The 144,179-nt window shown below is 31.8% G+C and overlaps 14 protein-coding genes across 17 annotated transcripts; 7 read left to right on the top strand and 7 right to left on the bottom strand.

Annotated features, from left to right (window-relative positions):
- The first annotated feature begins 6,473 nt into the window (after positions 1–6,473).
- Positions 6,474–9,388, top strand: LOC112790444 (serine/threonine-protein kinase STY13). Its single transcript, XM_025832854.3, has 6 exons — positions 6,474–7,220; positions 7,534–7,666; positions 7,813–8,008; positions 8,439–8,563; positions 8,651–8,809; positions 8,915–9,388. Exons 1-6 carry the CDS (start codon positions 7,081–7,083, stop codon positions 9,227–9,229), a joined length of 1,068 nt encoding a protein of 355 aa, XP_025688639.1. The 5' UTR covers positions 6,474–7,080; the 3' UTR covers positions 9,230–9,388.
- Positions 9,389–9,685: 297 nt separating this feature from the next.
- On the bottom strand, positions 9,686–12,276 carry LOC112790443 (pentatricopeptide repeat-containing protein At2g02980, chloroplastic). The gene is made up of 3 exons (XM_025832853.3): positions 11,795–12,276; positions 11,190–11,498; positions 9,686–11,118 (listed from the first exon to the last, which is right to left on the bottom strand). The coding sequence occupies exons 1-3, from the start codon at positions 12,217–12,219 to the stop codon at positions 9,732–9,734; spliced, it is 2,121 nt and encodes a 706-aa protein (XP_025688638.1). The 5' UTR covers positions 12,220–12,276; the 3' UTR covers positions 9,686–9,731.
- Positions 12,277–32,424: 20,148 nt separating this feature from the next.
- Positions 32,425–37,439, top strand: LOC112790442 (pachytene checkpoint protein 2 homolog). Its single transcript, XM_025832852.3, has 14 exons — positions 32,425–32,673; positions 32,764–32,827; positions 32,945–33,051; positions 33,687–33,754; positions 34,026–34,129; positions 34,270–34,374; positions 34,904–34,993; positions 35,086–35,161; positions 35,311–35,380; positions 35,458–35,528; positions 35,715–35,805; positions 36,256–36,383; positions 36,528–36,656; positions 36,742–37,439. The coding sequence occupies exons 1-14, from the start codon at positions 32,487–32,489 to the stop codon at positions 36,880–36,882; spliced, it is 1,431 nt and encodes a 476-aa protein (XP_025688637.1). The 5' UTR covers positions 32,425–32,486; the 3' UTR covers positions 36,883–37,439.
- Positions 37,440–54,866: 17,427 nt separating this feature from the next.
- On the top strand, positions 54,867–59,163 carry LOC112790441 (uncharacterized). Its single transcript, XM_025832850.3, has 5 exons — positions 54,867–55,242; positions 56,943–57,076; positions 57,372–57,434; positions 57,652–57,842; positions 58,788–59,163. Exons 1-5 carry the CDS (start codon positions 55,158–55,160, stop codon positions 58,903–58,905), a joined length of 591 nt encoding a protein of 196 aa, XP_025688635.1. The 5' UTR covers positions 54,867–55,157; the 3' UTR covers positions 58,906–59,163.
- Positions 59,164–60,178: 1,015 nt separating this feature from the next.
- LOC112790440 (elongation factor Tu, chloroplastic) lies at positions 60,179–63,366 on the bottom strand. The gene is made up of 2 exons (XM_025832848.3): positions 61,888–63,366; positions 60,179–61,138 (listed from the first exon to the last, which is right to left on the bottom strand). Exons 1-2 carry the CDS (start codon positions 62,542–62,544, stop codon positions 60,329–60,331), a joined length of 1,467 nt encoding a protein of 488 aa, XP_025688633.1. The 5' UTR covers positions 62,545–63,366; the 3' UTR covers positions 60,179–60,328.
- A 756-nt stretch (positions 63,367–64,122) lies between these two features.
- LOC112790439 (probable serine/threonine-protein kinase WNK3) lies at positions 64,123–67,734 on the bottom strand. 2 transcript variants are annotated; one of them, XM_025832846.3, is made up of 8 exons: positions 67,416–67,734; positions 67,140–67,177; positions 66,768–66,995; positions 66,409–66,632; positions 66,152–66,309; positions 65,770–65,953; positions 65,558–65,701; positions 64,123–65,457 (listed from the first exon to the last, which is right to left on the bottom strand). In XM_025832846.3, the coding sequence occupies exons 1-8, from the start codon at positions 67,497–67,499 to the stop codon at positions 64,655–64,657; spliced, it is 1,863 nt and encodes a 620-aa protein (XP_025688631.1). In that variant the 5' UTR covers positions 67,500–67,734; the 3' UTR covers positions 64,123–64,654. The 2 variants fall into 2 exon arrangements, with proteins under 2 accessions (XP_025688631.1, XP_025688632.1); XM_025832847.3 differs by having other exon boundaries at positions 65,558–65,695; positions 67,416–67,733.
- Positions 67,735–78,872: 11,138 nt separating this feature from the next.
- Positions 78,873–81,094, top strand: LOC112790438 (uncharacterized). 2 transcript variants are annotated; one of them, XM_025832845.3, is made up of 2 exons: positions 78,873–79,758; positions 80,358–81,094. In XM_025832845.3, the coding sequence occupies exons 1-2, from the start codon at positions 79,197–79,199 to the stop codon at positions 80,870–80,872; spliced, it is 1,077 nt and encodes a 358-aa protein (XP_025688630.1). In that variant the 5' UTR covers positions 78,873–79,196; the 3' UTR covers positions 80,873–81,094. The 2 variants fall into 2 exon arrangements, with proteins under 2 accessions (XP_025688630.1, XP_072089036.1); XM_072232935.1 differs by having other exon boundaries at positions 78,894–79,762; positions 80,362–81,094.
- Positions 81,095–104,648: 23,554 nt separating this feature from the next.
- On the top strand, positions 104,649–105,962 carry LOC112790437 (high-affinity nitrate transporter 3.1). The gene is given in 3 exon segments (XM_025832844.3): positions 104,649–104,697; positions 104,700–104,777; positions 105,351–105,962. Coding segments are annotated over 3 exon segments (630 nt in total). The 3' UTR covers positions 105,854–105,962.
- Positions 105,963–106,155: 193 nt separating this feature from the next.
- On the bottom strand, positions 106,156–108,983 carry LOC112790435 (manganese-dependent ADP-ribose/CDP-alcohol diphosphatase). 2 transcript variants are annotated; one of them, XM_025832841.2, is made up of 2 exons: positions 107,781–108,983; positions 106,156–107,474 (listed from the first exon to the last, which is right to left on the bottom strand). In XM_025832841.2, exon 2 carries the CDS (start codon positions 107,451–107,453, stop codon positions 106,494–106,496), a length of 960 nt encoding a protein of 319 aa, XP_025688626.1. In that variant the 5' UTR covers positions 107,454–107,474; positions 107,781–108,983; the 3' UTR covers positions 106,156–106,493. The 2 variants fall into 2 exon arrangements, with proteins under 2 accessions (XP_025688626.1, XP_025688627.1); XM_025832842.3 differs by having other exon boundaries at positions 106,156–107,588; positions 107,781–108,958.
- On the top strand, positions 108,814–115,586 carry LOC112790433 (protein POLLEN DEFECTIVE IN GUIDANCE 1). The gene is made up of 11 exons (XM_025832839.2): positions 108,814–109,772; positions 110,391–110,542; positions 110,796–110,899; positions 111,415–111,503; positions 111,620–111,693; positions 112,291–112,441; positions 112,630–112,797; positions 113,606–113,703; positions 113,812–113,934; positions 114,658–114,726; positions 114,824–115,586. Exons 1-11 carry the CDS (start codon positions 109,142–109,144, stop codon positions 115,022–115,024), a joined length of 1,860 nt encoding a protein of 619 aa, XP_025688624.1. The 5' UTR covers positions 108,814–109,141; the 3' UTR covers positions 115,025–115,586.
- A 140-nt stretch (positions 115,587–115,726) lies between these two features.
- Positions 115,727–119,667, bottom strand: LOC112790434 (cytochrome P450 71A1). Its single transcript, XM_025832840.3, has 2 exons — positions 118,673–119,667; positions 115,727–116,472 (listed from the first exon to the last, which is right to left on the bottom strand). Exons 1-2 carry the CDS (start codon positions 119,648–119,650, stop codon positions 115,849–115,851), a joined length of 1,602 nt encoding a protein of 533 aa, XP_025688625.2. The 5' UTR covers positions 119,651–119,667; the 3' UTR covers positions 115,727–115,848.
- A 3,931-nt stretch (positions 119,668–123,598) lies between these two features.
- LOC112790432 (cytochrome P450 71A1) lies at positions 123,599–127,157 on the bottom strand. Its single transcript, XM_025832838.2, has 3 exons — positions 126,583–127,157; positions 125,170–125,619; positions 123,599–124,348 (listed from the first exon to the last, which is right to left on the bottom strand). Exons 1-3 carry the CDS (start codon positions 127,087–127,089, stop codon positions 123,734–123,736), a joined length of 1,572 nt encoding a protein of 523 aa, XP_025688623.1. The 5' UTR covers positions 127,090–127,157; the 3' UTR covers positions 123,599–123,733.
- A 2,475-nt stretch (positions 127,158–129,632) lies between these two features.
- On the bottom strand, positions 129,633–130,169 carry LOC140183480 (uncharacterized). Its single transcript, XM_072231924.1, has one exon. It carries the CDS (start codon positions 130,167–130,169, stop codon positions 129,633–129,635), a length of 537 nt encoding a protein of 178 aa, XP_072088025.1.
- A 7,787-nt stretch (positions 130,170–137,956) lies between these two features.
- Positions 137,957–139,648, top strand: LOC112790431 (spermidine hydroxycinnamoyl transferase-like). The gene has a single exon (XM_025832837.3). The coding sequence runs from the start codon at positions 138,023–138,025 to the stop codon at positions 139,433–139,435; it is 1,413 nt and encodes a 470-aa protein (XP_025688622.1). The 5' UTR covers positions 137,957–138,022; the 3' UTR covers positions 139,436–139,648.
- Positions 139,649–144,179: the final 4,531 nt, after the last annotated feature.

Genomic DNA, 144,179 nt, shown 5'->3' with positions numbered 1-144,179 from the left:
TTGGGGGGTTGTCCTATAAGCCCATAGCACCTAAGGGAGCTCTTCAGCCCAAGCTCCTTTTGCCTCGTGCAGTCTCTTCTTTAGTCCTGCCAGTATGACTTTGTTGGCTGCCTCGGCTTGCCCATTGGCTTGTGGGTGCTCTACCGAGGTGAACTGATGTTTGATTTTCATACTGGCTACTAAGCTTCTAAAGGTGGCGTCGGTGAATTGGGTTCCATTGTCTGTAGTAATGGAATAAGGTATCCCATATCTTGTGATGATATTTTTGTAGAGGAACCTGCGACTTCTTTGAGCGGTGATGGTGGCCAATGGTTCTGCTTCTATCCACTTTGTGAAGTAATCTATCCCCACGATCAGGTATTTGACTTGTCCTGGCGCTTGGGGAAAAGGACCTAACAAATCCATTCCCCATTTTGCAAAAGGCCATGGAGAAGTGATACTGATGAGCTCTTCTGGTGGAGCTACGTGGAAATTTGCATGCATCTGACATGGTTGACACTTTTTCACAAATTCTGTGGCGTCTTTCTGCAAGGTCGGCCAGTAGAATCCAGCTCGGATTACTTTCCTGGCTAGTGACCTTGCTCCGAGATGGTTTCCACAGATCCCACTATGTACTTCCTCCAAAACTTCGGCGGTTCTTGAGGTCGGTACGCATTTTAACAATGGTGTCGATATCCCCCTTCTGTAGAGGATATTTCTCACCAAGGTGTAGTGTTGTGCTTCCCTTCGGATCTTTTTAGCTTCTTTTTCCTCTTTAGGGAGGATGTCGAATTTCATGTATTCGACTAGGGGGTTCATCCATCCGAGGTCTAGACCGATTACCTCAAGTACCTCTTGCTTATCTTCTGTTTTTTCTACCGAGGGCTCTTGGAGGGTTTCTTGAATCAGGCTTCTGTTGTTCCCTCCTGGTTTGGTACTTGCTAACTTGGATAGGGCATCCGCTCTGCTATTTAGATCCCGAGTTATGTGTTTGACCTCGGTTTCTGCAAAGTGCCCAAGGTGTTCCAAAGTTTTTTCCAAGTACCTCTTCATATTAGGGTCCTTTGCCTGATATTCTCCGTTTATTTGGGAGGTCACCACCTGTGAGTCGCTGTATATCATCACCTTTGTAGCACCGACTTCTTCTGCCAACTTTAGTCCAGCGATCAAGGCTTCATATTCTGCCTGATTATTTGAAGCCGGAAATTCGAATTTTAAGGAAACCTCTATCTGGGTTCCTCTTTCATCTACCAATATTATGCCTGCGTCGCTTCCCGTTTTGTTGGAGGATCCGTCTACATAGAGTCCCCATGTAGTCGGTTTTTCCTCTTGATCCCCTGCGTATTCTGCCACGAAGTCGGCGAGGCACTGGGCTTTAATTGCTATCCGAGTTTCATATCTCAAATCGAACTCGGAGAGCTCTATTGCCCATTGGACCATTCTCCCTGCAACATCCGTCTTTTGGAGGATTTGCTTCATGGGTTGGTTCGTACGAACTCTTATTCTGTGAGCTTGAAAGTAAGGTCGTAGCCTTCGTGAGGCTATTACTAAGGAGTAGGCAAACTTTTCTAGTTTGTGGTACCTTAGTTCAGGGCCTTGTAGAACTTTACTGATGAAGTAGACTGGATGTTGTCCGACCTCGTCTTCTTTTATCAGGGCTGACGAGACAGCCCTGTTTGCTACGGATAAGTACAGAACGAGGTCTTTCCCCGGTATTGGTCGGGTTAGGATAGGAGGTTGGCTTAAAAAATTTTTGAACTCTTGGAACGCCTCCTCGCATTCCGGAGTCCATTCGAATTGGCATCCTTTTCTTAATAAGGAAAATAGTGGGAGGGATTTTAGTGCCGATCCTGCCAAAAATCTGGAGAGGGCTACAAGTCGGCCATTGAGCTGCTGGACTTCTCTCAAACAAGTCGGATTTCTCATTTCTAGGATGGCTCTACACTTATCGGGATTGGCTTCAATCCCTCTTTGTGTTAGCATAAACCCTAGAAACTTTCCTGCCTCCACCGCGAAGGCGCACTTTGCGGGATTTAGTCTCATCCCATGCAGCCTTATGGTATCAAAGACTTGTGAGAGGTCGGACAAGAGATCGACTTCCTTCTAGGTTTTTACTAGCATGTCGTCGACGTATACTTCCATTAGGGTCCCTAGGTGAGGGAAAAACACTTTATTCATCAACCTTTGATATGTGGCTCCTGCATTCTTCAATCCGAATGGCATGACCACGTAGCAGAAATTAGCTCTGGGTGTGATGAATGACGTTTTCTCCTAGTCTGGCTCATACATCGGGATTTGATTATATCCCGAGTAGGCGTCCATGAACGATAAGTATTGGTACCCTGAGCTGGAATCCACTAGGGTATCAATACTTGGCAAGGGATAAGGGTCCTTGGGACATGCCTTATTTAAGTCGGTATAGTCGACACACATTCTCCATTTGCCATTCTGTTTTTTGACTAGCACTACATTGGCTAGCCATGTTGGGTACTTGACTTCTCTGATAAAGCCGGCTTCCAAGAGCGCATGTACTTGCTCTTCTACTATTAGGGCTCGTTCTGGGCCGAGCATGCATCTTCTTTGTTGTACAGGTCGGGACCCTGGGTAGACCGAGAGCTTGTGGGACATGAGCTCGGGGTCGATCCCAGGCATGTCAGAGGCCTTCCAGGTGAAGAGGTCGGAATTATCTTTTAGGAGTTCAGCCAGCCCTTGTTTTAGAGTTTCCCCTAGGTTGGCTCCTATATAAGTGTTTTTTCCTTCCTCGTTACCGACCTGTATCTCCTCGGTTCTTCCTCCCGGTTGTGGTCGCAGCTCTTCTCTGGCCCTTGCGCCGCCGAGCTCTATTGTGTGAACTTCTTTGCCCTTTCCTCTTAGATTTAGGCTTTCGTTGTAGCATTTTATTGCCAACTTTTGATCTCCCCTTACCGTTGCTATTCCCGCTGAGGTCGGGAATTTCATGCAGAGGTGGGGAGTGGATACCACTGCTCCGAGTCGATTAAGGGTAGCTCTGCCGATCAAAGCATTGTATGCTGACCCTACATCTATGACTATGAAGTCTATGCTTAGAGTCTTTGATTTTTCCCCTTTTCCAAAAGTGGTGTGGAGGGGCAAAAATCCAGTGGTTTTATTGGCGTGCCCCCTAATCCATATAGGGTGTCGGGGTAGGCTCTTAACTCTTTCTCGTCTAACCCTAGCTTGTCGAAAGCAGGCTTGAAAAGAATGTCCGCCGAGCTTCCTTGGTCTACTAGGGTTCTGTGGAGATGGGCATTTGCTAGGATCATAGTTATTACCACTGGATCATCGTGTTCAGGGATTATTCCTTACCCATCTTCTTTTGTGAATGAAATGGTAGGAAGGTCGGGTGACTCTTCCCCGACCTGGTAGACTCTTTTGAGATGTCTTTTGCGAGAGGATTTGGTGAGTCCCCCTCCCGCAAATCCTCCTGAGATCATATGGATATGTCTCTCTGGGGTCTGCGGTGGTGGGTCTCTTCTATCCATATCGTCTCGCTTTCTCTTTCCATGACTGTCCGACCTTTATATGAGATATCTATCAAGCCGACCTTCTCTAGCCAGCTTTTCTATCACATTCTTGAGGTCGTAGCAGTCGTTTGTGGAGTGACCATATATTTTATGGTACTCGCAGTAATCGCTGCGGCTCCCCCCTTTTTTATTCTTAATGGGTCTAGGGGGTGGCAATCTTTCAGTATTGCAAATCTCTCCGTATACATCCACTATGGAAACTTTTAGGGGAGTATAAGAGTGATATTTCCTTGGCCTCTCGAGACCGAGTTCTTCCTTTTTCTTGGCTTTCCTTTCCCTCTCTTTAGTTGAGGGAGGGGGTCTAGGTCGCCAACTCAGGTCTCTCAATTTGGCATTTTCCTCCATATTGATGTACTTTTCAGCTCTTTCTTGTACATCACTTAGAGAAACGGGGTATCTTTTAGATATGGACTGTGAGAAGGGACCTTCTTTGAGCCCATTGACTAACCCCATTATGACTGCCTCTATGGGCAGGTCTTGGATCTCCAAACAAGCTTTGTTGAACCTTTCCATATAGGCTCGTAAAGATTCTCCGACCTCCTGTTTTATTCCCAGGAGGCTCGGTGCATGTTTCACCTTGTCTTTCTGGATTGAGAACCTCATCAAAAACTTCCTTGAGAGGTCTTCAAAGCTAGTAACCGACCTCGGGGGGAGGCTATCGAACCACTTCATCACTGCTTTCGATAAAGTGGTCGGGAAGGCCTTGCATCGCGTAGCGTCGGAAGCATCAGCTAGGTACATCCGACTTTTGAAGTTGCTCAGGTGATGCTTTGGATCCGTAGTTCCATCGTAGAGGTCCATATCAGGGCTTTTGAAGTTCCTCGGAACTTTAGCCCTCATTATGTCCTCGCTAAAGGGATCCTCCCCCCCCTAAGGGTGGCTCTTCTTGTTCGTCACGGGAGTTGCGATTTTTGAGGGAGGATTCCAACTTTAAGAGTTTTCTTTCTAACTCTTTTCGTCGTTCCATCTCCTCTTTTAGGCTCTTTTCCGTTTCCTTTTGCCGCTCCCGTTCTTGTTCTAACTGTTCCAGGCGGCTGTGGACTAACCCCATGAGTTCAGTTACGTGGGATGGTCCTCCTTTTTCTGACTCACGCCCTTCCGAGGAGTTTACCTTCGGGTTTTTTACCCCGGAGGTGCCTTCTCTGTGCTGATTATCGACTTCCTGGTGGAGGGCGAGGTCCACATTGTTATTGCCTGTGTCCAGATTCTCTTGCTCAGAATCTGTCTCCACATGGCCTTCTTCGTGGAATCTGTCCGTCATTGATGGATGATCTCTCGGGTCCCCGGCAACGGCGCCAATGTCACGGTAGGTAACCGGAGATTAATAGAGTAGATGGCGTAGGTTGGCCCAAAGGTGTGGAGGAAGAGGTTTCCGAATGAGTGTGCAACTCGGGTGACTCCGTCCGACTTGTTTGTACAAGGAGAGGGGGTGGTACCTGCAAAGACACTCCGATGCCTAAGTTAGCAAGAGTGTGAGCAGGTCTAGAGAGTATTGGGCTTAAAGATACCTGAGGGGTGTCAGTGTATTTATAGTGGTGAGCCAATAACCACCGTTGGAGTAGTGCCGTATCTTTTGGGTATTAACCGTCCCTTTATCTTAGGGAGGTTAAGATATGGCTCGATGAAGCGGTTAGAGAGATTTTAGGGGCGGTTACTCATTTAAATGAGTGTTTATCCGCCAGCTAACCTCACGTCCGACTTCTTCGCAGTAAGTCGTGGTCGACACCGACTTCTTATATGTAGGTCGGCGCTTAGCTAGGCTTAGTTCTTCAGATTAGGCCTTTCTATTTGGACCTGGGCCTTTATTATTGGGCCAGGGTATGAACAACTGTATTTTTTTTATATTTTCCTTTAAGCTTTCTAAAATACATGAATTCTAATACTTAAAGTATCTAGGCAAATTGATGTGTTCAATGCTCCAATTTCTTAAGATGATATTGCATAGACATGTGATTTGGGGCATTACTAATAGTCACTACCTTTTATGAACGTGTTTGCATCTGTTCCAAATTCTGTGCCACAGGAACCAAATTGAGTGGCCATTTTTCCTTTCTAAAGGATCACGTTTCCTTGTCTAAATAGAAGCATAAATAACCGAATATGCTACACTACATTACATTAGAAAATACAAATGCATCAACAAAAGAAGTTTATTATGCCTCTGCCCATAAGCCTGATCCAATCTTTGCAGTGATCCCATTGTTTTGTTATATTAATAATTAAATTAAAGGCCATAATAAGGATACAGCCTCTTTTGCAAATAAACCCACTTGAAGATTTAAAATTGTATGGCCAAAAAATAAAAAAATAAATAAATTGTTGGATATATAGTTTAAATTAAACCCTTCCCGAAACAATCAAGATTCAAGGGTGCTAGACCAAAAATAAAAAATGTTATGTACAAAACTTTTATGGTTTTTTTTCCCCAAGAGTTTAGGCTGTTGGATTGGTTCAAAGAAATTTTGTTAGATACTTTAGTTTCTAATAAATTTTAAGTAATGATTCAAATTTTAAAATTTTATTTCTTAAATAAATTATTCTATATATTAGATTATTTATCTATATAAAGAACTGATATAAAAAAAAATAAATTTTTTAGAGAATTTTATATTTTTTATTTAATAATGGTAAATGTTAATTTGCCTAATTTTTTTTAGCAAAATTTAATAGTAGGATTGATTTGCTTATAAAATAAAAGATTGAAAACTGATATGATAATAATTGAATTTTAAACTTCTTAAATCTTAATCATAAAAGGTGTATAACATAAGATTTGATCATGTGCATGCCTACATAACAATTAGATAAACTGTATTTGAAGGATTCTCCCCATATGATATGTGCATTGATGCAAATTCAAGAGCATTCAAGTTTGTACAAAACATATTCTTAATCAAATAGAATCCAATTTTCATTGTCATAGCTACTGTAAGAGGTAGTAAGATAAGATAAAGACATAAACACACACACACACACACACACACACACACACGCATTAAGTTTTTTTTTTTCTTCCCCATTATATTCTTTTAACCTCTGAGACATTGGTGATTGGTTCTTTTCCATGTTCCCCTTTCCGGGGATTCTTCTCTTTACCCCATGAATTTTCAAAATATCTTTTTGGGCTTTTTTTGCTTCCTTCTTTTGTTCTCTCTCTCTCTCTCTCTCTCTCTCTCTCTCTTCATCAATCTCAAGCCATGTGGGTTCCATGCTTTTGCCTCCCCAAGGAAATGCAACACATCAATCTTCTGCTGCTGAGTTTTGATCTCTGGGCCTTCCACTTTTTGAGATGTGGTTCTGAGCTTCAGAACACACAACACAACAACACTACAACACTGCACACAGAGCATGTTCTGCTTTAGTTTTCTGCTTCATGTCAGCATACCCACCACTCATTTGCTCTTATGCCTATTCAGTTCAATCTTCCAATGCTTCTTCCTTTCTGTTCTCTCTGATTCCACTCTGAAAAAAACCAACTTTGGCAGCTGAAAACTCATCTGGGTCATGTAAAGTTTGAGCCCTTTTTAGGAACTTAAAAAGAAAAAAGGAATAATAGAAAATGGAATCTGGTGGAGCTAATAACTTCTACTCAGTTGATGATGAGTTCAGATTGGATACCAAGTGGCTTATTGATCCTAAGCATCTCTATGTTGGGCCACGGATTGGTGAAGGGGCTCATGCCAAAGTCTATGAGGGAAAGTAAGTTTTTTTTTTTTAAATTTCATTTTGGTGTCATTTGCCTCCTGGATTTGTTATTTTATTAGCTTTTGATTTGTGTGGTTTGTGACGCATCATCATTCTTTGCAGCTTAATTATTATTTCCTAGGAGTTTGCTAGAACTTGGTAGTTTCATTTCTGTGATACATTTCTAAAGGGTAAAAGGTGCTGCTGCATGAATCATAGTGGAATTGAATTAGAGGCTTGTTTGATCTGTGTAATTGTCTTCGAATTGTGTCTGGTTAAGGTGTTATGTTAATATTGTACCAAATTCTTTTGTTTGGATTCATATCAGATACAAAGACCAGGCTGTTGCTATCAAAATTCTACACAAAGGAGAGACTCCGGAAGATATCGCCAAGCGAGAAGGCCGGTTCGCGAGGGAGGTCGCGATGTTGTCTAGAGTGCAGCATAAGAACTTGGTGAAGGTGGGAATTTAGTTTAGGGTTTCTTTTGATCCTTGTCCATTGATTTGATTGTATAGCATTTTGTTGAGGGACAAAAACAAGGACTAGTTGTTTGATTGATTCTATGGCATTTAGTTACCATTTACCACTGTGTTGTTTCTCAACAGTTTATTGGTGCATGCAAGGAGCCTGTGATGGTGATAGTCACTGAGCTCTTGTTGGGAGGAACATTGCGGAAGTATTTGCTTAGCATGCGACCGAAATGCTTGGACAGACATCTTGCCATTGGTTTTGCGCTTGATATTGCGCGTGCCATGGAGTGCCTGCATTCCCATGGGATCATCCACCGTGATCTTAAACCCGGTAATGTTTTGGTCTGCATTCGGATCAGGAAACTATAAGCTTGTCTGATATGTGATTTACATTGATGTTGTGTTCCTATGGCAGCATTGATCAACAGCTATATTTCTACTTTGAACTATCTGCCGTATGACAACATCCTCTAAAAATTTCAAACCTGAATGTGTTCTTTCTATAAGCTCAATTGAAACATGAATATTCATTGATGGATCATGATACATCTCAATGTGCATAATTGATCTTGGAGAAAGCTACAGGTTGTAGTGCTCATGTAGTAATTGCCATGCTGATACAAAATGAGTAGTTCTTCGTTTGGGTTATAGTACTAGTTTTTCAGAACTGAAGCTTCCTCTAATTTCAACTGTATAATAACTTGCCAAAGCTTGATATCTGCATAATTGACATGATTATTCTTTTCTTTTTCTTTATGCAGATAACTTGCTTTTGACCGAAGACCAAAAAATAGTCAAGCTCGCAGATTTCGGCTTAGCAAGAGAAGAATCATTAACTGAGATGATGACTGCAGAAACAGGAACTTACCGTTGGATGGCTCCGGAGGTATATAGACGAATAACTGTGCTTCTTCTCTGTGACTCTTCGTATTTATGCCCATTTACCAATTGAACCGAATGTAAAAAATTGCAGTTGTATAGCACTGTCACACTGAGGCAGGGTGAGAAGAAGCATTACAATCATAAAGTCGATGCGTATAGCTTCGCAATCGTGTTGTGGGAGCTCATACACAACAAAGTTCCTTTTGAAGGCATGTCAAACCTCCAGGCAGCATATGCTGCAGCCTTCAAGGTTAAACAGATCATTCCCATTTTGTCCTCATGAAACTGTTTCTGAAGTCTTATCATGGAACTTATAGCTTATAATTGATTTTTCTTTTTCATTTTTTGGTTTCAGAATGTAAGACCAAGTGCAGAGAATCTTCCTGAGCAATTGGCCGAAATCCTAACTTTGTGCTGGCAAGAGGATCCAAACGCCCGACCAAACTTCACTCAGATAATCCAGATGCTCCTGAATTATTTTTACACCATTGCGCCGCCTGAACCCATGATTCCTTCAAGAATATTCACTTCCGAGAACACTGTCTTGCCACCAGAGTCACCCGGTACTAGGTCCTTGATGGCAAAACGCGATGACACTGGGGATACACCAAGAGCAACAGATGAAACCAGGCTTAATAGTTTTCTTTGCTGCTTCAGCCAGTGTTATTAACACCTGAAAAAAAAAATCTTTAACATAAATATGAGAGGGGGTGGGGGAAGGGGAGGAATGTTAGATAGAGTCAAGTCCAAATAGATCTTTTTGGTGACAGTAAATGTTCAGATTATTACCTTTTGACAACATTCGAGTACCATTAGTTGGTTTTTCATCTATTCTTCCTTACATATTTTGACACATATGCATGCATAAAATTAGCAAATTCTCCTTTAAATTAGACATAGTATGGAAAGATTTTCAAGTATATCAATGGCTAAAACTATTGTAACAGCAATATTCTTGAAATACTTGAAAATTTTCCCAAAGCATGAACTTAGGATTGCAACATGAGCTTGTAAAATGGTGAATTTCATTAACCAAAATTTCCATGTGGCTTTCATTTTAAACACTTATACAGTTTATTTTCATTGTCGAATCATGCTGGATGTTTAATTAACACTATTTTAGATCTTTTTGTTACAAACTAGTGTAAATATTATTCTTCAAGTGCTTTGGTTTACCAAAAATCATTACAAGAGCATGATCCATCTTGGAAATGATGGAACCTGTTCCGATCCCTAACCACAATTTTTCTATTATAAACCTTGGATATTATCTTTGTGGCATTGTGGCAATCACCACAAACTCTAAGGTTCTTGGAAATTCTAATGGTAGCCCCCGGTTGAGTTTTAATGAGACCAAATGCAATAGCCAGCTTCTCACTATGGTGAGATACAGAAACTACTTTATCCTCCTCCTCTGCATCTATCCTTGCCTCCGAAATATTTGGTTCATACCCATATAACTTAATTCTTTCGATCATCTGTTCATTTGCATTATATATCTCCTTTGAGTAAGAATGTTCATCATCTTCAGAAAAGAACTCATGAACCACACCTTCTAACTCAATCAAGCTACAACCAGGTGATTTCTTGATCCCCAATTCTCTCATTTGAGACCTTATTCTCTTAGCATCCTCGCTTTGACCTGCCAAGGCGTACGTGTTCGATAGCAGTATGTAATCCCCGCTATGAGCAGGCTCCAATTGAGTTATCTTTCTAAAGGATTCTTCACCAATTGGAACATTTTTGTGTGCCCTGCAAGAAGCTAGCAGTGTTCTCCAAACAATTGCATTTGGTTTAATAGGCATGCTCTTGATAAACTCATAAGCTTCTTCAATTAAACCAGCTCGACCAAGAATATCAACCATACAGCCATAGTGCTCCATCCCTGGTTCTATTCTGAAATCTCTAGTCATGCTTTGAAAAAGAGCTCGACCTTCCCCAACCAAACCGACATGGCTGCAAGCAGAGAGTGCACCAATGAAAGTCACATCGTTTGGCTCAACATTTGCTTCCTTCATCAAACGAAAGAACTCTAGAGCTCTCTTCCCCTTGCCGTTATTAGCCAGACCATGAATAATTGCGGTCCATGAGAACACATTCTTCTCTGGCATCTTCTCAAATACCTCGATCGCACTCTCTATAGACCCACATTTCGCATAGAAATCAATGAGTGCTGTCCCAAGAGTGACAGTGAGCTTCATCTTCTTCTTGTTCACATAGAAATGAACCCATTTACCGGTTTCCATAGCTCCAAGAACCCCACAAGAGTAAAGCACACTAACCATAGTAACCTCATTGGGTTCCACATTAGCCTTCTGCATCTCACTGAACAGAGCAAGCGCATCACTGCATCGTTTCGCTTGACTATATCCTGAAATCATAGCACTCCATGCAACGACATCTCTACATTTCAATTGATCAAACAAGGTTCTTGCCTTGTCAACATGGCCACACTTCGCATACATGTCAATGAGTGAAGTCATCAAACTAAGGTTACCCATCATTCCATTGGCCTCAACATAGTCCCTAACCCACTCTCCCAACTCCAAATTCACCAACCTACATCATATGAACTAAGTGTTAATAATTAATTTCAAATTTTGATGTACAAATAATGTTACTATACTCACCTGCCGCACGCAGTCAAAACAGTAATCATGGTAACATCATCGAAACCTACAACACTTTGTTGTTCCCGCATCATCAAAAACAATCCAACTACCTCGTCCCAGTATCCGTTCTTGGCATAGCCTGCTAACATTGCATTCCAAGCCACACGATCTCTTTGAGGCATTTCATCAAACACCCGGCGAGCAACCGCCACCCCAGCACAAATTGCATACACATGAATCAACGTGTTCTCAATGAATCCATAGGACTGAAACCCCCGCTTGAGAACATGAGCATGAATCTGCTGCGCTTCAATCATCGCCTTAACCCTACAACACAATATATAATTTACGTTTAACACAGGAATTAAGCTGAACTGAACAGAATAATAACAATTTTAAAGGACTCAATCGATTTAAAAAACATATATACTGAATCAGATTATTTTATTATTTACATTTTATTACGTAAAATCTCGATTTTCGAGAACCAATAATGAATTGTTAAGACATGTTCATAGATATAATCTACCACAGCATCTAAAAAGAGTGAAAATCATTTTTATTAATTAAAATAACCGTAATAACTTCCTTGGCGGTTAAAAAACTGTTAGTTAGTTAGTTACGCGGAGCAGGCTTTGAAGGCGGCGCAGAAGGTGAAATGGTCAGGAGGTACGAGGTTTCGGGACATGTGATTGAAAAGGAGGATGGCATCTCTCGGGTAGTGGTGATAAGTGAGAGCCCTTATCATGATGTTGTAAGCGGAGGTGTCGCAGCGGCGGAGGCGGAGGTGATGGTGGTGGTGGCGGAAGATTGAGAGAGCATAGTCGAGGGCATCGGGAACGATGAGTGCGGCGGATTCGAGGAGGGAGAGGGAGAGGGAAGTGGTGTGGATGAGGCGCGTCTTGATGAGGAGCGCGTGGACTTGTGTGAGGTCGGCGCGTGTCTTGCATTGTTGGAGAATGAGTTGTTTTGTGTTCTCCGATGGGAAGTCAGGGATTAGGGTTTTGGACGGTGCCGGCCACGTCGGTGCTACCGGTGGCGCCACCATTCTGGAGTGTGCTAATGCTTCTTGCTTGTTTCACTCGTGCTTCTAAGTTTTTTTTTTTTGTCTTTTTTAGTGCTTATATTTTAGTCACAGAAATTAACATTAATTATATTTATTTTTTATTAAGTATCTCCTCCTAATTTAAAACAAATAGCAAATGTGTTTATTGTTTTTTAAAATAATAAACAATTTTTTTTACCAAAGATCTATACACTTTATTGAGTTGTCGTGTCCGGGTGTCCGACACATTTCGGACACGACACTCGCCCGACGCGCGTGTCTGCCCTGTCTAATTGTGTCTTAATAAAAAATAAAAAATTCTTTTCCGAACATACTTGGACACACCTAAATACTATCACGTGTCCGCGTGTCCAACCTTATTCTTAACATATATTCTTGAAATGAGTTTAAAAATAATATATATTATTATTTATTAAAACAAAAAATATTTTAGATACTTTTATATAATTAAATAAAGACATTAAAAACAGTTAAAAAATTATTTTATATTTTAACAGCAATAAAATATCAAAAATTCATTGTAATTTTTCTAAAAAATACTTTATATTCTAAAAAATACTTTATATTCATTGTCGTGTCCGGTGTCCCCATGTCTTATAAGATTTTAAAATTCGTGTGTCTGCGTGTCCCGTGTCGTATTTCGTGTCATAGCCAAATATAGAAATACCCAAACTCACGACTTTTTAAGTGAATATGAGAAAATTATGTCATTATAACTTATTAGCAATAAATAACTACTTCTATGAGCATAATTTTAATTAAAAATAATTAAGAATGTAGTTTATAATAAAACTAAAAGTAAATTTAAGTCAAGAGCTTATGTAACCACATATAACTATATAAGTTAAATAGAGACAAAATTATTAAATATTAAATATTATATATATATATATATATATATATATATATATATATAATTGATATATCAATACCTTATAAAATTTAAAACAACAACAATAAAAAAAAGTTCGAACATTCTCAAAACTAAAAATCTTATATTGATTCCATCTTGATATTATCTGTCCCTACCTAGCTACACCAAGGATCATACACATATACATATCATTGAAATTGCCAACTTTTTTCTATTACATAACGCATCATATGCTTTAAAGATATTTTAGTCACATTCAATCCAATCCAATAATTGTACAATTATGAAATGAAATTGCGGTTACGTACCGATGTATATGAATTACAATATTATCACGTAATAAATGTCTCATATATTATTAGAACAAATAAAAAATAAATACTGTTAAACAGTGTGTACGTGTGCTAACTTTCTTTTCAATTTAATCAATGATGCAATATAATAGTTAATACTATTTGAGCTGATCAAACTTGAAAAATATCTGAAAAAATATTCTGCTAGCTAGCAAAGTATATAATATGGTGACTACATTTTTGTGGAACACATGAATGGGCATCCCTATTACAGCTCTTGCAAGAGGACAAAACCCAAATTCCATGATGAAATTTTTTTCCCAATCAAATATTTATGAAGCAATTTTAAAGAATTTTGGAAATTGACATTAGAAAAGAAAAAAGCACTAGAATAAATTAAAGGAACGACTACTATATAGAAATTTTTCGGTAATATTAACCTGATGAAATCTAAAATTATTTTATATAATATAGCATATATTCATAAATTTATATACATAGTATTTATAATTATATATTTATTATATTTAAAATTATATAATTATTTTAATAATAATTAATTGAAAACTAAATATATATTATAATATATTCATAACATGGTTGAAAATAGTGTTATATTAATATTCAACTAATTGTTATTATTAAGAGATATTTAATTATTCCTAAAAATTTAAGGTTTGAAATTTGAAGTAAAATCTTATCTAGCATTTAAGTATAGTTAAAATCTTATAAGATTAAAAAGAAAACCCTATTTAAATTAGAGATAGTAACAGGTTTTCATGCATGTGGAGAGTCTCCGCCAATCATTTCTGCGTTATTTAGTAAAATATTTTTTGTTTTTGTCTCATTTTTGTCATGAATTTTTGTTTATTTTTTTTAGTAGAGACAAATATTTACTAGTATCTATGGATATGAAATTCACTAAACTTCTACATTCAAGTCATTTAACTAACTAAGTTGCTATAATTTAATTCAGCTCCACACACCATTATTTCTAACAACTTTTTGACTTAACGCGCAACTATATATAACTATCTTTTGATTCTTTTCTATGCGGATTTCGTTTTTTTTCCAAATTTTTTTACATTTTTTGCGTTCTCTGTGTTCTCTTCCTTCTCTTCATTTTCTTCCTTTTTTGTATTCTCTTCGTTTATGATCAACGCTCTTTGATCTGGTTTTAAGATTTGGATTAATTTTTTAAAATCAAGTTGTGAAATAAGATTTGAACAGGTATTTTATTTTCGAAAACAATGAATGATGCAAGTTCACACTGTCAGTTGAACTAGGGTGAATTGGATTATTGTTTTGAAACGAATCAAGTGGATGAGGTTTTGGTTCGAACCTCATTAATGTAGTTCGTTAATAGTTGATGCTAGTGTAGTTGTTTTGTCTACGAGTTGAATAATTTCGTTTTTCTTTATAAAAATCAGTATTCATGATTGAAGGTTTAAATTTGAATAGAATGTTAGAGTTTTGAATTATTTTTCGATAAATCTATTTATGTTACATGTAATGGTAGTTTCGGTGCATTTTAAAACACAATTTACTGTAATATAGAATTATTTTTGGTGTCGTGCTTATAAATTTTTGGTGTTTTTTGTGTCTATTTGTCATAAAGGTTGGGATGACCTTAATTTTAACCACTTGAAGAAGAAGCTGTTGCTGCTTTTTCTTCTCTTTTTCCTTTTTTCTCATTTTTCTCTTTCATTATCGTTATTGTCATCATCGTTGTCTTCTTTTTATATGTATAACAATTCAAATTCAAAATGTATCGAAATTCCTTAATGATGAGACACACAAATAAACTCAGTTTAAAACAAGTTCAGACAACAAGTACACCTTATTTAAATTCAAAATGCACCGCCAATTACTTAATGATGACGATACACAAACAAATTCAGACCAAAAGTGCACCTTTTTTAAATTCAGAATGCACCGAAATTACTTAATGATGACGACACACAACCAAACTCAATTCAAAACAAACATAGACCAAAACTTCACCTTATTTAAATCCAAAATACACCAAAATTTCTTAATGATAACTCTCTTACTTCTTCTTCATCATCATTATGTTTTTCTTTTTCTTCTTTTCTTGTTATTTTTTCTTCTTATTTTACTTTTTTATTACTCTCTTAACAAGAATAAAAACAAAAAAATTAAATAAAAAATGCATAATGATACAAGAAGAGGAGAAGGAAAAGAAAAAAAAACAGCAACAACAATAAAAGAATAATAATAAAAAAATCGTGAAAAAAAAGAAAGAACACGAAAAAGAAGAAGGAAGCTAAAGAAAAGAAAGAGGAAAAGAAAAAAAAAGAGGCGAAACGCGAAGAAAAAAAAATGAAACTGATTTTTATTGGATTTAGACCAACTTAGTTAAATTTAGTTACTAAGAAGACTTAGATATGTAGTATATTTGTATTAAGTTTTAATTTTTTTTTAAAACAATTTTGACACAATTATAATAAAATTTAACCAAATATATCAAATTAAACACAATTCAAATACAAATTTAACATAATAACATATACATAACATTTTTAATATATAAATTAAATTAAAATTACTTACACATTTAAGTAAATTTATTTTTTTACATGGGATGGATATCTCAATCCCTATACCTGTCTCTATTTATTCGTTGGCGAGTTTTTGTTCCCGTAGAGATTTTACAAAATTCTATTAATGTTCCCGTAGATATCTGCGGATACAAATTTTTTTATCATCTCTATTGAAGATAGAAGTTACCTAAGTGGTAAGCAGTACTTTACTCTATATTTATTCTTCAGCTTTGCACTGCATGCAATTTAAAAAAAAAAATAAATCCAACAATTCACACCTCAATTATATGATGCCACGGTTACTTTAAGGTAGAGAAATGGAATCAAAATTTCTAGATGAAGAATCTACTATCTCATGTTCATTGACAAAGACTATATAGAATTAGATTCATTTCTTATCAATTTTAACTTGTAGTAGTGGAGAATATAGAAACTTATTAATCAAATTAACAAGCACACATACATATCATAGGAATATATGATCCTCTATAAATACCTTCACCTACCAACTTGAACAAGCATCAATCTTGTGCTTGTATCTTATATAATTCTTCTTGTATTTGTATTACACATCATATAATCGAAAATGTTTAGGTCTAACTCCCATGAGTACCCCCAATACTCCAATTACTCCAATCCTACTACCTATGAGAGGACCATATATGAGGAGGATTCCTATGGTCGTCACAACCACAACCACCACCACCATCAGCCTGAGACTCGCGAGCGAGTCGAGGTGGTAGAGTACGAGAAGATGCCGGAGTATGGTACTCGCGAAGTCGTCTACGAGGAAGTTGAAACCAACCGAAACTACCCACACAGGCATGGCCACTATGGCCTGTAAGCTTGTCACCATACATGTGACATGGTAATTTTGCTAGGCAGGGCTACATTATAAATATATGGGTGTGCTTTTGTATTTAATAAATAAAATCCTGCTTAGCTAGATCTTTATATGTCTTATTGTGTATCGCTTGTTATTAATTAATAAATCTATCTTACTTTGCATTATTATTATATATACTTTTTAATGTATTTAAATTACCATGCATGCCATCTTTTTTTTTTGTTGTTGTTTGTTAATTATTTACTTCTAGTGATGATATATATATATATTAAGATCCTCGTATATACTAACTTATCCTTTGATTCAAATGAAAAATAAATGTTATACATGGTATGATCTATATCTTCCAATTCCAAACATAATTAGTTAACTTGATTCTCATCACATGTCTTGAACATGAAAAATATAGTCAAGTTAGGTTGATAATAGTGGCAAAATATCAAAATATATTTTATAAGTGATAGAGATATAATTATATACGTTCTTTTTTTATTAGGTTAAATTTTTAGAAAAAGTAATTATATGACATGATATTATATCTTTATGTCTAAAATGTCTAGAGTTTAATCCTTTGTGAATTTTAAAAGTGGAATAAATTAGCATAAAGCAAATAAAAATAGAAAAAAAGACTTATGTAAAAAATTAAACAAACCCAAAAGAAATTCTTAACTTAAGGAAGAGTGTAGAAATATAACAATTTATGTTGTCTCCTCCTATCAATTTAAATTAAAAAAAAATGATTTCATGACAATAAAAATTTGAGTTAAAATCGTAAAAATGAATAAATATGACAAATAAGTCTTTATCGATACATATCTTTGTGGTAAAAAGATAAAAATATTCCATGTATACTGAAAATCAATTATTAAATATTATATATATATATATATATTAATGATTTACATATTATAATAATCAAATCTGCTCTAGTTAAATAGTAATTTTAGACAATCAAACATTTTATGTAACAAGGTTCAACCAAGTAATGAATATATGCGTTTTTGGTCTTTGTTTGATTTTCTTTTTCTTTTTCCTTCTCCTCCTTATTCTTTGTTCTTTTTAGAGTTAATTTATTTTTTTCATTTCTCCATCTCCTTTTGCTCCTCCTTCTCCTTCTTCTCTCCATTGTCATTGTCGATCATTTTCTTTTTCTTGTTATACGTTTTTTATTCTTATTTATATTTTTTTGTTTATTTATTTGTGTATTTTTAAAAATTTTATGAAGGAGAAGAATAAAGAAAAAAACATAACACAAAAAATGATGATAATGATAATAATAAATGACAATGAAATTTTTTATATAAAATACAAAAATAAAACAAAAATGACATCAAAATTTGTTATATAAAATATAAAAATTTTATCACAATAAACACAGAATTTGAATTGATTTTCATGCCACATTGCAAGACATACAATTTGTTATTTAAAAGTTAGGAGTATATAATTTAACTTTAGTAAAAAAATTGTTTATATAAATCCTTCAGAAGTAAAACACAAGAAGATGCAGAAAAAATTTTATATTAATAACAAAACATGAAAAAAAAAGAAAAAAATATGTTGGGAGAAAGAAAAAAAAAAGATAAAATATGAAGAAAAAAAAGTAAAAAAAAATGTAGTAGGAAAAATTTCGGTGCCATGGTTGAAAAATTTGGAATATTATTTTTAAGAAATGTTGGTGTTATTTTTATTTTTAATAACTTCTAATTAGTTAAAAAAATTCTGTCATCGTTAATAAATTTTGGTGTCAAAATAAAAAAATTTCTTGCATCAAGTTTAAAAAATTTTGATATTATTTTTCTAATAAATTATATATAATTTAAAACTTTTTTGTTCTTCTTCTTCAATACCGTTGTCATCTTTTTTTTTCGTTCTTCATATTTTCTTTCTTGTTTTACCTTATCATAATTTTTCTTGTTTTTATTCTCTTAAGAATAATAAAAATAAGTAAAAAAGAAGAACAAATCAAACAAAATAAATAAATAAATAAATAAAAAATATTGTAATAACATCAAGAAGGAGGAGAAGAAGCGGGCGGAGTTAGAAATTTTTTTAGGAGAGATAAACATAAAAAATATAAGTTAAGAAATAAGAAAAATTAAAAATTAAAAAAAATTAAACCAAAAAATTAGAAGCTTGGGAGAGGCAATTGCCCCCTTTTTCCACTAAAGTAGCTCCGCTGTTGAGGAAAGAAATAAAAAAACAGAGCAACAACAACAAAAAAAAAAATGACAAGGAAAAAAATTACATAAAGAAAAAAAATGTATAATTCATATACATCTTAAATGATTGTTTTTTGTTAGATTTCGATCAATATAATTAAAATTGGTTGATAAAAATATTTGAATATACATAGCAAAACTCATAGTAAAAATAATTAAATTTATCGTAGATAAATAATTAGTGAATTAAATACATAGGTAGAATACAAACACTTTAGTGAAACTAACGATCTCCACGGGGACGGACATAAGGGAGGGAGAGTGGAGGTCTCGACTCCAATTTTTTTTTAAATTAATAGTAATAAGTTATTATGTATAATTTAATTTTTAAAAAATATTTAGTATTTAGTCTAATATAAATAAAAGTTCAGTCCAATTTAAATATTAATGATTTTTAATATCTAAAAAATAAATAACAATATTAAAAAAAACTAAAAAATATATTATTACTAATATTTTTTAATTAAATAAAAATTTCAATTCTCATAAAGTGAATTTTTTCTTTTTATGATTGTCTCTTTTGATTCATTTGGTATTAATTCTCTCTGTTTCAACTGCTACAACTAAGAGATCTTTTTCAATTATGAATATTGTGAAAAATAACTCAAAAATAAAATAAAAGATGATTTTCTTGCTAATTTGTCTTTTAATTATATTTTAAAAAAATTGCTAAAAAATTTGACACAAATTCTATTATCGATGAATTTTATGATATGGAGAATAATCACTTCGTTAATAAAAAATACACTTATATTTTTTGTACTTTAAAATATATATTCTCTATCGGTATATTTTTGTAATATATCTTATATTATATAAATTTTTTTACATAATTTTTAATATTATATATATTATTGGCCCCTCTATGATAATCTTTCTAAATCCGTCCCTAAATCTACATGTATATATGTGTTCATTAGAGTTTGGACAAAAGAGAAAGAGTAACAAATAAAAGCCTACCAAACATATCTAACATTTTCATGTTTTCATAAACTTACTTGATGATCCTATTAAATTTTAAAGTATAGAAGGAGACATAAAATTGTTATATTTTTAATATTGTTCTCTTACACAATAACCTCTCTTATATGTTGCGTAAATTTTACATTGTTTTTTTTAATTAGTTATGATCAAATTATAAATCTTTTAATTATAAAAATTTTGATATTATATTATAAAACTGATCAAAAAAGATATATAAATAATTAATAATATGTAATAGACTCAAATTCTTTTAATAAAATTAGTCGCTCATTAAATCATTTCTAATTAATTTAGTTGGTCGCTAAAATCTTAGTCATTAAATCACTATTAACCACCAATTTTTAGTAAAAATGACTAAACCGAAGACAAATTACATATGTCACTAAATCCGTTAGTAAAAATCGATCGCTAAATTGCTACGGTTATTTTGTGTTACTAAACAAATTAGATGCTTATAAATAAAGAAAATGATAACTAAGATAGACTATATGACAAGTTTATGCTCTTTTCTTTTCTTCTTTTTGATTTAATAGGTTTTTTTTATCATAATTATTAGAGGTGTATAGCATTTCCCTTTCAGGAGATGTAATGTCATACTTAGTAAAAAATTATTTATTTTTGTAATTAATTACACTTTTAGATTAATAAAAGTTTAAATTATTAACAAAAATAATCTTAAAAAAATACCAATAACAGATAAATTGCAAAAATTTTAAAAATATGATTAGATATATATGTTCAAAAAGAACTTCAGAGTAGTTATAAGAATAATTAAATAAATAAGATCTTTTAATACTTAAAATTTAGTGATTTTATAGTTAGTGAAATTTTGTCATTTATGTTTTTGAAGAATAACCTAAAACTTTCTAAAAAAAATGAAAAAATTATGTGTAATAAAATTTTGTTCTAATTTTTTACATGCACCTTCTAACTAAATAATTATTCAAATATTTTTATAAAAAATTAGATCAAATGCATAAATTATTTATTAAATATAAAATTTATTTGCTATTTACAAAAAATGATATTTTTTAGTTATTTATTTTAATCATTTAAATTTTTAAAAAATTTATTTTGTCGTTTATATTTTTGAAAATTATTTTTCTCAACAATATATATACACTTTTGGTTATCATCTTAATAGTTTATAATAATATATATTATTGCAAGGATACATACTAATAATAATAATATTCTAAATAAGATATTATTGCAGGATACATGCATATATGGAGGGAAACAAAAATCAATGACGCCTACTTTAGCATTATTCTTCCGCGTTACATTATGCTATTTTTTCATCAATAATTATTCACATCTCCATTTTATATGCATAGTTTTTCCAAAGGTAGAGAAATGGAATCAAAATTCCCTAATTAGCAAATATACTACATTATTATACATATTGAGAAAAGCAATGGAATTAGATTCAGTTCTTATCAATTTGAATTGGGGTAGCGAATATAAAGAAATTAATAAAAAAAAAATAAAATTAAGCACATATGATATCCTCTATATATAGCCCTAAAAACCAACCTCAACATGCATCAATTATCTTTGTATCTTGTATTGTTTTGTTTTCATATTTTGTGAGTTTGTGATTTTTTAAAATATTGTATCTATGGCCAATTTGTTCCGATCCCACGAATACCCAAACACTTACCAAACTTATGAAAAAACCTATTATGAGGAGGATCGTGTTGTTGAAGGATCCTACGATCGCTTCAACAACCATCACCACCACCATCACCAGCCAGAGGTTCGCGAGCGAGTCGAAGTGGTAGAATACGAGAGGATGCCTGAGTATGGAACTCGTGAAGTGATTTATGAAGAAGTTGAAACTGATCGAATGTACCCATCACACAGGAACAAGCATGGTCACCACTTTGGCCTCTAAGCTTGTTCAATTGCCACTAATTGCATGTGATTATGGTAATTTGCTAGGCAGGGTTACATAATCATCTTCATAATAATGTTACAAAAATATATTGGTGTGGTGTGTGCTTGTACTAATTAATAATTCCTGCTTGGCTTGATCTTATGTTTAATTTTCATCTTATCATCAGTTATTAATAAAAGTTTGTTTTATTAATATTGCACTATTTTAATTATATACTTCTATTGTATTTTATATAACAACCATGCATGCCATCCTTTATTATTTGGTATATTTAAAGTTTATTTAATTGGAAAGTGCTTTTAGAGGGACTTAGCGTAACAAGGACACAATAATTAGAAAGCATTAAACTATTAATACCGAATTGAAATTTTGATAAAATTAATTAAACTCCTTTATTAAGAAAATCAACAATTCACATAATTTTCTAATATATATATCTGTATAGTATTCGAAATCATCCTAGCTACTAAATAGGCAAGAAAAAAAAAATTGAATAATAAATTAATAACCGTATTCAAATCCAAACATTGTACGCTTAAAATTTTAAATTCATATATCCAAAAAAAAATTGAAAATTATATTACACATTTAAAGTTTCTAAAATACCATTTTTCATATATTCATAAAATACCTTTACCACTTTTAAGAGAAGAGAGATTTCGAAAATATCACCATGAGAAACAACTAACAAGCACCTAGAGAAAAAGATTCAGGCTTGAGATGACGGTGGTGGTGAGAAGTATTTAATAATTCTAAGTGGAATCTTCAAAAAGATTTTCAATATGTTCAATGGAGTAAAAATTATGGCTGGCTTTAAGAGTAGTAGAGAGAACAAAAGAAGAGGCATGAGTCTTGTATGTGGCAAACGGGTATGTCTGTCTCACTCTATTTCGTCTCACTTTGTCAAAAGTTTGTTATTTGGCAAGTTATTATTAGTTTATTTCGTTTTGTTTATTGAGATAGTTTTAAATTTTTACTTTGTCTCATTTATTAAGATGGTTTGACGTTGCAGAAGTAATAAAGACAGTATATTCTTCAGATAAACCATTAAAAATTGTTAAGATATAGTCATTTTGTTAAATTTGATATCTAATAGATTATAAAGAGACAATAAGATCTTAAATCTTTTAGAGATAATCTGCTATCAATCAAATTTTTCTTATTGATTTCATGAATTTTTGAGAGATAATATGGTATTGATCAAGTTTTTTTTATTGATTTCAGTTGAGTTTTTAAACTTTGAATTCTTGTGGCAAAGATCATAGTAAAATAGTTATTGAGTGCATCCCAAATTTCATAAAATTGATGACACTGAAAGATATTGTTCTTGAAGGGTTTTATGATCGATGCAAGAATCCAAATTGATAGAGTAAGATCATTTAATCTTCATTGTTTGAAGGTTTTAGTTTCTCTTTTAATCTTCTTGGCAGCATCTTTTTCGTATTATTGTGGAATCTTACTTTAGTACAAGTGATCTTCAAAACTTAAACTCTCAATTGTAAGCAAAATTTGGTGTCTCATGTATTATAATTATTGTGATCCAACTTCTTAGAAATTGAGAAAATTAATCTCTTAGTTGAAGAGTTTGATAGAGTAATTGACATGATGGAACACCAAATTAAAGAAATAAAAAAAAAGAAGAATAGAATAAAGACAAAAGAAAAAAAAATTGGGACAAAAATTGGAACAAAACTGAAAAAAAAAAGCGAAATCATAATTTGAAGAAAAACATAATCTCAAGCTCTGGCTACCATAACAGTAATTGAGAGAATAAAAAATTGGAAACATTGCAAGAGAATGTTTTATGCACAGATGCAGAAAATAGAATTAGAAAAAGAGACTTAAGACACGGAAGTAAAACTGAAATTCATACATTGTGATTGTAACTACTCTATCTAGTAATGGAATAATACAATATATATAATAAAATTATTTATAGTGTAACAACAATCAAAACCAATAAAGACTAACTAATTTACTTATATTCATTCACAGCCACGAATACCAAGATTTTTATAATTTTAAATATTTAATAAACATAATCATCAACTAAATTTTTTAAAATAAAATAATAAAATTAACATTATTCAAAGTAAAACAAATATTTTTAAAATATATAATTAAATATTATTTAAATCTCTAATCAATTAAATATAGTATAAATTATAACTTAAAATAAAATGAACAAATATTCTAATTAAATATAAGCATATACAATAATAATGTTTCAAAGTCGACTTTCATTTTAAAATAAAAAAATTCCGCAAACAAGCACATTTTCTTCCACCAAAACCTACAAAAATTCATAGATTAAGCGATACGAATTAGATAAACTTTTTTATTATTATAAAAATCTCAATTTTCTAATCAAATTTACATTCTTTGATAAATTACGCCAATTCACCTAACAAGTTTTGGTCCATTTACTATCCCTAGGCATGACATAAGAATGCTTAATTAACAGTAGTCTCTAATTGATTAACTAATTTGATTAATTTCATTTATCCTATTGTTCTCTTATTTTGGCTATTGTTCCAATTTATGACTTGTATTATTGACCGTCTAATATATTTTTATTGATAAACTCTTTTTCTAACAAAAAATAGACAATAAAAAAATTTATAAAAAAAAAAATTCAAAGGTTATTTATTCTTTATATAATGGGTATGTTTTACTAATTAGTAATTATTATGGGTTGTATGTGCGTTATAGATATACTAGTCTCAAATATATAAATAATAACAACAAAATCTTATTTTATTAAATGAGATTGACTATATAAATTAAATAATATATTATATTTTATCATATATTATGTTTACAGTTAAATAATTTACATATATTTGAATCTTCTTCTATTTTTCGTCACCTATCTATTTTATATAGATACACTATTTTATTTGAATACTCTGCTAATTTTTAAATATATACGTGCTATCATATAAAACTGTCAAATGTTGGCTAAAAAATATAGTTGGCCTTTGGAACTTTTGGTTTTATTAATAAAAAAAAGAATTTTGTTAAGTAAATAATAATTTTTGTAAATAATGTGAACAATGGATTTTAAAATTGACTCAATAAAGTACACAAATATTTCATCCCAAATTACCTCATAAACCTTAATATTAGGATAACTATATGCACACCTAGTGAATTGAACATCCAGTCATTATTAACTGTGCATGAGTAAACCGAATAAAAAAAAATAACCATCCAATTAAAAGTAATGAACATAATCATCTACATACATATTAAATTGAACATCCGACATATTCATTGTTCAAATTGTTTAGTATTCTCATTGCCTACTTATATTTTTTTGGAAAAAAAGAGGGTTTTTTTAATAAAAAAATAGCTTTCACATATCTGCATAAATTATATAAAACAATATAATATTTAAACACAAGTTTTACTTTTTCTTAAAGAAAAAAAAATAACAGAATACCTTCTGATTAAATTCAGTTTTTCACTTTCTAATTTCTTAATTATATAATATAACAAATTGTAAAAATGCTTTTCGAACCAAATGCAACTAACCTTTATATATATTGAGAAATACTATGGAATTAGGTTCAGTTCTTATCAATTTGGAGTGGAGAATATAATGAAAATAATTAAAAAAAAAATTAAGCACATATGAATATATGATCCTCCTCTATATATATCTCCACATACCAATCTCAACATGCATCAATTTTTTTGTATTCATAGTTTCTTTATTGTGATTTGTGAAACAGAGTATCCAACATGTCTTTTACACCATACCAATTCTATGAATGCTCAAGGTCCGGAGGAAGATATGAAAGAACCCTTGAGGATGAGAACTGCGCCGTCGACATGGCCGAGGACGGCCTTTTCAGCTACCACCACCGTCGCCACCAGCCACATGCTCGCAAGCGAGTAGTCGAAGTGGTGGAGTACCAGAGGACACCGGAATATGGCACTCATGAAGTGATCTATAAAGGAGTTGAAACTGATCCAACTTGCCAACAACAAAGGATAGGGCATGGACATTTTGGCTACTAAAATTGTTCAATTATAAGGGACTATTCACATGAAGATATCTTTATCTTAAAAAAAATATAATTTGGTAATTTGCTAGGCAGGAACTATAATAAATGATACAAATATATGTATTGGTGTGGTGTGTGCTTGTACTAATTAATAAATTCCTGCTTGCATTGGCTTGATCTTATATATAATCATCTTATTAATAAAGCTTAATTTATTTACAGTATACTATTTCTGATGAAGACAACTGTACTTTTTTTTTAGAAAAAGGAAATTAAATCTGAATTTTTTTAATTAACACATTATTTAATTATTAGGTGGGTTGTCTGACAAAAAAATAGTTCCTATAATATTATACGAAGATAATACAAATTGTTTAATTTAAAAATGGATACATAAAAAATATCGAACAAAGTATATTTTTTTAAAGTTCTTTTTCACACACAATTTTCAAAATCAAAGAACAATTGACGTTTAATAAATTCATTCAAGTAATAATTTAACAGATTTATTTATCAAATTATTTCTTACATCCTAATTTAAAAATCTAGTACACAAAATCAAAATACGGTTGCTTTTGAGATCTTGGATGATATTACCAAGAGGGAAAGAGACTATTTTTTCTTTTATAAGGTTTTTATCCCATTAAATTTTTTTATGAAGTTTTTAAATGAGTCAATTTTCATTACAAAGAATATTATACTTTTTTTATCATTATTTTTTATTGATTTTTTATTTTACTAAACTTTTAATGAGACATATCCCTAATGACATTCAAGAGGGGTGTTATAAAATAGTTATTATATTATGGATGTCATATCATAAAGCATTATCATACATAACAAAATATATCAATTAATGGGACATAAATTTTCATAATATATTTCTACTAATCAATAAGTGGGTAAATAAATAATACCTTACATACTATTATTTATTTTAAAAATTTCATCTATAAATAGATTCTAATGAGAAGATTTTAACATACATAAAGTTTATAAATTTACATTATTATTCTAATTCTTATGTTATAGAAAATTTATTCTCATACGTTACTAAATATTATATTATAAGGATATCATCGAGATACAATTTTTCTATATTCTCATATATAAATCTTTACTCTTATTTATCTACTTTTATAATATATTCTTATGTAATATTTATTTATTTAGTCAACAAATATATTTTTATACGTAACATTCAAAGAATATATACGAATCATAGATTTTAAATACACAATTTTAAATTTAATAATTAAAAATATAGTGTTGATTCAAAATATTATTAATATTAATAAAAAATACTGCTATAGTGCTATATATCTAGCATTTCTCTTTATCGTATAATCATAGTGGAGAACAATGCTATTCCCATCTATTTATATTTAATGATTATGGTATATGCGTCATAATAATATAACACATTTAAAGGTGGAAATAAATGGAATATAAACTCGGAGGAGGTAGGAAACTAATATTGTCCGTTCATATATTGACATTAACAAAGGTAGCGAATTGGATTCATTTTCCATCAATTTCATCATGTTAACAATAAATTAAAGCTAGCACACGTATATCATAGCCTATATAGTATGTATATATAAAACCCCAAATACCAATCTCAATTTGTGTCTTGTGCTTGTGCCTTATTAGTAGTCCTTGAAATAATAAATTTTGTGATCATACCCTAAAAAAATGTATAGATCAATGGACTACCACACTCACATTACCAATGTCCGAAGGAGCCCAAGCATCCTAAGTGATGTTCCTCGATACCCTAATGCACACCTTGCCTTCAAGAAAACCGTCTCCGAGGAAGACGACGTGGTGGAAGGATCCTACGGCCGCCGCCACCACCACGACGACTCCCCCGAGACTCATGAGAGGGTTGATGTGATAGAGAAAGTTGATGATCAATGCTACCCTGCTCCAAAGAGGGGATTTGAGTTGCAAAAGTGGAAGACCTTCAGGCCTTAAGCTTGTTAATTAACTTGTAATTATCATCATAATCTCATGCTGTTATTTTGCTAAGACAGTAGTGTGTGCTCGTACTAAATAAATTGCTGCTTAGCTATACTTATATCATGTTATCATCAACTTATCACGAATCAATTATTAATAAAATTTAACCGACTTGATTGAGTAGTTAATCTATTTGCCTATTTAAATAAATATCTAAAATTTAAACTTTTCTCATATACATATAATAATTAGTTAGTCAATAATAAACCTAATTTAAATAATTATATCAAAACATACGCATTAAATGCACAAAATTTTCATGACCACTAATCCATGACAAGAATGATTATTCAAACGGTTCCGCTACGTTACTAACAGCATATCTGCCAATTTCTGCCAACTCTTATATAATTGTGTTTTATGAAAGTGTGTTCATGGATGTGTCTAATAAAAATGTCTTTTTTATAACTGTGTTTAATAGAAGTGTCTTTATAGATATATTTTCTGGATGTGTCTCTTTATATATGTATTTAAAATATATTAATTATTAGACACATCTACGAACACACTTCTATGAAACACAAATATAAATAAGAGTTGGCAGAAGTTGGCAGATAATATGTTGGTACCCTATACTTTTTCTTATTCAAAAGGTCAATTTGATTGAAAATGTGCTGAGTTTTAGTATTTATTTTTCTTTAGTAATAAAAGAAGAATATAATTTTTAATATATAATAAATGTATTGCTAATGTATAATAAAATTAATTAATTTTTAAATATTATTTAAAAAACCAATTAAATACATAAATTTAATTAAATAATTATATAAAAATCTTTACATCAAAATTAAATTAAAAAAATATATAGCAAAATATTTTATAAATTTAATTTTCTATAAAAGTTTTATTCAGAAAACCAAAAATATATTGTCATATAGTAAAAATAATTAATTTTTAAAGACATTACTTAAAAAATAATAATACAAGAAAAATATTGAGTATCGTCAGATTTATTGGTAAAAAAATGAAAATAATCTACTAGTAGTAAATTTACCGTCAGATATAATTCAACGGTATAAACTTCGCCGGTAAATGGTTATGGTCGGATTTTGTTGTTCACTAGTAACTTGCAGCGGAATTAGTTTTTTAAGCTATGAATATCTGATGTCAATTACTGACAGATTTTTTTCGATATAATTTTGGTGCGAAACTGTTTTGTTTCCGCATTACTACCGTCGGATTTTTTCTCCAAAAAATCTGATAGTATGTTTAATTTTTTTTAGATTTTTCTAATGAAATTAGTGGTCAAACTCTAAATTTTTTATTTAAATTTATTTTTTGCACAATTAGTAGTCAAATTCTAAATAATAGAAGCTAAATATATTAAATTATCAAGTATACAAATAAATTAAAAGTTAAATAATAGAGGGTATGATACAATCAAACAGTGTATAAAAAAATCCTAGTCACCGAAAGTTGTTGTCGTCCCGCTGGTCTTGCTGCTGAGGCAGCGGCCTAAGTAGTGATGTATGTGCCCCTCCATTAGCGGCGTTGTCACCAGCGCGCATATGATGATCTTCGTATGGCATCATGTATCGCTCCATCCGCTGAAGCCGCCCCAACTCCTGCCTCCAGTTCAGCCTGAGGTCATTTGTGTCGGTCATGTGTGAGAGGATTGCCTGATACCTCTCCTCAGACTCCCGCAGCTACTGAACCTATTAGTAAAGGCTCCGCGTGTGGAGCAGCACCTGTTCCATCAAATCCACACCGTCCTCGGGATTGACGAGTCGACTGGTAGCAGAGGCAGATAAATGTCTCAATGTGGACGTGTGGAGGTTGTCGGCGAAAAAATATCCTAGCCCATACACATAATTCCTATACAGCTCAGCTGCGGCATCGCGCCAAACCTGATCAGGATTGACGAATGATGCAGTGGCATTGTTGCCGTCGTCTCCAATCCGCTGAGATTGTTGGGTTGCGGCCTCCAATCTTTGTGTACAGGACTCCTGTGTAACACATTTTATGATTAGGGTTGCAGTTAATTTAAAAATGGTATATCACATGATGTTTACTCACGTAATGATCTGCGACTTGTTGATTGGCGAATCTCTCCTTATTCTCCCTCGACATACGAGTATATTTGAAGGTCTCCGCTATCGTTGCCTCACATCCAACAACTTAGACTACATATTTTGAAACCACATGTTAAGTCAAGTAATAATGATATTATATTAAGACTAAATGAACTTAATAACAAAATGAAACAAGTTATTTACCAACCTGACTTTACTTCAACGACCTGGCCAATACTCTGTTAGTTCTGTTGGTGAGATGGCGTCGCTTGAACCCCTTATCAGTCTCCCAATGAACGCACAGATCCTTCTTAATGTACTGGTGGAGCCAAATGGTGAGGTGGCTGTGGTGCTCATGTACGTCCTCCAACATCTGCTGAACCCGCCTAGCTATTCGATGGTCGAAGATCTTACTAATCATGAGATCGTGAATCTTGTCTCATATAAATTTCTCCTGCAGAAAGAACATTTAGCACGAGTTAATTGAAACTAAATACATAATTGAACAAAATAGAAGGTATAAACTAACACTAAGATTTGAATATGTTGAGTTCTTATCGCCCACTTCTGAAACTGTCGCTCTCTGGTCTCAGCTGAGATCTTCTTGTAGCTTAGTCATGGGTGGTCGTACATCAGTTTGATGACATTAGTACACTCCTGTGTACATGCATGGTTATTTAGCACAAACCTATCAATGAAAAACTTAATATTAGTAGTTTACTAAAAAGTTATTCGAAGTAATCTATAATCTTCAGTTATATTTAGGTTTTTTTAGAAATTTCGACAGTTTCATGAATCAATAACTATAATGCACCAAAAATTACATTCATCAACAATTCACTTAAACAACAACATTTATCAACAATCAACAAACAAGAATCTAGAATCAAGCAGCAACATCCATCAACAATAAAGAATTATCAATTAATTAAGATTAGTAGTTTCATCTATATGACATTATATGACTTAAGCAACAACATCCATCAACAATCAAGAATTATCAAACACAATAAGCAGTTAAAACCAACTAAATTGAACATATATTAACAAGCTAAATCCACTAATACTATAAAATTGTAACTAAATTAAATTGACTAACTAAAATGGTTTGCATATAAAAGATTTAAAATAGTACTCACATCGAAGTCCCATCAAGTCAAATCGTCATCGATGCGATGGGAGGTGGTGGAGGGGCATATAGCAGGAATCCACGGGAGGATTCCAGCACCGCGGTGTCTATCGCTAGAGGCGTGGTCGTCGAGATAGTGCGCTGCTGAGCACTGGAGATGGTGGAGGAGTCCACTCTGATGAAGCAGACAAACAACTTCCTGGTTGCAGAGATGGCGCAACAATAAGAGCCATGTAGTTGGGGTTAGGGATCATGATGAACGGTTGATCCTGTGCACCCATTGTCTATAACGTCATAGGGGTAGTCGGAATAGAGGGAGACGACTGAGAAGTCCCAAGAGTACCAGTAGAACCCCTCTCTCTTTAAGCCATTTTTACAAAAACCAGCAATATGTACATTTTAATCACAAAAATCAGTAACAATCAACACATTATTAATCACAACTTCAAACTAATGGACGTAATCAACAACTAATCTATCTAACATCCTATATTATAATCTAATCAACATAGAAAATAATGGAGTTTGAATAATGATAATTGGAAAGGGGGTGCTACATGGAGGGAGAAGCGACAATTCGGCGGCACATCGGCAGAAGCGGTGTTTTGTCGGGGGGACGAAGAACAATCGCTGAACGACGAGGGGGGTCATCGGAGGGGGCTGCCAGAGAGAATGTGGATGAAGAGATGAGATGGTGTAGAGAGAGTAGGAGACGAGAGGGTAGAGCAAAAGAGCAATTCGAGATGAGGGGGAAGAGAGTTTGTGGTTCAAATTTAGGGCACGATTACCATCGGATTTATTGATGGAAAAGTCCGCCGATAAATCTTCGTGTATGACTAAAATGCAATGTCTCACTAATCCAGGTTACCGTTGGATTTATTTCCCTGTAAATCTGACGGTAAACGTAGCGCCAATTTTTTACCTTTTCCCTCTATTTATTACCGTCACAAAAGAGAATCCGACGATAAAATTTGTATCTGGCGAATTTATTATCGTATTTGCCGGTAAAGTCGTCTCTACTCTATAACGCTAAATCCGACGGTATTCAACGTTTTTCTTGTAGTGTAATCAAAATTAAACTCATATTTTATTATTTATTAGAGTTTAATTTTGATGCATTGACGGTGTATAACGTTTTACGGAATCGTGTAATTACATCCGTTCTTTTGAATGAGCATTCACATAATCATTGTAAAAAATAGTTATTTTCACTAATATGATATTAAGTAATTAGATACATGTGTAAAATTACTTGACATTAAAAATGCATCAAAATTAAATTTATTTATTATTATATTTTTCTTTAATAAAATATATTATTGGGAGGGTTTTCGTTTTCCCGCCCATTGCTTCAATTTCCAATTTCCTGAAACATTTGTTCCCAATTTCATGAACCTCACTTCTCATTCTTCACACAACACAACAATGGCTGCTGCGACTTCTCCCACTGTTCCTATGGAAGAAGAAGATGACGTCACAGCCACAGCCACAAACCAAAACCTTCAAACTCATCAAAACGGCGTCGTTCCTTCCTCTCCCATGATTCCCGTTCCCGACGACAAGATCGTTCTCCCTGGTTCCTACTTCTTCCACTTTCCCTCTCATTCCTTCTCCTTGCTTTTTCCTTCTTCCCATTTTCTCACCATTTTCTTTCTTCGTCTTTCAGTTGAGGTCTGCTTGAAGCCTTCCAGCACTGCTTCTATCCGTGACGTTCGTTCCGCTATCGAAAGGCACACGCATTTCCCCCAATTCCCCTAATTATTTCTTTAATTGAGTTTCTTAAGCTTGAATTTGCTCTTGTTTTGAGTTTAATTCGGAGAAGATTACAACTTTTTTCTCGATTTCAGGATGCTTGAGAAGAGGAGTTTGAGCTATTGTGATGGCCCCATTCCTCTCCCCATGGACGAACCCTTTCTCGCCGACAACGTCCACAGAATTTGTATTTGTGACACAGGTACTACCCTGTTTTGTCTTGATTTGTTTATTTATTTTATTATTGTTATTAGGAGTTAGGACATCAAATTAGTTATTTATTTACTGTAATTGTTATTGTTGTTAACTTGTCATTAACACCTTAAATGTATTAGCTACGGCAAGCTTAGATAATGTTAAATATAGTTAGCCTAGCAACTGTTTGATATTTTGTTCGACTAGCATTGGATTGGAAAGTTCTCAAATTGTTGATTGTTTTTGTGAGAGGTTTTCGACGAGGTGCCAATGCTGAATTGCAATTTCAAAAATGGTATCAAATAAGTAATTTCAAAATATTAAACAGTTATAGTTTGCTATTCATAACCGTAGCTAATGGTTTGATTGCTATCATTTTGATGCTTCGTGTGTGAATTTTATTTTTGTTTTTGGTATTGTTGTCACTCTGAAATTCAGCAAACTTGGTTTCTCAGTGATTTGAGTGTTTTAGCATGACAAAATGCTGGAATATTTTTGTATTCAAAGGACTAGAACATTGAAATTCGCCTCTTGTGCTTTTGAAGCTATCATTTCCTTTAGATTTGAGAGAGAGATCTCTTTCTGTATCTCCAATTCTGATTTCTGATGCTGAAATCTTACTTTTCTTTTTTTCCTTTGTAGATGAAGGGATGCACAATGATAATGTTCTTTTGTTCTGGCAAGTCAAGCCAGTTGTCCATGTCTTTCAGGTGAAACAGCTTGATTTCATTTAATATCAGTTGGTTGAATAAGATATTCAATGAATAAGTGGTTTCATAACTTTGTCCAATTATCATAACTTTGTCACTCAATCATCTAAGTTGGAAGCTATACAAATGTTTTGTTTCGTTCTACATCGACATCACATATTCCCTTAAATTTTACATGTTTCTATTTATTTGGTCCAAAAATCTATTCCCTATGTATTTTCATTTGAAGCAGAGCTCAACTTATAATATTGTCTAAATTTTGATTTGTCAGCTTAGCGAGGAAGGACCATGTGAGGATATAAGCTCTGATGGCCAGAGTTCCAGCTTCAATGAATGGATTCTTCCTGCAAAAGAATTTGATGGCATGTGGGAAAGGTTGGTACTTGATAGCATTTTATGATTTTCTTCAACTAGTTCTATACTGTTGTTATTTTTATCTTTTGTAATTTTGACGAAATATGAATATCATAGTTCTAAACCCAGTTTACCTGAACTACCAATCATTGCTTTTGCAGTTTAATATTCGAATCTGGTCTAAAGCAAAGGTTGTTACGTTATGCAGCTAGTGCTTTGCTCTTTACTGAAAAAGGTGTTGATCCATTCCTTGTTTCATGGAATCGGTAAGCACTGAAAATATTTGTTTACTTAGGAATGCCCTGTTTGTTTGTATGGTCTTCAATTCTGAATGTAAATTTGCAACATACATACTTTGGTTTTGGGACATCTGTAAAACAACTCAGTAAATTTGTTAAGATTCGATAGAGTTCCTTTAAAAAAAAAGCTTGCTATTTGAGGGACTACGGCTAACTCTTGCAAACCTTGAAAGAGAAGGGGGGACTCAACAGGCAAAGGAAGGAGGCAAAAAACTTGCTGTGAACTAAAAGCTAATAGCATAGAACTCGCACAAATAATATCATTTTGGATGTGTTTTAAGCTAATCATGTTTACTTTTATTTATTTGAATCTAATTCTACTAATGCAAGTAAAATTATTGGATAGATTCATAACCAATAATAATAAATTCTATCTAGAAAAATAGAATTAAAGAAGAAAAAGAAACTATGAAGTTGATATATAAGTTTTTTTTTTTTGAGATGACTGAATCATGAATATATCTTGACATTTTTGGATTCTTTTGGATATTTACAGTATAATTCTTCTACATGGACCCCCTGGGACTGGAAAGACTTCGTTATGTAAAGCATTAGCTCAGAAATTATCGATTCGATTCAATTCAAGGTGCATTGACACTGTTAAAATTTTAATACAACATTTTTCCAATGAGACAAGTGTCAATGAACAAAAACTCACCAGTTTATTGTTGTACTCAGATTCCCACAGTGCCAGCTTATTGAAGTGAATGCACATTCTTTATTCAGTAAATGGTTTTCTGAAAGTGGCAAGCTGGTATGCATGTACAACAGTTATTAGAAGTACCAATGCTTCGTAGTTGATGAATTTCCAATTTGTTATCACTTCAGAGGTTATTAATAGATGAACTGTAATTACGTTGTATTGTTTCACTGAATGCACAATTGTGTTTCCTTGTTGTTTAGGTTGCGAAACTTTTCCAAAAGATTCAAGAAATGGTAGAGGAAGAAAGCAATCTAGTATTTGTTTTGATTGGTGAGGCAGAACAAAATTTAACTTAATGCTGTATGCTTGTCATATATCCGCATTGGTTTAAGTGTGTGGTCATGCAGATGAAGTCGAAAGCCTTGCTGCGGCCAGGAAAGCTGCTATATCCGGTTCAGAACCTTCAGATTCTATTCGGGTATACCAATCTCTCTGGTCCTTCCTGCAGGAATACCCCTCTTCCTCCCCACTATTCCTTTCTTTCTTTCTTTTTTTTTTAGTGTGAGAATGTTAAATATCATCTAAAAAAATGCAACTGAGAGATATTGGATTTTCTTGGGTATTTGCGTAATGTGTTACTAATCCTTCAATATGAATATTTCAGGTTGTAAATGCATTACTAACTCAGATTGACAAGTTAAAATCGTCTCCAAATGTGATAATCCTAACCACATCCAACATAACTGCTGCTATTGGTAAGCCTAAATCAAATTTCCATTTCTTCAATATTTTCTCCTAGTAAGCTATGTAAACTATCTCCCATAAATGAGAAAGGTCGGATCTGTTTATCTTGTCATAATATGTCGGTATACTATACAAAAGAATCAAGTGAAGTTGTAGCTTGCTAATTTGGGAATTTACTGACTTCGTTTTATCATGAATGCATAGTGGATGATGGAAGCAATTTTTTTAGGAAATAAGTAGTAGTACTTGTATGAAATAAGCTGGAACTTCTATTGGCAGAATTATTGAGGCACCATACCAAATTAACATCACAAAACACCATCGCAAAAACCTTTTTGTGGACATCATTCCAATTCTGTTGCTAAAATAGTTCCATAGGATACACTCAATAAATTTCCATTAGAGACACATAATTTCCCCTTCTCATATTTTGTATCACTGATTTATCTATTTTATTTCAGATATTGCTTTTGTCGACCGAGCTGATATTAAAGCATATATTGGTCCCCCGACACTTCAAGCTCGATATGAAATATTAAGGTCTTGCTTGCAGGAATTGATGCGTACGGGGATCTTAACTAGTTTACAGGTGCAGAAAATTCTCAGTCATATCCAAGAAACTTTTCTGGAACGAATGAAAGGCATTAATGTTGTGATCTTTATTCTGGTTTGGGCATTGTGGCATATCTGTCTATGGATATCTGTCTATGGCTAACCATGCTAAATTGTTTAGGGTTGTGATAACATCACACTTCCAAGTTATGCCAGTGCAAAGGATAGGTCGAGTGCACCGGATTTTCATGAGGTTACTGCATCCATGCAACTATGCAACCAACTTCTTGAAACTGCCAAGGCCTGTGAGGTAGAACCAACTCCTAAGGGATCTTGAATTTAAATCTTTTCTGGTTGATCTTTACTCTTAACTAATTAGATTGGTTTGTCCACAGGGAATGAGTGGGAGGTCCTTGAGAAAGCTTCCATTTTTGGCACATGCTGCCCTTGCCAATCCTTTCGATTGCAATCCTATCAAGTTCTTATGTACAATGATTGAAACGGCAAAGAGGGAGCGTTCTGAGCTTCCTGACTAAAACAACTTAGATTTTCACCCGTACAAAAAAATATATCAATCAAGAATTCAACTTCTGCAAGTTAATGCGGCAAGTGTCATCGCAGCAGTAATGTTTATTTATTATATGCAATATCAGGATCTAGCTGACCTAAATGGTTGATCCCACTGAAATTAAGCTAGCAGAAAAGATGCATTGACCATAGTAAATCGTAGATGAGATTTTAGGCTCAAACATAGGAACAATGTTATATATAAACCTGAGACTTCAACCGTACCACCATGGCCTGTGTAAATGATTCTGTCTATGATGTGAAGAAACTGAGGATGGTGCAGTCTTTAAAGGGTGAGAAATTCTTTCTCATGTTATGTACTACTTTTCATAGTCTTGCATTTGAAGGCAACATAAGAACCAAAATTTATTTTAAAGCCTGAAAACTAGGGAAGCAATTAACTTTAGAGATATTAGTTATTCAACATACCCATTTTACCATCACTCTGTTATGGTAGTTTCTCTAGACAACTCTATTGAGTTTGAATCCATTCTTAATTGTGTGTGCTGTATTGCTGACAGTAAAACTGTGTTCTGTGCCTCTGGATAAAGTAGCAATTCTCCCCCCCAGCCCCAATAGTTGTGACATCTTTCCTTACACTGTGCAAAGGTCTGTGAACAATAACTTTCATGGTGGTTCTTATCATCAAGAAGTTAGTGAGTTAACTATAGTAATAACTTCCCCCACAACCATAAGATTAGAAATAAAAAAAGAAATAATTAATAAATATTCTGAAACATTAAAACAATCTTTCACTCGCTTCTTTTATTGTTTATTTTTTATCTTTTATAAGCACATAACAAAGACAGACATATCAGAACCTGTTGCTGACATGTACAACGAAGACGTATCTGCATATTCAAAGTGTTGGGAATGAATGAACAGATTATGGATGGTGCTCTGAAGTTGGTAGGATTATGGGAGGTAGAAGAAGGGTCGGTAGGTTCTTGGAGGAATGTGAGTGGAGAGGGTAGGAATAACAATATTATTATTATTTGATAATTTTTAGAAATTCTTCCACATATTATCTTAGAAAGGAGATTATTCTTTTTCTAACATAATTCACGTAAAAAGTTATAATGTAATTGTAATCTCTACCACTGTATCAACCCTCTTATTGGTTGTGCATCTTTGGTTCGATCATGCTGAATTAAAATTGTGAGAGACTAAAGATTAGATACAATCAGACACATGATTATTAAAATAGATACCATTTTTGCGCAAAAAAACATAGAAAAAGGGTATTAAAACTTTTTAATATCATATATAGGATTATTAGTCGCACATTCAACTTTGATCTTTGTTTATATCTGCAGAATTTTCATCATCATTAGTTTTACAGCTAGCCTCGCCTATTCTCTTTTCGATTTTGTTTTCTTGGCACAGTTGCATTCTATTTTTTTCACCGTATTTTCTCTATGGGGGAGAGATGTGACTATTCATATATAATAATACAACTATGTTTAGAAGGTGGAAATTCAGGAACAATTAAATTCACGTAAAATTGATAACTGAAAGTTATTAAATAAAAATTTAATCAAATTATTCAAACCATTTAACGATTATTGTTTATTAATTTTACGTGAAATTGACTATAAAAATACCCGCCGAAAAGAAAAGAAAAAGGTAATATCAACAACTAATCACTTCGGTTTGGAAAAATTTTGATTTTCAAAAGTTATAAAATACATAAATATAATAAAAAATAAGGATAAATATAATATATAAATTATATCATAGTTTTTATACTATGTTAAAATTGAATAGACTTAATTATTGACACTAAAAATTAACTCTATATGTGAGGAATGACCTTCACTTATAAATATTTTAGAGATATATTATGATTATCTTTGAAAAACAAAATATTATATGTTCTTGCAAGTATACAAATCATTCAAATTTTTTATGTACTTTTTAAATATCTAAAAACATTGAAGTAATTTACGGAATGTGAAGCAGTGAAGCACACAAATTATTTGTTATGTACTTGGTTAGTGACCCCATGGCTAATTGGCTATATTGTCTTGATCGGTTTGGAATTGAAGTAGCCAGAATAAGATTTTTCTTTCACGCCAAGTTTCCATTGAAAAAGACACACCCCACCCAATTTATATATATTTTGTATAGCTACTCAGATTAGATAAGATTTATTTTAAATTTGATTTATATAATACATTACTTATCTTAAAAGTTTAAATTATAAATATAAAAATAAAAACAATTATATATTTAACCGTCATGTAAGTAAAAATATGTGTCCAGCAATAGTAGTTGAGAGATGAGTTAGCTTTATCTGAGCACTACTATATGTATGTATATCTATGTTGTGCAATAATTCATAATAAAAGAATAAAACATCAACTCTACTATGAAGGAATCAGGGTTAGCAAAATGAGGGACAAGTTAAAAGGATATACTGTTCTATGGGTCATCATGTTCCTTCTCCTATCCATGAATAATAAATTAAAGGTGTATGTATGTTTATATGATTATTACTTTTGGGATTATATATATATAACATGTCGCTACTCATCATACAAAAATATTTTTATTTAAAAATAATAGTTAAAATGTAAATATATATTATATTAAATAATTTAATCAAACATATTAAATTATCTAATAATTTTTAATTATTATTTTTATATAAAAATATTTTATATAAATAATTATTGTATAAGATAAGATGTTATTTCTTTTTAATTTTTCTCTTCGTCTCAATGTCTATATATGAAAAAAAAATAGAATTCTTATGTGTTACCCACTTTTAATTTTAGTATCGATAATATTAGGGAGATCAAAAAATAACTAAAATTTATCTTATTTAATATTCATTAATTGTTACAATAATTAATAAATATTAAATAACATAAATTCTGGATATTTTTATTTAATTTTTTTTGTTATCAAATAATTCTATTTTAGCATATTAGTAGCATTCACTCCCATTTTTTTTTTTTAAGTTACACTCACCACCTTTACTAAGGTTTTGAACCCCATTTTCAGACCAATATTTGGTTATCAATTCGGATAAATATTTGGTATAGGTGTTGGCCAAAAACCTTTTCTATACGTATAATAGAACTAATTCGCTGTGAATTTTAGTTGTATTTAAGAGTTTATATTTATTAAACAGATGAATGAATTGAGTGTTCGACTAACTTAATGTTTAAATCATAGCTAATTCATAAATTTATATGCATAGGTAGTTGAAAATGTGTTAATTACATTTTTGGTAGACCAAAATTTTACTGCCTTGAAATTTAGATTCTTGTTTCTGCTGAAAGTATTGAAACGTACATTACTAGCATTGCTTTTTAGTACGAAAACATAGTCTTCAACATGGCATGAAGAGTGTTACAACATGCAATGTTCCAAAAAATAAAAGTAACTTCTTATTATGCAAGTTAAAAATTATAAGGCTATTTAATTACGTAATATCATATAAATAAAAATAATTTTTTTTTATATTAAGTGTGTGAATAATCATAAAGAAAATGAATGTGTGTGATTAAACAATAATTATATATTTATATTATCATTATCAAAATTAAATTCATAAAATAATATTTTTTTTATTTAATTATTCTATTGATCTTTATAATTTTACCAAATTTTTAATTAGGTTTGTATATTTTTTTCTTTTTAATTAAGCTTTTACATTACTTTTAATTTTATAATTAAATTATTTTCATGTCAAAAGCGTTAAAATTAATAGAATATTTTTTCTAAAATAAATATGGTCAAAATTCTTCTTAAATTTTTTAATTATGAATACCTTCAATTTGCGAATAAATATTTAGTTAACTCTAATATTTTTTATATTAAGAATAACCTAATTATAAAATTACAAGTAGTGTAAAGATTTAATTAAAAATAAAAAAATAAAATCTAATTATAAATTTAACAAAATTATAAAGATTAATAGAATAATTAAATCTATTTTTTTGAATAAAAAGTATTTCATGAAATTAATTAAGCATCTCACTTACGGTTATTAATGTAAAGTTGTGAAAGTAAAGTAAAGTTTTAATCAAATATTATCTAATAGTCTAAAACATCAATCCCAAGAATACTTAAAGAACATCTATGAAGCCCTTTTTCGAATCTTAAAACATGGCATCTTATGTTATTAAGCCATGGATGCTTATTATTATTAGACCAAAGTACTCATTATGCTACATGATCAAGATCCATTTTTGATCGAGCGAGATTCCGCTTCCGAGTAATATATAATAATACTCCAACTTAACATGTTCTATAAATATTTTTTAAATTTATTTATTATTTTAAAAAAATTCCATTGTCATTAGGATCATAATAAGGCAATCAATTATTTTACATTATAAGAGTTAATACTCGAAGTGATTCATAAACTTGTAATCGAATCTCAAAATCGTCTCTAAATTTATATTAATTCCAATATTATTTTTGAATTTAACAGAAGTGATTCCGATCCTTGAAATATTTTTTAAAAAATATTCTTTAACAGCGTAATAATGTGTATGGAAAAAAGTTACAGTAAATAAATAATGACTATATGATATAATTGTTATCTTTATTTAACTCAATTTAATTCCTAAAGTAGTTTGTAACCTTAATTTTCAATTTGAATTTTAGATAGTTGTGTCCACTATTAAAAATCACTCTTTTTCTTTTTCTCTTTCTTCTTCTTCTTTATCCTTATTAAACGTAGTTTGAACAGGTCATAATAGATAAAGACAACAATTTCGTAAGAAAAGAACCACTAAAAATAGTCAACTTATTAATTATACTTACAAATCCCAAATTAAATTATAATGATAAAAAATAATTAACAAATATAATTAAAACTCTAATTACCTTATAGCAACGAGCAACCAATAAAATCATAATAAAAAATGACTAAATTTAATTAATTATTCGTATAAAATACATGTTATATCGTTGTGTATTCAACTACAGAATTGTATATAAAATGTTATTGTGATTGATAATATAACTTACAATCCCTCTCAACATGTGAAAGAACTTAGCTTAGCTTTTCCCATTCTTTTATTTATTTATTTAAGAATTGAAGAGAATTAGAGCTACCAATATGATCATTGACATGTGGGGAGACATGATATTCACAAATCACAACACAAGGTTGGTGAATATACAAAGAAAGGTCACTAAGTATAAAAACTAAAAAGATATAAGTCTTGAATGAAAAAGCATGCAAATTGAAACAAGCCCCACATGCTACATAGCAAGCACTTATACATAACCAAAAGGGTATTCCAAAAAAATACAATACTTTTTTGACACAAGCGACCAAAAGATAAAGGAAAAAACAAAAGCCAAAGACTTGAATCACCTTAGACAAAGACCCTCCATTCCGTTCAAGGAATAACAAACAGCCTTTGAATTTGAGACAACACTTTAATTTCTTTACTTTGGCAAAAAAAAAAAAGTTAAAATACTAAATATTTGAAGACCCAAAAAAAAAATTGGTCATTAAACTAAAAGAGTCAAGAATAAAATAAATATATCAAAATTTACCAAGTCTATATTTTTAGTATTTTCTGCTTTTAAAATTCTATAAAAAAAGATTTTTTTATTTTTATTATTTTTTTACTTTCACAAAAGTATAAAATAAAAGATCCTGAAAACAAAAATAAAAAGCGAAAACACATACCAAACACATTAAAGATTTTAATTGATGTTCAAAAATGAAAATAAAATTTTATGATATTTCAATTAAGTTTAACCGAAATAGCTAGTATAATAGAATCCAAATAATGTCCTAAACTCCTAATGCAATTTGGATAAAAATAAAAAAGAAAATTAAAAAGAATGAATTTTGTTGAATATTCAACTTCAACACCACCATTCACTATATCCCTTTATGAACCTTAGCTTGTGGAAACGTGCAGTGGCAGCACTGTACACTAAAGAAAAAATTGAATGCATGCGGGAATATAAGATTACTATGTAACTCTCTCTCTCCCCAATGCTTGCAACACAATATTTCAGTACCCTTTTCTCTTGTTCCTTCTAATATACTTATTGTTTATTTATACTTCTAAATCTTTGTGATTATAGGCCCTATATCCCATCATTAATTAGTAACAATCTAATAACTAATTAAGGATCTAAAAGTGTTTGACATAATTATTATTTATTATTATGAAATGTTTCATAAAATAAATATAAAACTATATGTATATTTTTTTGTTACAAAAAATATAAAACTATGTACATATATGCATTCTACTATATATCAATACATATTTATTAAAATTAAATTTTACAAGGATCTTTGAATTGATGAAGGACATGCATACATGCATAGTAACATTACTCTTTTGAGTGGTAATAAAATAGTGTTTATATTATATATATAGTATATAATTACTATATGTCACACAAATCAAAATTTGTCTCTCTATATATATATATGCGATCCCCATCAAACACATTTACATCTAGGGTTATTCTCTCTCTCTCTCTCTCTCTCTCTCAAGAGATGTTGAAGCTCATCAGGAATAATAGTGTGTTCAACATGCCCTTTCAACATCATGATTTTTCTTCACAACTTCACATGTTTATTATCTTCACAACTTCAGTAAGATAGAGAGGAAGAAGAAGAAGAAGTTGAAGCCTATAGCTAGATCCATATTAAATTATTATATTATTAATATGGGTTTAGAGTTGAAGGCTCCTTAATTAATTTGTGGCAAACATCAACAACAAATCATGAAAATGGAATTGAAGGCCTCATCAAAATTCCATATCCATGGGGGAATTAAGCACTCCTGGTCCGAATCACTATATATATTATATCTATTGTTCTTCTCTTCTATCTTCCACTTTCTTTTTTTTTTCCCTTTAATTCTTAATTTAATTTTACTTAGCTTGTCTTTTTGGAGATTCTGCAACCTATATGTTCATATCATCAATATGCAGCTAGCTTGATATATATTATATAATAGTTTATGACATGTTGTAATGTTCATTCAGATTTATAAATGTAGTACTTAATTACCAAAAAAAAAAATAAAGAGTTGTATTTTTCTAATAATACTATAATATTAGTTACTTAAAAGAGTTAATTGGGTTTGAGAATGTAAATTTAGTTATCCTTTAATTTGTTGGTTGCTACTCATTATTCTAGATTTGTTAATAATTATTATTTGTATTGTAGTGTAGGTTATTTCTTCTTTTTAATGATTAATCTTCAAATGTTATCTAATATATATATGATAATATTTTGATGTTTTTTTGGAAAATTATTACAACTATATATATATGTTATCTAATATATATACCTAAATGAGATCTGGAACTTGATAAACCACTATGAAAAAAAAAAAAGAAGAAGAGAAAGGTGCGGTTAATTGATATTATAATTCTTTTTATAGCCATACATGCTTTCAAATACATTTGGTTTATACAGTTATTATAACAGTTAACATCAGAGGGAATATAATATTTGGTTTATAAATTATGGTTTTGTTCACTAGGAGAGTTTTTTTTTTTTTTTTTTCCCAATTATTCAAAATGTGACCATGGTTTGAGGGTATCTGAAATCAAAGTGATTAAAGTGAATTCTCACTTGAAAACGATTAGAATATTTTTTTGGTGAAAATAATAATTAAAAATTATTATTAAATAATTTAATATATTTGATAAAATTGTTTAATGTAATACATATGAACATCTATCTTAACTATTATTCCTACATTCAAATTAATCTAATCATCATCTTCATTCAAATAATCACCTGAATAATTATCTCATCATACATGAAATGGAGGAGGAAAATATATGGTCAACTAAATGTGCAATATATATAGTAATACATTAATTATGATTTCAACTAATTAATTAAATAAGGTACTACTATTTTCCACATGCATATACATATACATATATATATATATATATATATATATATATATATATATATATATATATATATATATTCCCTCTTATTTATCTCTATCTACATTTTTTAGTTGAGAATGGTAGGTCGAAATGTAGAAAGAGAAATGGGTTATAATTTTCTTTCTTATTTATGTTGAATTTTTCATAACACACACACACACACACACATATATATATATATATATATATACATTAACATACAAATGAAGAGATAATTGAATATTAATTAGTAATACAGTTTTATCAAATTTATGAAATCAAGTAATTAAGTAATATATTTATCTTTTTCTTATATTGAAATGATATTGAAATGATAGTATAAATAATATAATTTAATTTAAAAAATCGTTTTTAATGTGAAATTAAGGTAGTTTTGAAATAGAAGACTATGTATATATTTGGCTGCTATTTCTAGCCTTATAGGACTATATGTTATTTTATCTATATATTAATAGACACATAATCATGATCTAGGTTGACTCTATCTTTCAATTAAATCAACTTTGGCATAAACCAAGTTAGATTTAAGGTTTAGGTTAACTACTAAAATGTTAGGGTTCGAATAAAAAGAAAAAATTACTTTAAATTTGAATATATTCTTACTAGTTACTACTAATATAAAACTTGCTTTAATTTAAATTGTTAATGAGTTTAGGAAACATAACATTTATTTTTTCTTTTAGGTTATCTTTAATGATGAAAAGCTTAGGTTGACTAAGGTAATGTGTTGTAAATGTGGGTAGTGAATCCTTGGCAGGCACCACCTACGAGACACACACATACTCAAAAACATAGTAAAGCTAATTTTTATCATTGTAATCATTTGTGTCTTTTTCTTTGGTTTTTGGCTTTTGCAATTAGGTTAATCATGACAAGTAACCAAAGTGTCAATTTGGGCACATCTTACAAAGTAAAGGTGAAAACTGAAAATGAAAATCCCTCTCTCTCTATCTCTGGAGCAACCCATCATATATGATAATATCATTTATGTAGTGTTTGTTTTCGGATTGCTCGTGGAATTGGAAGATTAAAATTTAATATTATTTAGTGATTAAAAATAGAATTAAAAATTTAATTTTAAAATATAAAATTTAATTTTTTAATATTTTTAAAAGATAAAAATACAAAAGACTAAACTTTAATAATATTTTTAATAATTAAAGATATATTCTTATTTTATTTTTATATTTATCTTAAATTAAAAAATATTAAGACATAATTTATGTTTTTACATTTTATATTAAATATAATATAAAGACTTAATTTAGTTTTAGATTTTTAGTTTCTATTTCTCTTTTTTGTCTGTCAATTTTATTTTTCCTTTTAAAAACCGAATTGTATAAGAAGACAAATTAAGTTTCAATGTAAAAAAATAAAGTAAAAAATCTCATGACTTTATGAAAAATAAAATGTTATTGAATTTGTAAATTACTTTTTTCTTTTTTTTTTGATATGAAGCTTATATAGTAAAATGAAGAAGAAAATTCATTTAAAATTATTTGTGCATTACATTTGAAAATTATTGCTACATTTAAAAAAAATTGTAAATATGTCATCATGTTACATGTAAATACTCTTTTACTAATAATTTTCACTTTCATTTATTTCAAATAAATTATTATCATTAATTATAGATATGAATCTGTTTGCAAATCGGAGTTGTAGATACTAATGAGTTACTACATGTATGAAGTGGGATTCGAATTTTCAACACTTGTTTAAAGGCTAACGAACTAATCACTGTATCAATTCAAGTTACTATGTACTAAGTACTAACTAGCAATTGAATATTTCTCATTTTGTTTTGCTATATTTTTTTTGCCTATATTTTGTTGCTTAAGTGTACAATTGAATGTTTCAAATAACAGGCCCATTTTGTTTTTGTATTCATTATTTTTGGAGATGGGTCTTCAATTGAATATGAATTCTTTTTTGCACTGAATTTGAAAAAATAAATTGTTCTTATGTAAGCCCATAATTTCAATAAAAGGAGAATTCAGACGAAATTTAATATTAGTTGTTGATTTTTGCATAGCCATTGAAAGGTTAATGCCTGTGAACAAGAAAGTAAGAAATAAACAAAGCAATTATTCAATAACAAAAAAAAAACAAAGCAATTATTCTCCTAATTTGGAGTTCCTTATTTATATAAGCATTTTATTGAAAATTATTTTTGAACATATTATACTATTGTACGTATTAATAGTCAATACTATTTTTTTTGGTAAGTTAGTCAATACTATTTTAATACACACAATTTTTCTTTCATCCTTATAATTTATTTATCAAGTGGATAAATATTGACATAACTAAAAGAGCGGCGTGTTATGGTCTTTGCTAGGTTTCGTAAATTGAAATATATTATATGTAGATGACGTCTTTAGCGAATGGAGAAAATTTGTGGTCTTTGCTAGGTTTCATAAATTGAAATATATTATATGTAGATGACGTTTTTAGCGAACGGAGAAAATTTGTGGTCTTTGCTCGGTTTCGTAGGTTAAGGTGGCTAAAGTGAAAGATTCAACTTGTGAATGACACATGGTCTAAATGGATAAAAGACTAAGGGTGTATTTGACAAATACGTTGGGGAGGAGAGAATTGTATTTGAGCTTCTAAAAAGTTTTACTTTTATATTTAATAATTTTTGTCTTTCTAAAGGCAGAATTGATTCTGCCTTTAAACGCACGTAACGCTAAAATTTATAGCTTCTACATTTCATGTTTATGGTTGCTGATTACTCTTAAAAAATTAAGTGAAAATTTTATTTCTTTTTTATCAATCTTATCCTTTATTTTCGTCTATAAAAAAGATATCAGTAACTATCCTTTAATTTTTTTGTAGTTCTTCGTACTTTTTCATAGTTCTTAGTTACAACTCTTTTTTTTTTTATTAAAATAGTTCAGCTTTATTTTCATTACTAGCAAATTGAATATTTTAATTTTTTTTATTATTTTTAGTACTCATTTTCATATTTTAATTTTTATATTTTTTATTGTATTTTTTATTTATATTTTTTATTTATATGATAAATATTTTTATATTATTTGTATAGTGCTCTTTTATTCATATGACAAATATTGTTGACTTTTTTATGATATATAAATTCCTTTTTGTTCATATAAATTCTTTTTTTTCTATTCTTTCCTTTATTGTATTTATATTGTGTATGAAATTTTTTATTTTTTAATTTAATTTTATTGTATTTTTTGTTCATATGATATATGTTGTTGGTTTTATAGAATTTTTATTATTTCTTATTTGTATGATTTTTTTTCTATTATTTGATATACTCTATTTTTGTTTTGTATTACTTGTTTTTATTTATTCTGACTTTGTAAAATTTGTAATTATAATTGTTATATACTATCTTTATTATCAAAATTTTGTATAATATAAATTATGATCCTATAAAAAAGAATAAAATAAATAAAAAATTAATTATAAGTAACAATAGAGTCATAAATAATAAAAATTTATAGTCTAAAATAATACTAAATTAAAGAGTACTAACAGTACTAAAAAAATTATAGAATATTTTCTGTTTGTTTGACATTATAAAATTTATAATACTCTCTTTCATACTTTTATTTTTTATTGTATTTATTTTATTTATATGATAAATATTTTTTATATTATTTTTGTTAGTCTTCTGATTTTACATGTATATAAAAATATTATTTAGATTGATGTCTCTTTTAATAATTTTTTATTTAAAAATAATTTTGAGTAGTATAATCCAAATAATTTTTATTTTACTATAATCAATTTTGATATAAAAATTGCTAAACATAAATCAGGTTAACCCAAACTTATTTTTCATTAAAATCAATTTTACAAAATTAATTTTATACAAACTCTCTCTTACAAACTCTCTTTCATCAAATTCAAACACACACTAAATCTGTTGACTCTGTTAACACAATAAATTCGCTAAGCTTTCAGTTACCAACTGAAATTATAATGGTATATATGTCTATTTTTAAATATTTATAAAAATATTTTACTGTCTCTATTGACATAATATTTTTTGAAACAATAAATTTCAGCTAAAATAAATTAAAAAAAAAAACAAAAATCAAGACTACGACTCATAAGTTGTTTATTTGGCTACAAATAAAAATCATTTTAACAAAAATTGATTAATAATAAAAATGTTAATTATAAATAAAATTGATTCAACAAGTAAATTAAAAAATTTAAAATAACAAATAATAAATTATCCAAATTAACATTCTCCTTTCTTGCAAGATGTTAAAATGATACTCTCTTCCTCTCTATTTTATAAATGTAAATTTCCCTCCTTTCTAATTTTTTAAAAACTTCTTTTTAATTCATTTTAAATTTTTTCTGTTAACTAATGTTAACTTTATCCATTTTTTAAGAAAAAAAATTATATTTTTAAAAAATACCCATTAACAAAAATTTTATTTTTTATCATTAAATTTTACTTACCAAAATATCCTTTAATAAATTATTTTTTATTGATTAAATTGTATTTTTAAAAAAATTAATAATTATATTATTTTTTTCTAAAATACCCTTCAATAATTTTTTAATTATTAAGTTATAATTTTACCAATATTTTTGTTAACAATTTTTTTATATTTTACTATTAATTTTTTGATATATATATATAATTTTAACATTAAATAAAAAATTTTAGTAAGATTATTTTTCAATATCAATATATATTAATTTTTATACATATTAATAGTGGTAAAATTTTTTTATTTAATGTCAAAATAATATATATTGATATCAAAAAATGAATAGTAAATATAAAAATAATTATTAACAAAAATTTAGTAAAATCACAATTTAATAATTAAAAAATTATTGAAGGAAAAAATAATTTAATTATTATTTTTTAAATATTTTAGTAAAAATACAATTTAATCAATAAAAGAATAATTTATTAAAGGGTATTTTGGTAAGCAAAATTTAATGATAAAAAATAAAATTTTTGTTAATGGCTATTTTTTCAAAAGTTAATTTATTTTTTTTAAAAACTGGCTAAAGTTAACATTAGTTAACACAAAAAATTTAAAATGGATTAAAGAGGAGATTTTTTAAAAGTTAGAAGAGAGAAAAATGTACATTTATAAAATAGAGGAGAGGAAAGTGTCATTTTAACATTTCGTAAGAAAAGAAAGTGAAATTTTCTCTAAATTATAAATAAATGCTTTTAACTAATATTAATTTAAATAACATTAAATTTCTTAAATTGATACGAAATGATTTTTTTTCAAAATCTCATTTTATGGTAGGTTTTATTCGAAAAAAAATCATAAATGTATAAAATTTTTTGGACTAAAGATAAAATAATTAGCAATAAAAATTAATAAATTAAAATATAAATCTTTAAAAAAATTATTTAAACAATTATACAAATTATAAAAAAATGTTAACTCGTAAAATTTGAATGATTTCATACAAGTGTTACTAATAACACACGTTTTCACATTATTTTGATAAAAATATCAACTATCTAAAAAAAATTAATTTTGATATGTACGGTAAGTATAAAGCAATTTTATACGTATATCTAATTACGTAACGTCACATTATTAAAAATAATTATTGTTTTTATTCACCGCAACACTGTATAAATTATCATTCAAAGGATAGAATTAATTATATAACAGTATAAAATTTTGTATTTTGTGAATGTAAAACTGTTTTACATGTGCATTCAATCATATAATATCACATTGTCAAAAAAAACTATTAAATTGATTGCATGAATAGTCATCTAAAAAAATAATTATAATGATAGAATTGTGTAAAACACTTTACACCATACATCAAAATTAAATTCAAAATTTAAAATAAAAGAATCCACCTGACCCAAAGAAAAAAAAAATCTCTCAAACGCCCCAGGATAAACCACACAAGCACACTACAATACACTCATTGGATACACCGACCACTCCACAGGTGTCATATGACTATTGGACGGTCAAATATAAGCCATCCTTGGCCACCTATCTCCATGCCACCGTAGAACCCACCTTATATGTATTGCTTTTGTATAATTTTTTTTTTACATATTTTACTTTTGTATAATTACTAAAGTGATTTAAGTTTAGATATGAGGTTCAGACTTCTTTAAATAAAGGCTTTAACTTATTTACTGGGATGGTGAAGTTGTTCAACATCCACAAATAGATGATGATTTGTTTAAATTAGCAAAAATTTTAGACAAATTTAAGTGAATTAAAATTGAAAAATATTTGAAATTGATGGGATATTTATAGAAGAAATGACGACTTGGTCATCACTTTTGTATCTTTACACTTGCAGTAGTAGATGGACTCGTTTTTAAGAAAGTTATTCCATATTGTAACATGGGTAATTTATCATATTAAATAAACAAGCCTCCATATTTACCACAATACACAATTTGTAAAATAGATACCGAAATGCATTTTTTTCATAAACTATGTAAACCATGACAGGAGTCCTGCGGTTTACAAATGTACGTAATCCGCTACAGGAGTGTCGCGGTTTATGCTCGAAGCAACGCATCACATAATCCATGGTAGGGGTGTTGGGGTTTAAGTGTGTTGTGCAAACGTGCATAAACCGCTACAGGGATCTAGCGGTTTATGCTTTGTCAAATTTGCTTATATATACCACTCAAGATAGATAGTGGGGCATGTGAGTTAGTCATTTAATTTTTACACTTTCACAAATGGATAGTGAGGAGAGCTTGTTGGTTCTAGTCCACTGCTCTGGTAAAAAAAAAAGGGTTATAGGCATGGTGTTAAGTTCACTGATAAAGAACCGCTTAGCGTGTTTATCCGTTCGACTGATACTTTGTCGGATCTAAAGAGGAACATATTGTAGAAGGCAGGGTTCTGTGGGGTTAAGTTGGTGAAGAAGGTGTTATACAAGATTTTGATGTCGATCGTGTCAAGTGGTTTGCAGTATGAAACATTTGTGATAGGATCGGATGAAGACATGGAGGTCTTGTTTCATTGTTGGCGGAGTTTTTCGGAGATGAGAATATACGAGTTGTTTACCAAGTTGGAAGACCGTGTTGACAGTTCAGGGGCTTCAGCGCCAAATCCCCAGTCGACGACGGTGGGGGGTACGTCCACTTCGATGCCTGTCGTTGCAGCCGGTTGTCTCTTAACTGCACCTCCACTTGTTTTAGCACCGGCAGGTAGAACACCTAGTTTGATTACTGGTCTTATTGGTAGTGGTGAGCCGAATCACGTTGAGAACGTGATGCGAGAAAATGATTCGGATGATGAGCCCGACCACATATCGGGGGATAGTAAGGAGGAGACTCCGATGGCCCCACCACCTCAGGGGTCATCCAGTTCTGGGTCCCACCATCAACTGTCCCATTTCTCGAGCTGAACTTGGAAGCAGTGAGTCAACAACCAGATGAGGCACACATCTTCGGAGGCCAAGGATTTACACAAGAACAATGCTTATGGGAAATTTCAGATTGGCCAATCTTTCCATACTAGGGAAGAAGTTGTGATGAGTGTTAAGGATTATAGCATTCGTCGTGGAGTTCAGTATCGGGTTATGGAATCAGATCATCTGAAGTATGTTGGGAGATGTAAGGAGTTTGGAAACAGCTGCACGTGGATGATCTACGTGACACTTCGGCAGTGCAAGGGTAACTGGGAGGTTAGAAGGTACAATGAAGCCTACACTTGTTTGGCGACTTCGATTTTGAGCGACCACCGCCAGCTCAATTACCACGTGATTTGTGTGAGGATCTATCCGTTGGTTAGGGCGGATGCAGCGGTTACGATAAAGGTATTGCAGGAAGCTACTGAGTCAACCTACGGATTTAGGCCTAGTTATAAGAAGGTGTGGAAGGCAAAGTAGAAGGCAGTTGCACATATTTATGGGGATTGAGAAGAGTCGTATGCCGAGTTGCCTCGGTGGATCCTTGAGATGCAAGCAACGATGGACGGTTTCGTAGCTTTGCTGAAGACTTCTCCAGTGTGCGTAAGTGATGAAGTTGATGACTCTACAGAGTACTTTCATCGACTTTTTTGGACATTCCCTCCATGCATTGAGGCTTTTAAACATTACAAGCCACTAATCAGCATTGACGGTACGCATTTGTATGGAAAGTATGGCGGGACTTTGCTTCTGGCTATTGCACAAGATGGAAACTTGAATATACTACCAGTTGCGTTTGCACTTGTTGAGGGGGAGAATACTGAGTTGTGGGCTTTTTTCTTATCCCACTTGCGTCAACATGTGACCCCACAAGTAAGGATTCTGGTGATCTCTGACAGACACAACGACATTAAGGCTGCACTAGAGGCACCAGACAGTGGTTGGAAACTGCCTCATGCATATCGAGCGTATTGCATTCGACACGTTGCAGCTAATTTTACTCTCAGTTTCAAGGGTTAGGATGCAAGGCGGATGCTCGTGAAACGACTCCTACTGGTAACTTTTCGCTTATGACATATCGGGTTTTTCTCAGAGATCGCACTTGTGACTGCGGGTACTTTCAAGCTCTCCATTACCCATGCTGCCATGCGATTGCATACTGTGCTCTGGTTAGACTGGCTACGTACGTCCATGAGGTGTATACCATGATTAAGGTATTTAGCATATACCGGATGGGATTTTTGCTCCCTATTCCAGAAGGTCTGTGGCCACCGTACACCGGTCCTACTATCGTTCCTGATCCTAACATGAGACTGCTAGAGAAGGGCGATCGAGGTCAACAAAAATTCGTAACACCATGGATGAGGCCGATACTAGTTGGCCGAATCGATGTGGGCTATGCAGACAGACAGGACACACTCGCAGGACTTGTCCTCAACGAGGATCCGCCCCCAGTGCCGAGGCATAGGTGTCATTAGGTCGTCATGATTAGCTTTCATTTTTCTTTTCTTATTTGTGTTCTTGTCCTATTTTAGTTGTACTTACTGTTAAATAAAATTTTACTTCCCGTTTTAATTGTACTTACTGTTCGTATTTCTAATTTTGTTGGTAACTCTCTGAGTTTAAAAGACTAATTTCAATTAAATCAAAGCACAAACTTATGTTGCGCCATACATAAAAAATGCAAACCAAAGTTTCATCCAAAAACCCATCCTCCATGAAAAATGAACTAAGTCCACACTAAAATATAAAACGCTAGACCCCTATAGCGGTTTCTGTATGTTTGCATAACACACATAAATCGCGACACCCCTACCGCGGATTATGTGATGCGTTGCTTCGAGCATAAATCGCGATACTTCTGTAGCGGATTACGTGAATTCGTAAACCGCAGAATCCCTGTCGCGATTTACATAGTTTATGAAAAAAATATATTTTGATATCCATTTTGAAAAATGTGTATTGTGGTAAATATAGAGACTTATTTATTTAATATGTTAAATTACCCTTGTAGTGTTTACTAATTTATAGATAACATTTGAGATAGTAAAAAAAACTATGCTTTGTTTGTTGCACAAGTCTATTTATTATAAGAAGGTTTTAGTTATATTTTTTTTAACGTACGAAAAAATATAATATATAATTTAACAATAATGTTATTAATATCCACATCATTTATTTTATTAACTATTTATATCAAATTTAATAATAAATAAAATTAAACTATTCAAAAAATTTTGGAACAAAAATAAACCATTTAAAAATTTAAAGATAGTTTTTTTAACTTTTATATACCACAGAAAAAAATCAGAAAAACAAAATAGAAAGTATAAAATTTATTGACAAAAAGTCTTTTAAATGTGTTTTTTGGTTCATCAAATAGTTATGTAAATATTCAAATCAATATATTAAAATAGTTCAACCTATAGTGATTTACATAAACTTGATGCACGACCCAAATAGACAAATATAATCAATTTCTATTTATTGCATTTGGATAATTTTAAACTCTAATTTATTTAAATATGTCATTTACCCGTCATGCTTAAAACAAAATATTTAAAAATTGGTTAAACCCTAATTAAGTTGACTCCCAAAACAGAGGAAAATGAATTAGAGAGTAAAATACTAAAAATTATATATTTTAATAAACAAAAAGGCAAATAATGCGAATAAACACAAAATTAAAAAAAATGGTGAAAGTGGCAGATGTCAATCATCAAGTGTCAATCTTCTTTGTGTGTCAGAGAGAAGAGTTTGAGTTAGTGTCAGACGCCAAATTCATTCCATCTTATGAAGTGATCATGGTGACGATGATGATGTTGATTTGATGATGATTATGATGAACCTATGAACCCCCCATAACAAAAGCTGAAGATAATAATAATAACTTTCAAAGTTGGAAGAAGAAGAAGAAGAAGAAGAAGAAGAAGAAGAAGCTACTTTCACTGTTACCACCATGAATTTACTTCACTTCAGAGCTTCTTCCACCATTCATCATTCTTCCTCCCACCATTTCCAACCTTCTAGACATCTTCACTCTGGTACATACATTCATATTTCATTCTCTCTTTTTCTTAACTTGAATGTCTCTTATTGTTCATGAACTGAAACCCCCACAAAGTGAAACCATTTGGGTTTGCATTGTATAGCACAAAGTTTCAATCTTTGTTGGATTCTATGAACACCCATCACTCATTTTTTGTTAAATAATTTCCTAGGCCTTATTGTTGCATTATGTTCCGAGGATAATCATTGTTTTAATGCTTGTTTTGTGTATTTTAAAAAAAAAATATTAAGTGGACCTGAATTTGCTGGTAACCGTTACTTGTTCAGTTGTTCTTAGAGTCTCCACATTTTCATGGATCATGATGAGGAAGGAAACAAAAGAAAATTGCAGGTTGACTTTTTTTTAAGGATAACCATAATTTCTTTGTCTTGAATTTATTGGGTGAATTTAATTCTTGGTTCTCTGTATTTTGGATGTTTCACATTATTATATGATTTAAAAAAAAAAATTAAAACTGCTTCCATATGAAGCTTTCCATGTGTAAACACTTACCATATAGAGGATATGCTTAAATAAGATCATTTAATTCTTTTTATTTTTTTATATTTTTTTCTGCATGATAAATAGTCCCTCCAGAAGGGTCTGTTTTGTCATCCTCTCTCAATTTGATAGTAAGATTAGCACACAAAAGAGAGAGTGAGTGATGCTGGTTCACCGCGAAAGAGAGAGCTTGGAGAGTGGTGGTGATGGTGTTACTTTTGGTGAAGGTGGCATTATGGACAGTCTTGAAATGCTTCCATTGGATTTTCCATTGCTGAATGATGATTTTATGAGTTCTTTTATTGCTAGAGAGATTGAGAATGTTAATTGGGAAGCTCTTCTTAATGAAGAAGCTCCTAGGCTTCGAGGTTCTGAGGCAACAAACAAAGAAGAAGGAGGCAATTTTAATTTTGATTTTGATTTTGATGATGATGACGATGATGCCCTTTCTGGTGATGCTGAAATTGAGTTGTTTTGTTTTTATTGATTTTAAATTATGTGTGATTTTTTTTTATTCGACACTGGTTAACCCAGTAGGACGACGAGTGTCTTAGGTCTAATGAACTCTTACATGTATAAAGACTTAAACCCATGTCTGCATTTGTGGGTGAAAATGTTTGTTGTTTGAAAAATGAAGCCAGATTGATAGTTTTTTATTTGTTAAATTTTCTTGACTGGGAATTCTATGTCCTGAATTATATGCAAAGCTTTTAGTTTTAGTTTAGTTCTGTTCTGTGTTTGGATGGAAAAGAAGAGAAAAGAAAAGGGTGAAATTGGGAGGGGAATAAACAAAACAAAACTCTCTTTGTTTTTGAGATTCTTGAGTTATGTCAATTGTCATGTAAATCAATTTTATGAACACAAAATTTCTCTAATTTTCAACCATTTTCAACAATGGAAAAAGGGAAATGAAGCTTATTACTTAACCTCCAATTTTCTTCCTTTACCATTCTTGTCCTACATCCTCCGAAATAAGAACTTGCAAACACGCACTAAAGAGTTCTAGGGTGCAAGGAGAGTGAGCATTGTGCTTTTCATCTTCTTGGATTTTCTTTTGATCTTAATTGCATCAGTGTATAACATAGAATTCATTCATTTTTCCTACTGATATTTTTCATCTCGAAAACATGCGAAATGCGGTTCTTGTCTTCTGGAAGTAGCCTGCTAACACTGATACTATTTTGAATCACACAGAAGAATTTTCAGTGTTCAATTACACTGATGAGGACGACGATTCCCAATCTCTTATCCGTTGTCGCATCTGTGATCTTGAGCTTGATTTTCCTACACCCCACTGCAATTCGGAGACCTTCGATCCAGCTAATATGGTATGACCTTTATGTATGTGTTTAGGATTGGTAATTGCTGGTTTAGACTTTGTTCCATGTTCCTACTTTTCATTGATTGATTGGTAAATTGTCCATAATCATTGTCATAACTTGTTAATGTATAGATTTTAGATCCTTGCCTAAACACAATTGAATGAGAATCAAGTACTCTAGCAGCAACTTTTGTACTTGAAAACAAAGAAAAAATGAACTAGGAAACATTCAATTATGCAGCAAATTAAGTTATATTAAATTTTGAATTCTCTGTCTAAAAGCATCAATATTCATATCTCAGGTTTGTCCTGTTTGTGATGAAAAGTTGGGGGAGACTGCAGCAAGGAAATTCATCTCACTAAAGGTATCTACTCATATGTTGCGATTGTTGTGTTCTAAACAAGGTTATCAACTCTCGAGTTAACTCTTAAACTCTTACAAGGTTATCTAAGATCAACCAGTTTGGCTGAACTCTCGAGTTTGATAACCTTAATTTCCAAATGCTATCTAAGATTACTTTTCAGGCTTTAGGACAATTTGGTTTTTGCCTCGCTCAATTTCAACATCTTTATCTGTGACAGAAGTCGAAGTCTAGGAAATCCATTTTCAGCTCTGACGAATCGTCTATGCGTGACAAGAAACTTGCTGCCGGGGCTAACCAACATGAACCAACACATGGTTCATTTTTCTCGTCATTTGCTCAAAACCGGAGCAGTAGCCATCGTCGTGTGGATTCCACCAGCAATGCCTCAGACATTTCATCCACAGAAAGGTCCGTTTTCGATTTCTATTTTGTAATGGTTGCAAATTGGTATAAAATAAAAAGAACAAACTTGAGAAACCTGTAGTTGAAAGCAGGTAGCATTTAAAAGATTGTAAGAAATGGTACTAGGATCTTTCAACTAAACTCATGAATTGCCTATCTGAATTCACTATCAATTTAACTCTTTCAACGTAATATACATCGAATAGAAACAATGATTTCTATGATCTAGGAAGTTGGAATAGCAGATGTTGTTTCTTAATGTGTAAATTATTGTATCTTAGTACATTTCTATATTGGATTTGACTTTATTCATTGAAGATTGTCAATATTTGACATTCAATTTTGAAATCTCTATGAATCTCTAAAACAATTTTGAAATGCTACTATTGTTTTGCTTCAATACATTCCTAAAACATAAGTAGTTCATGAAATGATTTATGAGTTCCTTATTTACACATTATAAAGGTATTCAGCTAATCAAGCCCTTGAAGCATGAAAAGAAAAAATTTCAAATTCAAACCCTAATTAGCACCGACTAAATCTTTTAGGTGCGCTTTTGTTTTCTTAGATTCTTCCTTACATTAATAATGCTATCCTTATCAAGCATTTCAAGGAAAATTAATTGATAGTTATGGAAAAGCGTTCTTAGATTTTTTATATTTTGCTTTGATTTTTCACCTCTTTGGTTATAAGAATTTTCTATAAGCCGCCATGCAAGTGGTCGATACGGTGTTATCTGCTTACTCCCTCCGTCCACTGTTATTCATCTTCTTGAACAACACAACAAAATGATACATCAAAAAGTACATTGACTTCTCTTTTAATGTATCATTTTGTCCCGTGTTTAAAAAGACGGATAAAAGTGGACAAGCAATAAACTAATGTTCATAAAAAGTAATTCTCTACTTGAACTTGAATGCCGTGATGTCGCTGACGGTTTTATGATTGCAGCTCTGTGATAGGTTCACCAGCACTAACACCAGCTATGACTGATGATGAGGAGAATGTTGAAGAGAGAAGGTTGAGAGCATCTTTTGCTCAAAAATTAGTACTGTCAACTATGATCTAAGGAAAACATGGTGCTATCAAGTTGCTTGCACCTTCAGATTAACTAAGGCACTTAGTTTTACTTTGATGCATTAGTTTTTAGTTAGAATATCAATTTATCAAGGAATTTTGGAAGTCAGAAAAGGGTAGAAAAATTGATGGTTGCCCCTTTTTTTGAGGCTGTCATTGAACTCTAATTATATATTTGCATTTACATAGGACTTTGTTTTGAATTATTATTTCATAATCAAGGTGTCATGATTGACCCAATTCATAGCTAGCTTATTCAAGTGATTATTGGTCTCTTATAAGTATTTTATCAATGAGAAATACAGAGATAGAGAGGCACTGAGACAGAGACAAATATTTTAAGATTTTACTTTTGTTCTTGTCTCTACAACCAAAGGATTTTCAAAACTATTGTTCATTTTGATCATACTAAAGAATTACACATACACAAAACTCTCATAACTCCATTACACTTTATTCATGAGTTTATGAAATAACTAAAGTAGAATCCGAAATCATAATGGAAGCTCCAAATCAAGAGTTAATGATACGGATATTTACCAACCTGCATAAATTATCTGCCAACATATAAAATGACTAATAAATTGAACCAAATAAATTTAAAAAAAAATTAGAGGATCTTTTACTATGAAGTTTTATCCTTTTCTGTTTTGATAAATATAAAACCATTATCTAAACTAAATCCCCAACTTTAGATCTTCACATTCATTAATAAAATCTTTTTAAGGTGTTTATTTTTATGTTCTTTACTTTTTACTCTTATCAGTCTTCTTACATGAAAGCAAAAATAAGTGAAAACATTCATGAATCGCAAAATTATTGAAATTGTATTTTTTTTCCCCTTTTCTTTTAACGCCGTGATGCCAGTTAATACCTTAAAATCTACACATTTAGATTTAAAAAATTATAAATCCAAATCATAGTTTCTAAAAGGGAGATCATTGTAATTTACTCAAAAAGAAATAAAAGAACCTAATCCATCCACATATACCAAAGCTAGTTACAAGGGGTAAAAAGGATGTTTTCTTTTACAATTTGCTGCCATGCCATATCTTAGAAAACATGCCTAGGATTTCTCTTCTATTGATTCTTGATAAGAACATCATCTTTTGGAACACAATGAGCCAATGAGCCCTCCTATAGAAGAATTATTTGTTTATGCCTGATTATAAACCTTGTATGTTTATGCAATACAAGAAATTCTTCTGCCCAAGTACTCAACAGATGCAAAATAAGAGAGAAGGAAGTTAAGTAAATGCAAAGCATTGGGAAAAATATTATCCAGCTTGACTAAACATTTAGAAACCTACAAAATATAAGAAATTGGATATACGGTACAAGTTGTGTAAAATGAGGGGGGGAAAAAATTAATTGCATGTCCACCATTTAAGAGTCATACTGAAAGTTCATCCAAATTACTCAATTATAGATTGGATAACACCGGCTCCGACGGTCTTCCCTCCTTCTCTAATAGCGAACCTCATTCCCTGTTCACAAGCCACGGGCTGGATAAGTTCAACCACCATCTTAACACGGTCACCAGGCATAACCATCTTTGATTCCTCATCCTTGTCATTCATGATTTGAGTAACCTTGCCAGTGACATCGGTGGTCCTCATGTAGAACTGAGGCCTGTACCCGGCAAAGAAAGGTGAGTGCCTCCCTCCTTCTTCCTTCTTCAAAACATAGACGATTGCGCTGAACTTTGTGTGCGGTGTGATGGTTCCAGGCTTGGCCAAAACCATCCCTCTCTGAATATCGACCTTCTGAATACCCCTAAGCAACAATCCCACGTTGTCCCCAGCCATGGCCTCATCGAGAATCTTCTGGAACATTTCCACACCAGTCACAGTAGTGTTCCTAGTTTCCCTGATACCAACAAGGTCAACCGTATCTCCAACCTTAATGGTTCCCCTCTCAACACGCCCTGTGGCCACCGTTCCACGACCAGTGATTGAAAACACATCTTCCACCGCAAGTAAGAAGGGTAGATCAGTTTGGCGCTGAGGGATGGGAATGTAACTATCCACAGAATCCATAAGTTGATAAATCTTATCCACCCACTCATTATCACCACGCTTGATTGCTGGATTTGCCATCAAAGCTTCCAAGGCCAACAGAGCAGAACCGGAAATAATAGGAATGTCATCACCAGGGAACTCATATGAGGACAGAAGCTCACGAACCTCAAGCTCCACAAGCTGCAAAAGCTCCTCATCATCCACCTGCAGCAAGTTTGGTACACAAAATTCAAGAAATATCCGCACATACAGTGGCAATGCAAGAAAACTAATCAAAAGTCAAATCGAGATTGCACAAGCTCCAAGTTGAACATGTGAGTGAGGACATCCACCAATCTCCCAAAGAACAAACCATTTAAAATTTTAAATTGTAAAATTGCAACTATAAACGACCATCATTTTCTGTAACAATCTTAGACTAATTTGGTTTGACTCAACTTGTTCTGTAATAAAACACGCGTCACAACTTATACATCAACAATGATCCAAAGCAAGTTAGTTTATGAATCTCCAATCTCGTTGCTGAACAAAATAGTCCACCTTGCCATTTCCTTGCCCAAAAGACTAGATGAATTTGTCATTTTCGAATCCAAGATGACGACTTTGCGCCTATGTTTTTTGGTCATTGACAATCTAATACCATGACTACTCACATGATAATAGTTGAGAATGGTTAGATAACAATTTCGTCAAACATGTCAAGCCATCGAACGATTCTTACTAGTTCTCAACTATCATCTTTACACCAAGACAACTTCTTCTAATCCTATCATCCAATCACATGATTTTACTTCTAAAACTTTCAAGTTCAAGATAATGAATGGCTGAGTCAAACATGATAATCACAATACACAAATGCATATTAGTATAAGATTCATGCGCTACACTGAAAGTATATCAAAATTAAAACTCGAATAGAAATTCGTGAGTTGATTATAAGCAAATTTTTCAACCTGGTCTTGCTTGTTGAGAAAGACAACCATGTTGGGAACACCAACTTGCTTAGCAAGAAGGATGTGCTCCTTAGTCTGCGGCATGGGTCCGTCGGCACCGGAAACCACCAATATAGCGCCGTCCATCTGCGCAGCTCCGGTGATCATGTTCTTGACGTAATCAGCGTGTCCAGGGCAGTCCACGTGTGCATAGTGGCGGTTCTCCGTCTCGTACTCCACCGTCGCAGTGTTGATGGTGATTCCACGCGCCCTTTCCTCCGGCGCGGCGTCGATCTCGTCGTACTTCTTGGGAGCGCTGTTTCCGAGGGCGGCGAGAGCCATGGTAAGGGCGGCGGTGAGGGTGGTTTTGCCGTGGTCGACGTGGCCGATGGTTCCGATGTTGACGTGTGGCTTCTTACGCTCGAATTTTCCACGCGCGGCGCGTACGGTGAAGGTTTTGCGGCGGGTGGTGGTGGGAGTTGAGGTGGAAGTGGAAGAAGGAGTGAGGTGGAGGATGGTGGAGGGGTTGAGGAAGGAGGAGGAGAGTTTAGTAGTGGCTGATGAAGAGCGGAAGATGGTGGCGGTTGTTGAAGAAGAAGAAGAAGAAACGGTTGACGCATGTGAAGGTATGATGAGTTTTGAAGAAACTGTGGCTGCTGCTGCTGTTGAAATTGCCATGTTTTTTTTTTTTTTTTAATTGGTTGAAGAGAGAATGAGAAAAGAGTGAGTGAGGGTTTTGAATGAAGGGAGGGAGAGGAAGAGGAGTTTGGTGTTTGGAGATGTTATCTATTTGGTGTTGTTTGTGTGGATGAAGATAAGACTTGAGATAACCTCACATATTACCCCTTTTCCTTTGCCTTTTCTGCCACATTTTTTGGAGCGACTCACTCACCACTCACCACCCTCTCTTACTCACCCTTTGCCTCAGGGAATTTAATTTAACTATTTAAGACATGATACAACAATGTAATGTAGCTAGGCAAGGAAAAGAATAAGGTGAAAATTCAAATGTAATCGATTTCATGTGAAGTTGATAGTTGAGAACTGTTAGATGAAAATTTAGTTAAATTAGTCAAATCATCTAATGATTCTCAGTTATCAACTTCAAGTAAAGTTGACTGTATTTGAATTTTCACTAAAGAATAAATAAAATGGAAGCTACTATTGTTTACTCCCCCAAGGCCCTTATGATCTTGTTCTTGTTGTAAGATGATGTGTTGTATGTAGAAACGGCCTGTAGAAAGTGTTTTAGATGTCCACAAGACTTAAAATCATGTGTTTCGACTTTTATTGGGCGCCAAACAAAAACGTTGTCGTTCACACTAATCTAACATGGCATAAGAGTATCATATCACCACCACAGTATTTGTTGATTCAGCATCGAAAAAGAATTTAAGGACTTTTATGGTGTCTGAAGCTTAATTTAGAAGACCATAAAATAATTTATAAAACTTGAGAGATTTTTTTAATGTAAAAAATTAATGGATTTAATTTTTAGTTGAGATTATTTGAGGTGAATCCTTAAGTCTGCTTGAGTTGTTCGTAGTCCTTGATTGTGATACGTATTTGATTCATGCCCCCTCGTTAAGGACACTTTGCTGGAACACTGAACCACCACAAGAAATTACACACAATTCCTTTATATCAGTACTGCCATGTATAAGTCTTTATCAGTATCTATAATACGAAAAATAAAATGTTCTCTTGATGTTAACGTTACTTGTTACCCAAACCTGTAGCTAAGCTAAACCTCTTTAAGTTTCAAAGAAGGGGAAAATATCCAAATAGTTGTGTACCAAAATTTAGGAGAAATTTTGTTTTGTAGGGAATTAAATAATAACATCAGATCTATCACTTAAATTTAATTTTCTTAATCTCCATCCAAGTCCAATAGAACTTCTACAACTATAGGATCAAACTAATCTATATAAATTTCCATCCCATTTTTATCTTAAAGACTTCAGCTTACATGTACTCAAAAGTGAAATTTTCCTTTTACTTATTTATCAATCATGTATACATAAAAAATAACCACTAATAAGCTATCCAATAAAATTTCATTATACTACTATAAACAAATTTAATTACTTTATTATAACAGATTTAATTATTCTAATGACTGATTATTTAATTTAAAAAATTTGTAAATCAATATGTATAATATAAACAAATAGATATTAATTTATTTATTTCTAGTTGTATGTTTCAAACTCACAGTACAATGTATAGCTAAATTGGGTAACTAGGAATAATATATAATAAAAAATAACTCGCTCCAATTTATTAATGCAGGTATGGTATCAAAAACACCAATCAATCAAACCTCGATGTAACTTGAAACGAGAGCAAGTAATATGTACAAGTATACACTTTCTATAGTTTAATGACATGAATCAGAGACTATATACAGATGCCCTTGGAAGAAAAGATACTATCCAATGTTATAACCTAGGAGGGTAAATTCTCACCTCAACCACATGTTTCTTGGGTAAATGCAGCAATAACATTTGTGTTCTTCATGCTGAAGATATTACGCCTTCCCAGGAATGAATGAATCTCTTCTAGAACATTGACTCTCATTGTTGGCTGTGCTGTACTGCATTTTCCTTTGAGATCATATGGAACACTTGCGCCGTCAGAAAATTAAGCTTTTTTTAAGGATGAACCATGAACTTCAAAAGAGTAAGCACTATGCAATCCAGTTCGAAGTAACATGAAGTGCCCTGCAGTACCATATAAACCTCACAAAAGGGCATTTAGAAGAAGAAAGGATCTCTCAAGCCTCACCCTATAAATTTTCATATTCAAGCATCTGCAGGTTGCATATATTTAGGACCTTCTTACAAATTTCTGGTGAAAGTTCCTTCAAAAGATTAGAGACAGCTAATTTTTGCTTCCTCTTTAGTTCTTCCAGCTCCTCTTTTTGATTTGTCAACAAACTCTCAAGTTGCAGTGCTATTTTACTGGCATCTATTTCAGAAACTTCCAAACTTTCAGGTATTTTTTCCAGAGATGATGCTTCACTGGTCTCTTCCAAATATCCAGAGGTAATAGTTCTCTCGGTGGAGGGGGAATCACCAGTACTATCACATTCCTTCTCTGCACAGTAAGCACCGACACAGGTAACCTGGTCAGGCTCAAGTTCATCTGAAATAGCACCATTTGCAGTCAAGCTTCCTTTCTCAGCATTTGCATCACCTACATGGGACAAGTTTGAAGAACCATGCCTAGATAAAGGGTTTCCACAAACTCCCTTAGGTGAGTCTGACCAGTACTTACGACCTGAACGTAGTATTTCTAATGCAAGGTTGCTAGAAGGAGTGGTTGAATCATTTTCTGTAGGAGAAGACACACTCCTAGTTTCAGCAGAGGTACAGCCATCTGAAACTGCTGAATCTTCAGGAACATTAGTAGCAGGAGTTTCACTGGGGTTCCAACCAGGAATGAGAGATCGAATTTCAGAGTCAATTGTCTCAGCAATAGTTGTGACATCTTGATCAGTAAGTTCCAACTCCTCGACCATTTCACTAGCAACAGAGATTGCAGTGTCCGCTCCAATATCGAAAGGGAAGTGGATATTCCGAACATGACCTACAGATAAATGCAGAAAGTACATTCCAGGCAAAGGGAAAAATAAAATAAAACCTGTTTTCTTTAAATAAAACTAAATACACTAAGATAGAGGGAGAACCTGAGGAGTCTGCTATTCGCAGTTTTAAAAATATTGTATCAATATCTTTCCTCTGACCTTCCACTGTGAATTCCCTATTTGAATCACCAGAAACATCCTGAACACTTTTTCCAATTGCTTGATTATTAGAACTATTTCCTGCATCTAATACACCAGATGGTGAACATAAGGAAGATCAAACATTTGGAATTTTAGATGTGTAGTAGATTTACCTGAATGATGGGTTCCAGACCTTGAAGAACGACCTACACTTTCACTATCAGAGTCAGACTGAAGGAAGGGATCCATCAAGAGAGCCTTTGCAGGCAACCGTTCTGAAACATTAGCGATACACTTTTCAATGAATGCCTTAACTTCTTGATCTGCCACTTTTGCCAATGATGCTGGCTTTATTCCCTACCAGGAAGGAACAACAGTAGCAAGTAAACACCACAAATGCCATTCTATCAATGACTTCTAAGTTCTAAACAATTATTTGATTCTTAGACAGCATATAACAGTAAGACCATATGCAGCATCCATCACCATTGTAATAGGAGTAAATAAAACCAACAATAGTGTGCATTGTATCATATATTTGAGCATGTCACTCACCGATGTCACTTTCTTGTATATTTGAGCAGCATTGGAACATTCAACGTATGGATACTCAAAGGTTACCAACTCTAGCAAGCACATTCCAAAAGCGTAGATATCAACAAGCTCGTTGTACTCTTCTTCATAAAGTTCTGGGGCCATGAACTCCGGGGTACCTAGGGTCATAATATAAATTACATATGCCTTCAGTAACAATATGAATATCCCCACAGTAGTTTACACAAAGATGATGATAGTTTCACAGGAAATATCACCTATGACACTGTGAGCTGCTTGGGCCTGTTGAAGAATAGCTGCCAACCCTAAATCTCCAATTTTTACCTCCCCTTGATTCCCGTTGACAAAAATGTTGTCACACTTAAGGTCTCGATGTATAACTGGAGGATTATGACTGTGAAGATATAAAAGGCCCTCCAAAATCTGCTTAGACCATTTCTTCAAAGCTCTCAAATCAACATGCTTGTGTTTCTTACGATATCTAATTTAAAAAATTTCAGCATCAACATGAAATTTCAACAAAAACATAAAACAGGAACAGAGAAAGGGTCTGCGTACGGCCTTAAAATCATAAATGAAACTGATATAAGATCCAAATAAGCATCGATTGACTCACTGGCGTAATGTCCCCGAGGTGAAAATCTCGGTAATGAAGTTGATGTTCTCATTCTTGGTGTCAACCCACGAATTGTAGAACTTAATTATATTCTTGTGCTTCAACGTCTTGAGCAGATGGACCTCAGAATAAAGTCTCTCCAAATCTTCCGAGTTACGCAGCAGATCCGCCACCTTAATCTGATTCCAAGCTACTTCAATTCCTTCCAACTCATCAAATGCTCGATATCTATATTCCCACATACCCAGTTAAGGACACAAACCAACCAAATTCCCCCTATAATTGAATCCCATATAACTCATGCACGTTTCAATACCAATTGAGATCAGATAATAGTAGTAATAATAATGATAAGTTAGAAAAAAAGGATACACTTTCTTGAAAGCTCCCTTCCCTAAAACTTCCTTGTACTGAAGGATCCAGCAATCCCAAGATTAGAAACCAAACCCAAAAAAAAAAAATCATATTAGGTCCATAGTACGGATCCAATAATTTCAATATTCAAGCTTGGAGTAACTAAGCAATTATATATAGCAAACTGAATCAATAAACAGAATGAGCTGAAAATTGAAATGAAGCATCGTAACAGAATGCAATCAGGATCTGGCTATCTATAGTATCCAATTGAATTGAATTGGGGGAACTAACCCGACCATAGCGACCGGTTGGGTCAACCTCAACGAACTCGGAATCGGCGTCGTCGAGGTCTTGATCGGAGGAATCTTGCGGCATTGCCGGTGATGAACCCTACCTGCAGCTACCTCCTTTTACCTACAACAGCAACAACAACGACTACAAAAGGAACCAAATAACTGAATTGATTAGCGAGTAATTAATAATATAATTTCGATTAAGAATAGAATTAAGAATAAGATCATAAGAAAGTGAAAGCGAAAGAAGAATAAGAGAGAGAGAGAGAGAGAGAGAGAGAGAGAGAGAGAAGAGAACAGGAGAAGGAATCTAACCTAATTGGTGCTGGAATTTTCGGGAGAACAACGAACCGGGTTCGGTTCGGGTTCTAAGTCATACTATGTAACAAACACAAAACCCGAAAGCGTTCCTGAATAGGTTTGTTTGGAGAACCCGAACCGACTCTAAACCCGAAATAACGCTCTCTTTTGTTGTCGTTTACTAATTAGTAATTACTACTGCAGTTTTCGTCGGTGGCTGCAGGCACTATGTGAAGTTATTTTTGTAAACATTAATAGAATCATCAATTAATTAATATAAAAAAATTAGTGAGCAATTTGAATAAATTAATCATTGATTTTCAAATATTTTATGACTTTCTATTCTCTGTGCATGTATGTTATTCTTAAAAACCAAAATACAAGAAATATTATTTACACAATTTTTCAAATAGACCATTTAATTACATATTCAATATATATTAAATAAATACATTTTCCTAATAAAATATCTAAAGAGACTGGTTAAAAATACTACAAATAATATTTTTTAATAGGAAGTATAAATTCTTAAAAAGATATATGTATTGAATGCATTAATCGTGTGTCGGAAAGAAAAATGTGAAATTTTGTTATTTTATTTTCTTAACAAATACTTTTAAAAACTTATTAATTAATTCCTAAAAAAAGACCTTGGGGAGGGGCAATTGTAATGTTAAAGAGCTGAGTATACAGACATACAGGGACGGACATACGTCGCTGCCCGGAGGGGGAGAGAGTGGAAGTCTCGGCCACAGCTTTTTTAAAAAAAATTAATAGAAGTAAATTATTAAGTATGATTTAATTTTTTAAAATATTTATTTAATATTTAATTTAATTTAAATATTAATAATTTTTAATATCTAAAAAGTAAATAATTATATTAAAAAAATTTGAAAAAATATTATTACTAATATTTTTAAATTAAATAAAATTTTTCAAATCTCATAAAGTGAATTTATTTTCTTCTTGTGAACATCTTTCTTGATTCATTTGGTATTAATTCTCTATGTTTTAACTACGAGAGATTTTTTTCAACTATGAATGTTATGAAGAATAGCTTAGAAATAAAATGAAAGTTGAATTTCTTGCTAATTGTCTTTCAATTATATTAAAAATAAAATTGCTAAAAATTTTACACAGATTCTATTATCGATAAATTTTATGATACAAAAAATCGATCACTTCGTTAATAAAAAATACATACATATTTTTTTGTATTTTAAAATATATTCTCTATCGGTATATTTTTATAATACATTTTATATTATATAATTTTTTACATAATTTTTTAATATTATATATGTTATTGACCCCATGATAATATTTTTGGATCCGTCCCGGCAGACATATATGAAGTAAATTAAGATCAAATGATAAAAATATTTTTAATATTTAATTTATTTTAATTTTATTTCTAATATTACAAATAATTGGTGAATATGAAAATTTGTTTTGAAGGTGACATTGAATATGCAAGTTCCTAACCTAAAACTACACCATGGATGATCTTGCCTCCTTTCACCAGCTAAGGTTAGAATGAGCATGTCACACGCAAATTGGAAGGGAGGAAGACAGAGAGGTGGTTAATGGCGGCGACGATAGAGAATAGAGGTTGCAAGATTGACTAGAAAGCGGTGACATAGAGCGAAGTAGATGACAATTAACTTTGTCTAAAACTACTATAGTTACAGTTGACATACGATTAAATTCTATTCTAATATTATAATAACTAATTAAGGTGAATACTTTTTAATTATAGTTAATATGATACTTGAAATTTGTTATTTTCATAATATATTAGCTATAATTTTATCAAATATTTTCTACTTTTGATTATCAAACACTAAGTTACCTATAATTTTATCAATTATTTTCTATTTTGAAAGATTTTTTTTAAGAATATTTTTTATTAATTTTTTCAATCTTTTAGATATTATAATTAAATAAATTAATGCATTGATGTTTAATATTAATTCATTAGAGTAGAATACCAAAAATGACTATAAAAATTATACTATTGACAAATTTGACCATTAAATCTATTATTATAGTAGTGGTGTAAAGTGATATCATTGTCGTTGGATATAAGGTGGAATTAGAGTTTGAGAATAATTAGTTTAGAGTAGAAAAAAAATTTAAAGATTTTGAATAGATTTTTAGAATTTAGTTAATTTTGTTTATGAAACCATCTTTCATAGTTACATATTAATTTTAATTCTTTTATGATTATATTTGTCAGCATTGTAATTTTTCATGATTAGTTTTGCTGCTTTACTCTAATTCATTATTATAAAAAGATCGTGCACTTGTGTCCATTTATTTTTATTTTTTTTGTCTTTACATACTCGTCCATCACATCTTTGGACAATAAAAAATAAAAAAAAGCCCAAAAAATAGACATCACATTTTAAAGAAAAAATAAATTTTTAGTGATTAACTCGTTAATTCACTTAAACAAGTGTTGGAAAGTTTTAATCACTTCTTATGCATATAACAATCTATTGGACAATAATAAATTTTTAAATAGAGTCAGATCTACAACAAACTAATTTTTAATTTATTAAACTTACGGAAATACAATGAAAAAAAATTGTATAAAAAAGTTATTACCCATCTCCATCTATAACTCTTAATTAACAAAATATATCATAAGTAAAGCAATAGAAACAGCTTAGAAGGAAAAAATATACACTATGTCTAAAAAACTTTGATTAAATTTTGCTTTTCTCTCAAATATTTTAATTTATTATATTTCTTTTTATTCGTAATTCATCTGAAAAATCGTTTTAATTCTTTTATCAAACCATCTCCAAATACAGTATATACCTTTGAGATATGAATAAATTCTTGTGTCCCATTCCTTTAATTTATTTACTCATTCAAACACGTTTATTTACTAGCTATGAGCCATGCATTAATAACGAGATATGGGTGGGCTTGTCCATATGCATAACCCTAAAGATGCAAATGAATATTATTTCTATTGTATAATATAATGTATAGCTTTTATTTGTTTGCATGGGAGCAAGAAAAGTTGGACTTTTTTGTCCCCAATTTATTTATGGACTCAACATTCGACCATAAAGTAAACAACAACGTAACATGAGTGACCCGCCGAAAATTTGAGTGTTATATGTTATTCAATTGCATCACGTTTAAGGCAATCAATAGTCATTTATATGCAATTCATTTTTTTATGTTTATAAAAAATTTAAAATATTTTTAATATTTAACTTGGTTTAAATTTATTTCTGATTTTTAAAATAAATTTTATTTTTATCTTTATAGTTAATATTTTTATAATGAATTATTAAAGAAGAATACCAGGGAGACAATGATTTTATTGAATAATATGAACAACCACCAATCAAATAAGAACACACTACACTTTCAAATTAACTTTCTAAATTTTAATATTAAAATAACCATTCGTACAATAATAAAATAAACATCCGATATATCTATTGTTTATATTGTTTAATATTTTTATTATTCACCTATACTTTTTCAATTATTAATTGAAGTTTTATTTTTTCGAATTTTATCTGTATTGTAACTCTAATTTTATTCTTCTTTTTCTGCATTCCAACTCTCACTATTATTAGTGGCACACCCTTCTCTCCTCCACATCTGTCACTGATTCTGTCTTCTCTAATCTCTCATGTTTACTAGCACACAACCTCTTATTGGGTTTGTTTGGGTGAGCTTTTAAGAAAAGATCTTTTTTTGAGTTATCTTTTTTTAAAAGATCTTATAGAGAAGTAAAAGTAATTTTATGTTTGGATATCTCATGTAAAAAGGTTTTTTTATCTATCAATTATATTTGGGTATAACAATATAAAAGTACTTTTTGTTTATTTATTACATGAAAAACATCATTTTTTAAAGGAAAAAAGATCTTTTAAAAAAAGATGTAAATTACAGCTTATCAAAAAAGATCTTTTTTTTATTTTACTAGTGCTTTTACTTTTACTACTAGAAATTTACCAAACATGTTAAAAAATAAAAAAAGATCTTTTTTCATTTAAAAAATATATTTTTTTAACAAAATAATAGCGCCCAAACATACACTATATCTCCTCTCCTTTTTTTTTGTATCTCTCTCTCTCTCGTATTTATTCTCCTTATTTTCACTCTTCTCTTCTCTTCTTTCGCATTGCAAATTTATTGATTTTAAACGTGAAAAATAACGAGATGACGATGACAGTAATAATAACACTGACAGTAAATATACAGTGTGATGATTATTGTTGTTTTTTGTTTGTTGGTGAGAATAAAAATGAGAAAAAAAATGTTAGAAAACTGAATGTGCAAGTGGAGATTCATTTTTTTTCGTTATAGAAAAAATGTTGGTGTAGTGCAATAAAATTGACATATATAAAAATTTTCACTACTATAATATCAGTCCAAAATATAACTTGCGTTTTATTCTTTTCTTTTTTTTTCTTGAAATTATGCATTTTAGTTTTTCGAAGGTTTTGAATTTTTTTTATTTTATTTTAGCCCACACGCAGGTGCATTTAGTGAGGGGCAATAATTTTTTTTTTTGAAATAACCCATTTAAAATGATCCAAATATTCAATAATGCGTTCTTTATGTTTAGTGAAATTACGAACTATTTTTCGTTTTATAATATCTACCCTAAACCTTCTACTATTTTTCTTCCTCCCACAAGCTCTTAACACAACCTTGCAAGTTAAAACCCCTCACTGTAAGCTCTCTTTCAACAAGCCTTTCAACTCTTTTTTCCTTCCATCCTGCGTTTTACGTTCGTTTTGTGTTTTAAAGACTCCATCACCACTCTCCTACAACACGTGGCGTTCATGCAGCCAAAAAACCTGCCAAATACAACCTGTGTTTTGTCTCTAACAGCTGCCAAACGCAACTTTCGTTTTGAAAGTTCTCAAGCGATTAACACAGCAGTCATTGTCTGCATGCAAGGACAGGAACACATTTCAAGGCTTGAAGCTCCTTTCCTGCCAAACGCAAGCTGCATTTTATAGTTTGCATGCAGCTTTCACGATTCCTATTACAGTCAAAACGTAACTTACATTTTGCATATTACTGAATTTTGCAGATCCATATTTGTGGATAACACGTCATACAACAATATAATTGAACAATACTATTTTTACTTTCATTCGTTAATTAAATTCTAGCAAGTGAAAATGTGGAAGCATAAAATTGATTCAATTAACATAAAAAAATACTAAATATTTTATTAAAAAATATAATATAGAAATTACAAATAACTAATTTTTTAACAAGATACAAAGTAAAAATTAGTGACGCTACTCACCTTAGCTAAATTTTTTTCAGAGAGATTCTAATCCAATAACCACTCTACCCAAACTAAATTTCCGACACAGAGATATAAAGTACTAATTTGTAATATTTCACCTAAAACTAAATTTCAATTGCACTCAAAAGATCAAACTAAAAATGGTATAAACACTCCATTCAATATACAAAAAAAAAAAACCAAAAACACAAAAATAATTTTTTCTAATTAAAAAATAACTAATGACTTAATATATAAAATAAATATAAAGATATAACACATAAAAAATTTTTACAATTTTCTTTCTAATATTTACTGCATTTTAATTTCCATCATCATATCACAAATTAAGTTGACTTTTATATATGTTAAAGATATTGGCCTTAGGTGACATGCAAAGAGAGTGTTGGCTAAGCATATTCCAAATATGCTGTTTAACCCTTTTCACTTTCAAGATTAGAAGTTAATAAAAATTAGTTTCACATTAAGGGATAATATACATTAGAAAACAGAGCGTGGTAACATGTTTAATTTTAGTTGGTTAATCCTTTAACATTGTACATAACCTCTGAAAATCATACATACCAGTATACCACTTGCTTACATGGCCTAAAATGTCGAGTTAAATATATTGATTTAAGTTTTAATTTATGCATTTTCAAAAACTTTTTCTTCAATCCAACTCCAACATATAGAAAAACATTATTTAGATATAAAAAATTAAAAAATTAAAAAAATTAAAAAAATTAATGGTCCTTAAAAATATAAAAAATATAGAGTAAATATTATTTTCGATAAAACGTTTTTTTATAATTAAAATATTTTAATTGACTTCCAACTATCTAAATAACTGATTTAAACTATAAATTGTGATTTGATAATATATCATAAATAGTGTAAACTGTAATAACAGAAACTATTTAAACTAATTGTTTAGATAATTAAAAATTAATTAAATATTTTTAAATTATAAATACATATTTTTTTAAAAACAAATTATCAGAGATCGATATGATATTTACTAAAAAAATTGACCCCAACATGACATGACATGTTTAGTTTTCTTATCTCCATGCCATTAGGACACATTTTTTTATCGATCCTAAGCAACTAAAACCTATATTGACACCAAATTTATAAAAGGTCATTTAATATGGTATTTTAAAAAATATTGTTTAAAAAAAATATTACTAAAGTATAAAAAAATATAACTTTAATTTTAATAACACTTATATAATTAATATAGCCACTATAATATAATCATATTAAAATTCAGTATTTATAAAATCCAAAATAACATAATTTATATAAAACCCTAACCAAAATATAAAAAACAAATGCATGTGTGATTTTGTTTGTGTCGTGTAAAAGACTAAAAGCAGAGGAATGAGGGTAAGAAGACCAGGCTGGACATGCAAACTTGGATGGATTCAAACAATATTAGTGGACCCAACCCAATGGATTATATTGCTGGCAATCATTTCTTTGTCGATTCCATTGCACTATTAGTGGGCCAATTTTCCCCATTAATTTGTATTTTTATCAAGAATTTTTTATATATTATTTTAATTTTTAGTTTGTAAATTTGATATCATCCATAAATGACTAAAAAATTATTCTAACAGTAATGTTATGTAACTAATAAATATTATTATTTTAAATTAATATTTAGTTAATAATAATTTATATTCATATTTACAATATAATTTATATACATAAAATATATAATTTATACTTATATTTATTAAAATTTGTATACAAATTAATATAATTTATATTTATATTTTTAAAATTTGTATATATAAATTAATAAATTTTATTTATTTAAAATAATTTAATATTTATACTGATAAAATAATAACTAAAATTATTAAAAGTGCTGATTTCTTAAAATTTCTGTTATCCTAATTATTTTTTCTTTTAGTGTTATTACACATATTTGTTATTGGTTCCTCGACTTCGTTCTTATATTATAAATATTTAATTTTTTTTCTATTATTAATCGCTCTTATATATATATTTTAAAAAGCTTATATGAAAATTTGATGTTATTTTTTGGTTAACAAAAAATTAATTTAAATTTCAATTAAAAACATAATAATAAAATTAACTATATATAAAGGTTATAGTGAGGAAGACATAATAAGTGAAACGTATTAATTAGCTTATATATCATATCAAAAGGAAATAAATCATATCGTAACTATTCCTTTGTCATGTGGATAATTTTGGTTAGCTTATATATAATCATTATTTTTTTCGATAATTGCTAATTTGATCTTTTTTTTGTATATTGATTCACTTTGGTGCCGTCCAAGGACCCATTCATTGATAGGGATGTCATATCTTCTTTCAAAGGACCACGCTTTATATGTAATTCACTTTTTTTCTCCACCTTCATGAACAAATTAAATCTTATTATTATTATTATTATTATTATTATTATTATTATCTCCACAGAGTAGAATAAAGATTATATATATGGTAACTTAACCAACTTTTTTATAATATTATTAGATGATATTATAAGCGATTCTTTTCCATGTGGCATACATTGAGTTTTTAAGTGGATTTAATTTATATATGTAATAATATTTAATTAGTATTTATATTTTATAAAATGCTGACTTATTTTATAAAGTGGAAACTCAGATGTAGTCAATTTTACGTAAAATTAATAGATAATTAAGAATTGTTAGATAAAAATTTAGTCAAATCATTTAACTGCTCTCAACTATTAACTTTAAGTGAAGTTGATTGCACCTGAATTTTCACCATTTTATAAAATAATGTTTATATCTTTTCTGAAAAAATAAATATAAACATAATAAATCAATAAATAGATTTTGCCAATTATTGTATGACATGTTTTTAATTACACAAATCATTTTTATTATCTTTACTCCTTTCTTCTTCAAAATTTTTTCCATAATAACTCTTTGGTAAGTATATACTTCACATTATTGAAAAAAAAAAAAGGAAGGACGATTAATTGCTAGATCATCAATGAATGCTACACAACATGCAGCCAAACATAAGAACAAAGAACACACAGAGAATTTTTACAGTGCAATAGTATATTTTGGTTCATTCTTAGGAAAATTGTTAAATAAAATAATACTGCTCATGCAATATGTTATAAATGCTATGGAAAGAATTTCAAATGTATCAAGAACACCAGTATTTTAGTTATTTTAACTGTTAATTTAAATTATAAAAAATATATATAATATATATTAATTAAAATCGTTATATACTTCACTGCTTATCCATGTAATAACATAATAATATTTTTTTTATTTAACTTAAAAAAAAACATTTATGACGTGGTGCATGTGGGTCTGAACTCTGAAGCAACTGAAACATTATCCATTTGCATGTGAACAATTCAGATTGCTAAATTTCATAAGCTAGCAAAGGTAAAAATTCAATCACTTTCTGGAATAATTTATATTATTCTCATCGTTTTTAAATATTTGTCATTTAAATTTTAATACATTAACAATTTAAATTTTGTTCAATTATAATTTAAATATATATATTGAAATATATTAAATTGTAATTAAATATGCTAAATTTTAAAAAGAACAGAATACATATTTTTTGGTTAAAAAAAAATTCTCACTTGCATTTGCAATTTTGCATTAAATTATACTCAGAATTTGAGTGGTTGCTGAGACTATAAAACAAACTATTTTTGTCTCGAAGCAAAATGCTGATGATGAATTAATCTATACTCCTTTTAATTTTTTATTGAAAAAAAATGATTAGATCTGCAACAGCAACAATTAGATTCCTCTGACTTTTTTTCAGCAACTAACGCTCCAATTATTCCATTTTTTCTGCCCGGATTCCGAAGTTAAAGTTTGAATATCAGATTAACAAAATAAATTAATAAGAAAATAATTTTTAATTAATTAATATTAATAAGATTTTTTATTGTAAATTTATTTTTAATTTTTATTTTTTGAAATTAAAATTTACAATTTAATATTTATATTTTGAAATTCAAAATTTATAATTTAGAGTAAAAAAATAGTTTTAAAAAATGATTGATTTTGATTAAAATTAAAAGAATTGATTTTTTAATTAATTTAAAAAAAAACATTAATAAAACATATACTATATTTCACTAGCAATAAGGCATAGCAAAAATTTTTGAAAATAAATTATCTCAAATTTTTTTAATTTATTATTCAACATCTTCTTTTGTATTTTTTTATTAATTTCACTTAAAAAATGTGCGAAAAAACACATTTTAACATATTAAATGAAAAAAAGAAGAAGAGAATTTATTCTAAAAGTTTAAACCACAAAGAACATGAGTAGGGAGGACATGAAATTTTCAAGATAAAAAAATGAAAGAAAAGGTATTGGTATATATTTCCAAATGAATTTAGACAAGAAAAGATGAGAGAGGGTATGGGAAGAAGTTAAGCAAGATTCAACTAACTTAGATGTTAGATGTCCTATTTGCTAACCTTTATATATAGATGACTACTCTTTCAAGTTTCAATCAAAGAAAATGGTATGTAGATGCATCAAAACATGCATGATTTTCTATCCTTTTGCATTGGGAACCTAACCCTTAATAATTGAAACATCAAATTTTCGTTATAGTTTTGACCTTATTATTCACTCTCATCTTTTATGTGCTGTCATGATTTATATAGTTGAAACTCCTGTGCTGAATTTATAAAATTCTATATATATACACCGAGCTTTATTTTTTAGATATTTAAATCTTATTGAGAGAACTGACTATTTTATTTTTTTTGTAACTTTTGATCATTTTAATTTAGTCTCTAAAATTTAAATTTATTATATTTAAATATTAAAAAAATAATGTATATAATTTTTCACATTATCTATAAATTTATAAAAAATAAATCATATTTCAAAATAAAAATAACAATATATATTCTCTAAAATATATTGATCTAACAGTTGACAAATTCAATGTTAATACCAATAGCAATTCTAATGTTAGTTTTATTTTATTTTATTTTGAATTTCACAAAATATCACATTAATATATATGAAACTATATATTATAAATAATAATTTGAAATTAAATATAAAATTTCACTTTAATGTTTGATTTCAATTTAATTTAAATTTTATATTACTTTTAATTATTCTGTTAAGATAATTATACAAACAAAATTATATTAATTTTTTATCGAAGTAATATTGTCTTTTTAACATGAAGTGGGTCTTATTTATCAATTATTTTTAATATAAATTTTAATTTTAAATTAATTTATTTTTTATAAGGTGGAAACTCAGGTGCAGTTGATTTCACGTGAAATTGATATCTCAGAGCCGTTAGATGATTTGACTGATTTGACTAAATTTTCATCTAACGACTCTAAGATATCAACTTCACGTGAAGTCGACTTCACCTGAGTTTTCACCTTTTTATAAATATTTAAAATAATATTCTAAAAATATTCTATTAAAATGGTTCTAAATATATATGGATCAAATCTGTTGATAAATACTAATTAATTAATTGAATAGCCTCCATCTCTACTGCAAACTATACCTGGAAGTATGCACTTTTTCATCTAACTATAGCCAATCAAAATCACCTTGAATTCAATACCAAAATTTATTATTTAATATAAAAAACAAAAGGTAACAAATCTACCTATTAATAAAATTAATAATTAAATATTTTTATAACTCAAAGATATTTTTATAGTTATAAAATTAATTACTTAGCTTTTTTTTTTTGTTGGATGATTTTTAACTAAAACATTTATTTACTAACAAAACCTATTATAAAATGGTGACAGGTAGAGAACTTACAAAAAATATTGATTACATAATTTAATAATATATATTAAGATATATATATATAATAGGGTCGTTCCTCACTTACTCATCGTCACTAGTCACTGCCAGTGCATATGCCAGTTTGGCAAATTGCAAATACATATAAAATTTTTTTATTATTTTTCCAGAAACAAAAAACCTCCATTAATGCTTTCAAGGACACACCTCTGGCGGCACATAGCTTTCGTACAGCTTGTCACTAAGATCTCTCTTCACTTTCTTTCATCTTAAAATTCACCATTCTCATCTCATTTTCCATCTTCTTAATTACTAAACCCATTATTATTTTTTCCTCCTCCTTCTTCTTTCTTTTACAAGTTTTTTAATTTATTTCTTGCAAAAATAAGAGGAGCAACAATGCAAGATGCAATTAGTATCCCCGCGTGCTTTTCTCCGTCTCCTTCTTTACAAAGTACTAGTAACGGACATGAAACTACTCTGACTCGATCAAGTCAGAGCATTTTCATGTCCGTATATAGAACCAAAGTTGCTGATCAGTGTCGACTGATCAGCATCACATGGTGCAAAAACTTGATGCTTCACGGCTTGTCCGTGTCCGTGTCAGGATCCGAGGGACAAACTGAGTATAGCTGCAAGGTCGAGTTGAAACCATGGTACTTTTGGAGAAAACAAGGATCGAAGCGCTTGGTCATTGAAGACACAAGTAGTAATAAAGATATTGAGATATTTTGGGATCTTAAGAATGCAAAGTTCCATGGTGAAACGGAACCGAGTTCGGATTACTATGTTGCTGTGGTTTGTGATCAAGAGGTTGTTCTTCTTCTTGGTGATATGAAGAAAGAAGCTTATAGAAGAACAAGGTGCAGACCTTCGCTAATTGATCCCATTTTAGTTTCAAAGAAGGAGCATATATTTGGGAAGAAGAAGTTCTCAACTAGAGCAAAGTTTCATGAAAAGGGTAGGTTCTATGATTCTCAGATTCTTCAAAAATTGTTGACATATATTCCTGTATCAATAGTCATTTATTTTCAACGAAAATTCAAGTGCAGTTAACTTAACGTAAAATTGATAGATGAGAATGGTTAAATAATTTGACTGATTTGATTAAATTTTTATCAAATAACTCTTAATTATCAACTTTATGTAAAATTGACTGCAACTGAGTTCCTACTTTTATTTTAAGTTCTAGATTTTTATCTCTAAACAAATCTCTTCGGCTAAACCTTTTTTGGGTAGAAATTTTGTTAATTAAAGCATTTAAGATATAATTTTGTCCATCAAATCACTTCCTTTTTGTTAAAAATAAATATAAAAAATAAATTTTTAATTAATTATCATTAATTATTTTTTATTATAAAACTATCTTTTATTTTTTTAAGATTTGGATTAAAATTTAAAATTTATTACAAAAAAATTAAGATTTAAAAATTGATTGATATTAACTAAAAAATTAATTTTTTAATTAAATTCATTTTTTACTATATCTTTAATTTTTACTTTTTTAATTTTATGTGAATATTATTTAATTATTGTGTCGAATTTGGGTGCAACATATAGGTAGATGCCATGAGATCTCAATTGAATGCAAGAACAATAACATCAAAGGAAGCAGCAACAATGGTGGAGGAGATAATAATGGAGTTGTTCAGCATAATCATCATCATCATCAACCAGAATTGGAGATAAGATTTGATGGGCACTTAGTGATTCATGTGAAGCACTTGCAATGGAAATTCAGAGGGAATGAACGAGTTCATATGAACAAGATGAGAGTGGAAGTATATTGGGATGTTCATGATTGGCTCTTCAATCATGGTTTGAAGCATGCATTGTTCATATTCAAGCCAGTTTTGTTATCATCATCAAAATCATCCTCACTTTCATCGTCTTCGCCGTCGCCGTCGCCGTTATCGTCTTCGTCTCCGTCTTCTACTCCGTTATCAAGTAACACGGGTAGTTCTGCTGGATCATCATCAATGTTGGAGGGATTGAATTGTGTTAGTAGTAATGTTTCTTCTTCTTCTTCTTCTTCGGAGTTTTGCTTGTTTATCTATGCTTGGAAAGTTGAATAACAATGAAGAATTGAAGAAGAGTGATTATTGATGAACATGTATATGTCAGCATAACGGTATGATGATGTCATCATCCAAAATAGGGTTGGAGAAAGAAGACAACTTTGAAGACGGTGATAATGCATATATCACATGTAAAAATCGGTAAAAACTAAGATCTACTCAACTTTACGCAAAGATGATAATTAAAAATCATTAAATAATTTGATTGATTTGACTAAATTTTTATCTAATGATTTTCAGTTATTAATTTTATGTAAAGTTGACTGCACGTGAATTTTTACCATAAAAATTCACGTATAATTATTTTTATGTGAAATTGATAGTTAAAAATTGTTAGATGTTAATTTAATTAAATTTATTAAATCATCTAATAATTCTTAAATAACTTCATATAAACACAACTGCGCGTAAATTTTTATCTGTATAAGATTGGTGAAGATTTTTTTTAATTTTCTTTTTCTGTAAAAAAGAAAAAATGTTGAGAATAATGGGGCTTTATTAGTTAGGTCAAAATATACTATTTACCATAAAATTACACTCAAGATATTTATTGAATTTGAGAAATATTTCCTATGATAAGTTATATTGTTGCGATTTATCCACTACTGATAGATAGTTTTTAACAAATTCAAACCTAAAAACCTTCAAAGAATTATGCTATGACGAAGATAATAACAAAAAATATATATGTATAATATATAATCTTTTATATTATTTAGTTATAATCTTTATTCTTCTTTCAATTGTACTATTCACTTAAGAAATTCCCATATGCTAATAATGGATGATAATTGGATTGTTATATTATTGGAAAAAAAATAAGTACACCTAATATAATTTAGAGAAACAATATTTGTATTCTTTTTATTACTAAAATGTATAAAAATAAATATACATTTCTTTCTCACTCATATTGTGGGGCCTATATAAGGTGGTGTATGTGTGAATTAGTTACAGCTAGGGTTGAAATAATGCACATAATGTGGACAAGAAAGATAGTGTCACACAACACATGCTTAATAATTCTGTTTCTGGAGGCATCTATGATATATATTTACATATCTGTCATCTACTCACATTTGAGTACTCTTTACTCTTGATCTGATCTTGAGGACTGAGCTTGCATTAATTTTTTATTTTTATTTAATTTTATATATTTTTTTGGTTCTTTCAAAATTATTGAACCAACCAATTAAAGGTTTATGTTATCTATAAAAAATCATTATATTTAATAATATATAAAAAATAAAAATATTATTCGTACACTAAAATTAACTACTAAAATTAGTCATTAATATATTTATGTATAAATATATATATATATATAATTTAATTTATTTTTAATATATATAGTAATAAATTTTAGTGGTTGATTTTGATGTATATATAACATAATCGAAAAAAAAATAGTTTTACTGGATTGTCTGCATTTGCATTGCCCACGAAATATTAATGCATGTGACTTAGAGAGGTGGCATCCCACCAAGAAAGAGGACCAGTGTTTGGTGAAGATGATGATAAATAAAAAAAATTAAAAAATTAGAATATTGGCAAAAATCAGTGCAAAATAATCCTAAAACTGTTAGCTTGGAAATATTGACAAAATTTTTCATTTTATTTTCATTTTCATTATTCTAAGATGAAATATATACATGTTTTGGTTATTAAGGATAACAATGGGTCAGAATACATGTCATTTCTTTCTATTCTCCATGTCTTCATGCTTCACGGCAAGAATTCACAAAAATCTTAAAAAAAAGAAAATTATAGTGTAAAAAGCAAAAAAATATAATACTAAAAAATGATTAATAGGAGTTATAGATATAGAATTCATGTACTTGCCATCCTTAACTTGCTTTTGGTTATAATAATATAATTATAAATTATAAATTGATATCAATAAATAACATTAGAGATATAATTATTTATCTAATTTTATTTATTATTAGTTTGAGATATATTATTTTATAATATATATGTACTAAAAAAGAATGTTGTTACGGTGGGTAACCGGAGATTAATGGATTGGATGGTGTTGATTGGCCCAATCGCTTGAAAGAGGAAGCCTTCGAGTGGGTCTGCACCTCGGGGGCCTCCGTCCGACTTGCTCGTATGAGGAGAAGGGGGTGGTACCTGCAAAGACACTCCGATGCCTAAGTTAGCAAGAGTGTAAGCAGGTCTAGAGAGTATTGGGCTTAGAGATACCTGAGGGGTGTCAGCGTATTTATAGTGGTGAGCCAATAACCACCGTTGGAGTAGTGCCGTATCTTTAGGATGTTAACCGTCCCCATTATCTTGGGGAGGTTAAGATATGGCTTTATGAAGCGGTTAGAGAGATTTCAGGGGCGGTTACTCATTCGAATGAGTGTTTATCTGCCAGCTAATCTCACGTCCGACTTCTTCAGACCAAGTCGTGGCTGATACCGACTTCTTATGTGAAGGTCGGTACTTAGCTAGGCTCTAATCCTTCAGATTAGGCCTTTTATTTGGACCTGGGCCTTTATCGTTGGGCCAGGGTATGAACAGTGCCCCTACTTGAGCCCAAAGTCTTTACGGAGTTTGGGTTCAAGTACTTAACTCGGGTTCGTAGCCGACTTATTTGGAGAGAACATGGGCCTTATAAACCGACGTGATTTTCGCGACCCTTTGTTTCTGACAGTTACGTCAACTCAAGCGTCGTGTCCGTTAGGGAAGCCTTGAGGGCTTTGGTAACGGTGCAATCTCATTAATGACTGCTCCGCTTTTACCCTTATGCCCCTTAGCATGTTTATAAATGTTTTCCCTCTCTTTCATTTTTCCGTTTCTGCAATCTTTCAAACTTCCTCCTTCTTTGTTCGTGTTGTGCTTATACGTACCATACTTTCGGAGACTTCTGCTTCCTTATTTTCAAAAAGAGGTTAGTTTCTTTCTTCTTCTTTGCATGACTTGGTTTTGTAGAAGGATAGTTTTGTAGATTTTGCTTGGCTCTTTTCTCCTCTCTAGAGACCCTTTTGATTTTTTTCTTTTTCTTTTTCCTTTTGTAGGTTTTCTTCATTTACCTTTAGAGAAAGAAAAATGGCCTCCGTAGATTGGGTTGATGTTACAGTTCTGGGGGAGGAGCCGTTGGTGGATGCGGAGTTTATTACTCACCTTCGCACTCATCATCGGCTCTGCACTTCGGAGGAAGATGAGCCTAAATATGAGTTGCTTGTTCCCGGTTTAGAAGACCGGGTTTGTCATGGGAGAGCCAACGAAACGGCCCCCCACTTCTTCTTTATGTATGAGTGCATGATTACCCGTCTGGGCGTCTTTCTGCCCTTTTCGGATTTTGAGATGTCCGTTCTACAGCATTGTCGTGTTGCCCCTACCCAGCTTCATCCCAACTCCTGGGGTTTCTTGAAAATTTACCAATTTATTAGCCATGCTCTGGATTTCCCGACTACTCTGAAAATCTTTTTCCATCTTTTTCATATGACCAAGCCTTTTAGCGGGCTGAATAATAAACAACAATGGGTTTCCTTCCGAGCCATACAAGGTCGGAGGATTTTTACCCTTTTTGATGAATCTTTCCATGACTTTAAAAATTTCTTTTTCAAAGTGCAAGTTGTAGAGGGTCACCATCCCTTTTTCTTGGATGATAACTCTTTTCCTCGCTTTCCTTTATACTGGCTGGAGGCCACCCCTTGCGAGAAATATAGTTTAGATGATTTGGATGAGGTAGAGGCTGTCGTCGTGGGGTTCCTCCGAGAGGTGTGGGGGAGGGCCCCTTATTTGGATACTAAAAAATTTCTCCAAGGGTCTCCGACCTTTGTCCAATCTCAGCTAGGTAGTTATTTTATAGTATGCTGAATTCCCGACTTGTTATCCTAATATTCCGACTTGTTTGATTCTTTAGCTATTTGTTTTCCTTTTCAGAAATGGCAAAGAAAAACGCTCAAGAATCTTTTCAAAGGGTCCAAGAGGCTAAAGCTAAGTCTCGCGCGCGATCTGGTGATGCTAGGGTTATCTCTCCTCCTCCTCCTCCTCCTCGTAGTGTTGGAACTCTTTCCAATCCTATGGTGATTTCTTCTTCAACTCCTTCTCAGCCGTCCTCCGTCGTCCGACCTTCTCCCGATCCCAAGAAGCGCAAGCTCTTAGAGTCTGGCTCTTCTGGGGAGGTTAAGGCGGATGCTCTTGCCTTCGTCCGAAAGAATATCTATCCTTATGCCCGTATAGGCATGGATGATATGTCTGTTCGGAGCCACCTTACCACCATGGTCGAGGAGAGCCTTAAGGCGGCGGGGGTTTGCGGCAAGCTCTTAGATATTTTTGATAGGGCTCCTCTCAGCTCTTTAGGGGCGACCTCGAGGGTCGAGGAGCTGGAAGGGAGGCTCCGTGTATATCAAGAGCAGGAGGGAGAGTTGAAGAAGGAAATCGCCAAGTTAAAGGAGGAGAGAGACACCCTCCGGGAGAAAGGGAAAGCTTTGCAAGCCCAATGTAACATGGAGACGGAATTGAGGAAGACGGCACAGGCTAGCTATCAGAGCTTATTCAAGGATCTTGTGTCCGTGAAAACTGACCTGTTCAATTCTCAGAAAGCGTATGAGGAGTTAGAGGACTCCATTGCCGATGGCGCCGAGGAATCTTGGCGGATTTTTCTGGAGCAGGTCAGAGTTATTGCTCCTGACTTGGATCTGTCTCCTTTACATCCTGACAAAGTTGTCATTGACGGCGCCATTGTAGATCCTCCTGTCCCCAAAATTGTTTCTGAATCCGAGTTGAAGACTCGGGGGCAGAGGATCATAGAGTCTCCTCCTCACTCCAAAGATGCTCCGAGTTCTTCCGTCATTCCTCCGACTTCCTCTTCAGCTTCTCTTCCGGGTTCCGGTGGCGCTCCTCCTGACTCTGGTGGTGGTGATCCTTCTACCCCTCTGAAAAAATACTTTATTTTTCATGGCTATATGGGGGCTCGGCTTGTGAGTCCCCCCTTTTTAAACTTATTTATGTGTTGTTTGGTGGTTGTGTGAACAATTTCTCTTGGCCTTTTAAGGCCGTAAGCAAAAATATTTCTGACAAGTGCCCTTTTAAATAAGGGTGTAGAAAAATAAATGCCCCTTTTTGGATAGGGGTCCTAAGTTACCTTGTGCGTGTATGCTTTTCTAATTTCGATATTTCAAAACCCTTTTTTTGAAAACCTTTTTGTTGGCTTGTATTTTCGTTTAAGGGCTTTTGTGCAGCCTTTAAACTTTTCTCAGTTTTTCCAATCTCTTTTTATTATCCTTTATACTCAACTTTGCTTTAGTGAGTTTTTATGACTTAGGTTGTTTTTGTGATGCGTTTTTCGTCTACTCGGAATGTTTCCGAGCTTGTTTTACTCGGGTTCTCATTTCGACTTAGGAGTCGGATCGTTCCCGAGCTTTTCACGATCAACTTATACAACCTCTTTACGCCGACTTGTACCTCGTCGTTTTATCCTGACGACCATTTAGGTCGGTTCATGGGATTTTCACGTTTTGTCGAGCTTAAGTCGGCGCGTTTCGTAGAAAGACTTAGAGAAAAAATAAAGAAGGATATTATAAGAGATATTGTAAAAAAGATCTTTATTAATTGGGGAGGTACCTTCTTGCTACTAAGGGTCTCGATAGCCTTTTTCCTTTAGCCTCTACTATGATGCCTCGTTAAAAACCCTTCTCCAGAAAAAACCCTTTTGGGAAAAAATCATGAAGTTGGGAAAAGAGTACATCAGGGAGTAGAGTTCGCTTTTAGCTGTAGTACCTTTTCATATTACAAGCATGCCACGACCTTGGTAGTTCAGAGCCGTTCAGGTCGGTTACTTTATAATAACCTTTTCCTAATACTTCTTTGATTTTGTATGGTCCCTTCCAATTTGCGGCGAGCTTTCCTTCTCCTGATTTGTTGACTCCAATGTCGTTTCTGATTAGGACCAAGTCATCCGGGGCAAATGTTCTTCGAATGACTTTCTTGTTGTGCCTGGTAGTCATCCTTTGTTTTAATGCTGCTTCTCTTATCTGGGCACCTTCTCGGACTTCGGGGAGCAAGTCGAGCTCCTCTTTGTGCCCCTGTATGTTTCCGACCTCGTCATGGAGAATTACCGTTGGGCTTTGCTCATTGATTTCTATTGGAATCATGGCTTCTACGCCATAGACTAGTCGGAAGGGTGTTTCTCCTGTGGCGGATTGGGGGGTTGTCCTATAAGCCCATAGCACCTGAGGGAGCTCTTCAGCCCAAGCTCCCTTTGCTTCCTGTAGTCTCTTCTTTAATCCTGCCAGTATGACTTTGTTGGCTGCCTCGGCTTGCCCATTGGCTTGTGGGTGTTCCACCGAGGTGAACTGATGCTTGATTTTCATACTGGCTACCAGACTTCTGAAGGTGGCATCGGTAAATTGGGTTCCATTGTCCGTAGTAATGGAATAAGGTATTCCATACCTTGTGATGATGTTTTTGTAGAGGAATCTGCGACTTCTTTGAGCGGTGATAGTGGCTAATGGTTCTGCTTCTATCCACTTCGTGAAGTAATCTATTCCCACGATTAAGTATTTGACTTGTCCTGGTGCTTGGGGAAAAGGACCTAACAAATCCATTCCCCATTTTGCAAAGGGCCATGGAGAAGTAATACTGATGAGCTCTTCTGGTGGAGCTACGTGGAAATTTGCATGCATCTGACATGGTTGGCATTTTTTCACAAATTCTGTGGCATCTTTCTGCAAGGTCGGCCAATAGAATCCTGCTCGGATTACTTTCCTGGCGAGCGACTTTGCTCCGAGATGGTTTCCGCAGATCCCACTATTCACTTCCTCCAACACCTCGGCGGTTCTTGAGGTCGGTACGCATTTTAACAATGGTGTCGATATCCCCCTTCTGTAGAAGACATTTCTCACCAAAGTGTAATGTTGTGCTTCCCTTCGGATCTTTTTAGCTTCTTTCTCCTCCTTAGGGAGGATGTCGAATTTCAGGTATTCGACTAAGGGATTTATCCATCCGAGGTTTAAACCGACTACCTCAAGTATCTCTTGTTTATCTTCTGTTTTTGCTACCGAGGGCTCTTGGAGGGTTTCTTGAATCAGGCTTCTATTGTTCCCTCCTGGTTTGGTACTTGCCAACTTGGATAGGGCATCCGCTCTGCTATTTAGATCCCGAGTTATGTGTTTGACCTCGGTTTCTGCAAAGCGCCCAAGGTGCTCCAAGGTTTTCTCCAAGTACCTCTTCATATTAGGGTCCTTTGCCTGATATTCTCCACTTATTTGGGAGGTCACCACTTGTGAGTCGCTGTATATCATCATCTTTGTGGCACCGACTTCTTCTGCCAATTTTAGTCCGGCTATCAGGGCTTCATATTCTGCCTGATTATTCGAAGCCGGAAATTCAAATTTTAAGGAGACCTCTATTTGGGTTCCACTTTCATCAACTAGTATTATGCCTGCACCGCTTCCTGCTTTGTTGGAGGATCCGTCTACATAGAGTTCCCATGTAGTCGGTTTTTCCTCTTGGTCCCCTGCGTATTCTGCCACAAAGTCGGCAAGGCATTGGGCTTTGATTGCTGTCCGAGTTTCATATCGTAGATCGAACTCGGAGAGCTCTATCGCCCATTGAACCATTCTCCCTGCAACATCCGTCTTTTGGAGGATTTGCTTCATGGGTTGGTTCGTACGGACTCTGATTGTGTGTGCTTGAAAGTAAGGTCGTAGCCTTCGTGAGGCTATTACTAAGGAGTAGACAAACTTTTCTAGTTTGTGGTACCTTAGTTCAGGGCCTTGCAGGACCTTACTGATGAAGTAGACTGGGTGTTGTCCGACCTCGTCTTCTTTTATCAGGGCCGACGAGACAGCCCTGTTTGCTACAGACAAGTACAGAACGAGGTCCTTTCCTGGTGTTGGTCGGGTGAGGATAGGAGGTTTGCTTAAAAAGTTTTTGAACTCTTGGAATGCTTCCTCGCATTCCGGAGTCCACTCAAATGGGCATCCCTTCTTTAATAAGGAAAATAGTGGAAGGGATCTTATTGCTGATCCTGCCAAAAATCTGGAGAGGGCGGCAAGTCGGCCATTGAGCTGCTGAACCTCTCTCAAACAAGTCGGACTTTTCATTTCTAGGATGGCTCTGCATTTGTCGGGATTGGCCTCAATCCCTCTTTGTGTTAGCATAAATCTTAGAAATTTTCCTGCTTCCACCGCGAAGGCGCATTTTGCGGGATTCAGTCTCATCCCATGCAACCTTATGGTGTCAAAGACTTATGAGAGGTCGGCTAAGAGGTCGACTTCATCCTTGGTTTTTACTAGCATGTCGTCGACGTATACTTCCATTAGGCTCCCCAGGTGGGGAGAAAACACTTTGTTCATCAACCTTTGATATGTGGCTCCCGCATTCTTTAATCCGAATGGCATGACCACGTAGCAATAGTTGGCTCTGGGTGTGATGAATGATGTTTTCTCCTGATCGGGTTCATACATCGGGATTTGGTTATATCCCGAGTAGGCGTCCATGAATGATAAGTATTGATACCCCGAGCTGGAGTCCACCAGGGTATCAATACTTGGCAAGGGATAAGGGTCCTTAGGACATGCCTTATTTAAGTCGGTATAGTCGACGCACATTCTCCATTTACCATTCTGTTTCTTGACTAGCACTACATTAGCTAGCCATGTTGGGTATTTGACCTCTCGAATAAAGCCGGCTTCCAGGAGCGCCTGTACTTGCTCTTCTACTATTAGGGCTCGTTCCGTGCCGAGCTTACGTCTTCTTTGTTGTACAGGTCGGGACCCTGGGTAAACCGAGAGCTTGTGGGACATGAGCTCGGGATCAATTCCGGGTATGTCGGAAGCCTTCCATGCGAAGAGGTTGGAATTAGCACTAAGGAGTTCAGCCAGCCCTTGTTTTAGGGTTTCCCCTAGGTTGGCTCCTATGTAAGTGTTTTTTCCTTCCTCCCCACCGATTTGAATCTCCTCGGTTTTTCCTCCCGGTTGAGGTCGCAGCTCTTCTCTGGCCCTTGCGCCGCCGAGCTCTATGGTGTGGACTTCTTTGCCCTTTCCTCTCAGATTTAAGCTTTCATTGTAGCACTTCCTCGCCAATTTTTGGTCTCCTCTCACCGTTGCTATTCCCGCTGAGGTCGGAAATTTCATGCAGAGGTGGGGAGTGGATACCACTGCTCCGAGCCGATTAAGGGTAGTCCTGCCAATTAAGGCATTATAGGCTGACCCTTCATCAATGACTATGAAGTCTATACTCAGAGTCTTTGATTTTTCCCCTTTTCCAAAAGTGGTGTGGAGGGGTAAAAATCCTAGTGGTTTTATTGGCGTGTTCCCTAATCCATATAGGGTGTCGGGGTAGGCTCTCAATTCTTTCTCATCTAATCCTAGCTTGTCGAAAGCAGGTTTGAAGAGAATGTCCGCCGAGCTTCCTTGGTCCACGAGAGTTCGGTGGAGATGGGCGTTGGCTAGGATCATAGTTATCACCACGGGATCATCGTGCCCGGGGATTATCCCTTTCCCATCTTCTTTTGTGAACGAAATAGTGGGGAGGTCGGGTGACTCTTCCCCGACTTGATAGACTCTCTTAAGATGCCTCTTTCGAGAAGATTTGGTGAGTCCTCCTCCCGCAAATCCTCCTGAGATCATATGGATATGCCTCTCTGGGGTTTGTGGTGGTGGATCTCTTCTATCCATATCATCTCGCTTTCTCTTTCCGTGACTGTCCGACCTTTCCATGAGATATCTATTAAGCCGACCTTCTCTAGCCAGCTTTTCTATCACATTCTTAAGGTCGTAACAGTCGTTAGTGGAGTGACCATATATTTTATGGTACTCGCAATAATCGCTGCGACTCCCCCCTTTTTTATTTTTAATGGGTCTAGGGGGTGGCAGCCTTTCGGTGTGGCAAATCTCTCTGTATACATCCACTATAGAAGTTTTGAGAGGAGTATAAGAGTGATATTTTCTGGGCCTCTCGAGACCGAGTTCTTCCTTTTTCTTGGCTTCCCTTTCCCTCTCTTTAGTTGAGGGAGGGGGTCCAGGTCGCCAACTCAGGTCCCTTAATTTGGCATTCTCTTCCATATTGATGTACTTTTCAACCCTTTCTTGTACATCACTTAGAGAAACGGGGTGCCTTTTAGATATGGACTGTGAGAAGGGACCTTCTCTGAGCCCATTGACTAGCCCCATTATGACTGCCTCTGTGGGCAGGTCTTGGATCTCCAAACATGCTTTGTTGAACCTTTCCATATAGGCTCGTAAAGACTCTCCGACCTCCTGTTTTATTCCCAGGAGGCTCGGTGCATGTTTTACCTTGTCTTTCTGAATTGAGAACCTCATCAAAAACTTCCTTGAGAGGTCTTCAAAGCTAGTGATCGATCTCGGGGGAAGGCTATCGAACCACTTCATTGCTACTTTTGACAAAATGGTCGGGAAAGCTTTGCATCGAGTAGCGTTGGAAGCATCAGCTAGATACATCCGACTTTTGAAGTTGCTTAGATGATGCTTTGGGTCCGTGGTTCCATCGTAGAGGTCCATATAAGGGCTTTTAAAGTTTCTCGGAACTTTTGCCCTCATTATGTCCTCGCTGAAAGGATCGTCTCCGTCCAAGAGTTGTTCTTCTTGTTCGTCGCGGGAGTTGTGATTCTTGAGGGAAGATTCTAGCTGTAGGAGTTTTCTTTCTAACTCCTTTCGCCGTTCCATCTCCTCTTTGAGATACTTTTCAGTTTCCTTTTGGACAGAGACAAATCTATATACATTGTAGTAGGGCAAGTACTCCCACTATAATTTGAAATTTTTTTAATTAGTATATGACAATAATATTTATTTATTCTTATTAAATTATTAAATTTGACTTCACAATAATTTTTTACTCAACTTTTGGTACTTAATAATCAGTTTAAGAATTTCATATTAGATGTTTATTAGAATAATCAATTCTCAATTTAAATAAGATTAGAGTTTTTTTAAATGAACTCAAAAGATATTATTTATCTTTTATTAAAATTAATTTTAGTTTTTTCTGTAGTAACTATATTAATTAAAAGAATTTTTTCAACTATGAATATTATTGAGAGTTGGCTTTTGATTGTATGAGAAGTAAATTTTTAAATAATTGTTTAGTGATATATATAAAAAAATATTTCGATTGTATTATTAAAAAAAATTACTCAATTTTTTTTAAAATATGAAACCTAAAAAATAGAATTATCAATTATATATTATTATTTAAATTATTATTTTAGTATTTTAATTTATAAATTATATATTTTGAAGATTAATAATATTTTACAATAACAAAATTATAGCAATAATTATGCTATATGTACATAAAAAATAACTACTCGGATAGTAAAATATATATTAAAAATAAATTAAACATTAAATATATTTATACTCAAATAGATAATAGTTAATGAATAATTTTATAGCTGATTTTTATGTAATATAATATTTTTATTATAAAAATTATTAAAATTTATTTATCTTATATCCTAAAAATACATACATATATTAACTAATCCAAATTATTATTTTATTATATATATTTTATCTTTACTATCTAAATTTTTTGAATCCGTCACTAATATTGATAATCCCAACATATGACGCTATGATTTTAATTCTTGATGAAAGATTATGTTTGGTATATATTCAAGAATGGTTCAAATAAGATTACATCCAATAAATAATATAAAATATACCAATAAATAACTATATAATCCACCTCACGAATATTAATGATTGGCGTCGTTGTCTTTCAATTATTTCTATTTGGTTTTATCAAAACAGTTTTATTATTCGCTAATGTTGTTAATGTTGCTTAGCTGCTTTATTCCATTATTCAGTAACACGTCCCAATCATATATATATATATATATATATATATATATATATATATATATATATATATATATATATATATATATATATATATATATTATCAATTATCAAATTGAATTATTTAGAAGTTCTATTGACAAATTATATCTTATTAACAAATAGATTATGTAAGATCCATTATTCTACTCTTTAGTCTTCACTCTTCGCTCTTCATTTTTTTTTTGGTAGCGGCGTTATATCCTTTTATAATGGTCGTATATATAATTTTATTGGATACATACATATAAGATATAATGCATTTCTTCATTTCTTGTTTTAATTAACCGGTTTGTTTAACCATAGAAAACCAACTATTTTTCCTTTTATATTAGACTATTTTTTAAAATTATATTTTTACCGCTTCTTATTACTTTTTCATTATTCTTCCTTTCAACACCACAATTTTATTTTTGGATAAAATATAATTTTTGTCTCTAAAATTTGATAAAAAATTTTAAAAATATCCCTAAATTTTATTTTATTTTAATTTTGTCCCAAAAGTTTTCGATTTGCATGAAATATATTCATGACGGTTAATTTTTCAAAAAATGTAAGACAAATTTTTTTTTTTAAAATTTAGCCATCGAGAATATATTTGATATCGAAAACTTCTAGAACAAAATTAAAACAAAATAAAACTTAGGATATTTTTTAAATTTTTACCAAATTTTAAAGATAAAAAATTGTACTTTACCTTTTATTCTTTATGATCGGCCACTCACTACTGCCGCTAATTACTACTTCCGGTCACCCAAACTTATATACCTAAAAATAACCCTAAATTCTATTTAAACTTCCTAAATTTTAAACTTTAAAATTTTAAATTTTAAATTCTAAAACTTTTCAAAAAGTAAAGTTAATTAATTAATTTTATAATAACAAGACATTTCTCATGTATATACTTATTAGTGAACAGACCCTTATATAGGATGACAATTAAATAATAAATAAATATAAGCAACTAAAAAATAAACCGAAAAAAAACTAAGAAATTATATATCTAATTATAATAACTCTATGGTATGCATCTCTTTTATCTCTAGTACATTAGCACTTCTTGCATTTGGGAGGATACTTGTTTTTCATCATGAACCAAACCCAAGCAACCTTGCAAAGAAGAACTTGCTTTTCCCACGAAAACCTTGCGATTCTGGTTGTGATTTTGCGTCTGGAGAAGTACAAGGTATTGAAATAACAAGGTTGCCATGAAAAATAGGACTAATTAATAATAAGGTTCTTGCATCTTTTTGCATTTTAAAATAAATATTCGTTTATATATGTTAGGTTTCGAAAGTGTGAATATAAATCTCTTATTGCATCAGATAAATAAAAAATGAAGAATTATTAAACGAAAGAACATATATAATATGAAAAATTGATTGATGTTTAAATTAGTCCCTGAAAAATTATGTATTAGAACAATAAATAAGTAGTTGTGTTAGAGTAATAATAAGTAGTTGAGAGTTAGTAATTGGTAGCTAAATATTTATGAGGTTAGTATAATAGATCCTTATAAATAACATGACTCTTTATCATGTAAACAACAACTTTAATACATATCTTTTATTTTTTTATCTTTATTTTCTTGTTATGGTATCAGAGCTCTAAAAGAGCTCTGTTGGTACCCATGGTGAAAACTTCAAATCCAAATAATCAGTCTTCATTATCTTCTTTCCCTCTAATGGCAGAATCATCTTCTAACGTAGCACAAGATCCCACTAGCCCTTTCTATATTCATCATAGTGAAAATCCAACATCTGTCCGTGTTACTCCTGTTCTTACTGGCAATAACTATCACTCTTGGTGTCGATCCTTTTCTATGGTCATCATCTCCAAAAACAAATATGGCTTTCTCACTGGTTCTATTCCTTCGCCTCTAAATGATGATCCTTTGTTTTTAATATGGGAGCGTTGTAATAATTTGGTGTTGTCTTGGCTATTTCATTCTCTCTCCCCCTCTATTACCCAAAGTGTTGTTTATTTTTCTACTGCCTCTTCTGTATGGACTGACCTTAAAGAGCGTTTTTTCCAAAGTGATATTCTTCGTATTGCATAATTACAAGAAGAAATTTATGCTCTTAGACAAGGAAATCAGTCAATAACAGAATTTTATACCTCTTTGAAGACATTGTGGGAAGAGCTTGATAACTCACGTCTTCTTCCTGTCTGTAATTGCCCAGGCAAAAACACATCGCACACAAAATTTTATCATTCGATTCCTGAAAGGTCTTGATGAGCGTTTTTCTATAGTTCGATCACAAGTTCTTCTTCTTGATCCTCTTCCGCCTGTTACCAGGGTGTTCGCTCTTGTCGTTCAACACGAACGTCAACTTTAAAACGCATCTGAATTTTTGGACGATCAACGAACCATTGTTGTTACCGTAGAAGCTCGTCATCCTCCTCTTGGTCGTGGTCGTGGGTATGCCTCTTCAAACCCAGGACGTGGCAGCGGCAGTTCCTCGAAGGTTTGCTCTTACTGTGGTAAAGGGGGGCACACCATGAATGTTTGTTATAACAAACATGGCTACCCTCCCGGCCACCCGCGTCACCTAAGGAGACCACGATTCTTTGATCGTGCCTCTGCCTCTGTTAATGCCAGCGTTGTGCGGACACCGCCTCCTGCTCTCCCACGCCGTTAGTTTCCTCTCATACCCTAGTTCATGAAGAAATAACTCCTCAGAGAACACACACAGAGCAGGCTTTGGGCCTCACTCCAGCCCAACACAACATCCTTTTGGCATTTCTAAAAAAGACTGAATCTCAATCTTCAGACAACAAGGATAAAAGCCTCTCATCCTCCAATCAAATTGGGTTTCTTCCTGACCCAACTTTGAGTACCCATTATTTGTGTTCATTTCACACTTATTTTATTTTAAATAATTTTACTGCACAAAATAATTTTACAAGCACTTGGATCATTGATTCTGGTGCCACGGATCATATTACTTCCAATTTATCTTAGTTCATATCTTTTTCTAAAATTGATCCAGTTACTGTTCATATGTCTAATGGTTCTAAAGTTACTTCCTTTTATAAAGACGCTGTTAAATTTTCAACTTCGTTAACTCTTCATGATGTTCTTTACCTACCTCACTTCAATTTTAATATTATTTCTATTTCAAAAATAACTTCAATGATCAATTGTCAACTTACTTTTTCACACTCTTCTTGTTTCTTATAGGACAACAATTTGAAGATGATTGATTTGGGTAGCATGAGAGAAGGACTGTATGTCCTTGAAACCTCCATCACAACAAATAATCCATTTTCTACTCATACAATAAACATCACTCATTCAACACCCGTTACACCTTTCAATTTATGGCATTTTCGTTTAGGACATCTTTCTGAATAAAGATTAAAATTTTTACATAGACAATTTTTCTTTATTTCTATACCTCATGATGAGCCTTGTGATATTTATCATTTTTCCAAGCAAAAGAAACTTTCATTCTCTCCAAGTTTTAATAAGCTAATGTAATTTTTGAATTATTGCATTTTGATATATGGGGACCGTTTTGACAAAATTCAATCCATAATCATAAATATTTTTTAACTATTGTTGATGATTTTAGCTGTTTCACTTGGGTAATTTTATTGCAATCAAAAAGCGAAGTACAAAATCACGTCAAGAATTTTATTGCATTGGTTGAAACGCAATTTAACTCAAAAGTTAAGTATATACGTTCCGACAATGGACCGGAATTTCTCTTACATGATTTCTTTTCTTCAAAGGGCATAATTCATCAACGTAGTTATGTTGAAACACCCGAACAAAATGGGAGAGTGAAACGTAAGCACCAACATATTTTAAATGTGGCTCGTGTTCTCATATTTCAATCTAATTTATCTCTATCATTTTGGTCCTATGTTATCAATCATGCAGTTTATCTAATTAACCGAGTCCCTTCTTCTGTAAATAATTTTAAAACTCCTTTTAAAATTTTATTTAATAAATCTCCTAATTATAATGATATAAAGGTTTTTGGTTGTTTATGCTATGTATCAACTCTCATGGCTAATCGTTGTAAATTTGATCTGAGGGCAAAGAAAGCTATTTTTCTTGGTTTTAAGAATGGAATTAAAGGGTACGTTGTTTACACTGTTGAAAATAAAAAGTTTGAAATGTCCAGAAACGTTATTTTCTATGAAATGGTAATACCTTTTGCCACTAGTACTAAATCTGTTTTAAACATACCAAACCCACACATGTTCGAAACAAAACAATTCCATGAAACACCAACCGAACAATCCATTTTCCTTCTCATTGGGCCTGAACCATTACCCATTGACCCACCCATACTTCATCATCAACCTAATACACCTCAGTTCATCTCTTCCCCTCCTTCACAATCCTTAATCTCGTCTCCTGCTTCCCAATCAGACATAATCTCTCCTACACCATCCTTAACCATTCATCCTACCATCCGTCACAGTCTCCATCAAAGACATCCCCTAAATCGTCTCACTGACTACATTTGCAGCTCTTCTCTCACTACAACTCCATTATCTTCAACTTGTAGGTATCCTATTTTTTCTGTTCTGTCTCTGACGTCTCTTTTTCCTTCTCATCAGAAATTTATTTTATTCTTGTATTTTGAAATTGAGCCAAAGTCTTTTCAAGACGCTAATAAATATTCTCATTGGCGCGATGCTATGAAAGATGAACTTGTTACTCTGGATTTGAACCAAACTTAGTCTGTTGTGGATTGTCCTCCTGGTGTAAAACCCATTGGCTGTAGATGGGTGTATCGAATCAAGCGTCGCCCTGATGGTTCTGTGAAACGTTACAAGGCTCGTCTTGTAGCAAAAGGATTCACACAAACAGAAGGAGTGGATTTTTTGGAGACTTTTTCTTCGGTAGTAAAACCAGCTACAATTCGACTTGTATTAGCTCTGGCTTCTATGAAGAGGTGGCCTATCCATCAACTAGATGTTAACAATAGTTTTTTGCACGGAGATTTATCTGAAGATGTATACATGACCTTGCCTCCTGGAATCAGTTCTAGTAATCCAAATCAGTGTTGTAAACTGCTGAAATAACTGTACGGTTTGCGCCAATCAAGTCGTATGTGGTATGAAAAATTATCCAAACTTTTAATTTCTTGTGGGTACCAGTAGACTCTATCTGATTACAGTCTTTTTGTCAAATTTATTGGTGCTGAAGTTTCCGTCTTATTGGTATATGTAGATGATATTGTTCTCACTGGCAATTCTATTTCTGAGATGGCTACCATTAAATCTATTTTAAATCAGCATTTCAAAATCAAAGATTTGGGTACTAGATGGGGAAGCCTCTGGAAATATAACCAGCTTTGTTAGCTGTTCTTTGGCAATAGGATAATATCCCAAGATTGCCCTCTTTTCTGCAGTCCAATTCAAGACTATGTTAAGGGTTTCTCTGAGATTTGATCTACGAACTCTTTTCTTTTCCTTGATTTCAGCCCTTGTAGGAATGTTTCTTATTATCCCTGTTCTCTGGTTTATTGATTTGTCAGCTATTCTGACTCTTAATGATTTCTTTAATTTTTTCCAATCAAGTTTTATACTTGAACTAGCAAAGCATTGTGTTGCCCCAGAATCTATGAAAGCATTTATAAACTTTTCTGTTATTTTTATAGTAATAAATGTAGCATTTCTTAAATACTTTTTGGGTATTGAAGTTGCTCATTCTGCTCAAGAAATTTCTTTATCTCAAAGAAAGTATTGTGTTGATTTATTGGAAGATTCTGGCTTGTTGGGTGCTAAACCAGCATCTGTTCCCATGGACAGTTCTACAAAATTACATCAGGACAATAGCCCTTTGCTTCCTGATCCTTTAATTTATCGTCGTCTTGTTGGCCGCCTCCTCTACCTTACTACTACCCGACCTGACATTACATACGCTACACAGCAGCTTAGCCAATTCATGGCCTCTCTTACTGAATCCCATTTTCGTGCAGCAAATCGGGTTTTGAAATACTTGAAGTCTAATCCAGGCAGAGGTCTTTTCTTTCGCCGTGACTCTTCTATTCATATATGTGGATTCAGTGATTCTGACTGGGCGGGTTGTCCAGATACTCGTCGTTCTTTAACTGGTTATTGTTTCTTTTTGGAAAAATCTCTGATCTCTTGAAAAACAAAGAAGCAATTCACTGTTGCCAGGTCTTCAACAGAAGCAGAATATAGGGCTCTCTGCTCTTGCAAATACCACCTGTGAGCTCCAATGGTTGATCAATATGCTGCATTTTCTTCAAATTCCAACCGATCGCACTCCTATTCTTTTTTGTGATAATCAGAGTGCTCTACATATTGCAGCAAATCCTATTTTTCATGAGCGAACTAAACACCTGGAAGTTGATTGTCATGTGGTCCGTCAAAAGGCTCAAGCTGAAATGATGAAACTTCTTCCTGTCTCTTCTTTAGGACAATTGGCTGACATCTTTACTAAGCCATTGTCCCCTCATCTCTTTCATCTTAATCTATCAAAACTAGGAGTTCTTGATATTTTTCATCCTCCAACTTGTGGGGGCGTATTAGAACAATAAATAAGTAGTTGTGTTAGAGTAATAATAAGTAGTTGAGAGTTAGTAGTTGGTAGCTAAATATTATGAAGTTAGTATAATAAATCCTTATAAATAGCATGACTCTTTATCATGTAAACAACAACTTTAATACATATCTTTTATTTTCTTATCTTTATTTTCTTGTTATTATGTATAAATCAATTTGATCAAAGAAAAATATAAAATTTTAATTTACGTCTATTCCTAGAAAATATAAATATGAGTCAATTAAATATTATGTAATTAACATGTTAAGAATGTTATGTGACAGATGTTATTTTACACTATAACAGCTAACAGTGACACGCAAAAAAAAATAATAAAAAATAATTTGACTCATATTAACATTTTTTAAGAGACAAAAATTAATGTATTGAATGTTTTTTAAAGACTAAATCGATTTATATATAATTTTAAGGACTATTTTTTATCATTAACTTGATAATAATATTTGTAATTTGGAATTTTCACTTGTAAGAGACATGAACCTCACATTGATCATAAAGGGTGTATCTGTAATTTTTGGCTGACCCAACCAATAGCAACCGCACTGCCTCTTCATCTTTTACCGTTGTAGATGCCTTTAGATTTTGAGTGTCTAGCAGAATAGCACCAAGCTGAAAAAATAATTAATTAAAGAAGCAATTATTGGAGTAACCCAATAAATTCCACAAAACAAAGTCTCTTGAAATTAATTAATTAGTGGCAGATTTTAAAATTGTTAGTGACAAATTTTTACCGTCACTAATATTAATAACTGTTGTTAAAAATAAAAACTGTGACTAAAATCTATCGATAATACCAAATATTCTAGTGGTGCAAATAAGGAAAAATAATGCAATTTAATTTAGTAGCATCCAACTTAGCTAGCTAGTCTAGAACTTAGGAGAAGAATTATTATTGCAAAATTTCAACTTAATTACCAATAGTTTCTTCAGCAGAGAATTTTGAAGTAGTTCATGTAAAAAAGATCAGTAAAAGTGGTGCATTGAGATCCAACCTAAACAAAAATTATAACTTATATAATTCCTCATAAAGAGATCATATATACTAATATTATGTTTGTAAAATTTAAAATTAAAAAAAACCCCTTAGAAATGTCACATAAAATATCTTGTCCAACCACAGTAATACTTAATTGTTTTGTCGTCTTAAGTGTTTTTAGATCAACCTACAAAACAAATATACATTGATTAATTTGATGATCGATTTTATGTATATAAATAATAATTTTTATTCGACAATTAATAGACATGCAATGGTAAAGCAAGTTGAAAAGGAACATCAAGTATGTATATTGTATGTATTTTGATAATAAAAAAATTAGCTTAAAAAAATTCAAATTTACTTTATTTAACATTTATTAATTATTGCTAAAATTATAATAAATATTAAATAAGACAAATTAAGACGGTTGCGATTAATTTTTTATTGTCTCCCTAACATTATGCTCATCGGAAAAAACCAAGGCAATGGCATCAAGACCCGTATGGTGAAAGAGCCAAGATATTTGCCGTCGCGCCTCATGTTCATTACAGGCATCATTGTTGCCACCGTCGTTGTGCCTTCTTCCCTATGCTTGTAACTCAACAACCATATGCATAGCATATCGCCGTCACCATTGACGTTTATAGGAATATCTACTAGTCGTTGAGAGAGAGAGAGAGAGAGAAATCTATAACGGTATATTTGGAGTTTGTTACGGGAGTTTGTTAGTGAGAGTACATGACTTGCATGCCTTGTGAGAGTATAAAAGATATAGTCTCTGCACACATCATGTAATATACTAATTGTTCAATAATCAATTACTATCACTCTCATTGTAGTTTCTCTTTGTTCATTTGAGTCCATTACACCAACATGGTATCATCGAGCTAGGTCACTGATTTAGGAGATCTTTCTTTCTTTCTTTCTTTCATTCTTCTTTTTCTCATGGCTCTTGTCACATTCTCAACCACAAAAGGTGCTCTTGTACCCTTACAAGATAAATTTAATGAAAAGAATTTCATCACATGGCAACAATTAGCTTTGTTTACAATTCATGGACAAAAGATCCAAGATCACCTCCTTGCTGAAAAAGTCTCTGCACAATTTGATTCCTCTGAGGCACAAGCTGCGGGCACTATCTCCGTTGCATATACCGAATGGCGTACTATTGATTACTCTCTGGTTTCTTGGTTTCTTTCTTCCATTAACGAGTCCTTCAAAAGTCTCATGGTGCATTGCTAAATCGCTCATGAAGTTTGGAGCAAGCTTCAAGAATATTTTGTTGCCACAACACTCACGAAGATCAAGCAATATGTTAGGGATGGGGTATTATGGAGTGCTCAAAGTCTTACATCGAGTAGTATGGGATGCTTGATGTTGTATATAAGGAGAGTGGTTCTTCTCCTCTAACAGTTAGTTTTTGAAGTGTCCACTTTCCTTTGATACTTAACACAATGCAAGGCCCAAATACAAACTCTCAAGAATAAACAATCTCTCTGCCTCTAACTACATTGCCAAGATCAAAGATTTGGTAGGTTCTCTTTGCAGCCATTGGCTGTTGGCTGCAATCTCACTAACGAAGAACACATAATACATCATCCTGGTTACGTCCAAACCTGATGCCATCAAACTCACCGATGCCGTGGTGGCCGTTCTTGGCGAGGCGGAAGATCAAATTGGCAACAAGGTTCTCGCATGCAATGCCAATTCTGCAACCGTTTTGGACATACTGTGGTTTCTTGGTACTATTGATTCAATCAAAATTTTCATGGTGCATCTTCATCTCAAACTCAGAATCGATCAGCCACTTACCCACCACCACCACGGCACCACCATCCTCATTCCATCAACCTCAATCATACCCTGCAACGCCATCCATCGCCGCTGATTCAAGCTGGCACCCTGACACGGGCACGTCCCATCATCTTACATCTGATGCTGAGAGCCTAATCTCTTCTTCAGAATATACAGGCCATGACCAATTGTTTATCACCAATGGTAATGGTGTTCCCATTAAATCGATTAGTAATTCTATTCTTGAACATCTTCCCTCTAAAAGAACTTTTCAATTAAAGGATATATTGCATGCACCTAAAATTGCTAAGAATCTTATTAGTGTCTCTAAGGAACCAAGGAAACATTACTCCAAGGACTTCTTAGGCATGGCATTTATGTTTTCCAAGATATACGGATCCCTGACTCTTTACCCTCCCCTGTAGTTCCTAAATCTTTGTTAGCTTCCCTCACCAACACCTACTCATTGTGACATCGTAGACTTGGGTATCCATCTTCTAATATTGTAAAAATTCTGTTTCAACATTGTAATTTTCCTACCTCTAATAATTCCATACCTAACAATGGTTTATGTGATGCTTGTATGTTACCAAAAATGCATTCCTTACCTTTGCCATCTTCTAGTACATTGTATAAAGAGTCGGTTAATATTGATCGTTGATGAGATGATTGGATGTGGTCGCTAGTTATGTCTTCTATAATCTATACTTAGGTGTGTTTGTCTCTGCTTTCAACTTCTTCTCTACATGTAATTCTCTATAATCTATACTTCGCTAGTTATGATTGTGTATATGTATGTATGAGTTAAATTAAAAAATAATATAATTAACTTAGGTTAATTAACTAGTCAGTTTAGTTTGAATCCCACTTTGTATATGTAGTAATCTATTGACTAGCAACAGAGAAAAACAAAAAATAAAATTTTAAAAAAATTGTTTTAACTTATAAAATATTAAAACATTATTTTTTAATTGTAAAAAGCTATTATTATTATTATTATTATTATTATTATTATTATTATTATATAATTTCAATAATTAATATATTAATAAGTCTTTCAGTAATTCATATATTGTTCATAAAAGTTTATTGTATTAATAATAAGGTAAAAATTCAGGTTAATTTTACATGAAATTAATAATTGAGAATCATTAAATAATTTGATAAATTTGACTAAATTATTATATAATGACTCTCAACTATTAACATCATATAAAATTATCTGCACGGTTGCACCTAAGTTTTTACCTAATAATAATTAACGCATGTATGCACGTATTTAACTACAATAAAATAATTTAAGAATAAATATACGAAAAGAAAAACTTACAAATACAATTAAAATTCTAGGGGATGCAACCTGATAGTGGTGCTTACGATTGTTTCGAATATATTATTGTGCGCTGATGTTTTCATATGAGAATATGATACATATTTTGTGGAACAATATATCATCAAATATGGACAATTTATAGATGGGGTTCTAGTTATAGATCAACATATATATCACGCCAACATACAAAACATATTGGATAATAAAATCTAAGAAAGAATAAACAAGAATCTATATATGTGTATCTTAGAATTGTTGTTAGATCCATAATATTAATATCTATTTAACATGACGATCATAGAATGTGCTCTCTATTCAAGGGGAGGTTCTAATCCCCACTAGACGGCATCCACAATGTTAATTTTTTCTTTTTGTTTTTTTTTTTGTATTTTTTGGTATGAATCCACTATGTTAATTTGTTATGAACGAGTGAACGACTAAGATGTTTTGTGCAGCTATGTGTCACCAGCTTCTCTTTCTTCCTTTTTTGGACCTAATATTGAACCTATCATATGTGACTTTAGTACGTTTGATATTTTATTTTAGGCCCATATAATCCAAAATAAAACATTGACATGGGTCCAAAATTCTTTTAGGTCCTTACAATTTCTTTCTAAACTAGTTTCTGTACTACCTAGTAAAGTGAAAAAAACCGCCAATGTTAAAATAATGTTTTTATAACTAAATTGGGTTGGTCCAGTGGTTAGCTGACTTAGCTCACTAGTTCGTTTAAGCAAGTGTCGAGAATTCGAAATTCACCTTCTGCATACAGCAATTCATTGGCTAATAGCAAACCCCTCAATGGAGCTCGGTAGTGTGGGAAACCAAAAAAGGAAAATGTTTTTGTTCATGATCTAACATGAAGAAGTCTCTATCAGTATCGTTAAAAATCAGAAATTTCCAAACCAATTTAGCATAAAGACAATGATCTAAACAATAAATGAATGACGAAGTCAACAAATAAATTATGTTTTTAAAAATGTACCAAATTCTGCAAATGTCCAAGTATATCCTCCTAAATCCTAATCAAACTCAGGAATTAAAATAAACTTGTGCTGGATATTGCTAAGATGACCCTTTAACATGCTTAAGGGACACTAAAATTAACAACTTGAATAGTAAATTCATTCCTTGACTTGTAATGTATGGCGTTACAAGAATATCAAGTTTCAGTCTAATATTTTAACTTGGATAAGATAGGTATGGCCTTAATGTATATATAGAAGCAATTGAACTCTTCTTAAAGTGCATTCCATTGAGATCACCAATTTCACTCACTTTCATTCGCAGGTATGGCATCGCAATGGGTTGTGGTAGCATCATTCCTTCTTTGTTGCTTAGCACAACTTGTTATGGTGGTGTTCTATTCTCATCCTTGCAAAGAACCATTGTTGTCACCGCTTCCCCCAAGGAGGGACAAGGTAATGAAATGAAAACCTTTATCTTCCAAATTTCTCCGTCCAAAACAAATTTTGCTCCTAGTATTGGTCACAGTTTTTTCTAAGTGACTACTCACATGAAAATGTCTTTATGTAAAGATAATAGTTAGAAACGGTTAGACGGTTTGGTTAAACTATTTAATATAATACGTATCAACACCTTAGCTATTATCTCCGTGCGAAGACATCTTTCCGTGAGTAGTCATATTTTTTTTATTCATGTACTAAATTCTATACCATTTTGCAGTTGAATACTGAATTTTTCTATTTAGTTCTTACCCTATTTTTTTCTTTCAAGACTCAAAATCAAGATGTTATTTAAGAGAACTATGTGTTGAATGAATCACTTCATTTAACCAAACATTTGTTGTTTAGTTAAGGGGTTTAGTCCTGATAACATGTTTACCACTTTCCTTTTCTTTCTAGCTATACTAAGAACACCTTGGAACAAAGTAAATATAATGAAAACCATAATGGAACTTAAATTCAGCAATTTTTTTTTCTTGTTCAAAACTGCTAAATTCTACTTGAATTGGTTGTACCAAAATAATGCAGTTCTTAATGCCGGAGTGGACAAAATCACTGTAACATGGGCTCTTAACAAGACCGAACCATATGGAATAGACTCCACCTACAAGACCATCAAGGTGAAGCTATGCTATGCGCCAGTTAGCCAACATGACCGCCCGTGGAGAAAGACGGAGGATAATCTCTCCAGGGACAAGACATGCCAGCATAAGATTGTTTGGAAGCCCTATGATGCCTCCAACAAGACAACGCAAAACTTTGAGTGGAGCATTGGGCGTGACGTCCCCACGGCCACTTACTTCATACGCGCGTTAGAGTATGATCAAAACAACATGGAAGTGGCATATGGTCAAACCACGAACGAGAAGAAGAGTACCAATTTGTTTGAGATAAATGGAGTCACTGGAAAACATACCTCACTTGACATATCCTTTGTTTGCTTTAGTGTTTTCTCTGTGGTGGCACTTTCTGTGTTCTTCTATATTGAGAAGAGAAAAGGAAAGGTTGCTTCTTCTGTAGAACAAAAGTGATTACGTGATATGCAAGTAATCCAAAGCATGCTGTTATACTTACAGATGCTATGTATTTGGTCTGCAGTAAGAGAAATGCTTCGCAGAAGAGAGTGCATAGCTTAATTCATTGTCTTAGCTTATATATCTTATAGAAATGTTAATATATAAATTGCAAAACATACAGGGACATGATAAGTTATAAATAATCACAAGTGGTCCTGTTTTTATCCTCTTAAACATCTGAGGCAGTTTTAAGAGGATGAATATATTAAACAGAGGAAGATAGGGAGGAACCATGCATATCTAAACAAGTTCTACAATTTGAGGTAATTCAGAATCTATAATAAGACCTGGGTCATTTGGTCACTATTCCATGCAAAATGTGAATGCAATGTATCTCAAGCAAAAGTGTGTAATAGTTTTACAACAGCAATTACATTTCAAAGATAAATAATGTCTAAGGCAACCTTCAATCATGCTTACTGCTTGTGCAGGTTGCATCCTTGCCTCTGAAAAAACAAACCATGGCAGGGTCACCTTCTTTCAATAGAAAATTCCCTGTGGGAAGGACTCAAACAAGATCACTCTATAAATCAGCACTAAACTACTATTATTCTTCTTAACATCAATACATTGTATTTACAAATCCCCATCAGGATTAAAATTGCATGTCTATACTCTCAATTCTGTCAATTCCAACAAGTGATATTTGGTCATCATAGACATCGACGTTTCCATATGCATTCCTGCCAGGAGGACATTCTAGAGCGGCTTCAAAAACTCGATGATGGACTCCGTGAGAGTCAATGGAATACCCATCTCTGTGATTATGTCCTCCAAGACAAACCTTCACACAATTGTACCTGTGTATCACATCCATCACTTCATCGTAATTCCACAACAATGCCTCGTAATCCGTCGCACCAGGATCCAGAGGCACATGGCAACATACCACCACCTTCTGTTTCAATTTCATTGCATCCTGAAGAACCCTGTCCAACCATTCCATTTGTTCCTTTCCAATGCCTCCATTGAACATAAGGAACCTTCTTTCAAGGCCCACCAACCCTCTTGGACTGTTCTTATCTTTATTCGGATTCCTCTCCCTCAGAAACTTCAAGGCCTCCAATGTTCTTGGATGGTCTTTAGGCCAACCAACAGCACTGATGTCAAAGGCATCCAGAACTACAAATCTATATTCTGGCACTGGCGAGAAATCATAGTAAGCACATCCATCATCAATACTTTGGATCTCCAATATTGGAAGTAACTTGCTGCGAGGAAGATTGTACAGGCAGTGATTGCCAATCATATGATATACGGGTCCCCTGAACCTCGCAAATTCATCAACAACCTTCTTTACAGCATTAAGAGACTGATCTTTTGGACAATTCCCATCAACTATATCTCCAAAGTTCATCACAAACTTATGCTTCTGAAGAGCATTCCATTCTTTAACTGCTCTCTGCAAAACAAGAATACTATGCCTATAATACCGCGGAACCCCATGGAACGAGCGACCATCGGGGATGTCAGCATATTGGACATCAGAAATCAATCCAAAAGAAAATAGAGGTTGTCTCCCTTGCACTGTGGCTAGTCCACTGGGAGATCCCATGGTAGACCTCTCTGCAACCTCCTATTATGCATACAACAAGAACAAAGCGTCAAAGCCATTCCAATTTTCAGAACCATGGTCTTCATTACTAATGCTTAAAATTTACCCTCCAAATTTAAGATGAAGCTTCCCGAGCTAAAAATAGAACATAAACCAAGACAGAATACAGTTCTAATTAACGATTTTAGCTCAATTGCCCTAAATGATCGTAACAGTAGAACACGGTTTCGTTTTTTTCTACTGAAATGAGGCAGCTACAGCAGAATATTGCAAATAAGATTTTAAATATAGAAATTAGAAAGAAAGGAATGAAGAATTGGGACTTACTCGGAGAAGATGAACGAATGAATTGGATTTCGTTTCGTCAAGGTTTGGATTTTGGAATTCGGGAGAATCACGTGATTCTTCTTTTGTTACTGAGTTCTGAGTTGCGAGTTGTGACTCGTTCTTTCTCTTTCTCTCGTCTCACTTTGCGAGTTGAACGCCACTTGTTTTAGTTTAATTTTGGTTCACATTTGTTCATAGAAGAAAAATGCTTTAAAAAATATATTTATTTTCTTTCTATAAATTACAAAACTTTATAAATAAATTTATAAGGAATTAATATTAATTAAATATTATAAAATTTAAGAAATATATAGATATTATGGAATAAATAAAATAATATTCAATTTAATCTCTATATTTATGTTTATAATTTTTTTTAGTTTTTGGGCATTCTATAGGGTCAAAATAAATCCAATATAGAATAAGTGTGATTCAATTAACTTCACAATACGAATTAAATGTATAACAAAAAAATAATATTAAATAACTAATAAAAATTAACTCATGTTTGACGCATTAAATACAAATACCGAAATAGTTCACACATTTATCTATCATGAATAATATAATAATTTAATTTTAATATAGTAATCCTGTATTCCTGTGTGTGTGTATATATATATATATAATAAAAGACATTATACATAAACAAAAAGTCAAGCACAAATTAATTATTATGTATTTAAATGTTTTTAATGTATATTTTATATTTTAAATAATAATTTATTTTTTATATAATACGTAGCAATTAGCATAATTTTTAAACAATTCTAATAATATTATATCTTTTTTAATAAATACTATTTTGATATTAATATTTTTTTAAAAATTAAATATTCATTTTTTTATTTTGTTAATTAATAATAATTTAAATATATAATTATTCTATAATAATTATATTTTTATATGAATGTAAAAAGTGTTTAGTATATAAATAATATTTTTTATTTTTAAATAATGTATATTATAGGTACATAAAAAATCAAAATAATTTATAATACGAATTCATGAATGTTTAATTTTCATTTTTTATAAAACAATAAGAGTAAATCAAAATTAAATAAAAAAAAAACGCTCACACACAAAAGCAGAGGAATGGGAAAGCGCGAATGAAACGAGTCCTGCTGGACTCTGCTTTGGAGCAAAGGAACAAAACAAGTGAACAAACGAAAAACAGAGCGTCTCTGTTTCCTTCACACACCAATCAATTGATCATATCATAATTCATAAACTATCACACACGCTACCAACGCGATTCTTCTTCCCAAACCATAATAAAGACTTCAAAATTCAATTCACATGCAAATTACAAAATTCCTAATTTACCCCCATTCATTCACCAACGCTTCTCGTAGATTCCGATGGCGTTGAGAACCGCTGGCAGAAAACTCTCCTTCGATGTTCTCCGCCACCGTGAGGACGACCACAACGCTGCTGTTCCGATCAACAGAGCAGAATCAGACCCGACGCAAACGACGACGACGCAGAAGAGCCGCAAGCAGAGAAGGAATAAGAAGAAGAAGGGCCAGAAGCTTCTAGAATCTTCTTTTGTAAAGGGAGCTGATCCGTGTTCCTCCGTTGAGGATTCCAGAACTCTTAATTCGGATTCCGTTACATCCGATCCGCATTTTCCGCTTCAGAATGGAAACGCTTGCAACGGATTCGAGCTCGGGGCTCGGAAGTTTTACTCCACCGGTAGCGTAACGTTGGTGGAGGAAGAGGAGAATGCGGCGAGCGTTTGTACTGGTCCGGCGACGGGGTTTAATTTTGGTGAACTGAGGCAGAGAGCTGTGAACAGTGGTAGCTCTGAGGATTTAGCGAATTCAGCTGCTGTGGCGGTTGACGGCGGAGGGAAGGATGATGGTGGTGCGAAGGCGAGTCCGACTGAGAAGCCAAAGCTGATGAATGAGAATGATCGGAACGGTGGTGTTGCGAAGTTGGAGACTGTGGAATCGTTGGATTGGAGGCATGTCATGGTAGAAGATCCGAATTGTGAGTGAGATTGTTGCTTGATCTTCTAAATGCATTGTCGCATCTGTTATATTTCATGATATGGATTGAATTTTCAATTTCAAGGAAATGAGGACCATGAAAATTGTATTTTCAATGAAACAGGGTTTAAAAAACTTTTGCATGCATGATTATAATGTGAGGTGTTAACCAGACAAACAATGGAAAATGCTAGATGACAAATTTCATGCAGTTTCAATTATGGTGGAGCTCAAACTGAATCCAAACCAATGTATAATATTACATGTCTGAATCAATTCCATTTGTGATTTTTGTTACAATACAACTAAACTTTGCATTGGCTTCCAAAGGGTACATATAGTTGATCGATGGAATGGCTAATGCAGTGCCATTTGAGCGTTGACTGATATCTGTGTATGAGAGTGAATTATTTTGACATTGATAAATATTTTTATGTCTGTTCTATTATTATACTTTAGCTGGTTATTTATGTATTGAAACTAGTCTGGCAGTCTGTGTGACAGTTCTTAATGTGAAGCAATATTTGCTTGCCTTTGCTGAATACTGTGTCTTCTCTTTGGCTTAATTAATAATATGTGGTGATATTTTGTTTAAAACTTTTTTATTTTGTTAAGTCAGATGTATTTTTGGTGGATAAATCTCCTCTATCGTACTTCTTGGAAGAAATGCACAATGGAAATTCTTTACGGAGTACAACAACACTTGGAAATGAAAAAGAACGAGAGAGAGTCTATGACACTATCTTTCGCTTGCCATGGAGATGCGAATTGGTACACTTCCTTTTTCTCGATTGAAAATGGGAAGATAATTTGAAATGACTCTAGTTATAGTTTTGTGTTGTCGTTTATGGATATGTTCCTGGTTTAGCTGCCTATATTACCTTCACAATAGTTGGAATAAACTCAGAAGTTTCAGGGAAAAATGAAAAACATTAAACCTTCCCTTACCCTTGCTAACATATAGTAGCATATTCTACTAGTGCATTTTCTGTTGTGGCAACTCAAACACAGAATGTAATTGCAGCTTATTGATGTTGGCTGCTTTGTCTGCTTCGATTCATTTCTTTCATTATTAACTATCATGCCAACAAGAATCATGATGACCGTTTGGAAGCTTCTAAAGACAAGGTTTGTCACCTTTACTAAATTTTCTTCCCTCAAAATAAAATGTTAGTTGGGCATGCATGTGGGATTTTAGGTTATAGAAAATTCAAAATTCTGCAGCATTTATTTCTTCAATTTGAGTTAGTGATTTAGGCAGTGTCCATCTGTTACAATCATCTTTTTTTGGATAGAATCCATCCTATTACAATCTTACTAATGCCTTTAAATATCTGTAGATCTTTGAATGATGAGTACGAAATGAATGTGTGAACTGTGTCATCCTAGATTAAGCAGTTGGTCCAAATCCAGTTAGACAGTGGATATGGTATTGGCCCTGAATTTTTGAACTTTATCTAGACTGTATTAGTCGCTGACTCTTTCAGCTGAATATAAGACCAATCTCTGTTACTACAAAATCAACTTGTTCTTGTACTTTGATTAGTATCCTCTTGTTCATCCCAATTCTTGTGTTCAGTTTAAAACATGTTGTAGTCCATCAATTTTAGTATTATAATTTGACCTTATCATGCTTGTGGCAGGCAGTTCAAGAGGTTGTCTGCTATGGAATTATCAGATTTTGGCTGCTTTCTTATTATGAGTTGTGGAGTCATTCTTCTGCAGCAGACAGGTCTTCTGATTCTCTGCTCCTATGATCATATGTTATATCATTAATTTTTGTGTTGATCAGCTATAATGCTATATACTGAATTTGTTTTATTCATCCTTAAAATCATGCTGCCTCAGATATCAGCTTAATATATCATATGATCCGTGGTCAAGGAACAATCAAATTATATGTGGTCTACAATGTTTTAGAGGTGAGCATTTTCGTAATACATAAATCTCAGTTATAGGGAATAAGTAGTTCTCCATATGTCGATCCATATTGTCAATTTTCAATCAAGATGAATGTTCATGTGAGAAAGATCTTGGCTTGACAATGGAAGGGAACTAATTCAAGTCAGAAATCAGTGTCAATATGCTATGCTATCTCTATGTTTTTATTTTTCATAAACACAAATTTGAGTGGCAGTATTCCTGCTCTTTACAAAGAAGCACATACAGCATTGTTTGTAGCAAACCTGAATTAGTGACAATTGGCAGGAAGATCAAAATTTATATGCAAGAAGGGATGTGGAAAAATAATAGTGTTGCCTCGGCTTAGGTCCAATTTGGGCTATGCAAATTGAAAATGTAACTAAAAAGAGCAGGATGTATGTTCTATAATGGAATACACGAGTAATAGTTATATAACATGGATCGGTGGCCTTTGGTCATTTAACCATCCAGTCAAAAACTACTGGAATTATAATCAAATCTGCTACTGCTTTTTCTTTGTGTTGATTGATTAAATGCTGTAAATAAATGTGATTCACTTCGAAACTTACACTGGAAGTTTGTGACTGATCTTGCAGATTTTTGATAAATTATGTCAAAGTTTTAATGGGGATGTACTGCAAACGTTCTTTCATTCAGCTGAAGGACTTGCAAGTTGTCCACCAGAAAGTATGAGATTCTGGATATGGAGATTTATTGCCGATGAATCTTTAGCTATTGCTGCTTCAAATATCCTTCCTCTTTGGAATTACTTTTATGTTTTCTCATATTCTTTGGTCTCCACCCCCCCCCCCTCTCCTCCAAACAAAAAGAAAAAACAAAAAAAGGGGGAAAAATCACAGATGTTTTGTTAACTATCTTATTCTTTGTAAGCAAAAGTAAGAAACAGAGGTTGTTGGTTCCTTGACTAGTCTTACTTGTTCATTCTTTTATCTTATTAGCTCAGGCAATCACTCTATCAACCTGTATAGTTGCTCACAACAATGCATTGTTCGCTTTGCTGGTATCAAATAATTTTGCTGAGATAAAAAGCAATGTGTTTAAGCGGTACAGCAGGGACAATGTACACAGTTTGGTTTACTTTGGTAAGTTATTGTGCCTACTAGAGTTTCTTTTCCTTTGATTTCTGCTTATTTGGTATATTGATGATTAGTTCCTATGCTAAATAGAAAATTATGCAAACCGTTTCACAATATGATGAATAAAACTCACTTTTTAAGCAAAATAAAAGTTAGTTCTGGTGTTGAAGTCCATGATTACCCTTTGATTTAAATTGTAATTTTGTTAGGACTTAATGGGTCAAGTTGGTCAAACACTAATAAATATTTTATGTATGGGTTTTGAACCTTTAATGAAATATGATATGAATGTGATAAGGGTATTATGGGGAATTAGGAGGTAATTAGTTAGTGAGTGAGAATTATGGGAATATGAGTATAAATAAGGGACTATGAATATTTTAACAATAGAAATCTAGAAATGGTGTATGATGTATTGTGTTGATTGTCAGAATCTGAAATTCCTTATCCTTCGAGTCCTAGGAGATAGACTCCACAATAAACCAAGGTTCACTCAATTCTATTCTTCACTTGTGTATTAAAATAGTGATAGTCCCTTATTTATACCCATAGGCCATAGTCCTATAACTCCCACTCACTAAATAACTACCTCCTAATTCCCCATAATACCCTTATCTCAAAATAATTTTTGCAAGAATGGCAATAACAAAAAAGTTGTGTATAGTAGACTGAAAGCATTTCAAATATTAACTGTTTATATTTGACTAGGATTCATTCTGGATTTGAAATTCACACTATGACCATTTTTTCTCTTTAGATTTCATATTTATTTTGCTGATCTTCTCTTTTCCCTTTTACTTGTGGTGATGAGCAGATTCTATAGAGAGATTCCATATTTCGGCATTTATCTTATTTGTTTTGGCTCAAAATATTCTGGAGGCAGAGGGTCCTTGGTTTGAGAGTTTTCTTAGTGTAAGCTTTCAAAGTATTTTAGCTCATGATATTTATTAAGTTCATCGTATGGGAATCAGTTTTCTTTCTTGACCGAGACTTGCTCCTAACACATTTTGGATGGTGCAGAATGTTCTATTGGTTTATGTATGCGAAATGATCATTGATATCATCAAGCATTCATTCATTGCTAAATTCAATGACATCAAACCCACTACATACTCTGAGTTCCTTGAAGACCTCTGTAAACAGGTATTTTCATCTGATTTTATGTGCATATCATCCATGTACTCTTATTGGTTATTTATTCTGATTAAAAAGGTATTAAACAGCTGGCTGTGCATAGTTAATTTGCATATGTTTCAAATCCCTCATTGGGTGGAGAATTTGAGTGGCTTTATGAGCAATAATACACTGAAAGTACCACAGCCTTCCATAATTCAATTTCCAAATTCCTTTTGTGATTTTCTGTTGTAATATGTTTTCCTTTACTGTGATATTGAATCCAATATGGTTTTATATGCCTTTGTATCCTTTCTAGCAATATGGTTTAATCTCTCTAAATAACTTGGTCATTTTTCTTCTCAATTGATTTTGTCACTTTGATTTCTTTTATTATTGTGTCTTTGATTTATAATTTAATTCCGGTGAGTTCAGTTTATAAGTGAACACGTTTACCATATTTTACCAAAAGTAATAAAAGAAAAAGAGAATGAGAATGCTTTTACCATGTGGAAGGTTTTTTTTTTTTATATATAAATAGGCATTTGCATATGGTGTTTCCTGTTGGAAAGCAAGAATATGCTATTTAGTTGACACTTGATAAAGCCAACTATTACTGCATAAAGAATGATGTATAATTCTGTAACTTTAAGTTGGTTTACACTTTGACAATTACATTGCTTTAGCTGATTCTATGATGGAAATTTCCCTAAGAATACAAGCCTGACACTTGACTCTTTTTCTTATCTGTAGACTTTAAATATGCAAACTGAGGGTGTGAAGAAAAACCTTACTTTTGTCCCCCTTGCTCCAGCATCTGTGGTAATCATAAATGTTTTAAATGCTGCATTTCTTATCTGCTAATTTGCTATTTGTTGCTAATTTAATGTCTATGTACTTCTTTATTGCTTGTTATCAGGTTATTCGAGTGCTCACTCCAGTTTTTGCTGTAAACATTCCTCCCAATCCCCTTCCATGGAGGCTTTTCTGGATTCTGCTTTTTACAGCAATAACCTATGTTATGCTTACAAGCCTTAAGGTCCTTGTTGGCTTGGGCCTGCAGAAACACGCCACTTGGTATGTTAACCGGAGGAGGAAGCACCATCTTCATGCAGATTAGGTTAAAAGGGAAAAAGTGTGTCTCAAGTCAAGGTGCTTCGCCATGAAGGCCTCCATGCATGTGCCCGCAGATCATCTATGAGATGACCACAGGGAGATGATTTGAGAAGTCGATTCTCAAATCATCATTGATAACTAGCACATACAGGAGAAAATGCTTGTTCAATCTCTTGGTTTTTCGAACTTAAGACGAGCCTATGAATGGTTTCACCTTGCAATTTTGATACCAGGATGAGGCATAGTTTGATGAATACAGAATAACGATACAAGGTTGTAGTATAGGCTGCATGATCCCATCCCTTTAACCTGCAGCAGAGTTTCTATAGTTCTATACCCTCCAATTCATACATTATTGCCATATTGGACCATACCAATTGCCTTCAAAGAAAATTTAGTTTCACACTTCTTATTTTGACCTCTATTCATATGCCAGATATACACAGAAGCAACATACATGCAGTGCTCTTCGTTCTTATAAAATGTAACAATTTCTACTTTCATTATGCTTACTATAGGCGCAATGTCAAATCCCCAGGTGGGTTCATAAGAAGTCTGAGTTTTTGTACTTCCTGCATCTAGTGTGGTGAATTGGTGATAGTAATGTTTACCCTGGAAGTTGGCGTTGAAGATCCATTTAACTGATAGGGATCATGGTGTCCTTTTAGTTTTTGAAAGTTAAGTACTGAATTTCATCAAACAAAGCTTAAGGACAAGGTACAAGGAGGCAATAGGATAACCTTAGTGGAGAAAGTAAGTTTATTACATGCTAATTTGAAACTTGTAACAAATAAGGGAGAAACCAAGAATCTTACACATCAAGTAATCCTAAATAACAGAGTAGTATGGTATGGGTTGAAGATGAAGTGGTACTTTTTTAGTGACAGTGAGTCCACAAAGTTCACTCATGTCTACGTCATGTAATAGTTGACCATTCTTATCACATAGCTTCCAATCAAACCAATATAGAAGATTAGCAAGAATATATTCAGCAGAAGTCAGTCCAAATGAAATTCCAGGACATCCCCTTCTTCCAGTACCAAATGGGAGGAATTGGAAATCTTGTCCTTTGAAATCAACTTGGTTATTTTCAAATCTCTCGGGAAGAAATTCTTCAGGATTTTTCCATAACTCAGGGTCCCTTTGAATTCCCCATACATTAAAAAATACCCTTGTTTTTGGAGGAATATCGTACCCTTTTACTTCCACAGCTGATAATGTTTCTCGAGGAATTAAAAGAGGGAGAGGTGGATGTAATCTAAGACTTTCTTTGATCACACAATGCAAATAGTTCATTTGATTCACATCATTTTCTTCCACTTTTGATTTGCTCCCCACAACTCTTCTTACCTCTTCTTGGGCTTTCTTCATGACATTTGGGTTCTTGAGGAGCTCAGCAAAAGTCCATTCTAGAGTTGTTGAAGTAGTATCACTTCCTCCAACAAACATGTCCTGGAATCATCAAAATGGGTTAATAATAAGTAATAACAGGCATTTAGTTAAGAATATAAAAATGAATATTTGTGAATAGGTTATCAATAAAAAGTCCATTATAATTTTGAAATTCTTAATTTTTAATAAAATGAATTATTTATTTTTTAACAAATGTCTTAATGCAAAACCTAGTATAATATGCTCTACCATTAATCATGCAAGAAAAATTATTAGAAATCTTAACTCATCTATAAATATTTATTGGAAAAATGATTAGACTTTGTTAAGCATTCCTCCACAAATATTTATTTTTAGAGATATTTAAATAGCATGACTCTTTTGTGTTCAAATTAATTGTTCATTTTGAAAATTCAATTTGGAAAACTAAACACTGTTGATTAATTTTTTTCTGCTAGTAACCTTATTCATAAAAGAGATAAATGATAAAGAGAATAAGTATAACAATAAAATATTTAAATAAGAGTAATTTTATATACTCATTTCGATGCATCTAAACTTAAGCTACTATTAGTTTATATACATAATTATAACTTTGTAACCAAAATTATTTATCAAAATAAATGATTGGATCAAACGCTTCTAAAATAAAAAATTACTAAAGTGAAGAAATAGGATTTAGTCCCACTCCAATCAATTTAGTAAAATTCACATAATAAAATAAAGTATTTTTTATCTTTAAAGTTTGTTAAAAAATTTTTAAATATTCTTAATTTTATTTTATTTTAATTTTATTATAAAATTTTTTATTTATATCAAATATATTTTGATAGCTAAATTTTCAAAAATTTAGGACTAATCCAACAATAATGTATGACAATTATTTCTTATTTGCTTGTGTTGATGGTTGTTCTTATAAAATTGTTATTGAATTGATTCTAAATTTTTTTGAGAAATTAGTCGTCAGAAGTATATTCGATACAATAAAAAATTTTTAGAATAAAATTAAAACAAAATAAAACTTAGACATATTTTTAAATTTTTAACAAACATAAAAAATAAAAACTATACTTTATCCTAATAAAAATTATAAAATTAATTGGGACTAAATGTTCATTTTTATTTTATTAATCCCTTCTTCTAAAAGATTTTTTTTTTCCAAAAAATTTATTTAAAATATGTCATTAAATGCTTTATGATGTTACTTCCCAGCTCTCATTTGTATATGAACACATGTAGTTCTGACAATATACTTAAATGCATGCGCTGTATATTGGGTGGATGGGGATAAAATTCACATGGAGCCAACTAGTTTGTCAGAAAATAGTTTGTCTTGTTTGATCAAAATATCTTTTTGTTTTTGGATATTCTTTCATCCTTTCATCAAAAAGTATTTTTCACTTATATAATTTTAATAATTTGAGAAAAGAGAAGCTTCATTTGAACATATCGGTGACTATAAGCTACAATTTTTTTAACCATTAAAGTGATATATATAAAAGTATTTAAGAAAATGAAAAATATGTTCACTAAAAATATGATTAAATAGTATATTCACGTAATCATGTAACATTACGATTTAGAAAAAAAAAAAAAAAGACAATAGACCCAACCATAAAAATGCTGAAATATATATACTCCTTAATTTCAGAGAAAAAAGACTTTATATTGAAATATTTTAAATTTCAAATGTATTGAATATTTAGAAACTTAAGAAAATTCTTATGAAGTAAAACATAACGTTATTTGCACACATTAATAAATTTGGTGTATATTATAGGCTATGTTTGAAAGGAATATCGAGACAAAGAGATAGAAATTGGAAGACAAAAATTAAGACTAAATTAAGTTTTTATATTGTATTTGGTGAAAAATGTATTGGATTGAATTATGTTTAAATATTATATTTAATTTAAAATAAATATAAAAATTAAAAGATAAATTTAAAATTTAAAATTTAAATAAAAATGTTTTTTTTTTAAATATTATTAAAATTTGAGTTTCTAATTTAAAAAATTTCAATCTTTTCTGTTTCTATTTGTAATTCTTATGTCTTAATTCTAGTCTATGAAAACAAACCACAAAACACTACTTAGAGGTGCTTATTTAGCTAGTTATAAATTAAGGATTATAATAAGACGCTAATCACTATATGCAAATAACAACATCCTTAACTAAATATTCTAAAGGCATTTAATTTAAAAAGATAAATAATTTAACTAAGGAAAAAAGGATATATATGAGAGAGAGAAACACAAACCGCTAGGATTGCTTTGATGTCTTCTCCAGTGAGCTGAAAATCAAGAACACTATCTTCTTGAACTTGAAGCAATATCTCAACAAAATCTTTTTTAATAGATAATGGTTCTTCATTATTTTTCTTCATCCTCTTATGTTCTTCAATCAACTCATCAAAACATGCCTCTAATCCAGCAAAGGTGGTCTTGAATTCAGGAATAAGCCCTCTAAGAACATCAACCCAACCCAAATTAGGGTAAAAATCACCAACACAAAAATCAGCAAAATGTTTCATCAATTTCCTTCCAAGATCTCCAAAGTTGTTGCTTCTTCCATCTTTTGGGGCATCATATTTTTGTCCAAGAACACATCTTGATACTATATTGTTGGATGCTGCAATCATCATCTCACTAAGATTGATCACACTCCCTACTTTACTTGTAGCGCAAGATTCGCGAATCCAATTAACCAATTCGACTACCTCTTCTTGTCTAATGGATTGAAACGATTTCACTCTCTTAAGACTTAAAAGTTCAAGAACACAAATTTTTCTTTTCTGTCTCCATTCTTCGCTGTAGGGCGAAAACGCCACATCTTTGCATCCATATACAAAGATTTTCGCCGCTGTTACCTGAGGTCTGCTTGAGAAAATAATATCATGATTTTTTGTTATTTCTTTGGCCGTATCGGCCGAAGAAATAACTAAAGTTGGGATTTGCCCTAATTGAAGGAACATGAGAGAGCCATGCTTCTTTGAGAGCTCATGGAAGGAGCGGTGTGGCAATCTTCCTACTTGATGAAGGTTTCCAATTAAGGGAAGCTTTGGTGGAGATGGTGGAAGATTATTGGATTTGTTTCTTCTTGTTCTTGTGAGTTTAAGCAAAAGAAAGATGCTAATGATGCCAATTGTTGATAAAAGGTAAAGAGTTGAGGACTTTTCATATGGCATTTGCTTTAGAGCTGAGAATGAAGATGCCATTCTTCCTTCAAAGCTTTTCATAATTTGTTGCTAGCTATATATATATATATATATATATATATATATATATATATATATATATATATATATATATATATATATATATATATATATATATATAGTTATTTTAGGTGTACATAAAAAATTAATTATTTATATAACTACACATGAATATAAAATAAGTAATTATATATTTATATTTTGATAAAAAATTAATTATTCTATTATGAAAAATGATTATATATTTTATTATAAAAAAATTATTATTTTAATAGTTGGTCACTTTATTAAAAATTATGTAAAATATATAATATCGTTATGATATCATTTTTTTTTAATTTTAGGTGATATGATTGAATTCTAAATTTTTTAGGCATGAAATTTTAATATTATATCATGACATCACTCTTCTAAAAAATTAAATTAATAGAAGATGACAATATAAATAGTTATATCTTTAATAAATATATATAAATAAATACAAAATGATTGTTTGTTTAATTTTTAGTATTGATGAAAATATTTTTCATAAATATTTATAAAATATGTTATCTATTTAAAGTAAAGAGAAATGGAAGTAGACATTTGTTTAAAATATTTCGTCACGACAAGAATTTAATTTAAAAATATTAAATTATGTGTCATTTAAGATCCGCCAAATATACATAGATGCACACGGATATTGATTTCATATTTTTACACATGATTGATTATGTGTTTACTTATTCTTGTGTATCTGATGATTTTTCTGTTGTAGTTCATAAATTATTAATTACATATGTTCCAAGATTCGTGTAGATGACGTCCAATACACCCCCTTTCTCTCGGGATCAATATATATATATATATATATATATATATATATATATATATATATATATATATATATATATATATATATATATATATATATTAATTATTTTATCCAAGAAAATAAAAAGACAAAATTAGGGATCACTATCTTCATCTGCATCTCTTTCTCCGTTGATGATTAAATATTATAGAATTCGGCAGCTTAAAGAGAAAATTAGAAAAACTTGATTTGATACGTACCTTATTGGAATTAAGAAAGAGAATTCAAGAGTAGTGCCATGCCGCTTATGATAACTATAAAAAGAATAATGATATTTTTATACAGATTTTTTTTTGTGATTATAAATATCAAATACAATTTAATTGTCACATTGAAAGCGTCATTGATATTATGTATGTTGAACTAGCTAGAGTTGCATTAAGCACTAATTTATTTAAGAATAAATTTTTTTTTTCGATTTCTAACTATTTTTTTTATAGATATTATAATTATTTTGTATTTGTTTAATTCAGTTTCTATAATCGATTGACAAGAAATTATATACTGACGTGTTAAATAACGTATATATTAAAATTAGAAATGTAAAAACAACTAAAACTTAAGAATGAACGAAAAAAATAGATCAATTAAACAGAATTTACAACCTACAAATATTTGGAGAAAAAAGACATGATAAAAAATACATAAAAAGTTCTGTTCTCAGATAAAATGTTATAATAAGATATATGATACTATTAATTTGTAAAGAAAACTTTTTCTCTTAAGTGGATATTATTAGTTTAGAGTTTGGAATATCAATTTTTTTTATTGAATATTAATAATCATTTTCTCTAAATATGTTAAGGCTAGAGTGAAAAATGGGTCTAAATTTGTCGGATTGGTTCGCATAATCTGTCGAAAAAGGTGGATCAGGCTAAAAAATTGGAATCGCTAAATAGCAAAAGTCTGCCTAACTAGTACCGTTTAAATTGTGGGTTTTGGCAGCGCGAGACGGGTTTTTCCGTCGGGTTTAATATTTTTTTGGCAAGGAAGTATTTTTGCAATTTTTTTGCCAAAACCTAACTTTCTCCAACTCAACTTACAAGAGAATGAAGATAAAAATTGAGTGTTTTGGATTATGTTTATTTTGTTTTGAAGACAATATTTATAATTATGTTTTGGATTATGTTTATTTTACTCTGGAGACAATATTTATAATTATGTTTTGCATTAAAACTTGGTTTATAATTATGTTTATTAGATATTTATAATTACAAAGACTTTAATGTTCGTAAATATAAAAATTATAATTTTTATGCCTTTAAAATTTATAAATTTATTAAAAAGATTGTGAAATTATATATATTATTTAATAGTTAATAATAAAAAAAAGACTTAACGGACTTAATTTATCAGCCCACAATTAAATAGAACGAAATAAAATTTTAAGACCATTTTATACTAAACAACATAAAACAAGTCAATCTATTAAAATACAAGCTTTTCACAAAGCTAAACGGGCATCTCCGCTTGTCACCCCTTATTAAGGCCATGCTCTACTATGTCGTACACACATATCTAGCTATATCTATCGATCTATTCAACTATATCAAGGTCGTATTTATTTGTCACACTCAATTAGGTCATTTATAATAATGTTGGTCTGATTTGGACGGCAATTTTTATTTTCAATATCTTCGACTACTTACTTAATTATTTTTAATTTATTGAAAGGATATATATAGATAATTAGATATATCTCTTTAGTAGACCAATAATGTAACCAAATATAAAACAATTACTTTTTGTTGAAATTGTTTAACAAAAAACAATAATAAATAAATAAATAAAACTAAATTTTAAAACAAAATTAATATATAAATTAGTAGTAATAATTACTTGCAATAATATCCAGAACAAATTTTCATAAAATTTACACAAATGCTTATATCAAAATGAAACATGAGATGATTTTTAATTAATAATTTGTAACTTTAATATAAAATTAATAAATTTGACAAAAAAACTTTTAAGAAGTGAAAATAAAGATAAATAAAACTGATAAAAAATAAAATTGAGTATAGTAATTGACATCAAAATTCCTAGGCATCTCTAATAAACAAGTTGTTGTATAAAATAGAAAATCCAAATAGTATATATAGTCCAATAATTGTAATGTTATGAATGAAATTGGAAAATGACATTTGACAAGCAAGGTGCATGCTAATTGCTATAGTGGAATGCATATGATGAGGTTTAATCGGTGTCCCTTGTTTGTTTCTCGTGAAAATATCAAAAGGAATAAGACGTAAGTTGGAGAATGAAATATCTACCAAGTATATGAAAAAATGAAAATATTATTTATACACTAATTAATTTCACATTCATCTCTTTATCATGTAATAAAAATAATTACACATAACATATCTACTATTACATACACTACAAAAAAATTAGGTTGTGACAAATTTTTAACAGTAATAACATTATAATAACATATATATAAGGTCACTACTGTTTCTTTTAATTGATTTATTATTTTGTGATATTCATATATTTTATTTTATTATTATATATTATTATTATTATAATAAATTATAAGACAAACAATATTTTTAATAATAAAAAATAAGGCAAACAATATATAGTTGTCAATAAATAATATATTAATGACTATTGTTATATATTGTCGCTAAAAGCAATAGATATTGTCACTAAAAATATTTTTTTTAAGTATCTATCTTTATCAGAGTAAAGTATCGTTTTTGTCCCCAACATATAGGGTAAGTAGTCCTGTTTATATCCCTAACGTTTAAATTGTTTTATTTGTATCCCTAACGTTTATAAAAATAATTCAATATTATCCTGCCGTCAATTATATTAATAGATTAGATTGTATTTTTCAATTATTCTCACTTGGATGTATTCATTCTCAATTAAGTCTTATTTGGATGTGTTCAATTTTAATATTGTACCCAGAATTTGTGTTCAAGTTCAATTATGTTCCTAAAAAAGTGAATTATATAAATATTGCAGGGATTAGTTTCAACTTTTAATGAGTTATTATCCGGAGTGGATCATCGGTTTTGACTTACACATTTGTATTCCAACTTCAAGGATCGGAGAGATTTTCAAAACTCTAACTAAAACTCATGATGTATAATTGAGAGTAGGGATAACATTAAATCACTTTTATAAATGTTATAAATACAAATAAAACGATTTAAACATTACGGATACAAATAAAACTTATTCCAACATTGGGGACAAAGACGATATTTTAGCCCTGTTATCATTACAAGACATTAAGTCTAAGAACTAAGAGAGTATGGTATGGGTTGAAGATGGAGTGAAACTTTCTTACTAACAGTGAGTCCACACATTTCATCCATGTCTATGTCACCTTCATCTTCACCATGCAGCTTCCAATCAAACCAGTATAGAAGATTAGCAAGAACATATCCGGTAGAAACAAGCCCAAATGAAATTCCAGGACACCCTCTTCTCCCAACACCAAATGGTATTAATTCAAAATCCAACCCTTTTATATCAACTTGGTTGTTTTCAAATCTCTCAGGAATGAACTCTTCAGCCTTCTCCCACAATTTTGGGTCTCTTTGAATCGTCCAAGCATTAATAAACACTCTAGTTTTTGGAGGAATATTGAAACTTTGTACTTTCACATTTGAAGTTGTTTGCCTAGGAACTAAGAGAGGAACTGGAGGATGCAATCTTAGAGTTTCTTTGATCACACAATTCAAATAGTTCATTTGATTCACATCATTTTCTTCCACCTTTGATTTTCTCCCCACAATTCTCCTTACCTCTTCTTGAGCTTTCTTCATGGCTTTTGGATTCTTGATGAGTTCAGCAAAAGTCCATTCTAGAGTTGTTGAGGTAGTATCACTTCCTCCAACAAACATGTCCTGAAATTATTAGAAGAGTTTTTAATTTGTATAATCATCAATAAAATAATTAATTTTTAATTAGTTAATATTAATTAAATTTTTATTATAATAAAATAACTTTTTAACTCTTATTTTTTAGAGAGCTTAAAGTTAGAAATTAGAATTCAGGATAAGAAATTACTGATATTAATAGAAAAAAAAATCGATCATAATAATAAAATGGGAGCCACCTAGATAAAGACGATTAAAACGTCTTTTTTTAAAAATATTTTTAAATAATTAAAATTCAATACATATAATTTATTAAATTATGTTATTTTTATTAAAATTAAATTAAATAAATTAATTTAGTTAAAAAATTGATAAATTACATTTTGAAGTTTAAACAGGTCTAAATTAATATTTTTAATAAAAAATAATTACAATACCTTATAATAAAAAATGACTAAAATATTTTTATTATATATATATGTATTGAGAATCCTAAATTTTAACCTTTTTTTTCTTTCGTGCCGTTAGAATTTAGGATTTTTAAAATTAAAAAATATATATAATAAGAATATTTTAGTCATTTTCTATAATAAGGTTATTGTAGTCATTTTCTATAAAAAAGAATATTAATTTAGATCAGTTTAAGGTTTAATTTACTAATTTTTCGACTAAATTAATTTGTCTGATCTAATTTTGACAAAAATAATATAATTTAATTAATTATATGTATTAAATTTTAATTAATAAAAAATATCTTTTAAAAAAGACGTTTTAAATATCTTTATCGGAGTCACTCCTAATAAAATTATAAAAATAAATGGGCGGGAGAGAGAGAGTGAAAGAGATACCAATAAGATTGCTTTGAAGTTATCTTGAGAGTCCTCAAACTCAAGCATATTATTCTCTTGAAGTTCAAGAAGTATATCAACAAAGTCTTTGTTCTCAAAATGATCATCACCTTTCTTCTTCTCTTTATTCCTTCTCTTGTGTTCTTCAATTACATCTTCTAAGAAAGAATCAAATGCTATAGAAGTGGCATTCATTTCTGATATCAAACCTCTAACAGAATCAATCCAACCAAACGAAGGGAAGAAATCTTTCACACTGAAAGACGAAAATTGTCTCATCAATTTTCTTCCAAGCTCTCCAAAATTTTTGTCGTTACAATCTTTTGGAGTATTATACTTTTGTCCAAGAATACATCTTGATACTATGTTGTTTGATGTTGAAATTAGCAACTCACTTAGATTCACACAAGATCCTTTGTTTCTTACACATGATTCACGTATTCCACCCACCTAATATGTTGTATCGAAACATGTAAGTATTATATTCATAAAAATACTCACTTATATATATATATATAATAAAAACAAAAATAATATTACAGGATTAACATAATTTATTATTTTTGATCAATAATTAACTAATAATATTTAAAAGTATTGACTTAAAGTATAGTATTAGACTGTCGGATTAAAAATATTGTATTATTGGTAAAAAATATTGACCAATATAAATTAAAAGTGTTAGTTCTCAATTTTTTTTTTGAAAAATAAATATATACATATAAAAATTATTTTTATTTTAATTGTTCAAACAACAAAAATTCACTAAAAACAACCTTTTAGAGGTATATAAATATATAAATATAATCACTGGTGACAGAAATATCTTAATTATATTATAGTGGAATTTATTAATGATTTAATTACTTTGTTGATCTCTATAGTTTCGCAAAATTTTTAATTAAGTCCTTATACTTTTTTCTTTTAATTGAGTCTTTGCACCAATTTTTTTTTTAATTGAGTCCCTACATTTTTTTTCCTTTTATTTGAATCTCTTCACCAATTTTTTTAGTTGGATTCCTATACAATTAAGCCAATTACTACAAAAAATGATCTAATTGAAAAAAAAAATTGGTGCCGAAATCCAATTAAAAAAATATATAAAAACCTAATTAAAAATTTTACAAAATTATAAGAATCAATAGAGTAATTAAACCTTCATTAATTTGCAAAATAAAAAATTCTACTAATGATGACCAACATGAATATGAGTATAAAATCATAAAATAATAAGCATTTATATAATTTATTTATGATATGATGGTAAAATTTTTTATAATTAAAAAAAATAATCTTTATTAATCTAAACATAAAACAAACTAAAAAAATATCTATGCAAAAATTAGGTTTGATGCTAAAAAGATAATTTTACACGAAGAAACATGTTAAAGATATGATTATTTGTCTACCAACCAGTTCAGCAGCTTCTTGTTGGCGAACAGAACCGAAAGAACGAACTCTTTTGTTGCTTAGAAGCTCAAGAACACAAAACTTTTTTTTTTGTCTCCACTCTTCACCATACGGTGCAAAACCTACGTCCTTGCATCCATAGGTAAAGATATTTGCAGCCGTAGTTTGGGGCCTATCGGAGAAAACAACATCATGATTCTTGATGATTTCTTTGGCCACGTCCGCAGACGAGACCACCAGAGTTGGGACTTGTCCCAACTCCAACAACATTAGAGGGCCATGCTTCTTTGAGAGCTCATGGAAGGAACGGTGTGAAAGTGTTCCTAGTTGATGAAGATTTCCAATGAATGGTAGCTTTGGTGGGCATGGAGGAAGGTTTTGATTGTTTTTTTTTCTTGTGAAATTAAGAAACAAGAAGATGGTGATGACAATGATGCCAAATAATATTGATACGTAAAGAGTTGAGTTTTCTTCATTTGACAATTGCTTTAGAACTGAGACAAGTTCCATTATTTCTCAACTTCGTGTGGCAATTATTATGGTGCAACCAGGTAATATATATACATAATAAAAATACTATTTATATTTCAAAATTAGTTACATTATGTATTTGTATATAAAAAATATATATATATATTGTTTAATTTATTTTTAATATATATTTTATATTTTAATATATATTTTATACTAATAATTAATTTTAATGACTAATGTTAATGTATGTACATATAAACATGTGTAATTTTTAAATGTCTTTGTATGATTACGGCCTTTATGGTATTTATGAATAATTTTACCTACACTTAAAAAGTATAGCTAAATTATAATAAATAATTTTATGAATTTATTGATAAAAAATTATAATTTTAACTAATATCAATTCTAATGATAATTTTTTTAAATTAATACAAAATAATTTTATTTAATAAATTCAAAATCCTAAGGTATTTTCTCAAAGCACTTTAGAAAATTGTCATCAAATAGTAATTTCTCACATTTTGATTATGCAGTCGGGCCACAACTAAATAATTATAGTTGGTTTTCTTGAAAAGGTAAAAAAATAATTATAGTTGATTTTCTTGAAAAGGTATAAAAATTAATTTTAAATTTGGAATGTATCATAAAATTTTTAATAATGTATACTAAGTATGATAACCCGGATACTTTAGTCTTCATAAGTTATTTTCGCACTACAAGCTAAGTCTAAAATGGCAGCTGTATATGCTGGACTCCAATAATAGATATTATTTAATTATGTTAAGTATATATTAAAATTAGTTATTAATATAAAATATATATTAAAATATAAATATATATTAAAAATAAATTAAATTATTATAAATATATTAAAATTAATTATAATAATTAATTTTAATATATAAATAATATTTTTATATTAGTTGGGCTACTAGTCTGTTTGAATTATTATTGATAAAGGCCAAACTTGCTTTTACATCTCTTGAAAGGAGCAGGAGATATACAGTGCTTTAATCAAAGTCTCTAGTATGTTGTGACTTGTGTGGTCGAAAGGGACAGCGCTTTAATCAAAATATCTGTAGTTTTTTTTTAAATCTTTACTCAACAACAAAAAATGTCTCTTGTTTGTTGGATTATGTATTTACTTGGATTGTAATAATCAATTTTGATGAATGATGATATTGCCAAAAAAATTGTTTCACAAATTAAAACTTTTTTTTTTAAGTTGGGTCGAGTAAATAATAATATTAGAAAAGAAAAAGTGAGATTTTATTTTAATCGGTTCATATTTTATACACATAAAAAGACAGTGAATGAAATTCAAATGCAGTTAATTTTACCTTAACTTTATCTGAAATTAATAGTTAAGAGTCGTTAGATAATTTAATTAAATGTCTTTCCAATAACTCTCATGATGTAAAGTCGACTACGTTTCAACCCCTAATAAAACAAAGTGAAATTACTCTTCTCCGCCCTGCTACTAACACATAAAATCTTGTGTTTAATCATTACAATTCACAATCACAACTTTAAGTAATGTCATGTGTCATCTCTCTATTCATAGGTCAAAATTTAACTATTTATAGTCACCTAAAATAAAATATAATTATCAGAGATGTAGCCTTATAATAATGCACAAAGAATTCAAGCATGCTTATCGGATTAAAATATTTAAATAAATATTTTAAATTCAGATAATACTATCTTTGTCCAAATATAATTTTTATTATGTTCTATTAGACCCAATTTTATACGTAATATTGTCATCTTAACTTTTTTTTTTTGGACAAAACGTTGGGCCAGATAACTGACCCAGCACAAAAACAGAAGACACCTTTGCCCCAAGACCCAACCCGGTTCAAGATCCATACAACGGAGCGTAGTGTCATCTCCTTCTATGAAGATGCTCTGGTAGCGCACAATGCTACAGTCCGCAGAGCATTCCTTCCGCGAAGTTTCATTACCACCGTTGCCTCAAGTCGTTGAAGAACCCGGCGAGACAAGCAGAATAAGGAAACCATTTGACCGGACTGGAGGAGTAACACTCATCGTGTTTGAAAGCTCTCGGATAAGACTGCCAATGTCGCCGGAAGCTCCCTTACAGATTGAAAATCTTGATGCATGGATCTAAAGGCTGCAGCGTTCGTTTGTCATCATTGAACTCGAGCTGTATCTGCCTGGAAACATCCTGGAAAGTCCGTTACCGCTACCCATCGCCGACCTCAAAAGTTGAAGCCCCTGGTGGTGGATCCGCCATGAGGAACATCTATCAGAGTGGGTCCTTGCGTACTCCGAGTCCCAAAAACAATGATCTCTCTTCCGCCATGGCAACCGGTCAGCAACTCGTCCTACGATGACCTCCCTTTTCCCTTTGATTCCTGCCATTCAACGAAGCAAGAAATCCACTCTGCTATCCAGCCAAAAAAGGAAGCAGCATGCTTGCTATTCCATCCTCTCCCAACAAGGAAGGTGCCAACCTCTGCCTTCAACAAGCCCTAGCAGATTCAACCTGCAATCAAAGTAAGTCACTATCTAATTAAATTGAAACTCAGTTAGGTCAAAATAAGCTGCCATGCTCATGATCTGCTCGCCCAATGCAGCGACAAGCAGCGCTCTTCATTCAAAATCTTCATGATGGATTGTGGTTTGCAGCTAGGCCAATTCTGTCCAAGAGAGCCATGAGCTGTAAGCTTAGCTACCTCATGGGCTAAAGCATTCCCTTCTCTAGGCACCCAGGTAAACCCAAAACTTGAGACACTTCGCACTAAATCCAAAATGTCATCCAAGATAACTTGAATTTCTGCAATTGATGCCTTTGATTTAAGAGCTTGGATGAGTACTAAACTGTCGGATTCAAAAATAACTCGTTCTAGTTGAAAGTTCTGAGCTAATATTAATGCTTCCCTAACCGCTAACGCTTCCGCAGCTAAAGGCGAGAAAGCCGCAATTCTAGAGTTTGAGGTTGTGAGAAGGTTTCCATCATGGTCTTTGAATACTGCCGCTGTTGCTCCTCCAGAGAAGACTTCAAGAAACGCTGCGTCAACATTGCACTTGATCCATCCTGGCAGAGGCGGCCTCCAGGTAACCCTTTTAACTGTACTCCTAGCATCCATAGAAGTTATTGCCGGTACTACTGCGGCATCTACAAATTCTGTTTCTATTTGTTTGGCCTTGTTAATTACTAGGATAGGGTTAGGTTTGCATCTGTGATGCACTGCTAGATTTCTTGCTTTCCACACTTCCCATGCCAAAAAACCTACTCTGCTACAACTCAGTTCATAATCAGTACCTGTGCATACCTTCATTTTTTTTAAAAAGATCCATTATCCATTTTCCAAAAGATGTGACTGTATTGGCCGTAGGACAGCACTGAATTTGGGCACCAAACCACACAGCCCTTGTCCAAGGGCAGAGCAGCAGCGCATGCTCCGTGGACTCTGGTTCCTGCAAACAAATAGGACAAGTAGGAGTGCTAGAAATTTTCTCATTATAAAGATTCTGAAAGACCGGCAAAATGTTATGTGAGGCCCGCCATAGGAAGGTTCTGATCTTTTGAGGCACTTTCAGTTTCCAAATGTCCCTCCATAGGTCCTTGAAATCATCACTAGTTGATGGAATACTGCTATTGTCGATATGCTGCTCTTTTCTGGCAACATGGTATCCTGTTTTGATGGTGTACTTCCCATCCGCTTTTAGAGGCCAACTAAACTTATCTTCTCTCCCAATAACACTCACTGGGGTCATAATGATCTTCCCTATGGTATCCCCATCAAAATGTTTCCTTAACTCACTTATATTCCACCCCTGCCCTTCACTAATTAACTCCTTTACAAACTTGACATCATTGCTCCTAATAACAGGGCTCGTATTCATATTCAATATCCAATTATCTTCCAAAATCCTCACTTTATCTCCATTCCCAATCAACCATCTACCATTTCTCAAGAGGAAGTCCTTACCATGCACAATACTTTTCCAGATCCAAGATGCTCCCTTCCCAGCCTTAGACACTTTGAATTCCTCATTCGGAAAATACACAGCCTTAAGCACCTGCACCCACACCGCATTAGGGGACTCAAAAACCCGCCAAGCCTGCTTTGCCAAGTAAGCCAAATTTTGACTATAAAAATCTTTAAAACCAATTCCTCCATCCCTCTTGCTCGTGCAGATTTTATCCCAACTCCTCCAATGAATACCCCTATCCTTGCCAGAAGAAGCCCACCAAAATTTAGCCACTCTTTGACACAGACGGCGACAAAAACCTTTAGGAAAGAGAACAACATTCATAGCATAGGCCGGCATCGCTTGGATAACCGATTTGATGAGAACCTCCCTTCCAGACTGAGTAAGAAGTTTTTCTTTCCATCCGCAGAGCTTATCAGACACTCGCTCCTCAATCCATCTCAAAGCTTTATTCTTAGATCTGCCCCACTGAGCCGGAAGACCAAGATACTTACCTGGTCGATCCCAAGCAGGAAATCCTAGAATCTCTTCTATTTCTACTCTGTTTCTAATCGGAACCTGGTAGCCGAAAGTAATCCCAGACTTGTCAACATTTATTCGCTGCCCGGAAGCCTCTGTATACATATTCAAAACAGTAATAAGCTGATAAACTTCCTCCTCACTATCCCTCGAGAAAATGATGCAGTCATCCGCAAAAAGGAGATGAGAGATGGCAGGCGCAGTAGGAGCAATTCTGACACCAGAGATTCTACCCTCTTCTTTAGCCTTGTCCATAAGGACAGTAAAAACCTCAGCTGCTATGATAAACAGGTATGGCGAAAGGGGGCCTCCCTGCCTAAGTCCTCTCTGTGGCACAAACTTTCTTGACAGAATACCATTGATCTTGATTTTATAAGATACCTGCGAGACACACATCATAATCATCCTGACTCAGTGCAAATTAAGCCCAAAAGCTCTCAGAGTAGCCTCTAAAAAAGGCCATTCAACCCTGTCATAGGCTTTGTTCATATCAATTTTAACAGCTAAGTTCCTGGAAGCATGCTGCCCTTTTTTGTTTAAAGCATGAAACATTTCCTGCACTATTATCATGTTATCCTGGATGAGGCGTCCCCCCACAAAAGCACTCTGGATAGGTGAAACAATCTTATCTATTATTCTTCTGAGCCTAATAACCAACACCTTAGAAATGATCTTATATATAAAATTGCAACAGCTAATCGGTCGAAGCTGATTAAGCGTTTCCGGGTAGTTAGCCTTAGGAACCAAAACAATAATAGTGTCACCGATGCTACTTGGTAGGACCCCTTCCTGAAAGAAATGCTTAACAACAGCACAAACCTCTTTCTCAATAATTGACCAATGCTTTTGGAAAAAAAGGCCATTTAATCTATCTGGGCCAGGCGCCTTAAGACTTCCAAGGCTGAACGTAGCTTCTTTGATTTCCTGATCAGAAAGGTCTTCCATTAGCTCTCGATTCATGCCTTCAGTGATTCTAATAGGGATTTTGCTAATGCATTCAGACATAACAAGATTCTCAGAGGCTTTAAAAAGATTCTGAAAATGAAGAACAGCCAAGTTAAGTATCTCATTCTCCCCACACACCCATTCTCCACTAGTATCCTTTAGCCTCTCAATTCTATTTCTGTCCCTACGTTGAATGGTAGAAGCATGGAAAAAGGCAGTATTCTTGTCGCCAAACTTCAGCCATTTTACTCTAGATCTCTGACCCCAATACTTTTCCTCCTGCTTCCACAGCGCAGTAATATCCATTTTTAATTTATTAATTTCCTGCTGCTGAGTATCAGAATAATCTCTTTCCTCTGCTAGCTTAAGGCTATGCATAAGCTTCTGAATTTCAACATCTGCCCTCTTAAAGTTAACCCTGCTCCATTTAACCAATTCTTGCTTACAATTATTCATCCTTCGAGTTAAATTGGTCCAATGATCAACCGTAGTATTACAGACACTATTCCATCCTTTCTTTATGATGTTACCACAATCAGCATGATCAGTCCAAAAAGCCTCAAATTTAAAGCATCCACTCCTCTTTCCCCTGGGTTTGACATTGAGAACTAAAGGCGTGTGATCAGAAGAAATAGCTGGTAAGGCAGAAAGGGTGGCATGTTGGAAAGCTTTCCTCCACTCCCAATTAGCAAGAACTCTATCTATCCTTTCTTTAGTAACAAAACCATTCCTAGGGTTACTAAACCATGTATATTTTGTCCCTTGTAACTCCAAATCCATGAGAGCATTCTTATCTACAAAATTCCTAAAAGCATCAATCTGGCTAGTCGGCTTTGGGTTCATACCCACTTTCTCATGCTGTGAAATTACATCATTGAAGTCCCCAATAAAAGTCCTTGGTATATGCAGATTATTATTGACATAAGTTAATTCATTCCATAACTCCTTTCTTCTCATATAATTGGGATGGCCATAAACAAAAATCCCTTCCCAGTCAATATCATTAGTAGCGCTTATCCGAGCTTTAATAAAGCTATCACACCAGGCATAAACATTAACACTTAGATTACTTTTCCAAAACAGACACAGTCCCCCGGACAACCCCCGGGATTCAACACAAAACATATTATCAAAACGTAAAGTTCTTCTAAGCCTAACACAGCTAAGATTGCTAGCTTTAGTCTCCATAAGAAACAAAACAGACGGCCTAAGATATTTACAGATGCTCCTTAGTTCAGACACTGTCGATGGGGCCGCCATTCCACGACAGTTCCAGCTGACAACAATCATGGCTATTGGTGGGGCATGATAAGGCCCGCCTCCTCAGCCATAACTAGTTCAGCATCATGTTTGAGCTTCTTACCTGATTTTTCCAAACCTTGCTGTGCACAATCCTCCAAGGAGTCCACATAGACAGGTAGGCTGCTTGCATCCCTAATTCTTTTAGAATTCAGATTTAACCCCACATCAAAAGCCAGCTCCAGCCCACGTTGAGTCGCATCTTTCTGCTCCGACGCAGCAACAGCCTCCTCCTCCGTGTCCTGGTGTTCCTCTGGTAATTCAATATAATACTTCTCCCCATTATCCATTCGCTGAATGATGGTTCTACCAACTGCAGTGACAATTCTCTTCATTTTTGGTTTCTCTCTATAGCTCCACTGTTGGGCTGCACCATGCCTAACTATTTGCGCCCCCTTTCCTGGTTGCTCATTGATTATCATATCGATATGCTGCTCAGTTTGGGCCTCTTTTTTACCAAAAAGCTTCTGCAATTCTTCGCCAATTGTTAGCTTTACAGGACTCCCCCAAGCAACAGCCTCCAGTTGTTGGTGCTGAAAGCAATCCTCTATCTGCTTGGGCTCATTCACACATCTCTCATTTAGCCTTGCATTATTACGAAAAGGTTGCTGCCCCTCACTCCCCCCGACCTCAAAATGCTCCTGACACGGCTTATGAATATTCTGAGAATTACCAGGTCCAGAGGCCTCCTGCTCCACAGACAAAGTGGCATTGGGTCTAAATGCAGAATTAACTTCGCCTATCTCATAAAAGTTGTTGCTGCCTTTCCTGATGTCAGTGTTAGTGTTTACCGACTTGTGTCCCCTTTCCAAAGCTTGCCTATCTGGAACCTCTTGTTCAATCAGCAGATTTTCTGAGACCTCCTCACCATGCGTTCTAGATCCCTGGCTTTCCCTCCCAAATGCTGACTTCTGATCAGAATTTACTTCAAGATTCCTCAGAACCCCTGATTGTAATCCCCTGCTCATACTACGCGCTGCTGCCAAATGCTCCTCCATGTGCTCCATTCTAGCACGCTCCTCCTGACATTCCTGCCTAGCCTCAGTCTCCTCCCTGTAGGTTTCCTTCTCATCCTCTGCTTTTCTCCTAGCTGAGATGGCCCTGGCTCGATTAACTCCTAAACCAAGCACATACCTCGGTTTCATATGATCCCAGCTAGCCATTGCCATAGGGTTCCTGCATTCCTTCTTGGTATGGCCTAGGATACCACAATTCAGACAATAACTATCATGGATCCTCTCATACTTGAAATCCACCCAAAAATTTTGATGTTCCTGCGTCGCTAACCAAAACCCAGTTGGCAGAGATTTGGTGATATTCATTGTTACCCTCACCCTCAAGAAAGTTCTCTGCAGAGTATCATTCAATCTAGGATTTTCAGCCTCCATTACAGTGCCAATTCTGCTACCAATAGTCTCTGCTGTTTTCCTTGTTATATAATTAAGAGGAAGTCCATGTATTTGTACCCATAACTCCATATACCTGTGGTCCACTTCATAAACTGATTCACGTCCGTTCCATATTTGCAGATTAAGAAGACATCCTCGAACACTCCAGGGTCCTCCATTCCGTATTTAGATCCCTTTCCGGACATCGTTGAAGCTGATGAGTACTTTGTTCCTGCCAACATCAGAGATGGTAAATCCTTCCGGGTGGCCCCAGATTCCCAAAAGAGCTGCTCTGCAGGTACTGAAGCTAACCTCTTTGTTAGAGAGGATCTTCCCCACCAGATTGAAATTTTCAGCAGCAAAACTAGCATCCACATCAGGATTGATAGAGATAATTTTGCCCTCAATGGAGTGATCCTCGTGATTCGCCATATGTAGGATTGTAATAAATATAGAAGGTAGGTAAATAGGAAAACTGCCCGACAGAGTAAGTAAGAAGCAGGTAAGCACAAAGCTTAACTACAAGAAGACAGTCCGAACAAGAGAAGAGTTCTCCATGAGAGAAAACAGGGCGGTTCTGCTAACCGACTTAAAATTTTCCTTTTTGGACATTTATTTCCACCTTAACTTCGATAATTGCCTTTTCATTCCAACCTAAGGAATCAATATGTCAGCCCAATAGGTTGCGCTTATTTATAGAATATATTAAGATACAAAATTATGTTTATAAGATGAGATATAAATAAAAATATTATATTTAAAAATATTAAATTAATATATTTTATATTTATTTTAATAAAAAATATAAAAATATTAATAAAAAATATATTTTATTTTTTATTATTTTTAAATTTGTATAATTATATTTTTTAATATTATATATCTTTTTAAAATTTTTAAATAAAAAATTAATTAAATTTTTATAATTTATTCTATTTTATTATTAAATAAAATATAAAAATATTAAATTTTTTATTTCTCTCTTTTATATCTTGTTTTCGATATTTTGTTTTATGTACTATTATGTTACGTCAAAGTCTCAAAAATATCTTCTGTTTTGGGACACAAATATTAAGGAGTCCAAAATCACACAACAAAGATAGAATAGTCCAAAGGGTCAAGTAAAATATTGATCTTTCATGACAAATTGACAATGGGATCTTATTGGGCTGATTCCGATTCTATCCAACTTTTCATAAATGGGCTTTTTTTGGGCCGGTTTTGATTCCATCCAAAAACGAGGTTGGATATTTATAGATAACGCGCTTTTAAGTTTAATTTGCCCGTCCAAAACAAAAGTTTTAATTGTTTCGGAAAACTTTTTTTGTTTTATTTCAGAATGGTATTCCTACTTTACAAGTAGCGCAAAAACTTTACTTGATTGTTTAGAATAAAATAATAATCTAGTTACACTATCAATTGTTTTGAATTAGTGTTTAGATGAGGTGTATAAACTGTAATTTAACTGTATTATTTGTTGCTTTTTGCATTATGTGCGAATTGAACTTTTTCTCTAGAGATCGAGAACCTAACCAATTATGAATTATCAGAAAAAAAGGACTATAAAATCCAAAAATAAGAGACATGGATCTCGCTAGAACCCACTAGCTAACGAATCCACGCTGCAGAATATATTTTAAGTTTCCATCACTATCAGTATGATTCCTTGGTTAGGCCATTGATTATTTTTCGTACATTATATTGTCTTATATATGATTAAGTGTATCATGTGAAAGACACCAAAATCAAAGTGTAACATATGAAGAATAGTTTAGTTAAATGATCATCGTATGACTTTTTCTTTGAATGGTTAAATTAGAGAGCAAATTTCCTAGTCAACATACAATGTGTTACACGTTCAATATTAAATTATGAAAAAATTGCTATCAAGGAAATAAGGAACATCATTAAAAAAACTTAATTAACGAAAGCGACCATTTATAATAATATATTTAAAATTCTACTTCTTCTAGAGGAATGTGTTATATAAGTGAAATCTATAGTATCTATGATAATAATGGCTAAAATTAAATAATTATATAAATATTGTTAAAATTAAAATTATATTTTTTTATATTTGAAATTGAATAATAATTTTTTTATTTTTAAAATAAAAAAATATTAAAATTATCACCGCCACACAACATATAAGCATCATGGCATATAAAATTTTTTTTAACTTTTTACTTTCTACATTGAATGTAATTAATAAAAAATAAAAAATTATTTGTTTATTATCACAAAATAATATATAAATAGTATACGCCAAAAAAATAAAATAAAATTGGTACAAATATTATTTCTCGATCTGAGGGGCATCATTACCAAACTTTTTCCTTACATATTTTATATTTACATACTGCATGGCAGAAACCCTTATTTTAAGGGGCGTTTCAGTCTTTGATTCAAAGGCACAATTGCACATGGTTACAACTGGGGTAGGTAGGTTAATAATGAAAAGAAAGTGAGAATGTTTATATTTTTTAGAAAAAGCTGACTATCACGTGGACATATAACACAGTAACACACCATGCATTACAATACATATAATATTAAATAATTTATTTAAATATATTAAAATATTAAATAATTTTTTATTATTATCTCCTTATTCATTTATTTTCTTGTTCTCGCCGGATAAAAAAAATTGAATAATTTTCTCTTTTTCTTAAATATATAAATTATATTAAAAATTAATCATGAATAAAAAAATATTTTTTAATATAAAGAAAATACATAATTATGATATATATATATATATTAAAAATATTATGATGTGTATATATTCACGGCTATCATCATAGTGTGATATAGCAATCAACCAAGGTTATAGACAGAGAGAGACTGAAACAATGGTAACAATCTTAGGTACTCATACAGTGATCCCAAAAGAAGAAACTCCAAAGGGTCTTCTATGGCTATCAGACAACGACCAACTCTGGCGATGGAGTCATACACCTTCAATCTACGTTTACAAGTCAAAACAGAACAACAACACTGTCCTCGTTGAGAGAATGCGAGATTCTCTCAGCGAGATTCTCGTTCATTACTATCCGTTGGCCGGGAGGCTCAACTGGACGGCCGGCGGTCGTTTGGAACTCGATTGCAACGCAAACGGAGCCTTGCTTCTCGAGGCCGAATCCAAGAAATCAATGGCGGAATACGGAGACTTCACACCAAACCAACCCGGCATCAAAGAACTCATCCCAGCCGTTGATTACTCTCGTCAAATGAACGAGCTTCCTTTGTTCTTGGCACAGGTAACGAAGTTCCACGGCGGCGATGGCGGTTTCGCAGTCGGAATCCTTTGGTCTCATCCATTAGGCGACGGCCTGGCCGCCATTCGCTTCATCAACTCATGGGCGAAGCTCACTCGAGGAGCCAAGTTAGATCCAAGTGAGCTTCCGTTTCTCGACAGATCTGCGCTCAAATCAACTGAGCCATTAACTTCACCCCGGTTCGACCACCGGGAGTTCAAGCCTCTGCCGCTCATCCTCGGAAGAACCGACAATATCGAAGAGCAAAAGAAGAAGACGACGTTCGCGCTGTTAAAACTCACATCAGAACATGTCCAGAAGCTCAAAAAGAATGCAATCGTAACTGAAAACGGAAACGGTAACGGTAACGGTAACGGTCCTCATAACCAATCTCAGAGACCGTACAGCAGATTCGAAGTTATCAGCGCGCATATATGGAGATGCGCTTGCAAAGCTCGTAATCTTGAAGAGAATCAACCAACGGTGGTTAAATTCAACGTCGATATACGAAACAGAATGAATCCGCCACTTCCTCAAAACTACTTCGGAAACGCGTTGGGTCCGACGGTTACGCCAACTTGCTACCTCAAAGAAATCACGTCTCAACCGATTAGTTACGCGGCGCAGAAAATAAGAGAAGCCGTTAAGAAAGTGTCGAATCACGAGTTTGTTAAATCACAAATGGATTACGTGGCAGGGTTTGAAAACCGTTGGGATCTGATTAGGACACCGTACTTGGAGAAAGGTGAGTATAGAGCTGATGTGCCTTTCTTTGGGAATCCTAATATTATACTTGGAAGTTGGATGAGTATGCCGTTTTATGAAGCTGATTTTGGGTTGGGGAAACCGTTTTATTTTGGTCCTGCTGGTGTGTGCCCTTATGATAGAGCAGTTATTGCTCTAATGCCAGATGAAGATGGTGATAATGGATATGCTGTGGTGGTGTACATGCATTTTCAGGTGGAACACATGAAAGATTTCATCAAGTACTTTTGGGAAGATATTTGAAAACTAAGGGATCTGAAGATAGCTAGCTAGCTAGCTAGCTCTTTCAAAATAATTTAATCTACCTATTGATTCACTAGCTAGTATGTGATAAAATTCAGTTTTCTAGAATTGAGTTGAGTATGTTATTATTTTCATGCACTTTTGTATTTCCAACTAAAACAAATATTCGATATTCAAATTTAACAAAATAAAGTTTATTATTAATGCGTTTCATATTATATTTGTTTGATAATCTACTATAGTATTGGTTGAAATTAATTGTTATAGTATATGTGCCTCTCCCTCTTCCTTCTTCTATTTGACTTGTGCTAGGGAACTTTTTCTTTTCCAAATAAAGATGTAAAAAAGAGACCTTTTCTTTTTTCTTTATTTGATTTTGCCAGGTTGTCATCTCATTGATAGTTGTTGTGCACTTGTGCCTGCTAGAGTTGATAGATGTTTTAGATTAAATAAATTGAGATGGATCTGTATTTATGACACTTGCAAGCATATTAAAGAATAAATGGTCTATTTCCATGCCTTATATTTAATTTGAGGATATTATGGTTAAAGCAAATAATGTAGTTCAACTTTGTATAGTTTGTTTTGATACAGTCATATACACAAAGGGCATAATAAATAAAATAAAATAAAATGGAATGGAAGAAAAAGAACGTGTACGGCTTACTAAGAAGAAAAAATAAAATAATATTTCCTAGCTAGGGTAGCGTCACATAATTAATTATAATAAAACAAAAAAAAAAGTGGCCCACACATAATTATTCTTAATTCCTTTCCTGTTGTTTTGTGTGAAGCTCCATACTCGGTTAAATGCACATAAACACAAACTTACCCTAGAGTATTCAGTACGTAGTTTGGTATGGGTATGGGTGTAAGATATGAATTTTAATGACTGTGACGCTACGCAGATCACTTATGTCTATGTCGTGTAATTAATAGACTAATATTAGTTTTCGCACTTTTCGATGCGTATATACCTTGCTTTATTCCATACACAACCTAACAACTTATGCAGCAGGATACTTCCTTAAATTAATGTGTTCCTATATTAGATATAATATTTATTTGATACATATATTTTTTATATTTAATTATATTTTAATAAAAAATATAAAATATTTTTTTATATACCTTTAAACACATTTCAATAATATTATATATTAATCGTATCTAATTTTATTTTTAATTTTTATTTTTAAAATAAAATTAAAAATAATATATTATCATTTATTATCGGTTAAAAATTTATTTTATACAATTAAAAAATATTAAAAATGATTAAAATATATAATTTATATTTTAATATAAATAAAATATTAAAATATTATTACAATTTATATAAAAAATATTTTATATTTATATATAAGTGATACCCTCATATATATATTTTATAAAAAATTAAAATTTGCACGTTCGCATATATCCCATGTTGTTTTTAATAAAAATATGCATCTTAATTTATCGCACAAAGTTAAATTATATAAAATATAAATTCTTAATCTTAAATAATTTTAATAATATAAAAATAAAATATAAACTTAAAATATTAATTAATATTATTGATAAAAAATATAAAAAATTTAAATTTTTAATATATTTATTTTATATTTATTAAATAAAATATTAAAAATTATTTATTAATAATAAATTTATCATGTATCGTAAAAACACATGTTATTACCATATTAATTCGTTAACCTTTTTCTTATTTTAATGACTTATGACTTTGTGTATCTTTAACTTGATTTGGTTACGTACGAAATCAAGCCATGCTGGATCAATTTTCTAAGAATTTTTACGAATTCGAGCAAGGAAAAAAATTATGAACTAATATTTTAAGCTAATAATGAACTACTATTTTAAGCCATGCTTGGGGAATTGATATTTTAAATTAGATATATTTGGAACTTCACATGGCATTACTAGTGTAAAGAGCCCGTGCCGTCTATGGCTTATACTGTTTAATTTATACATATTATAAACAAAGCAACACATCTTTTATATATAATAATAAGCATATATATATAGTGTTTATATAAATTTAAGAAAGAGTTTAGGTGTAATCTACAGGACTTTTCTTTAAATAATAAATTAAATTTATATTTATACTTATATATTTTTTAAAATTATATATACTTTTGTACTGTATTATTTATTTTTTATATAGTACATACTGTAAATAAATAAATAATATATAATTATTTTATTTACAGTGATAATGAGATAAATAATATAATATAAATATATTAACAATTTAAAAAATGTATAAGTATAAATATAAAATTTAATTAATTAATTTGTTTAAAAGGCTTGTAATAATCTACTTGAGTTGGTGTTTGTCCGATCACAATAAAATGTAAACTTAACAATCTCTTTTTCATCGTTTGACCCTGTTCTCAAATATTGGCACATTATTTTATATAGCAAAAGAAAAACGTTGAATATTTTATTTTATTATTTTTTTTTCTCATGAAAAACGTAAATGATAATGATTGGGTTAATAATTAATATATATATAAAGCCACGTCTCTAGTGGTTACGTTTTTTATGGCGACACCTATATATAATCCATTTATAGAAAGACATGTTGGTTTCATTAAAATGAAAGTGACACAGGGGGTGGAGCTGTCATAATAAATTGCCTCAAATAATGAATCAAATTAGTTTGGATTTTAAAAATTTTGAATTTTAATTTAAAGAATAAAATATAATTTATTATTATTTATTTTATAAGTAAAATAAAAAAAATATAAAAAAAATTCAATGATAAAATATTTTATTTTATCTTTTAAAATAAAATACTAAAATTTAAAAGATCTAAATTTCTACCACAACCACTGACCAAAAAATAGAAATGAGTTTAATTATTAATGTTTAATGGGGCTGGCATGGAAAAGGATCATGGAGGTCCCTTGTACTTTTTTATGTGGTGTGTTATTTATAATAAAAATAAGAATGTGAATGAATTATTAATGAAAATGAATTATCAATCTCAGCTCTATATAAAGTTTACTTAAGAATGCGAATGAATTATAATAAAAATAAGAGAAGAAGAAGGAGACAAAACAACAATAATGTCAACAACTTTGTTAAAAAACACTACATAGAAGAAGAAGTAGTGTGAAAAAAAAAATACATTTAACAAACTTTACTTAATTGAACTTGGTTTAAAAATTAGTTTGTCGGCTAAATTTATTGAATATTAGATCGTGTTCCATATGCTCAGATAATTATCTTGCGAATCTGATCATTAATTTAAATCCAACTCCCCATAAATATGTGTAAACAGAAGTTTGTATAAAATTAAATTTGTCAAATTAATTTTGATTAAAAGTAAATTGATATTAACGTAATTTATGTTTGATAATTTTTATTTAAAATAATTTATGATAAATTAAATATTGTTTGATTTACATTATTTAAAATTATTTTTAGATAAAAAATTATAAAAAGAGACATAAATTTAAATAATTATTTTATATTATTTTATAATTTTATTTTAGATATTTAAATAAATTTTAATATTTTTTTAGTATTCTCATTACTTTTTACTCTAATAGAATTAATAAAATTATAATATAAAACAAAAAAATATTTTACACAAAAAATAACAATAACAGTTAAAAAATTCATATAAATAAAAAATAACAAAAATTTTATAAAAAAATAATAATATGCATGGGAGAGTATTAAAAAAATATCATAAAACAAATAACAAATATATGAACAATGAAAGACATAATTGGTATATAAAAAAATTTTCAGTCCAATGTAAAAAAGTGAACACAAAAATAAGAATTTGTAGCTTTTGCTGGTAAATATGAGTTAAAGAATAGAATCACTTCTGCTTTTAAATGATAAAAAAGTTGTCAAATATACAAATAAAACATTTAAAAAATTCAAACGCACTTCTCTTTACTCTAACGTCTTTGCCAACCACACCCTAAAGCTGCGTTTGTTTACAGAACATGACACTAAGACAATGACACAGAGAGACAAAATCGTGTTTGGCAGAGAAGACATAAACAAAGACAATGTGTCCAGAGACACTTAATTAATATATTTTGTGTCCATCCTGACAGGAAAGACACAGAGACACTAATGAAGAATACAACTTATTTTTTATTTTTTCTTTCATTATTTTTATTAATTTTTTATAATTATATTTTTCATCTCAAATTTTTTTGAATGAAAAAAATGAGAATAAATTAGATTTTCATAATTTATTTTAGTTTATCATACAAGAACACAAAAAATTTGTGTCTCTATCCATCAGTATCTTATCATGTCCTGTTCTCAGTATTTTGTCCTGTCCTATTCTTGTAAACAAACGCAGCCTAACTGTCCCATTAGACTTACTTTGTTCTTTCTTAACTTAATTTAGAATTTAACTGATATGTATTTTAAGAATATATATTTAATTTATTATTAATAAAAATTTTTAAATACTTTTATTTAATAAATATATTAAAATTTAAATTTTTATATTTTTAATAATAATTTTTTAAATTTATAAATTTAATATATATTTTTTTAGTATTATACAAGAAAAGAGAAATTTACATACAAACTAAATAGAATAAAATAACTCCTCTTTCATCATATATGAGAATACTTAGAATACTTATAAAAAAAATTTAATATATAGTTCTAGAATACCATAGATGAATCCTTTAATTTATTCCCATTGTTGGCCCTGTCTTTCTTTGGAAGTGGGCCTTGGTCTCCTTGATCTTCGCACACT

This window comes from Arachis hypogaea, chromosome 3, assembly GCF_003086295.3.
Source record: "Arachis hypogaea cultivar Tifrunner chromosome 3, arahy.Tifrunner.gnm2.J5K5, whole genome shotgun sequence".
Classification (NCBI taxonomy): domain Eukaryota; kingdom Viridiplantae; phylum Streptophyta; class Magnoliopsida; order Fabales; family Fabaceae; genus Arachis; species Arachis hypogaea.
The sequence above is the reverse complement of the archived record's forward strand: the minus strand, read 5'-3'. Positions and strand labels throughout refer to the sequence as shown.

Excerpts from the sequence above, each read along its gene's own strand:
- LOC112790434 (XM_025832840.3), bottom strand. The coding sequence starts at position 119,650 with ATGAAAAGCTTTGAAGGAAGAATGGCATCTTCATTCTCAGCTCTAAAG. Across the intron at positions 116,473-118,672 it reads ACATCAAAGCAATCCTAGCG|GACATGTTTGTTGGAGGAAG; the intron begins GTTTGTGTTTCT and ends TGATGATTCCAG.
- LOC140183480 (XM_072231924.1), bottom strand. The coding sequence starts at position 130,169 with ATGGATGCTAGGAGTACAGTTAAAAGGGTTACCTGGAGGCCGCCTCTG.
- LOC112790440 (XM_025832848.3), bottom strand. The coding sequence starts at position 62,544 with ATGGCAATTTCAACAGCAGCAGCAGCCACAGTTTCTTCAAAACTCATC. Across the intron at positions 61,139-61,887 it reads TTCTCAACAAGCAAGACCAG|GTGGATGATGAGGAGCTTTT; the intron begins GTTGAAAAATTT and ends AACTTGCTGCAG.
- LOC112790441 (XM_025832850.3), top strand. The coding sequence starts at position 55,158 with ATGAATTTACTTCACTTCAGAGCTTCTTCCACCATTCATCATTCTTCC. Across the intron at positions 55,243-56,942 it reads TTCTAGACATCTTCACTCTG|AAGAATTTTCAGTGTTCAAT; the intron begins GTACATACATTC and ends TGAATCACACAG. Across the intron at positions 57,435-57,651 it reads GGAAATTCATCTCACTAAAG|AAGTCGAAGTCTAGGAAATC; the intron begins GTATCTACTCAT and ends TATCTGTGACAG.
- LOC112790444 (XM_025832854.3), top strand. The coding sequence starts at position 7,081 with ATGGAATCTGGTGGAGCTAATAACTTCTACTCAGTTGATGATGAGTTC. Across the intron at positions 7,221-7,533 it reads GCCAAAGTCTATGAGGGAAA|ATACAAAGACCAGGCTGTTG; the intron begins GTAAGTTTTTTT and ends GATTCATATCAG. Across the intron at positions 8,564-8,650 it reads ACCGTTGGATGGCTCCGGAG|TTGTATAGCACTGTCACACT; the intron begins GTATATAGACGA and ends AAAAAATTGCAG.
- LOC112790433 (XM_025832839.2), top strand. The coding sequence starts at position 109,142 with ATGGCGTTGAGAACCGCTGGCAGAAAACTCTCCTTCGATGTTCTCCGC. Across the intron at positions 110,543-110,795 it reads TGCCATGGAGATGCGAATTG|CTTATTGATGTTGGCTGCTT; the intron begins GTACACTTCCTT and ends ATGTAATTGCAG. Across the intron at positions 111,504-111,619 it reads CATTCTTCTGCAGCAGACAG|ATATCAGCTTAATATATCAT; the intron begins GTCTTCTGATTC and ends ATGCTGCCTCAG.
- LOC112790435 (XM_025832841.2), bottom strand. The coding sequence starts at position 107,453 with ATGGGATCTCCCAGTGGACTAGCCACAGTGCAAGGGAGACAACCTCTA.
- LOC112790443 (XM_025832853.3), bottom strand. The coding sequence starts at position 12,219 with ATGGTGGCGCCACCGGTAGCACCGACGTGGCCGGCACCGTCCAAAACC. Across the intron at positions 11,499-11,794 it reads GCCTTCAAAGCCTGCTCCGC|GGTTAAGGCGATGATTGAAG; the intron begins GTAACTAACTAA and ends ATTGTGTTGTAG. Across the intron at positions 11,119-11,189 it reads GTTTTGACTGCGTGCGGCAG|GTTGGTGAATTTGGAGTTGG; the intron begins GTGAGTATAGTA and ends CATATGATGTAG.
- LOC112790438 (XM_025832845.3), top strand. The coding sequence starts at position 79,197 with ATGCAAGATGCAATTAGTATCCCCGCGTGCTTTTCTCCGTCTCCTTCT. Across the intron at positions 79,759-80,357 it reads AGCAAAGTTTCATGAAAAGG|GTAGATGCCATGAGATCTCA; the intron begins GTAGGTTCTATG and ends TGCAACATATAG.
- LOC112790442 (XM_025832852.3), top strand. The coding sequence starts at position 32,487 with ATGAACCTCACTTCTCATTCTTCACACAACACAACAATGGCTGCTGCG. Across the intron at positions 32,674-32,763 it reads CGACAAGATCGTTCTCCCTG|TTGAGGTCTGCTTGAAGCCT; the intron begins GTTCCTACTTCT and ends TTCGTCTTTCAG. Across the intron at positions 32,828-32,944 it reads GTTCGTTCCGCTATCGAAAG|GATGCTTGAGAAGAGGAGTT; the intron begins GCACACGCATTT and ends TCTCGATTTCAG.
- LOC112790431 (XM_025832837.3), top strand. The coding sequence starts at position 138,023 with ATGGTAACAATCTTAGGTACTCATACAGTGATCCCAAAAGAAGAAACT.
- LOC112790439 (XM_025832846.3), bottom strand. The coding sequence starts at position 67,499 with ATGCCGCAAGATTCCTCCGATCAAGACCTCGACGACGCCGATTCCGAG. Across the intron at positions 66,310-66,408 it reads AGCAGCTCACAGTGTCATAG|GTACCCCGGAGTTCATGGCC; the intron begins GTGATATTTCCT and ends TTATGACCCTAG. Across the intron at positions 65,954-66,151 it reads TATACAAGAAAGTGACATCG|GGAATAAAGCCAGCATCATT; the intron begins GTGAGTGACATG and ends CCTTCCTGGTAG.
- LOC112790432 (XM_025832838.2), bottom strand. The coding sequence starts at position 127,089 with ATGGAACTTGTCTCAGTTCTAAAGCAATTGTCAAATGAAGAAAACTCA. Across the intron at positions 125,620-126,582 it reads AACAAGAAGCTGCTGAACTG|GTGGGTGGAATACGTGAATC; the intron begins GTTGGTAGACAA and ends ACAACATATTAG. Across the intron at positions 124,349-125,169 it reads ACTTCAAAGCAATCTTATTG|GACATGTTTGTTGGAGGAAG; the intron begins GTATCTCTTTCA and ends TAATAATTTCAG.